A 121,896-nucleotide genomic window follows, 5' to 3' on the forward strand; every position below is an offset into this window, starting at 1 on the left:
CAAGGCAAAGAGGAAGGCAGGAAGTAGCTTGGGAGCAAAAGAGAAAAGTCCTGCAACCACCAGAAGACAGGGCCTTCAGAAACACGTTCCCTCACCATTAAGCAAACAGACATGAGCCTGCTTGTAAAGAATCTCCATCCAACTCAAGGAAAGACACAAAAAGAGTAAATTTTTTTACCGCTACCCACGACAGGGCTCTTTCAGATAGTGCAGGAGTATGCTGCAGATCCAGAGAGCTCAGTCATACTGACATTCAGTGGCAGCCTGTGGAAATCCTGTGACAGAAGTGTGCTTTTTGGGGTTCTTGGTTTGTGTGTTTACGTTAATTCACTGGGCTATGTGCCTACTTTGTGAGATGCTACCTTCACCTGCCACGCACCCATTGTACAGACTGTAGGGAAAGAAGCTGCTATCTGTACCATCTCTACCTCATTTGCTACAGAGATGAAAAGCATGTGATGGAGGGGGCAGGTTCTGCTGGGAAAAAGAAAAGAGAGTCTTATAGTTATGGCAAATAACTGAGCCACTAGAAAACTGGATTCTAACTCTGTCCTGAAGTTCGCATGTAAGTCTAAGGAGTTTGCATTATTCCTCATTTTTCTCCCACACCCCAATTGAGTAATTTGTGGTGTGAGCTGCTAAGATGCTGGATGTGAGTAGGTGCATCTGAAGTCAGTGGGAGGTGGACTTCAGTACACACTGTGTAGCATAAAGCTTTCACCACCCTGGAAATGAAGGTCTTTCATTTAGTATTTACCACCCTGGAAATTAAGATCTATATTCCTCCACATAGGCATCCAGAAGTGTTGATATTTTTCATTTTCTGGATATAAGACAAGATAATGCTAACCATTTCATAATGGTGTGACAAGGGTAAAGTCACTAGTGGTTAGTAGGATGATAGCACTCCTGAAATGCTCTAAAGGAAATTAATTTTTTTAATTCAATGAAGGATAATGCTATGTAGTATAGTGTACATTAAATTATACATGGAATAAGCAATAAAAGAAACATTAAATAGAAACACAGAATTGGAAAGCTTCTGGAGTTTAGTCTCCTGCTATCTTGGACAACTACATCACATGAGCACTTTTATAGATTGATCAGGCTCTGCTTTCAAAATAGATGGGCTTCCTGCCCTCAGCACAGGGAAGTTGTTCTACAGTCTCATTGCTCTGAAAATTCCAAATCTTCTAATTCACAGACTAAATTCGTTAATATCTATGTTACACATATTTGTCTTCCATTTAAATAACAATTCTACATCCATCCATGATGTTTACTCTCCTTTCAAGACATCATCAAATCTCCTCTTAACCTTTATTTTTGAAAACTAAACACAACACATTCTTTGAGTCTCCTCTCATAAAAGCTCCCCAAAGAACATCATTCCTACTTAGCAATAGGGTTCCTCTGGGGAAATGAGCTTACAGCTATGTGATTAAAAACGATATCACAGTGCAGTCTTAAGTCATGTAACCCCACAGGACCCAAACCTGAAAAGCAAGCAGCTGCAGCAATCTGTAGGTCTGAAGCCAGACACACGGGCCATGCAGCTTCTCTGCACTTATGTATCAGACTCTACATCAGGCATGCAGTTAAGCCTGGATCCATCTCACAGCTCTGCACACACAGACTTGCTGTGCCCAGCACTTCCCAACTTTTAAGATGGTTCTGCATTTCTCAATGCAACCTCTCAGTAGGTGAGAGAGAGGTGTGATCTAAATTGTAGGAGGCTACTTCTAAAGCTTCCCCATTTTTGAGGGGAATCAGTGAAGGCGGTAGCCTTGATTAGGTAACGTGTTCTTCCTCAAATAAAAGTCACACATACATGCCATATAGGTGGAATGGTAAGTTTTATCCTCGATGGATGCATGATGTTAATCAAAACATTGGTCAGTTCTGGTCTTTACCTCATCTGTAAATTAAGACAATCATTGGGACAGACTTCGGTGAAAACGAGAGTATCCTACTGACAAGGAAGGTTCAAAAAGGCAACCTAAAACTGTAGCAAGTTGCCAAGACAGTAATTTCTGGGGTAGAGTAATACATTTCCATAATGCTTTCTGAAAAGAGTTTCATTACCTTTGAAAAGGGTATTATCAATAGTTCCTTTTTTACAATGGAATAAATGCTTCCCAAACTCAAATGAGAGTGGCTTGTTCACATCATAGATCCAATTTCCACATACATAATCCCATTCCCAGTCCAAACACAGATCAAGAGCTTTACAAGTTGAGACAATAACATCCTGGGGTTGATTCAGAGAATTCATCATCCCATCTGGATGCTGAAGTTCCTCAGCATGACTATATTTGGTGATGCTGAAACCAAAGGTGAGAAGTCTCATCACTTCACACAGACTCGGTGTGGCACAAAGACATCGGCGAACCCGAACTAGCCCGAGTCCTGACAGACCAGATGCGCTTGATCCACACCTGGATTTTGTATGCTGAATGCTGGGACAAACAGCACAAACCCACTGTGTCCTTACCACATCCTCTGAGACTGAGGCAAATAGTGAGTGCAGACAAAATCACGCATCCACTCAGCCAGCCCTTTGAACATACATACAGCAATATGTATGGATGGGTAACACATGGATGGATAACATTTTATTATTCGTATGTCACAGCATGGACCTAAAATTCCAGTGTGTCCATCACATCTCCGACCTCTTGAAAATGAAGGTGAAATCAAGGCGGTGGGGGGAGTAAATATCTAGATTGTTGCAGATGCGGAATGCTTGCCTACCCCTGCACAGGGCCTCGGGAATATGAACTCTTCAGGAGCGCTCCCCTGTCACTCTAGTCCCAGGGGAAGAGCGCAGCCACCCTCACTTGAAAATGGCTTTTGAGAACCTGCCATTGGGAAAAAAACCCCAAAGGTGTCAGTAGCGGAGCCTCTGTGAAACTCCTGCCGCCTCCACCCCGGGCCGGGGCACAGGAAGGCGGACTTTGTCCCACACAGCCGCTCCGGAAGCGCCCAACGGCCCCCGCCAGCCATACCCGCTCCTCCCGCCCCGCCCGAGGCCCTTCAGGGGCAGCCGGGCTGGGCCGGACCGAGCCGGGCTCACGGCCCCGCTCCTGCGGGAGCTCCCGCCCGCCGGCGGCTGAGAGGAGAGGCGGGCCGAGGGGACAGGAGAGTAGCGGCGGAGGGGGGGGGTGGGGGAGAGTGGGGGTTGTAGCAGCATCACTATGGCGACAGTGACGTCATCTCACCCTGGATCTAATTGGAGGAAACCCCGTGGCCCCAGCCGCAGCCCACGGGCCAACCGAGCTTGTGCCCTGCCTGAGCTCGCCCCCGCGGCGGCGCGCGCTGCTACGATTGGCTGTCGGGGCGCGGAGGGGCGGAGCTGGGCTCGCAGACCAGGCTCTGATTGGTCGCGTGGGCGCGGGCCGAGCAGCGGGTAGGCTTGCCTGCGCCAACGCCCTTTAGCGCTGGCTCTCGCCGGAGACGGGAGCGGCTCTTTCTCTCCGCCACAGCCCCGAGCGAGGCAGCCGATCGGGTGGCGCCCGCGGCCCGGCCTAGTGCAGCGGACTCAGGTGAGCGCGGTGCCGCGTCCTGGCGGCGGACGCGAGCCCCGCTCCGCCGCTGCCTCCCGCTGCTGCCGCCGCGTCCTCCATTTTGTTATCGCGGCGTGGAGCGCTCGGCGGCCCCGGGGAGCGGGAGGCGCAGCCAGCCAGCGCCGCCATTTCGTACCCGGCGGGGCCGCCGGCTTCCTCTTTCCGCCCTACCGCCGCGGGGGCAGCGCCGGCCGCTCTCCGTCCCCACCGCCCCCGCCGTCCCCGGGGACGCGGCCGCCCCTGGCCGCCGCCCTCGCCGGGGCCGAGACCCCACCCACTGCCGCGCCCCCCCGCCGGCAGTGCAGGGCCGCCGCGCCGAGAGCCGCGCCGTCCCGGGGCCGGAGCCGCGGCCACTCCCGGCGCGGCCGCCGGGGGGAGGCGAGAAGGCTCGGGCCCCGCCGCGCCCTGCCGCCAGGAGGCGAAGTGGCCGTGGGCCGCCCGCCTGGCCCCCGGGACGCCCCGCCCCGCCCGGCCCGGCTGCCCCGAGCTCCCGTGGCCTGGCTCGCCCCGCGGAGCGCGGGTGCCCGAGGGAGGTGGATCCCGGGTCGCTCCGCCAGCCCGCTGGGTTTTGACCTCGTCCTTGCCTCCCCGGGGACGAGCTCGTCTCGCTCCTTTATAATTTTTTCATGCTTGTCCCGGCTTTGGCGTCCGCCTTTCTTCGTCTCTTGCCCGCAAGGCTTGCGGCACACGGAGGAAGGGTCTTTGGGCAAGGCCCCCCAGGCTCTGTGGTAACTAGGTATCCGTCTCCAGGGCTCTGTTAGACAGCATATTAGTATGTTCATGTAAGGCAACGAAGAAAAGGGGGGTGAAGACATAAAGTCTGCTCTGATGGAAAAGTAGCCATTTCCAGCACTTGGTCTTCAGGCTGCTGTCCTTTGGCTAGCGCTGAGCATGCCTTCCCCAGTTGGGTTTCTAGGTCGTGGTTTCCCTAGGGGTGGACCCTTGAGACAGTGCCTTTCCCCATAGCCCCACGTGGAAGGGAAGGATGCTGCAATCTGTCCACGAGGAGCACCTGGAGATGGGGAAGGGGACGCAAGGCAAGGCTTGCTGTGATGCTTGTTTTTTGGTGTGTTGCAAGGGGTGGCATAAGATCACTTTTGGTAGTGTTTTATTCTTGCATCATGGTTACTGTCTTCTTTCTGGCAGGTTTTGAGGTGCGTTCTTGTGTTGATAGTGTGACATCCCCAGCTTCTCCTGCTTTTGCTACTATACTGCTCTTGCCCCACTGCCAGCCACCATGGATAAGACCGAGTTGATCCAGAAAGCCAAGCTGGCTGAGCAAGCTGAGCGCTACGATGATATGGCCACCTGCATGAAGGCAGTAACTGAGCAAGGTGCCGAGCTGTCCAACGAGGAGCGCAACCTGCTCTCAGTGGCCTACAAGAACGTGGTGGGGGGGCGGCGCTCTGCCTGGAGGGTCATCTCTAGCATTGAGCAGAAGACAGACACCAGTGACAAGAAGATGCAGCTTATCAAGGACTATCGGGAGAAGGTGGAATCTGAGCTCAGGTCCATCTGCACCACTGTGCTGGTGAGTGGGGACTTTCTTTTTTTCTTCCTTTTTTTATTTTTTTTAAGAGAAAGAAATACAGTATTCATGTGTGCTTCTGTACTGGGGAATAAGACTGGGAACTTGACTGGGGAATATCATGTGAAGTATTATGCTGGGGTAGGGGAAGTCAGTCCAGTAACTTCTGCAACCCTTAAGTGGATTACTGCGAGGAGGAAGATCCTCTTCACTGTGCTATGGGCCCCATATGCGTAGAGATATTTTAGATACACATTCAATTTTGAATGTGTTTGGAGTATGTTTTTGATGGAGTGATCCATATGCAATATTGCACTAGGTAATTGCAGAGATGCAGAGAATTTAGGCTTATGCCTGTTTGTGCTGTGGTTAGTAAGCTTTATAAGGTAAGCTGAGAAGAAAATGAGAAAAACCCTTATCTCTTCAGATCAGAGCTAATAACCTGTTAAAAGCGTTTAAAGTAACTACTTGTGCATTTCATTTACTTCTTGTGAAGAAAAATACTCTCAAGGGGTCTTTAAGAGACCTTTTGAGGATTCTTTTAAATATAAAATGATTTTTATATTTAAAAAGACATCTATATTGAAGATAGGAAATAAAAACATGTAGAAATTGACTTTGTCAGATTCAAGCTGACTTCTCAGGGGAATCTTTAGGATGAATTTGCAGTAATTATGGAATAATGTAAAACTAAGGTGTGAAGACTGGCACGACACCCCAAGCATGAATCAAAGCCTGGGAATAAATTTCTGTACAAGCAGCAGAATTCCAGATGCTATCGATAGCAAAACTGTACTGCACTGTAGTGGGAGCTGAAGAGATGCGTGTCAGCAGTGTGGAGGCTGCTGGACCCTGTTCTATGTGGCCAGGGAGTTGTGGCTGCAGGAAGTTGTATATGTGTAATGAAATAATAGTTGTGTGGTAGATAAGTCTTCAGTGGTTTGTTTGCTCCTCTTAGTTACTTTTTTTTTGGTGTCTAGTATTGCTAACATGAGAACAGGAAGAAGTAAGTCTATAAGGAAATAAACAATTTTGAGGTTAATGTATCTTAGATTGGTTTTAGGATACCTGAATTTAAAACTAGATGGTTTGGAAGTAACTGAATTTGCTTCTTAAGATTAAGTATTTTGGCTCATGTACAAGGGAGTACTTCTTTGGATTGTGCTGAAAATACCTATATGCTTCCTTGCATGCTGCCACCTTTTTTTTTTCCTAAATGGGTCAAAAGGAGTTACCTTTGCTTGAAAATAATTTGGAAATTTATTAGCTTCATGAATCAGTTGAGATAATTCCTTAACACATTGAAGAGTCTATGTCTTCCAAAAAAGCTGTTTCTAGAGTTACAGGTGTAGTTAAGTTGTAAAACTTTCACCTTTGTGAAAGTGATGTGTCTTGTGTAGGGTACTGATTCCTGTTTCCTGTGACAGGTTCACTAGAACCCGTGTGACGGGGTGCCAGCATTAGTGCTGTTGTCACTCCTCTTGATCTCGTCTACTCAGTGCCCCACTTCAGAACTAACTTCTTGGGGCCTAAACATAAAGCTCACTCTTCAGACTTCTTAATGTCTTCTGTCCTTCTACCAAATCTAGTTCCTAAGAGAAGGTTATGCATAAAATTTCATAGTGGTTGCTGTGCCCTCTTGACAAGGAGCTCATGCTTCCATAGGGAGATAGAAGGTCTCTGAATGATAAAGGTAGCGAGCCGTTTCATGCAATGTCTACACTGAAATTATTCCAGTTGCATCAAATGGTGGACAGCAGGTAGTCTAGTGGTTGTGCTAACACAAACCTCTTATGCAGGGAAAGCCAGCTCTTCCTGTGCTAGCCAAATTTTTCCTTGCATTCTAGTCTTTCACTGTTCTCAACAACGGTCTGGTTGGCAGCTCTGTCCTTCCCTTCTCACCGGGAAAGCGGCAGGAAGTAGTGAAGACCGAAACCTACAGCTGTGCATGCTTTTCCTGTTTTGCCCTGCTGGCCTCCTGCCTTTGGTAGGAGGAGATGTCAGCTGTCTACTGCAAGCCTTCAGATTTTTACTCTTCCTTTGAGGGCCATGTGCAGTTACCTTCCATTCTGCTTCTCTCCCTTTCCTCCTCCATTTACCACTCCTGTGATCCATGAGTCAGCATCCAAGAGGATGGAACTCTCAATGTACAGGCACTACAAAGGTTAGTTTTCCTAAAGCTGAGCCACAAAGTGGTTTTGACTCCTCCTTTGAATGATAATTTCTTCTTTACTAACGCTATAGTAACTGCTTGTAGGTTTTTTAGATCTCTTAAGTTGAATCTCAGAGATGCTTTTTTAATTCTAGGAAGGCAGCTAAACTGAAACAACTGCTGGCAAGTAGTATGGAAAGGTTGCTCGTCATCAGGAGTATTTGGATTTAGCAAGGGTGGATGTGTTGGGTGGAGTGTGACTGCTGTTAGTCATACTACTAACAGTTTTTTCAAAAGGCTTTTTTTTATACTGGTATGGCACAGCTTTTCAAACTGAAGTGTATCTGCTGTTGTACAAACCTCCATTTAGAAATACTTGTGCTAGCATTACAAAGTAGTGCTAATTTTTGATTAAAAATGCAGCAACACTGAATCTGCAATTACTTTTTTTTTTTTCTGTAAAGAATGCCTCAAGCCAATTAGGTAAGGCATTGTTTTAGGGCATGGTTTGATAAGGAACTGAAATTTAATCACCACTAGAATACAAACATCCAAAATTATGTTGAGATAGCTATATATAGATACATAAATAAAACTTTTACTAATTATTTAATTAATGTACAGCCAACATCAGTGGTCACAGTAATATATTCCATCTCATGCCAAGTAGTGAAGACATTTCTTTAACTGCCTATCCTGCAAGTAGGAGTAGATGTGATCTGAACCTTTTTAACTGTTAATTTTATGACTGGTCTTTCAGGTGAGAGTGGATCTTTAATGAAGTGGTGTGACTTTGTCAAACAACTTGCATGAATGTTTTATTTAAAGGTATGCTAGGAGGCTTTATTGAAGTCACTGTGTTGATTGACAAATTCTTTGATAATGTAGAGAATTAATGTTGAATCATCCCTAATTAATCACAATTGAAACTGTTCTTGAAACCCTTGTCTTTAAATAAATAGGTTGGCAACGTAACTTTTTCTAAGGTAAAGTTGAAGTATGTTGTTTCATATACTCTCTGAGCACAAAGTTCGTATTTCTTTATATTCTTTGAGTGATTTCAAGACAGGGATACTAGATAATGTAGAAGGGATGGGTGCAGCAGCAACTTTCACATAATTAATGAAATAATATGTGAAATTTGGAAGATGGAATGTACAATATAAGACTAATCCTTTAATGTATATACACTGTGCTGTTTAGTGACATCAGATTTTCAGAAAAGGTAACTTTTGAATTGTAACTTCTTGGGGGGAGCAGGTTGAACTGGTGGGTTTTCTGAGAGCATAGTGGTAACTTGTGTTGCATTCAAGCTCCTTCATTCTTTAAGGAGAACTAGTGTAAAGGAAGGAAGGAGACCAGCCCTTGCCTGGAAGCAGTTCACTCTCCACCTGCAACTTGAGGGTGTTTCCAGGTATATTTGATAGTGCTCTGTGTACGTTCAGTTTTTATGTCCTGATGTTGTTGGAGCTCTTCATGGAGCAATAGAGATGAGATTTGATAGCTACTTGCCCACAGTTTATGAAGAAAGATGCAATGGCAAAAATCATTAGGGCTTGGAAACAACTGTATCTTGATGGTTAAAAGACTTAGTCCTCATGTTTCTAGCTGAAACTTAAAACTTTATTTTAATATGCTTCGAAGTTTTTGCATAGAAAAATTACATATATGAGGCTTTCCAGTTGTTTCCAAACATCTATTTTTATGATGTCCTCTGCAAACAGTTTTACATTGCACTGTGTCAGGCCCATGTAAGCCAATTTTTCTAGAAATGAGCAAGAGCATCGTGATCTTTTAAAAATGGACCAGCGGTAACTTGACTTGTGCTGTTGATTCTTTTCTGTACCCAGTGGCAGTGCTTGCAATGAAATAGTCTTGAGCTGTAAGGTGTATCTTCAATTTTTACTGTCTTAAGGTTGAGAGGATGCTTGTAAATGTCTGATCTTCTGTGAGATTGCAGTGTTGATTGTTGAAAGCACATGTATTAGTGTGCTGCTCTAGCCAGCTCCCCTTTCCTTCCTTCCCCTCCCCCCAGGTTGCAGTGTTGTTACTACTTCTGCTTTGCATAATTAAGAAACAGTAAATACTAGTAAAAACAAGGGTAAAAATCTGTGTCCACTTTTGACTGTTAGCCATTTTGTAGATGTAGTTCTAAAGTTAATCACTTAAAAATAAACAAAACAAAAATCCCCATACTAGAAGGTAATGTGCAGTGCAGCTTTTCTCAACAGCACAAGTTCATAGCTTCATTGAAAATGAAGTTGGTGTTTTCTTGCAGCAGAAAATAGATTCCTCATGTCGGCTAAAATATCTGATGTCAGATGACAAGCTTTGACCATAGCCCTGTTTTTTCCCTACTGTTACCTTTGGCCTACAGAAAAGTAAAATTTTGATTTTTATTATACATGCAGAAATCTTTACAGGCAGATTCAGTGAATATCAGTTTGATGCTGCTATATGAACAACTTAGTAGAGTTTCATGTCTTGTGAATCCTTTTTCTCTGCTTTCCTATTTTCAGTGTACAGTCAGGATTTATACAGAAATACATAGCGTTGTAGAGGTAAAACTGGTATCTGACTAAAAGGAAATCAGAGTCTTTTGACACTGGGACCTATTAGGATACAGTTTTATTCTGAAGGTCAGGCATATTAATCACTTAAGTTAATACTACTTTTGGACTTGAATTAGTTGTCCTGGTAGTGGTTGGGACAGTGTTTCAAGTATTACTTTTTTTACCTTTTGTAAGTTAAGGCAAATGCTACTGACTCATCCCTTTTAAGTAACTGACTAAAAAGACTAGCTACCTCATGACTCAAAGCCAGACCTTAGGTTGGGAGCAATGCTTCTTGGCAAATCCAGAATTGTGGAGTGAATGTTAAATGAATGCTTTAATTGGAATAACAGTCGTCTTTTTGGTGAAAGGTAATACGTGGGGAGGTAGTTGGTTCTCCTTTGTGTTCTTAGCACAACTTCTAGCACGTGTCAACATGTTTCTGATAAGACTTATGGAACTTAATGCATGAATCTTTGCTAGTTTAGTATGCTTGAAACTTAAATTAATGATCTGAACTTGACTTACTCATAGTTGTACCTTCTCTTACATCAGTTTTTGCCCTTTGTTAGAATCTGGTGCTGGAGTACTACACTTCTGTGCAGGGAAGACTGAATCCATTTCTAAGAAAGGACTGACACTTGCAGAAACAAAGCCTAGAATGCGCTGAGGTTCTTGAAGTGGCTGAAAACTGTTAAAGGCTGACTAAAAATAGTTCAAGGCATTCTGATGGTAGCTGAGGCCTCCATCCCATGCAGTCATTGCTTGCTGCCCCTTCCTTCTGTGAGTGGATACTGAATTTCTAAAACATACAGGCAAGTTAGTGAAGGATACAAGATAAACGGCAGAAAGGTATTCTGTCTGAGGTTCTGAAAACTTCCACCGTTATGTTATTTGTGTGTGCAGAAGCTGCTGGGGTGAGTTTAGATCACTGATTTGGTTTGCATGGGTATCTCCATCTTGAGGTAAACCTGAGAATAGGGTTAGCTTATGTCTGTTGAAAGTAGAAAAAAATGAAGATAACGGCTTGTTTGTTCTTAAAAATTTAAGAAATGGCCACCAGAGAATTGCACTTCTGCAAAGTCATAGCTCCCAACAGCTCTGAAAGGCCTGTCCTGAATGTTAACATCCTGTGAGAAGCAGGATGTGGACTAATTGAAAATAGGAAATCATAATACCGATGCAGGTGACCAGCTGTTGAGAATGGGGCAACCAAAGCCTCATGTATCTCCAGTGTCAAATCCATTTTTTTAATGAGGTTAGGCTATAGATAAACTAGCCTGGTTGTAGTCAAGGCTATTAAAGCTTTGTCTGTGCCATACCTCGGTCCACTTGTACATGTAGATTTATTAAATTTCCTGGAGGACCTTTACTAGTTTGGTAGCCTTGAGGAAGTAGGATATGCTCATTAAGTAGAACTGGACAACAAAGACAAATTCTATTTTTCTGCTAAAGCAGTGAAGCTTTTAGCAGAGTTTGTAAATCACTCTCATGCTTACCTGCTAGACAGTTGTCTTGCAGGCATTTCTACTACCTACTAGATACTAATATGATAGATGTGTTTTTGAAGTAAACATAGAAGACCATATATCAGAGAGAGAGAACTTGATGAGGAAAGAGCATGCTCAAGCTTAAAGGTTGTTAGTAGTTGATTTCTTTGTGATGGCAAAAATTGGGGTTGTTTAGCACATTATTAACATAGATTGTACCAGTTTTTGTATGGGTGCAGAAGCACCTTCTGTTTTCAGTAACGGTAGATACTTTATTTTCAGAGGAAGGTAGTGAGGAAAATGGTGGGTGGAGGGCTGGTAAAAGTGCATGAATATGCTTTCTTTGTAAGTTTGGTAGGTGAAGGTGTGTGCTTGATTAATCAGTGTTTTCTTATTTGTGTAGATCTTACCCCTTCTTTAGTTTTATGCTCTTGGTCTTTGAGAATGATGGGTCTGATGCCCTTAGATGTTACTTGCTGTTCGTGTTTAAGTGGTTTTGTACTTGACTATAAACTTGAAGATAATTTTATCACAGACTAACTAGGTAAGGTAAGACTGCTCTTGAACACTGCATTTGTGGCACTTACTCCATATAGCTCTATTGTGTTCATTAGCCTGATGTTTACAGGTTCCTCCTCATCCTTTCTGCTTCCCAGGGTGCTGGAACCAACATCATAATGCTCCAGCTGAACATGCACGTGACTTGTAAGTCTGTAATTTGCTCATTCACTCTGTACATCTGAGTAACAGTTCATGTGAACTGGGCACTTAGACATAGGAGGCAGTAAAAATAATTTAAGTGCAGAGTTTCACATCCTGTGGTTCTGTGCACCCCGCAAAACATCAGATGTAAAGACCTATGATTTAGAAGGTCCCAAATGAGCTGTGATTTTTGCTTGTGCCTTTCTCTTAATTTATTAAAGGAATCGAGAGTTTGATTTACCAGTTTTCTAACACTGATAAAGGTTTATTCCTTGCGCTGATAGTCCTTGTTCTGTCCTTTAATTCATAACGATCCATCCACTGAAGTAATTGGATATAGGAGTCATATTAGGCTCTGGAAACAAAAAACTTTCCATTGGTTCTGATAATAAATATTTTCTAAATACACTACATACACTCTTATCAGACTGACAGCCTCATTTCCTGGATAAAACTTCTTCAGGAAGTTCTGTTCTGAAGTTGAATACATTTTGTAAATTTCTTGTAAGCAGGAATTGTTTTAAATGGAAGTAGGTAGCAGGGCCTTAGCAAGAAAGTCAAGGTTCACTTGCTATGAGAGATTGTAACAAGGTTAACTGAAATGTTGGCTTCTCATTTTCTGACTTAGAAGGTTAGACTTCATTATTGTAGGTTGTCTCATTTGGGGAATAACAAATTACTGTCACCCTCCTAATCCATTGAATGAAATAACACATTGCTGGGTTTTCTTCAAGGTCAAGTTGGACAATGCAAAAGGCTCTTCCAGCTGCACTAAGCGATGGGAAGAAAGTGCATCTGTTTCATTATCCTTCTGGATTTCAGTGATCACAAGCCTCTGATCTAGGGCTCCCAGACAGAGAGCAGAACTGAAGCAAGTAAAACTTTTAGGTCCTCCAGTGTTTGTTTATTATCATGAAAGACTGGCTTTAAAAGTCACTTACTTGCACAAGGGCAATGTACCTTAAATACACGTAACTACTGCATGCTGCTGTTGACTTCTAGTATTGTCAGTCATTTAATCATACCTTCAAGGCTTCTGTAGCTGAAGAACATAGAAATATTTTTAAATGCAAATTTAGGCTTTTTTGCTTGATTCTGTCATATTATGGAAGATCACAAATGGAGGATGCTGGAAGAAATTTTTAGGTAGTCAGGATTCTGAAGGGAAGAATTTGATGTCAGTAATGCATGCTTACTAAGAGGAAAATAACACTTGAAGTATTTTGAGGAATTAGAAATATGGAAAATGCAATCATGGAAGAATGTTAGAATCAATTTGAGATCTGTCTGATACCAAGAAAATTTTCTTGAAAGCTTTTGGATGTGTTGTATGGCCATTACTTCAGCAAAACTTTACAATTACTGAAAAGGGAAATCACTTTTTTTGAAGACTCATTTCTACAATTGGCAGGGGAAAACTTTAGGCTCTTTCATAAAAACTTGAATAATTCTTTGACTTTCACTGGATTGTTGGTTTTGTTTGATGAAAATCTATAGAAAGGAGAACTTGCATTTCCACACACTTCTAGTTCCTGGCTTACATAGTTATTTGAGGACCACAGAACTTTCTAACTTCTTGTTTCAGGAGAAATGTAAGCAGTGAATGTAAATTCTAGATGAAATTTATCTCAACCTCAGGTGGGAATAGTGTGGGCAGACGTGCTGCAGCTCGGACTTCCAATGCATCTGTTAAGTGGGATTCCAGATACTTCATTCAGGGCCAATCCTAAATATTGACTGCCAGTTTTTAGAACTATGTAGACAAAAACTCAGAACGAAATGGAAAAGATGAATGAGGTCACCCTGTCTGTTTCCATGCCAGGTATGTTTGTCTCTGCTTTTGACTGTGCTCTGTAAGGTCATCTTAAGGCCATGCCATTACTGGAAAGGCGTGCACATATTTTCCTCAATATAAAAACTGAAATACTAATGGTCTTAAGAGGTGTCTATGAAAACTATTCAATGTTCTCCCAAAAGGAGTTGATGCATAGAGCTTGAATCCAGAAGAATGAAGAACTTGCTTCTGCTGAATTACACTTCTGAAAGTAAAGTGATCTTACTGTTGCAGCAGGGGCCTCCCCTTTCCTGTCAAGAAAACAACTGCTGAATGTTAAAACACACCTAGGTTGCAGTGAGTCATACTGTGGACTTTGGAATGACTGATTATACTTGAAATAGTCAAGAAGTCTTAATACCAATTTACTAGACTATTAAAACAGGCAGTCATTTGTGAGCAGAAGCCTTACTGAAAGGTCTGAGCCTCCACCGATCATCTGTGCGTCAAACACTTTGGAACATCTGATGTGTTTAAACTGACGTTTAACAGTTATTAAAGGAATATATTGGTCTGAGCTGCTTCACCAACTTCTTAGCTTTACTTCTTGACTGCAGTTATGGTGGAAACCATTTCCTTGTATGCTGCTTGTAAGTGGTTTTTCTCATATTGGAGCGGGATGGACCTTTAGAAATACTTAAGACTGAAGAATTTTTCCAAGTATTTTGCACGCTGCGTCCCTGGCTGAATTTATGTAGTGTCGCACACTTTGCATAGTGTGCCTGTTGGATGCAAGCTGTTCATCTTCTGGATGGGACTGTGACATTGAATCCATGTTCAGGGTGGCGAGTTAACTTTCAAAAAAAAAGTGGTGTTGACATGCACTCTGTGCATGTGCATTATTTTTAAGGAACCTTGTCTCAAAATAGATTTGGTTCTGTAGGGTTTGTCCAGTAAGTGTATTCTGTTATAGACAAGTACATTAAGTAATCAGAGGTACTTGCTGTCATTCCTGTAACATCTGTTCTGGTGGCTAGCTTCAATACTTCTTAAAAAAAAAAAAAAACCCAAAACAAAGAACACTTAAAAGCTCAAAATAGAGAATGTTCTGTGTCAACTCAGGAAGGGAAGGAACGCCTAGGAACCAGCAACAAAACTCCGTCTAGTCTCTGTAAGACCTGTGAAAATCAGTACCCTGTGGAATGGTAGCACCGCCTCTGCTGGCAGGTCTGACAAGCACTTGGACAGCAGAGGGCTTCTGAGCAGTTGATTTGAAGTTCAAGCTGGTCTTCTTTCTTTTTCCCCCCATATCACTGAACTTCTTCTGTCATGGTGTGAGGAGGAATATAATTTTTTTATATATTATATGCATTGATACTGACTAGTTTGTTCTTGTATCAAAAAACAGTAATGCTGCTGGATTTCCTGTAGATGCTTTTTGTGTCGTATGAGTTAAAGCCCAGCAGAGGACTTTGTCTTAAATTACTAAAACCTGCAAATACAAATTACTTGTCACAAACTGTTATGATGTTTGCTTTTAAAGAATAGCATTTAAAATCATATGCCCAAAAGATGAAGATGGTGTTGGAATAAGGTGTTTTAAACAACTTGGAAGTGAGGTACATGGGCCTTAGTCTCAAGAATATTGCTGGAACAGTCTTGACTCGAAACTCAAACTTCATACAGACTTTATTCACAAAACTGTGTACCAGCAATTTTGAACATTTGCACACTGCTCTTTGCTAAAGATCATGCAGCAACTTAACCAGTTTATATTTATGGGGGCGGACTTTTGGAGAGCATTGCTGCTTATGATAGTTGCTTTTACATTGACTTTTTTGCTTCCGGTGGAGCAAAAGCACTAAGTAGCTCCAGTACCGTACTAAGTTGGTGGGAAATGCAAATGGCAATGTAGATCAGTCTTTTAATAGTATAAGATTAAATAACTTGGTGCTGGTGATGTGGCCCAAACATGTCATAGGTGTTGACATCTGAGTGATGGTTGCATTGTTTACCACAGTTTACCACGTTGAGAACTTCTGTCAGTACCTAGGCACATGGTATCTTTAGCTTGCTTTGAAAATTGACCTTAAACTACTTGTGATCCGTAGATGATCTCTCGAGCTGACCTGGTTCATGTTCATCCTCTGGTATTGAACGGATAAGTGTGAAGAATATACCTATTAGCTAATGGTATTGGAATGTATGCAGAGACTTATACTTATGTATTTGCTTTATTGAAGTCCAGTTCTAAACGGCACAAGTGGTGAAGGCAGTTGAAGGTCAATTTGGTATTCAAGATTTTTTTTATTTTTAATTCATCTTTGCTGTCGAGATACTTTATAGCTGAATATGTTTGAAGAGAGAACAGCACAGATCAGATAGCAGTGGTGTCTTTATGCCACTTGAACCTACTACATAGTTAAATTGTGCAGAAAGTATTCAGTGTACGCTGTGGTTGAACTTGATGTCTCAATCAGGCTTGCCTTTTAAACTTGGCTTAGATGGGGGGAGGTTGATGGGACTTCCTGTTTTGATGTCAGCTTTCAAAAGAAGGGGTTGTCCTGAAAACAGGTAACAGAAAGCCTACGGTACATGAATTGCAGGGGATGTGTGCACAGTGTATGTAAGGAGATGCTGGCTGGATGCATACACAAGTAATTATGAAGGAGCTGTGTTTTCAGGGAGCTGCTTTGTCTGTATTGGGCACTTCAAGTAAAGATATGGCTGGCATATTCCTTCAGGGCTTGTTTTCATAAATCTGAAAAAATGGGAAAGTGATGAGAGCAGATGAATTAAACGTAATATTTCTGGCTCAGGTTAGTTGCAGTGATCTGATACTACAACCACATGTTCAACCCTTGTTCCTGCTTAAGCAGAGGGGAAAAAGCAACTAAGACAAGACAGTTATTCAGTTGGGAAAGAACAAAAGTGGAACTGGAGAAGGATTCAAGAAGGCAATTGAAATGTAACTTTCTCTTGGCATGTAAAGGAGTAAGTCTGCCAATGGAGAGAAAAAAAATAAACTAAAAAAAAAAAACAAAACCCTAAACAAAACACCAACATTTCAGCTTTAAAGGGGGAAGAAGTGGATTGCTGCCACGCTCCTAGCCTGCTCCCCATGGCTCCTTCAGGCATCTGCAGATCTGTTCCAGGGATTGGTAGCCTTTTGTTGCTGGCATCTCTTTAATAGATAAACAAACAAGCCTGCCTTCTGTAGGAGGGGAAAAGAATATCATGTATGAGGGTATGATGCTATTAGGACAGCAAGAGAGTTAGCACACTGTGGTAGAAATAAATTGAGATGGATGAGCAACACTAATGAGAAGTGGAGTGGGAAATCCTGTCACACTACAGGAGGACCAGTGTGCCACTCGAGAATAATGTGTCGGTGTGGGGGAAGTAGCAGATACCAACCACAAACTGTCACAGTGCAAACCTGTTCTAATGCAACCCCACCAGGACATGGAAGGGTCTGGCTGGAGGACAGAGCTTTGATTCTTGCGTCTTCATACTGTTCATGGATCTGAGAGTCACCCACTAGCAGGGCAGGCCAGCAGCTCGAATGTCATGTGCCTTTTCATGGCAGCGTCTGAGGCACGTTTGACATAGTAGAGCAGTTACTTGCAGGTTGTTCAGGTGTTGGTTTAGAAAGTGGTAAGAACAGTCACGGTTCTTAATGATGGTGGCAAGTGTATTTTGATACATAACTTTCTCTGACAAAAAAAAAGTGATGGGCGTTTTTGCTGTATGTGAACATGGATGGCAGTCTACTGTATTGGGTGACTTCACCACAGAATCATACCTGTGGTGGTGCCTGTCTCTTTTTAGATAAAATTTATTATGCTAAATTTTGAGATTGACTGAGTTCCGCTTCATTGCTCAGGCTGCCTGTATTCATTTTACTTACTATCAACTGATGTTTAAAATAAGGATTCCTGGCTGATTCCTGTCTGATGGAAAGGTAGAAAAGCTCAAGCAGGGAAAGATGAAGAACAGATGTAGGAAATCTTGAGTTTTCCTATCTGTTAGTGACTCAGAACAGTGTAAAGCAAATCATTCAGCTTATTGTGCTGTCTGCTCTCACTTCACTGCCAACATTTTCTCTGTTAGAGGGAGGGAAAGATGCCTTCCAAGCAATGATGATGTCCTGAGATTAATGGCTCACTAAGCGTAACAAATACATTATTGATTTGAAAGATAATGTCTGGATAGATAAATAACTACCTTTACTCAAAGTCTATTTGTATTCTGTTTTATCCTACATGATTCATAAATGAGATCTTGTTCCATTTAAGGCTATTAAAAAACAAAAACCGTGTATGTGAAGTCCAGAATGAGGATGTTCCACCCCAGCTGACGAAGGCACAGATCTCTCTCTCATCATGTTCTGTGGTAAGGATTAGGAGGCCCTCAAGATGAACTGGGAGTGGGAGCTGCTGGCTGGGCAGCTCAACTTCTTCAACTGAGGAGTGCCTAGGAAATAAAGCAGTGTACGTAATGCACTCTTTGCTGTTTGAAAACACTACAGTTCACTCCCAGCATCCCCTTTTTTCTCCGAAATCTGCACAGAAGCCCTGGTTTTCAAACCTGCCATAGTGGGGGCAGCACTTTCAGGCTGCAGACGCACAGGCTGCAGTGCTGTATGCTTCCAGTAGGGCTGGGGCCATGGCAAAACCCTTTTGTGCTCCCAGAAAAAGCATGGCCTCCCCATCTGGAAAAAAAAAAAAAAAAAAAAGAAAAGTGGGCATTAATGCTCTAGGGAATGTAGGTTTGAGGCTCAGCTTAAATTAGACACACTAAAGCTCTCCTGTAAACATTATTTAGCATACACTAGATTCCAGGGTGTTACTATTTTTAAGTCATAACCAAGCCATTTCAGTTACACAAGATACTCTACTGCTAGAGCTACCTCCAAAGACAGATTTGTAATAAGATCAGTAATTTTTTGTGTGTGTTAAGTTTACAATAAACCTTTAGGTTTTGGAAGGCATAAAAGAAAAATACCAGTTTTTTCCCTTGTTGGTACAGTTGTAATATCTGAAAAGTTTTATTTCAGCTTTTAAAAGAAAAATCAAAGATATGGTTTTGTCAAATACCTGGTTTAAAATCCCATACAACGTATCTTTCTTGGTTGTTTGGTCAGTGCTTCTTAGAGCATAGTGGGCATAGTTTTTTCACATCTAATGTGAGCACATGGCTAAATCACATCTCTGCTGCTTAATGCAGTCCCAAACTTGGGATCGCCTTTAAAGGCTGGTAGTTACCCTTTGAAAGGTTCCTTAAATCGGTCACTATCTAAAGGTAGGTGTGTTATGTGTCAACCTTCTTCAATTCTGGGCAGTTTCTTGTAAAATCTAACTACAGTGTTAAACTTGAGGTTACTGTATTGTCATCTGAGACTTTGAAACTGGTTTGTGTAGTGTTGTGCTTTTATGGCTGGCATTGACATCTGTCATAGGAGAAAAGCATAAGGAAAATGCCGATCTAAAATGTGAAGTTTTTCTCATTGCAGAAACCTGTAGGGTGGGAATAACTCATTCTAATATGGCAATGACTCATGCAAAATAACAGTGTTAATATGGGGTTGTATTACCCATCTGCCTATTGTCTTAACTCTTGTTTTGAAACCTACCTACGGTTTTGCTGTTCTTCCATGACACCAGTGAGGTGTACTGTTCAATACACTTGCTCAAGCCCTTGCATATGTCACTGTGTTAAACTGTTAATACAAATTCTCCACTTATCCCTGTGCCATACTAGCCGGTATCTAGCCTTTGGCTGTGGTTTTCTAGCCTTACAGAAAACCCTAAAACTGTCTGTTTCTGATTTGGTAAGTGGAAGGATATGTCAGGCATGGTATCACCTTACTCTCCTGCTGTTTTCTCTGGGGTGGTAATAAGAGCGCTTGTAACTCTTTACTGTTTCTTAATGCCTTGGTAGGGGGAATCTCTGAAGGGAGCTTGTCTGAGGAGTTATATGCAATATTGCATCCATGGTAAGCACACTCTGTGGATACAAAAATGCTTTTTTCACCCAGTTGGAAGAGACCTGCTACAAGTGTCGGTATAAAATAATTGCCAACACCTCAAATGGACGTGGAATGAGTAAACGCTTTCAGCTGGATTGCTCTGCTACCGCTGATTATTAAAGGAAGTAATAATGGTGTGGTGGTATGCATAGGGAGTAGGTTTGTGTCTAAAATTAGCTTGTTTTGATTATAGTGGTACAGTTGCTAATGAAAATGCTAAGGGGTTTTTCCCTGAAAGCTTACAGTTCCTTAAACACATTCTTTGTAGTTGCTTCATGAATTTGGATACGTGTTCCTGTAACAAAAATCTTACTTAACAGTTTGCAAGCTTTGTTGAAACTTTCTGCTGCTTTTATGACCTGTTTTTTTTTCAAAATAACTGAATGCAGATCTTTACTTAAATTCTAAGTGTAAAGTTGCTCTGAGTATTGCAGGATTTCCTTGAGTCTATTGGAGCTTATTCACATCTTTCATCAACTCCAGAGAACATGGGTCAGTTGTGGTAATGAGTTGGGTAAAATCGCTGGGGCCAGGGACAAGGAGGTCAGCCAGAAGCTGCTCTCCCCCTTGTCAGTTCTCCGAATTATCCCCTTCGCTGGGGGAAAATCCTGTCTCTCTTCTCTCCTTTGCCTTCACCCCTACCTTGGAAGAGCTAGGAGGCCTTGTAGCCTTGGAGAGAGACTTCTGTCCTCTTGCTGGAGGCTTGTAAACCTTTCCTTGCCCCTCTAGTTACTGAGCAGGAGAGGTGTGAGCAAGGGGAGCGATATTAGCAGCAGCTCAGGGTGTGCTGGACCGCGCTGTATAGCCCTTCCCGTTCCCGGGAGCAGCAGGGTGGACATGGAGGATGCCTCCCAGCTGCGCTGGAGCCAGTATTACTTTACCACCTCTTTGCAAGGCTGTACGGTTTGGAGAGGCTGGCTACTGACTAGGCGGGTTCAAATCCTTGGCTCTTCCTGGCAGGTGGGCTGGACATTCTTTATAATAAGTCTAAAGAATGCAATTTATTTAAAAAAAAAAACAAACAGTGGAGTTTTTTCTCTTACTTTTTTTCCCGTGAAGTGCGAACAAGTTCTTATTTATAAATAGCTTTGAAACTTTCTGCGTAGTGTTTCATTTTTCCAGTAAAAGCTTACTCATTTGCAACAATGTTTTTGAAATGAGACATGCATATCCTGAAACTAAACTTGGTCCTAAACTATATGCCAGTAAACCTTTTCTTGTTACTTTTTCTGCAATCTGATCAGATGTCTGACTGATCATCTTAATGTAGTTTCTAGCTTTGTGCCTTTACACAGTTTTGCCTTAAAACTCCGTTTTTATCTTGTAGCAAACATTTGACTCCATCCAAACTTCCTGGAGAGAAGAAAAATGGATTGAACTTAGTTGCAGTGGCATATGTAATATGTCAAGGTCGTTGTTGTTGTTGTTTCAGGAGCTGTTGGACAAATATTTAATAGCTAATGCAACTAATCCAGAGAGCAAGGTATTCTACCTGAAGATGAAGGGAGACTACTTCCGATACCTTGCTGAAGTTGCCTGTGGTGATGACAGAAAACGTAAGTACCTTGTGGTCTTTGATAGCTAATGAACTTCAGTTTTTGGCTATGGGTGAGGGAACAGTACATGAAGTGTCAGTATCTTACTCTGAATTCACGTGAGTTAGCTGAGTGGGAACAACTATATTTCGGTTGGAAATCCCCAGTGTTCATACAGACGGAGAGTAAAATTCTGAATAGACCTTCAGCATAGTATGCCAGGGAATTTTAGCTGGTATTCTTGTCATCTACCCCAAATTTCTGGTTAGTTGTTCCATAATGCTTGCTCGGAGCTTCTGGAAAACAATATAGGTGAAGCTCTGCTAACATATTTAATGTCGATTGTTTGTATTTCTTTACTAAAATAAAGTTGGTGAGGAAGAGCAAACAGATCTCTGCGACATTTTTTTATTCCATGATGGGAGTCCTATTGATCTGTAAGTTTTAACCATTTTAGTGTGAAGCAGACTTCATTGTAGTCACTTAAATTTACAAAGAAGTAACAAAATTACGAGGTCAGTACACTCTCCAAAGAAGTGTGACCTGCACTCTGAAATGGTTGATGTTCACAGGAATAATACTGTCCCTGTAACTTTAGTTTGCCTTTTTGGATCTAGTAGGAGAGGCCTGTAAAACTTCACAGCTGGTATTGTCACTTGTTAGTGGGCGTCCTGAGAACACAGAACATTCCTAGAAACTAGAACATGTGCATAGGTGGTTGTAAGTATCTCAGGAAGCTCTTCTGGGGAGGTTTTTAACTCTATTCAGAGGATGTATTGAATATGAAGTATTAGAACTGTCTTGCAAGGTGCCCAGATACTGTTGTGATGCTAAAATCTCTGGTATGGCATAAGCTAGTGATACATTTCTATATAACAAACTAAAATTAGTCCTGGAGTGATGCCGTGACGCAGAAAGGAGATGGACCGTTGAAGCAGGCAGAGTGCCAAAGTGACTGTCCCTTTGGGTTGGGCATGGTAGGCATCCAACAGCGTTGGCTAGTTTAAACGGATTGAATTACAAAGTGAGAGGACAGAGCTGATTGTCACTTAAATAAAGACTTTGTTAGTCTCCTTGTATTGTAAGAGCATTTAAGTTGAAAGATGAAAATATACAAAATGGGAGTAAAAGTCTTTGCATTAATGAGTTGCGTTCAGAAATTCTTAACCCTCTGCCTGATTCAAATGACAACAGCAGGTTCAAATGTAGTGGAGACAACTTGTCTTTGGCTTTCACAAAGATAATCTGATTTATATTTTGTCTCGAGCAACAGTTACAAATCTGGGCTTCTCTGAGCAGAGAAATACCAGCTTATCTTGGCTAAAAAGACTGCATTTAAAGTGATATGCATGCTGATACGGGTGCTTACTGTAGAAGAGGGACTGATTGATAACCTTCTTAAGCAGGTCTTAGTGTTTTGCTGGGAAGTTACAGCTTATGTGTATCACCATGCATACATTTGTGCTTGACTTCTTGCAAACTTCTAGGAGTTTTACTTGAAGCTTCTCTGATGTTCCACCACTAAGTATCTGTTATTTTCTTAGCTTCAAATATATTTTATATTTACATATATAAAATATATTTTTATATTTATATCATGTACTTACAAGCTGATTTTTTTCCTGCATTTGCAAGGTTTTCTTCTTTTTTCACCTGTTCTCAACAAATTAATAGTCTATTAGCACTCATTACAGTGTGAATACTGTAAAATCCAAGTCTGTGTAGTGACTCCCTTGAATACTTAACAGATTTTACTTAGCAAACTCCTTTTTTCCCAGCACTTTCTAGAGCAATTATGGCATTGGCTCCCTCAGAGAGCTGTATTCTGAGCTCCGACAATGGCCTTTCTTTTCTTGTGGTCTCCTGCCATTCTGCAGGCATGTTTAGGGTGGCTGTTGGCCCTTTGGTCATCTGTTGGAAGAGAATCTGGAATAGACTATATGTAGCTCTCCTCCTAAAGTATTAACTCTGGCTTGGTAACCTCTGTGGTATTTCTCACAGTTATTTTGGGCGCAGCCTTTGGGATTTTTTTATCTTGACCTGACTACCCCCAATTTTTGGAGGCAGACTTTCCGTTTTTCAGGAACATGCAGTACATGCCTTCCAAACTTCCTCAACAAGAAGTAAGTCCATCAGACAGTAACCGCCTTTACTCTGCACATCTGACTCACATGACCATGTCCATCCTGTGCAAAGAATGAAGCAGGAGTTCTGTAGAAAAAGTAATGCACAATGTTGTTGGGTTTTTTGTACCTAAAGTATCAAAGGTCATTGAGGCAATATAGTCATCTTGGATGTTTGTATTTATGAACTTCTGTGTGTTTATCTGTCTCTTGAATACCTTTGCTCTGTAGTAGCTTAATTTGCTCCCTGTGTTTTGTCAGTGTGGCAGCTGTACTTAAAATGGGTTTAAAATCATTACCTTGATTAAAGTAAGTGCAGTATTTTGCTAGGAGCGGGCTTAAATAGAGGACTGTTCAGTCTCCTACTAATGGAGTACTTTAAATAGTCATATCTTTAAAACAAAACAAAAAACCCTTAATGATTCTCATTCTTTTAACAGAAACAATAGAAAACTCACAGGGAGCTTATCAGGAGGCATTTGATATCAGCAAGAAGGAGATGCAGCCAACGCATCCAATTCGTTTGGGTCTAGCTCTTAACTTCTCTGTATTTTATTATGAGATTCTCAACAATCCTGAGCTTGCCTGCACACTGGCAAAGACAGTAAGTTACTTTTTCCTTCTGTATGCCTGAAGGGACAGTAGAAGAGAGTTTATGCTTAAAATAATACAATTATTTCCTAGAGTTTATGCAGGAAATGATCCTATTCAATGTATCTGGTTTCTGAGCTCATATTGTTAGTGGGATTAAAGGGGTACAAGCAGGCTGTACAATGTGACTTAAATTTTCAGCAGAGTGGCAAGCTTTTATTATGCCTGTATTTTTATTATGCTTCTGATTTTTAAGCAGAGCAATTCAGATCATTAACTTCTAATGTTGCCTTTTTTAGGTTTTTTTAGCTACCTTTACTGATAGGTTTAGCTTCTGTTTTTTTAATGATCACTTAATAGAAAGACTAAAGATGATTTAATTATTCTAGGCGTTTGACGAGGCTATTGCAGAACTTGATACACTGAACGAAGACTCATACAAAGACAGTACTCTCATCATGCAGTTGCTTAGAGACAACCTAACAGTAAGTTGCCTTTTTATGTGCTGCCTAGTTCTGTAACCATGTATTTGCTTAGGCTGAATTTGTGATGAAACAAAACCATTATTTTGCTCTAGTGCAAAACATAGCACTGATTTGGGCTGTTTACTATAGCTTTTCATAACTTAATTTGAATGTAGTGTAAGTTGATATCAGCAACTTCATGCTGTGTAATCTGGAGTAACAGCTTGGATAGCTCGCATTCTTCATTGCTCGCTGGCCTTTTCAGTGGAGGGGGAGAAGGTGCGTTCAGGTAACTTAATGTACAAGATAGAACAAGGAGTCAAAAAATAGTAGTCCATGATCTGTCAGAGATTCTTACTCAAACTTTTGGATGACTACCTCAGAAACAAAATGTCTTTCCTGTTGTACATCCAGTGCCACTTGCTTTAATAATTTTCCTGATTTTAATTTAAAAGAAAAGATCCAGAATCTCAATATAATAAGAGTAAAATCAGTTGGTGTTTGAGTGTGTATTATAATGATTAACCATTTTTAAAAAGTGCCTAATGAAACCCCTAGGTTCTATTAAGATATGTAAGAAAGGCAATTTTTTAGTGATATCCTCTCTGGATATTCATTGCATTTAAAATTACAGCAACATTTATTATTTTGCAATAATGCTTCAGTAGAAACGTCTTATTAGCACTATAAGATACTTAGCTTCAGTAACCAAAATGGTAATCTTCACCTTCAAGATTCAGACTGCTGCTTTTGAAATTGATGTTACTCATGAAGCTGCCATTCAGACTTGCTGAATGATCTAGGATCGATGATGTAGCTCCCTATTTAAGCACGAAAGTCTGGACTTGTTTAGAACATTGTCTTCTCTGCCTCTAATACTTGAGGTGCACAGCCAGTTGTGCCCTGTGCCTGGGGAACTATTTCCAATTGCCTCTCTCCGAGCAAGTACTGGAAGCCAGGGTTGTAGAGAGCTGCAGTGCACTGCTATTTTGTAGACATCCTTAAGTCTAATCCGTTATTTCTACACAGTCAGTAATTGTCCCTTCTTTTGGAAGTAAAGCTGCACTTCTGAAAGCTGACATTGTTTTTTCTTTTCGTTCTAGTTATGGACATCAGACAGTGCAGGAGAAGAATGTGATGCTGCAGAAGGTGCAGAAAACTAAACTGCACGTGGGGCGTCATTCTCCCTTTCCTTCTCAAGAAACCTTTTTACACGTCTCCATTCCTTATAGCTCCACTTGGATTTCCTATAGCAAAGAAAACCCATCCATGTGTATGGAAATCAATTTATAGTCTTTTCACACTGCAGCTTTGGGAAAACTCCATTCCTTGATTTGTGTTTGTCCTGGCCTTCCTGGTGTGCGGTTACTGCTGTAGAAAAGTATTAATAGCTTCATTTCATATAAACATAAGTAACTTCCAAACACTTATGTAGCGGACTAAAGTGTACCTGGTATTTAAAATCAAATCTGAACCAGTACCTGCCAGTTGACTGTGTTTTGTATTACAGTAAGATATGAAAATGTAGTTAATTGCAACTAAAGAGTGTTCCACATAGCTTTTAATTCTCCACATTCCCTTCTTACTCTGCAGGGTTTCCTTTCCATAATTGACTTTCACATGCTACTGTGTATTCTTTTCAGTAGGAATATGGAAGTATTGGGCCAGATCAAGTTGAGCATTTCTAGTTTGGAAAATGACAAATTGAGTTGCTTCCTGTATCGTGTAATACAGAGCCTTGTGTGTTCAAAAACAGGGGCTTCTCTGAATCTTCAGTTGCTGCTGTTTCAGTTGATATCCCTTCCCAATAAAAGTTCACTTACACTCCTGCCTTTGTAGTTCTGGTATTCACTTTACTATGTATTAGAAGCAGCATGTTACTGCTGGAGTACAGGCAGTGCTTTTTGGCAGACTAAAGTGCATGTCATTTCTTAATACACTGGAATGGGAAAACCAATTGAAGTTCACATGTCCAAGTATAAAATTTAGTACTTTTCCATGCAGGTTTGTGCACATGTGAGAAGGTGTCAAGTTTGTCCAGTGATTGTTATTTAGAGAGTTTGGACCACTATTGTGTGTTGCTAATCATTGATTGTAGTCCCAAAAAAGCCTTGTGAAAATGTTATGCCCTCTGTAACAGCAAAGTAACATTAAATAAAATTACATTTTATAAACCACTTACTTTTGACTTGTAACAATTCCATGTAATCGCTTAAGGGCTAAACTTAAATGTAAGTATCGTGTGCTAGAAGTGTCTTTCTCAAATCCAGTGTATACTTTTTAAAAGTTTGCTCTTTAAATGAGCTCATTTCTGAACAATGTGCATTTTATGAAAATATCCTGGATAACTTTTCATAGTTAATCTGACATGTGGACTTCTCAAGTAAATCTGCTTGAGCTAATGGCTTCACCTTAATAATGATCTAAGAAAAAATAGCCAGTTTCTTGATACTCTTCCATGGCTTCCAAATCTTCTCATCTAAATTATACCTTTTCTTTTGTAATCTCTTGCAATTCTCTGATCTGTCCTCCTGTTGTGTTTTCTCACTGATGGTCATCATTATTGTTACAGTATTCCAGCTACACTTTTAGAAATGCAGAGGAATTCATCCTGCTCTAGAACAAACAGTTTGTGTGCTGCCATGTCATAGTCTGCTTTCTGTTCTTAGACTGCTTTCAGTATTACTGTTTCGCCCAGTTTTTGGAGCTTTTTGTAAGAATACGTTGCTCTGTTTTTGTTTTTCCTTTTTTCTTTTCTCCCCTAGATCACTTAAGAGTGTTTTTTCCTAAACCTCTACCTCTTAGTTTTCCATGTTGGTGGGTTTTTGAAAATAAATACTTAACTCCTGTTAGTGTCCTGGCTAGACAGGATATGACATAATGAAAAAAGACACATTATTAGTCCTTGCAGGCTTCTGATGGTACATCTTCCACCTTCCATGGTTTTGTTCATTCTTTGAGTGTGCACAGTGAGCATTCCTACAATAAAACTGTTCAGATTATGTGCTTCAATTGACATGCATTGCTTTTAAAAAAATAAAAAAATGTATCAATTCAGTTTTCTTCATGCAGTCACTTTGAATTGCTGTCAGAGTCCTGTGTGGCAGGGTTCTACATAAACTCCTATGCTTCTTAATGGTGTTTTGGTTTCATAATTTCTCCCCCTTCCCCATGCATTTCTTATTGATCCATTTTTTCATAAAAGTTTTGACTCCTAAGTGCTCTCATTCTCCAGGAAAAATGTTTCAGTGCTGACATGTTTGGGGCAGCTCTATCTGCTCATTTAAGAGTTTGCTTTCTTTGCCGCTGTCTGGAGTACTGCCTGAGTGTGCACTACATTGTCAGCTAACATCGTTCTCACCTTTCCTTCCTTTTGCAACTTGTTGAGAGAGTTGTTGCTTTTCCTTATAGGAACAGTATCTGGGCCTTGTATCTAGATTCTGGCTTAAATTTATTAAATGCTCTTTCTAACGTCTGTCAAGCTGGGCAAATTCTAGCTGTTTCTTGTTCATTGCATCTACACTTTGTGCAAGAAATGAGTCTTGAAACTGCACCACCAACTCTTGAATTTTAATAATTCTGAATGCAGCAGCATCTTTTCTCATACTGTTACTTCCAGAATTTGGCCATTATGTGTATTGTTGGTTTGTTTTTTTGGGGGGGGTGGGGAAGGAAAGGGAGTAGGATGATGGTGCAAAAAAGGAATAGACTAATTCCCTAAATGACCTTGCCTAGTTCCACAACCCACCCCCACCCCCCCGCCAGGTAAATTCCATTATTAGTGCAACACTCAGAGTAATTAGGTGCATTCATGTAGTAGCAGGGTTTCCAGTTCCAGCAGATAATTTGCACTTACTTATATGCTGCCCCGCCTCACTCAGGTGGGGCACTAAGAGGACATGCCCCACACCTTAGGAGATGCTGGACAGACTAACGTCTCAAATCCCATACCATGCTTATTCTTTGAAAGCCAGACATACAATTAACAGTGGGATCCAAGACACTTTAGTAAAACAATAGTGTCTTGTTTGCTTAAGGATGGGATTTTTTGTATGCAGAAGACGGTTGTATACAGTAAATCCTGTGGGGCAGAGTTACTGTCTTAACTGCAACAACAAATTTCACAGTAGCGTATAAATCATTTTGACTTCCTTAGTATTTTCAGAACATTAAGGCAAAAGAGTTCTTGCTTTTCTGCCAGATGGGTGATGGTAGTAGGGATGGTACTTCACACTAAGCCACTTTCTTTGGAGGCATTTGTGCTATAACTCAGTTCAGCAGCAAAACGACGAGTTTTGTACTTAATTTCTCAGGATCTTTGAAATGAGTAATGTCAACAAACACAGTTTTCTTTTCCTCATCTCCAAGTCTAGCTGCAGTATTCTTGGTGTGACAGCAGGCTACCTGCCGTACCAGGAGACATTATTTTACAATTCAGTAAAACAAATAGACCACTTGCTACTTTGGACCTGACTTTCTTTTGTGCAGTACAAAGCAGTGTAGGGAGACCAGAGTAAGTCTGGGTTTGTGGTGGTGGTGGTGAGTTTTTTTGGTTTTGGGGTCTTTTTGAAAACTTTAGGACTTAAACATGCACACACACCATCACCACCACCCCCAAAAAAAGCCAGTAGAAATACTGATTTCGGTAACGAGAATTTACATGAGCACACTAATGTTTTAAATGTCTGAGAAATTGTCTGATGCCACCTAGAATTGTATTCTGTATCAAATCAAGAGGGTAAATTGGGCAACAAATCATCATAGAAAGGAAAAGGACAAACTTTGAAATTTACTGCTAACATTATTGGAAGACTACGACTTTGAAAGCCCAATTCTACAACTGAAATCCCAGACCTCTGTAACAAGAACTAACACCCCTCTTTTGTGACAGTATAGCTAGGTGACACTGCTGCTGAAAGCTCCAGCAATTACAGCTTGGCCAGCTTTCAGATGAATAAAATGCCAGTGTGGGAAGGGTGAAATGTTAGTACCAGTTTTGGATTCCTGCCAGGATATTTTCCACTACGCTATAAAGACTCTTAACTTGCTAGAGGAATGCCTTTGCCGTCTTCTGCTGGAATCCTTAAATTGATAAACAGACACGAGTACATCTCTGATAATGAAGTGTAGTCTCAAACCATGTGATCAAGTATTGTAAAACTTAAATCTCTGTATGTGCAAACTTGTTTAAGGCAAGTTTGCTTGGAATGTCGGATCTGTGAGTTGACATCAGTGTAAGAATCCCTGAGGTGAGATTCTGTAAATGCCATTGGCAGTGGCTCATAAGATCTTTTATGGCAAATTATATTCTCAGTTGTCCAATCTCTTCACTTAGTTAAATCCTCATTCCTGTGGCTGTGGTCATGATAATTGTAAAATCCCTCAACTTCTGGAAATAAAAGGACAGTTTGTAAAGCCTGTTTGGGGGAGAATGGTGGGGGGGGTTTTAGGCCTTGGCTTCAAATTAACGTATGGCTGCTGATCTAGTTCTTGCTGAGCAGATGCTAGGTATTTCAGATTTGTTGTAAATCTGTTGGAAACAATAAAAGGGGCTCCTTATGGCCCTGTAAGAGGGAGGAGAAGGAAAAAGAGAAAAGATGTTTGTTTCTATGCTGTAGATTACTTAAATTGCACTCTCCAAAGAAAAGTTCTGTGTGTTACAGCCAGGGAGTGATAAAGTTTGGTCTCGGCAGTGATAGCAATAACAAAGCTGTACATTATAACATTCTTCACATAACTCAGTCTTCCAAAGAGATTTTGTATGCATATGAGTTTCTATAGCCTCCGTAGTACAGGATGCATGAATCAGCCCAGTTAAGTTTAGATTAGAAAATACTTGAGTTTCTACGCACAGAACAAATTACGTGAGTGTGAACTGGGAGGCAACTGACTGCTTTGGGGCTATTTTATACAACGGCAGAGTCAAGGTTTTGCTGCTCTCTCATCCCTTTGACAAATCCAGACTGCCATAAAAAGCTGCTTTTGCTCTGTTAGCATAATATGCATTGGTTTCAATAAATCGGTGGTTTAAATTCCATTTATACGGCTAATTTGATAAGTCATATTTGGAATAAATGGTCTGAACAAGATTTTGCTCTCTGATTTAAGTAGCTGGTGAACTTTATTCATTGCTTAATTCACCTTTAATGTTAGGATTAATCAGTTTAAATACAGGACCTTGAGAATAGAAATCAAGTTTTATAGGTCAGGCTTTTATGAAAACAGTATTAGCACTAGTTTTAGAGGTACCCATTTGAAATTTATTTTTATTCTGAGGCTTCAAAGTATATATATTTGTTAAGATGTAGACATGCCAAAATGCATTAAATAAGTGATAGTGCCCAGTAAATATTGCGTCAAGTGGAAACTTACTCTCATGCCAGTTTGCTGTTAAGCTTTGTGCTTGAGAGATGGTTGACGTTTCTATCAGTGTGGGAGGAACAGGAGGAACTCCTCAAGCGGTACCTAAGCATCACTAGAGAGGTTTGTGTATAGTAGTACTACAGCTAGAGGCAGTTTAATTGACTCCACATTTTTGCTGTTCCATCTTGTCCCTTCCCTCAGTTTTTATCCCATCTGTGACAGTTTCAGTAATACTCGGTGGGAGACAAAATGATGGCTTTTGCTAGGCCCACTCTTTAATTACTTACCAACTGAGTTCAAAACTACTTTGCTGTAAAACTTCTGTTCCTACAAATGTATTGCTAATATTCTGGTCACTCTCCTACTCTGCTCCGCTCCAGCTGTCCATGGCCTTGCCCTTCCTTTCTACCCCGTCCTTCTAAGGGTCTGAGCGAGAGCTGGGCATGCTGTATAGTCAGTGAAGAGATGCTGTTCTTGAAGGCCTGAGTGGTTCTAATCTCCTGCACCTTGAAAATACTTGTAGGAGGGGATGGTCTCTGCACCCAGGTGCAAGGTATGTAGGACCCTGGAGGGCAAAAGATGTAGCAAGGTGATGACAACTGAAAGTGCACTGTAAAGCAAGAGAATAAAAAAAGGAAGACAGCCCACAGCTCAGAGTAGTACTGAATGCAAACACTACTGTCTCTTAGTATTACCTCCAAAGTGGAAAGAACTTAAAATATCTTGCCACTTAAAAAAAACGATGCATGGGTGTGCAGAGGCATGAAGGTCTCTTCTGTGACCAAGGCTGAAAAGATGTTTATAGCTCTATATATGTGGTGCTCCATTCATCTACAAGCAACGAGACAAATACATTTATGTGCTGTTCTGTATCAAGAGTGCACAGTCACCTCTGGTGGAGCTGTGGAATGTGGTTCAAAAACAGCAGCTTTGATAAATAACAAAAAATACTGATTTATAGAAATAATAATATGAATAGTTCCTATGGAGAAGAAAGCCTTAAGTGTGGCAACCTAACCAATTAAAGACTTCTGCTTCAAAGTGGGACAATGTATGCTGTGGTTTATGTACTCAAAAGAAGACTGGAGGAGACCACTTAGATCATCACATCCCACTCAGTCCCATCACAGGCACTACACAGCATGTTTGTCAAGCCTTATATTTAGATTCTTTTCCTCCTTTGCTACTGGAAGCCTGTTCCAGGTCCTCACCCTGCTGATAGCTAGAAATCCAAATAAAAAGCTTACTCTTAGCCAGTTTATACCCACTTGGTTTTGCGTCAGTGCTGCCTGTTGGCTAAAATCCAGTAAGCATTCAGCGGTCAGGAGGGCTGCACAGAGAGCAATCTTGGATTAATAGATCAGAGGGCTCCAGGAACCTTTTGAGGTATACAGGGACGGTAGGAATTGCAGAGCGTCGATATATCTATAACGGTAATTGATTTTCAGAGGCAAGTCCTAATGCTGCACATCCTTTTGCTTAAGGTTTTGCTGATTTTAGTGGGGATTCTGTTTCTAGGTGGTCTGCGATAGCTAGATTTGTATTTTGACAATGATTATTTGGTTGGTAAGGAGGGTGTTTTGGTGTGCACAGAATCTATATTGCAAAGGGAAAAAACAGCTGAGGAAGGACGAATCTCTAAATTCCCATTTTGGTTACTTAATAGAATGATCTTTAACAGCATGGGCAGTGACATTTAAAAGAAATAAACATTTTATTTTCTTTTTCCAAATTGCTGCCCTTTATAAAGGTGGCTCACTTGTTGCTTCACTGTCTTAAAAGATAGAAGTTGTTAGTCATTGGCAGGAAATCTTGCTTATCTGTATGTCTTGATTGGTGGGTCAACTGCAAATACTATTTTTGTCCAGTTAGAACCAGAGGAGAAAGGGTGGATCATTCTTGTCAAAGGCGTTTCAGTTTTCAAAAGATGCTCAAGCCTTCCAAACGTAACATGGCGTTTTGTTTCAGGCAGGTACAAATATGATATCGATATCAGCATCCTGGAACTTCATGCTTTATTCCTTGACTTTCTAAATTTCACTTGTCAAGACAACTAGTGTTTTATTAATTAGTAATGAGGCCTAGAATTAAACAGTGCAGTAGGAAAAATAATGGGAAAGAAAACAGGTTGACCGTTCAGTGGATTTGTAATACTGGAATGTTTTTTAGTTTTTTCTAACAATATGAAATTGCTACAGCCACAAAAGCACTATAATTTACTGTGTTCTTCTGTTAGTTAGTTGCATCTTTCCTCATCAAGTAGAATCTAAAAACCTGTTACTTCAAGAAAACCAATGAAAATTGTCATGTAAGAGTGGATCTAATAATTATTTTTATTACAGTAAAGCTTCACAACCATGCTGTGGAGAGCATTACATACACGAGCATCCAGAAAAGTCATGTCCCTAGGAACTTACACCTGACATGCTACCCCTGCTTTCATGACTGATGACTTTTTGACAATGTTTGGTAACTAGCTGAGTGCTTCAATGACTACTTAAAACCATGGGGTAAAGTCCATTTAAATTAACACAAGGTCAAGCATTATTTATGTAAAAGAATGAAACACAGAGTGCTCTCATGCACTTTAAAAGATAAGTAGCATGATAAGAGCTTGACAATGAATTCTGGGTTTATAGTAGAGATGGAATAACCTTGTCATATGTTTGTAATCTTGAGTCTAATTTGCTGGAGACAAAAGGAAAAGCTATGTGGATTGATTAATTAATTAATTTGTGGATTAATCAGGCAACTGTATAGAGTAACCTGTTTAATTCCTGAACTCAGAAGCACCTGATAACACTCTTCTTTCCCTGTTGGAGAAGGGGAAAAGGCATCTTTCACCAAGAAAATCTTATGGTTCCTCTGGTGGTACATAAAAAGCAACCAACATGTACTTGTACTTGAGGTTGCAGTGGTTGTGATCTTTTCAGAGAAGTTCTAGAGAAGAAATTACTCATTTTGTCATGATGAGCTTGTTTCTGACTGCTGAGTTTCTGCTGAAGTTCCTTAAATGCTCTTGAGTCCTCTCCAGTAAAAATGTTGCTGCAGGGTGCAGTGCAAACAAAAATCTCCAGTGAATGATGATGGTCCAAAAAACATCACTACAAGAATGATGTAGATAAGCATGTGAAGGCAGAGAAGGGTGAGGACTTGGTGGCAAAAGGAAATGCTATAGTGAAGCTGAGCAGAGTTTGGAGAATCCCTGGCTAACTTAAGAAAGTGAATCCTTAAACCAAACTACATGGTGGCACCTCTTGGTAAAACAAAGCAAACAGGTCCTTTGGGGAAAGGAGAGCAACCTTAGGGAAATATTTGGACTGCCACTCACTAATTCAAACCATTGGACTTGCTTAATGAGCATGGTGATGTAGTTGAGGCATAAAAGACAGGGGTTATTCTCATTTGCAGGCAGCATGGAAGTTAGTAATGCTAAAGCTGCCAAAAGGGAAGTAGTTTGCCATTTCCTTACATGTAAGTTCTATCACTGTTTTTCCACTTGTGTTTGTTCATTTTTTTCTTAATAAACCAATCCTGCTCTGTACAGTCTGAGTGCTTCCACATTGAGATGTTCTGCTGAAGGATGGGGATCCAAGCACTTGGAGCAATTTATCAAGGCAACCTGGAATACCTACAGTCAGCTAGCACTAGTAACAAGTCTCCTGAGGAGAGTGTCCTCAGAATCACAAGTACTGGATGCTTCCTAAACTACTTACTGAACTAGTTTGATTTTTTTAGCAGGAAACCTATTGTTTAATTTGCAGAATTGAGTCATAGAAACTATTTCCTGTCTGAATGAAAACAGTGTCCCCGATCATCCCAAATATTACATAATTTTTCTATTAAAAAGTTTTTACTGAGAATCAAGTTCTGAGATTTGCTTTTTTTTTCTTTGAAATGTATTTAAAATTGTTAGCACTGAGTCTCTCATTAAGTATTTTTGTCCATATAAAAAGTCCTCAAAAGCTCTGATAGTCATAACCAAATGGGACTCTGAATTGCATTTCCATCTTACAAAAGACAGTTGGAAAGATAACTGTGTGGGAAGTGATACACTGCAGGGAACAGTCATGCCCTGGCAGTGAGGATGGACCAGATGACCTAATTTCTCTTTTCCATTAGAGCTGTCTCTGATTCCCCAGCTAGTCATGCGAGCACATGACTGACAATAAGGATAAAAGAATATGGAAAACATATCTCCCAGTGTAACAAATAAATCCTGCTATTCTTGATTCCATCACCTTGCAAGCGCTGCTTAACTGAATGCTGTATAGTCTTATATCATTATGTTGGTCTTTTACATGAAACCTTTAAAACTGACTTGCCATCTGCTCTGCCTGGAATTCAGAACTGCTTTCTCAGCTGCATGAGACATTTGCTTGATGCAGCTGATGGGTGAATACAAGCAAGATTTGAGAAGAACAGCTCAAAGAAGCAGTTGCAGGGGCAATATACTCTATGCCCTGTTTTAATAATATCCCATACAACTCATCTATGAGACAAGACACTTTTGGAAGTGCAGCACTGTGCTGACTAATTCTACATTATCATACCTTGTACACAAATGGCATGGGCTTGCTGTGCCAACTCATACCAAGGTGAGAAATCACTGTCTGCCTAGTTGGTTAGACTGGTGTAGAAGTGGCTTTTTGCTGCTGTTTGCAAATCAGCCATGGCCTGGCTGTCATGATCCAAAGGATTTTTTTTTTTTTTTTTGGCAAGTATAATCTTCCCCGACCGTTTGCCAAATTTTCCTTTCCCATCACTTGGTGCTTCTTGCTGACTGCCTGCTCTCCCTCAGCCAGGTAGCCTGTGGTCTTGCAGTGTCAGATCTTATCTGGGATATTAAGAATTTTGGAATCAGCATTTAGATTATTATAATTGGAAAAGTCTTTGAAATACATGTTATTAACATAACCTCATGCTGCAGAGTTTGTACATGAAATTTTATTCCCAGTTCATGCATACCATCTGTATCATTCTCCATTAACATTATTCATGTCATACCTACAAAATCAAATACCAAAGGCCAACGAATCCTGAATGTAGCATTAAGATGACAATAGATTACAAGAATGCACTTAGAAGGACTTGCATCTAGATGAAGAGAGGTCAGGATCTACAAGATAAAGAACTTTAAAAGCAGAATACACTGACCAATGAAATACCATTGCTGTTTTGATGGAAACTGTACAAAACCACCCTATTGTCTGAAAGTGGATGTTTACCCTTGAGATTCGTCACAACTCTGATCTGCAAATACTGGATGGATGCTTATCTAGCCAACTGAGACCCAGGAGGAATTTGTGTCTCAGATCCATTTTAGAAGAACCGTTGGAAGTTTTACTTCCTTCTCTGTATGAGAGAGTGGAGTAGAGTTGTTCTTGCTGGAATTTCATGTCAGATACTTTCTACTACTGCGGAAACTTAGGGTCTCTGCAGTGCCCAATCTCTGCTGACCTCTTCTTGTGGGCTTTTTTTTTTTTTCAGTTGCAGCTTTCAGTCTTTTTCTGTAGGTATTTTGTGTTACAGGGTGGTGAAAACTTGTTTTGTAGCCCAGATTTATGGACTAAATCTTTTGAGGAGTCTTCTGAAGTAAGTGTCTATTACATTCTTACTTGGATGTAAAAGGTTGGACCAGTCCTGTGTTCCTTTGGCACTGGTAATCATCTTTTTTCTCCTCATGTGGTCCAAAGGAAGAGCTCTCTCTGCCCTGCCACCTGTGGAGCCAGAGACAAGGACAAGATACAGGGATGTCAATTGTTTTCCATGCCCTGCATTCCTATTCCTAAAGTATTTTCCTGTGCAGAGTGATCCCAATTTCTAAAACAGAGAATGAGAAAAAAATCTTCAGGCTCTGAAGAAATATAAATAAATACATGTGGATTATAAAAATCTTATTGGTTAATAAGAAAAATACTCTGATAATGAAGAAAGTTTAACTTTAACATTTAGAAATGAGGAATGTCTGACTACTGAGGGCCCTTTGTGGAAGAAATGACCAGAAATTCAAAATCCTACATTTCACAGCATACTTCCTGTCTGTTGCTACTTGTTTTTTCCCTTGACTTGTAAAGTTTTTCCATGTTTTCCTTTTCCAAATGGAATAGAGAGATTATTGCTGTTCAGGGAAACTGCCTCAGAAAGCTACCTCACTGAGACAAAAGTAACTAGTAGATGTAATTTGATGTATTTTTTCTTTGTTTTTCTTCCTTGTCAGCTTTTGTATTCACTTGCACCCACCCACTCCCAAGACTCTTATTTGCTATTAGTAATTTGTTTACTTGTTTTCTTATTTTAAATATTCTTGGCTTAAAAACACTACACATTGCTTTTAAACAATGTTGTGGGATGAAATATATCAGTCTGAGCCTTATAAATTACAGCAACCCCAAAGCTATGCTGATTTGTACTTGCTGCCAGTGGTAGCTGAGGACTATTTCATTAAATGGGAGTTGCTGCAGTACAAAGCTCCAGTGGCAGCCTGTCCTCCTGGGCTATGCCGCCTGTGCTGACAACCAGTTCCTGCACTCAATACATGCTCTGGAGGATCCCTCTGAGCCCATAGTTATGTGGTCAGTTTAGTCCAACATAAATCCATACTGTCTCCGAAACCTTCTGCTGTTTCATCTGTGCTTGTCCCCAGTGCCTGCCTTAGGCTGGCATCAGGCAGCCTGAATGCAAAGCTGAATGTGAAGATGGACACCTTCCACTTATCACTCCCCCAACCACACGCTGACCCACATGCAGCCTGGTTCTGCAACAAGAGAAACGCATGGCGGGGCGAGACCAGGAGGACTACCCCTCCCCATGGCAATGCAAATTATGTTGGACTGATGTGGCTACGTAACAAAAACCCGAGTACAAGGACTTTTTAAACACCTTTATTTGTCAGACTCAAGGCAGGGTTTTTTGTCTGGTTTTCACTGGATTCTGGGTCTGGTCTTGTAATGTTTATTGTTGGCTTAAAGTAAGTGATACCAGATTCACACTCATTAGGGCTGCACGATGAAAGTCTCTTTAGGAGTAATACTTTCCAGTAGTGAAAGCTTCCAAGACTCAAAAGTAAATTGCACAAAAAGAAGAGTTGTATTTAAAAGACAAAAATTATGGTCTTCACCAAGGAAAGAACCTTGGTATCCTTAGCAGAACCATCAATCCAAATGACACCCCAGAAGTACATAGGCATGGTAAGCAAACATGTCTTACCACAATTTTCATGTATTCTGTATGATCCATATTTCTTCCTACCTTCACAGTTGGATTTAGGGATAAAAAACAATTTTAAGCATCAAAAGACAAACCTTCTTTTCAGTCTTCCCATGTTTTATTGTGTGGGAGGCTGTTTCTGTAGAGTTCCAGAATGAAATGTCCTGGTACTGATGCCTGTAATTAAGGAAATGGGAGAATATGGGATTAATACAGCAAACAAGAAGATCTGATAATTATCCACAGAAAATTAGTATACTAAAAAAAAATAACTGGTTAAAATGAAACAATTTAGGGCAAGACTCCTATTAATTTCACTTGGGAAGCCAAGAGTATTAGGAATCCCCACTTTAAAATTATAATCTAAAAGATGCACCACATTCATGGGAAGTAAAAGGGTGGGAAAATAATAAGTAGTATGCCAGCTAGTTTCAGTTGTGCTGGTGTGTCTATACTGAAATACATATTTTATTTATAAATAGTATATCATATTGTATATATTTTATATGTATTTTATGTATTTTTGTACATTTATTTAGTTATGAGATGTGACCATGTCTGCTTGCAGAAGACTGACTCATTTCATTTTGGAAGTTAGTTATAATCAGATGGTAACAACTTTTGGTTGCTAAGGACCTAGGCTGAACCCATGCCAGTAACTATACATCATAAGCTATGAGTTTGCAGTCCTCTGAGCCACTCATGCCTTTGCATAATTCAGATTTCTGGACTCAAATGGGGACAGAAAAATGTTGCTAAAGTTAAAATTTTGCACCAAATACATTACTTTGATTATGCCATCTTAGGTGAAGACTACTTAGAAACCACATTTGATACAGTAATTACTGGTCATGTTGTCTGGAAAAACAGACACAAAAGTATAAATCCTTAAAGACAGAGATAAACTATTTTCTGTATGTTCTTATAGACTTACATAAGAATAGCCAGTTAAATACCTATTCTTTAAGTCAATTTAACTTTTCAGATACCTCATTTGAACATTGTTGAAGTTATTATAGGAAATACTAGAGGCTTGCAATGTAAAAGTCTAATAAACTCATAAAATATAAAAAACTGCTCAGATTTACTTACTGTCTTTGTATTATTAGAAGACAAGTACTATACATTTAGACATCTTAAAAAAACACCTCATACTTAAACTGCTTCCCAACGTTGCACAAATTGCACATACATTTATAAAATACAGCCATTGGTTTATGTTTTTATACTTCACTGATTATAACTTTTTGTCGCTTAACATCACACCCACATTGCTGTTATCATTAGACAATGTCAGCCTCTAATGGGGCAAATACTTTAATAAAAGCAGCCTAGTTTCACTAATGCTTCAGAGTCATAAAATCATTAAGGCTGGAAGGGACCTCTGGAACTCACCTCGTTCAACTCTCCTCCCAGAGCAGGTCCGACTTCAAAGTTACAGGTTCCTCAGGGCCTTGTCTTGTCCCACTAAAGGCTAAATAGTCCTAATACTCTCCATAGCATTAAAAACATTAACGTAGCCAGTTGTTCTCACTAATCCACTAACAGATACATTATACTCATCCTATGTTAAAACTCAGCCACTATATCTACTTCATCCTACATAAACAGCAATTTAGCTGTTTTTCTCTCAAGAGAAGCTGTTCTTTTTATACTACCTTATATTTATTTTAGATCCCTTATTGCAAAAAGCCAGTAAGTACAAATACGTTTGTACAGTCAGTAGTGGTGGTTTTATTCTTGGTGAACTATCATTGCATTCTGAAGAGTGGGGCTTGGTGAATTACACTTTAGACTGCTATTACTCAGACACTAATAAAAGCCAATAACCTGTATTCTTAAGTGAAAAAGACCTGGATTTGTATCAGCTGTGGTAAATGAGAAAACATGTCCAACAGCAACACACTAAAATTCAACTGGTTTAATTTTGTTCTAATTACTTCAGTGTTTGTAAAAGGTCCTGAAAAGTGATGCTTTCTTTAATCTCATTATAATTGCATCAAAAAAAGTAGGAACACATCCTTGCTTACGCTGGCTCCAGCAATGTTTCTCATCAAAGGACTTAGAAGAAGTGGCTTTTGGATCAAAAGGATGGTTTAATTTGTAGGGGACAGTCTGCTGATCTTACTAACTCCTACTGGGAAATGACTCCTACAGCAAGTAGGAGTCATTACTTACTCTGTAAGTACAGGTGGAAGATGCCGGTATATACATGTGATCAATCTGTAATCCTGCTGAAGATACCCAACCAGGACGACCATTGTTCTAAGACTCTAGGGGCCTCATGATGTAGACACTGCTGACCAAGAAGTTGTATTGAGAAGAATTCCTATGTAAAAGGTAAGTGGTGGCCCATGGTATTCCATCACAAGTGTTACCGTCTCAATCAGCTGTCTTTGGGGAGTCTTCCAGACAATCCAGGAATTGGAACAAGTGCAGACCTTAATTCTGCATAACTATTTATACCTTTCACTCCTTTTTGTTACCCATATTTGTGAAGAACACAAATAAGTGAAAAAAGCAACCGGCCAATGAAATAAACCATGAATGTACCTGAGAGTTCAGTGTAGTTTAATTACAAATACATACAAGGACAAACCATATTCAGCACCATTTAACTGGTCAAACTGAAACAGTTTTTGTGAAGCTCAAAGGGAAAAGGAAAGGCAAAGGAGAAGGAGGTATTAAGGGAACAAGTACAAGAGCAAAAGCTCTGATGGCACTACAGAGTTTGATTTTTTTCTTTTCAACTTTTTCCTGGTCACCTTGTTGACCTCCTCATCTGTCATGGCCCTCTTTATGGCCTGTTTCAGAGTCCTTCTTTGCCCTGGTCCCATGTGGTCAGCTTTTCTCAGTGTCCCAGAGAAGCAGGAACAGTTACCCACTGCTGGTTTCTGACAGCAAAGTTTGGTCCAGCTGAAGCCAGGTATACAAGTAGCATAAGATCAGAATCAGGCCTTCTGTGTGTGTCTTAGAGATATGAACTGTATCCTTTGAACTGCGCTCTTGATGCTATTTGTCACACATTTCCTCAGCAACTTCAAAAGAGTTTGAGTCCTTTGATTACAGTGTTGTTTACCTCCTATCTTAACTAACAGGCATTTTCTCACAACAGATATTCACTCAAACACTCCCTCTATTATCTTTTGCCTCAAATGCAAAAATACTTTAATTTACAAACAGCCATATTAACATCCCTGGTTAAATATAAAGCAGTATTCTACTGAGATTAAAAACATTATAAGAGTGATAACTAAGTATGAGTTTCTGTCCTAGTTTTGCAGTAAACTCTGTGCCTGTGCTTTCTGTTTAGGGACCTTAGAAACTTCCTGCCTACCAGTTCTTCACCATTAACAGTATGTGGTCACATGTGAGAAACAGGAGCTCTAAGTATCAATCTCACTTTTCATAACGAAAATTGTCTCTTGTCTCTAAGATAATCACTTTAAAATGGGTCTAGCACTGTGCTTATTCTCAGGTTATTTCCCAGTTCTTTTAAATTGGTGCTTTAGGTCAGCAGGCATCTAATAACTATGAATACTTGGCACTTACATTGCATACTTAATGCATATCAATATCCATGCTCTACCATTGGAAAACTAATTCACACACAGAAAGGTGAAGAGACTTAACTGAAGGTCTCCCCACTTCTGTAGGGGTACCTTGAGTTACAGTTGAGGAAGTATTTTGGCCAGTGGTTTGCTTACTGTGCCCCACGAGCCACTGCTATAGGCTCTGCAGAACCATATGAAAACATGTTTTCAAGTAGAATTTTAATAACAGAATACAATAAGTTTGGAGAGCTGACTACACTCCAGTGGTCCAAACTGTTTGCAGACTACTGACCTAGTTTGACGTTTCTGATTACAGAATCACCAAAGTGCTCCCAGGTGCCTTATGATGGCACAGCTGTGTTACCAGTGCAATCCAAGTCACAGCTCAATGAATAAGCCAGCTCGGTGGCATATTTGCTGACCCAGAGGGCAGATCTCTCAAGGATTTTTACTACCACTGGTGGGAAGAGTATACTTCCAACCAAACCTCTCCAGGTAGGCCAGGAGAAGGATGAGAGCCTGCACAGGTGTAGCAAGGGAACATGCCTTCTAGCAGCACTCTCCTGAGGCAGAAGCGTCCCTTGGAAGTGCACTTCTCTTTGTCTTCCTGTTGTGTGTCCCATATCAGATCTAGCTGGTGAGCAAATACAGAGGAGTGTAATCAGGTAGGGCTGAGGAGTGGCAATTGTATGAGTCACATTTTCAGCATACGGAACTGAAAGGCCTGCTGTGGAGGTAGAAATGAGGCACCGTGAAAATGAGAGATTAAAGACATATAAATACGAAGACATATAAAAATAATGGTTGAAATCTCAGCTGATGGCCAGGTGACTCTTGAATTGTATGCAGGTCTTAAGCAGTTCAAGTGTGGCTCCTGCATCAAAGCTCCATCATGAGGATGATCAGTCTGGGTAATTTGAACCCCAGCTGTTAGATGAAGTGAGCCAGCTGGGGCTCCCAAGCCCAACATTGGTAGGCTGGCCACAAGTCAAAGACCCATGCAGGTCCATTTTGCAGCGGTGAACTGGTGTCCCTCATGCAGCCTGCTCACAGAGTTTTCCTTTTCTCTTTGGAAATAGATGGCCTGTGCAGATCCTGGTCAACTGAAGATTTTGGTATGGTGTTCATAGACCCAAGGCATTTGGTGAACTTCTTTTCTTTGCAAAAAAGTGACTTAAAAATAAATCCTCTTGGTCTTGCTCACATAGCCAGCAGGACTATTTTGTCTAAGAAAGAACTGTGACGAGTTGGATCCAGATTTCCTGCTCAGTGCAGTCACACCTATTCGGAGTGCAAAGTACTTGCTAGCCTAGAGCAGTAATACTTCATACTTACATTGCTCAGATACCAATGAGTTGACAGAGTGAAAAATAAATAAGGAGAATGAAACCTCTGAAGAGGTTGATAGCTTGATGACACCAAGGGCTGCACCAGCTCAGCAAAAAGCTGCCTGCACTCCTCCAGTTCTGAGGCAAATGGGTTCATTCAGCCAGTGGTGCAAGGTAGGGTCAAACTGCCCCGTCCTGCTGCTGCAAAGCCACCAGGTCATTACAGGAGGTGAGAATTTATTCCTCCCCTTGTCCTGGTCTTGTCCTTCCATTGAGGCTTTCAAGATGGCACCCAGAAGAGCATTAACACAGACACACAACTTCTCATTGCAAAGGAGGACAATCACTGCAACATCCAAATACAGCAGATTCTTTTCAAGAACACCTGATTCTGCAAGAGGTTCTGGGCTCCTGTTTTCACCATAGAACCCAAGGAACATTCATGGTCTTATTTGCTTGGCTGAGGCATTTGTCTCTTTTCAAGGAACTCTCAGCAGTGCCACACTCGTAAGAGTGATCTACTACAGCTCTAACGAGGAATACCAAGCAAAATCTAATGCTACGTTCCATGTATTCCATGAATTGTTCTCTATCTGAGGTCTTGCCAAAAAATGAGATGGCATTAATCCAATCCAGCACACACTCTTTCTAGCCCACTCTTTTTCTGTTTCTTTGTAATGCAGATTATACAGCATTCAATACCTTAATTTTTCATAGCATGTTTAAGTCTCTATTTACACTTAAATCCCATATTGCCAACATCGCTTGTGAGAAAAAAAAAACCAAAACAGGAGTTCCACCTTGCAACTCTTACTCATGAGAATAAACCTCACTTATGAAGCCATTGAATACTGATTTCAGAGTCTGCCTGAAAGAATTTTATTTGCCTCTTATAAAGCTTCCCATACAGTCCTAAGCCTATACAGTGACTGTTCATATGTATATATATACCTATACACAAATATATGGCCAAAGCAGTCAGCATAAGGTAGATTCCAAGCAGATCTTTCCAAATCCAAATGTATGCGAATTTAATCAGTTAAAATTTCTGCTAATTTTTTTTTTTCCAGTTCAGTAGATGTTCAGTTGTCCAGCTGCCAGGTTTTGCTTGGGTTGCTGGAGTATACTGGCAACCAGTTCCCTCTGTGTCTCATACCTCAAAATAGTACAGCTGGAGACTAGCCTACATTTTATTACTTTTCAAAAGCTCCACGTTAGCTGTCTTTACATTAACAATACTTCTGGGAGATATATTAGCCTGATCAAAAATATTGCCCAGAAGTATATTTTCTCTTACCTAACACTTAGGTTCTGTTTTCTCCTATTATATTTCAAATCAGAGAAGCCTTTTCTTAGAAGAGAAGAGAGAAACAACAAAAATATCTGATGTCCTCTGAAAAGCAGGAGATTAGTGCCACAGATGTTAACTTTTACCAGTGTCTGGGACATCTGTTCTATGGTTAAGGGAAATCACCAGGATACATTTTAAATTACCAGGATGTATTTTAGAGCCAGAACATAACAAAACTTACCATTCTGAAATTAGGTCCAGTTCTTTTTTTGTTCCCCTTTTTTACTGTAGCCATGAGTGTTACCAAACAATTGTACCAGTGAAAAGAAAATCTAGTACCAAACAAACAAAACTAAAAATTGGATCCTTTGAACTTAAAAGTAAATATGTTGCTCTGCAACATTTATACATTATAAAGGTAACCCCAGTGTTGACATTAGATTAAAAATTACAAATAAGCTATCACAGTGATCAAACTGAATAGAATGTGTCCCTCTATCACACATTGCAAAGTCTTTTCAGGCCAAATTTTGTGAGGTGTCCACAGTGGAACCAGGGGCCACAGGACCTGTTCACATCAGCATTGATGCTAAAAGACTTGCCTAAATTGCCTGAAGTGATTTAGGATGAGATTTAAAACCCCATCCTGTTTCCATTTAAAGCAGTGTCAAAGTTCTGGTTCTCTGAACAGGGCTGGAATGCCTGTGAAAGTATGAACTACCTTGCCAGGTGCATCCAGAGATGTCTGTAAAGGTGAGAAAGACAGGTGTGAAACTACCCACCACATCATAAAGATGAGTGGTTTATATACATCATTCTGTCATGGAGCACTAGAAAACTCAGGAAAACTCCTGAATGGCTTTCTCATTGACATATTGACATTCTTTTCCCAAGTAACTAGTGATAAGACAAGAGGAAATAGCCTCAAGTTGCGCCAGGGGAGGTTTAGATTGGATATTAGGAAAAATTTCTTCACTGAGAGAGTGGTCAGGCATTGGAACAGGCTGCCCAGGGAGGTGGTGGAGTCACCATCTCTGGAAGTGTTCAAAAAATGTGTGGATGTGGCGCTTCAGGACATGGTTTAGGGGACATGGTGGCACTGGATTAATGGTTGGACTTGATGATCTTGAAGGTCCTTTCCAACCTAGTCATTCTGTGATTCTGTGTGATATGATGGATTTTTAATATGAATACCCAGTTCTAAGAGAGTAGAAAGCTTTAAATATGAAAGGTGTTTTCTTTTTCCCTTAAGATCCCTATTAGGACAAAAGTGCATGTCAGATGGCAGAAGCATCTTCGTGGTTTATGTATGTAATTCTACATAAGCACGTGCCACCTTTCCTAAGAACTGGAAAGGAACAGACAGAAGACTGGGAGCACCATCTCCTGGCAGGTATAAGAAATAGGGACCACTTTGTGTCAGGAAGCAGGGACAAGTAATTTCTTTGTCGATTTTAAAAAGACAGTAACAGGAAGTAACTTCACAAGAGTATAATCCCTCCCTGGGAAGATTAACTTTGATCTGCTTCAGGGAAGAAAAGTATTATGTGTTATTATAATTAAGGAGAACACATACTCACAATTATGAAGAACAAATTCAGGTTGCTTCTGCCTTTAAAAAGCTCTCTCATGATGGCCTCTCTGCTTTCATTTTGTAGTGCCTTTATATTGTAGTAATAGCAGATTTCAAAATTAGCACAGCGGGTAATTCAGTCCAGTTGCAGTGTACTAGTGTAGTCTTGGAAGACCACAGAAGGCCATAGAATTTCCCTGTAGTCAGAAAATAAGGGAATAGGTAGATTTCAGAGTTGTAGCCAAGTTTCTGCCTTGATGACTAGGTAGGGGAAATAGCTGAAAAAGCCTATGAATGCTGTAAACTACTGGATTATTAATGTGGAATGCTATTATACATATTTAGAAAGTGACAACAGGCCAAGTAGCACTAAGTGAGGGTGAGGTCTCTGGAGTAATGAAAAGCTGTATGGGGAAAAAACCACATCTTTGGAGATAAAAGAGAGAAGACTAAGTCAGATGACTTGGCGACAGCCAGCCATTGAAGAGAACAGATGAGAAAATAAAAAGGTGAGGAAGAGAAGAATTTTAGAAACTTCTATGTTTTTTTCTTGAACAGTACAGAACTGGTATGCCACAGGAGTCCAGATCTCATTTGTCAGAACAGTCTCAGTCAGCAAGAGGGAGAAGACTTAACCTCAGCAACAAGATCTAAGTATATCAGTCTTCTTGTCCTTAACACTTGCAGATATGTTCTTGCTATTAGGCCCCATGTTCCCTGGTATTAAACAAACACAAAGCCCTCCTTGTGTTACACAAACATTAATGATGTTTTGCTGTTGTTTTTTTCCCATGTTTTGGAGGTTATTTTACTTTGAGAAACTCCCAAATGCTTTTAAGGAAATTTTTTGCAGATGAACATGAAAGTGGAAGAGACTTATGAACACATTCATTCCATCCTCCTCCCAAAGGAAGAATACTCCTTGTAAGACACTGCACTTCCCAGGGCTTTGCCCAACTCAGATTCAAAAGCCACAAGTAATAGGGGTCCCAATAATTCCCATGGGAAAATATGCAGCTTTACCCAACCTACCGTCTCCCACATGGGTGGAGCTCTGCTTATCTCTTTAGCTCAGAACGAAGATCAGGCCTTTTTCCTCGGGGCATCATTTACTATTCAAACATATACAAAACAAAGGTAATCCTGCATTCTCCTCCAGGGCCTGCCACAAACTCTACCTTCCTTTCTAAGCGAATTATTAAACTGTATATTTTAGGAATCACTCCGGTTAGTGGGATAACCTCTTTTATCAAATACTTGTTCTTAAAGGAAGTCTTCTTCTGAACAGGGTTAGCTGTCCAGTTAGCTGTCTCTGCACTTCCTAGCTTTTATTATTAACAGAAGAAACCACATTTTTACTGGCTATATATATATGCAATTCTTTTGTTTCTTTTTTTATTCAGTGTGCTGTACTTGTGCTATTCCTCATCAAAACACATTACATGCTGTAACCCATTCATTTCTGATCATATCCTATGTATTGATCATATTCTTGTTTAGGCCCTAATCACAATAATAAAATGGCTCAAATTCCTTAATGGGGGGAGAGAAGAATGCATTTTTATCATTACTGGGTATCACACACTCACAAAATGCTGTTGTACTGGACACAAGATTGTATGTTTGCGTAAATAAATTTTAAAAAAAGAATCACACCCAGACATGCCGTCAAACTAACCTACTGATACAAAATAAATTATTGTTATTAACACAGAATAAACAATATTGCTAAATCAATTACACTTTTCCTAATTACTATTTACTGTTTTGCTATTATATATTTGCTAAACACCTTAATCTAACAATCCCATTGTGATGGGCTCCGTCAAAACACAAATCACAAACAGTTTATAACCATAAAAATATTTACAAGCAACCAACTTTTATTGTTAAGGTGTCCTTGTGAGATAAGAAGTAAATGGAAGAAACAAACATATTCAATGTGAAAATTCAAGTGATAACAGAAAAAGAAACCTCTTACCTGGCTTTCTGTGTCTTGTTTTGACAAGTTACAAAATAGTGAGAAATAAAAAAGTCCAGCCATCAATAAAAAAATGGATCTGTACTGGGACCTCTGCGGTTCAATATATGGTCTGAAAACAGGGCTAAATATCGTAGAATCACAGAACAGTTTGGGTTGGAAGGGACCTTTAAAGGTCACCTAGTTCAATTCCCTGCAGTGAGCAACTAGATCAGGTTGCTCAGGGCCCCATCCAACCTGACCTGGAATGTTTCTAGGGATGGAGCATCTACCACCTCTCTGGGCAACCTGTGAGAGTGTTTCATCACCCATCACGAAAAATTTCCTCCTTATATCTAGTCTGAGATAGTTTGAAGATAAAACAAAACTATTCCAAAAAGCTCCATCTAAAGTTGATTCTAGGAGTTGCAGAAAGAACCTGCAATATTAAATGATAACTGATAAAATGGCAAATGAAAATTGCTGTTTATAAATGCCAAGGATAACCTTCACCAAATACTCATAACGATGAGTGCTTGTTTAGTTGTTACTACTTTGGAATGAGATCTTGAAAAGCTGGTGGAGTATCAAGTCCCTGAAATCTCAGCTCTACTCAGCGGAGATCAAAAAATAGGAAAGTCACTAAAATTACGACATGAGCAGAGGAAAAGGTTATATTATATACTTCAGAACAGGTATACTATACCTTAAAAAATTGAGAAAAAGGTAACTAGAATAAGAAGAATTATGAAATAATTTCACACAAGGGAAGACTAACCGAAATAAGACTTTTCATTTGGGGGAAAAAGCCTCAGAAGGTTACACAAAACTCATGAATGGCATCAAAGGAAAGAGCTATAAAAGGTATAAAACTCAACAATAAATCCTTTTCAAGAGGATTTGAGAGGATTTCAATAATCTTAGTGTACAAAGTGCCAGGAGCTTGCTGGGTTTGAAACCCACCAACTGAACGGGGTACAAAAGCAGCACTTGAAGATGATAAGGCTAATGGCATAGTGGAAAATCTAAGAGAACTTCCCGTGTTTGTGTTCCTCTGCTGGAACATTTCATCATTGGTCTTCTTTTCGATCTCTTTCAAACTGAAATGTTGACTTGAAAAGAGGTTCATGAATTAAGACTAGACAAAATGAACAGTAACAGATTCTCAACAGATTCTCTCTGTCCATCCAAGAAACTCCAGGATGCAATAACTGAAATTCTAACTGTGGTATAAATTCTTACTTAAAACCTTCTTGGCATCTAAGGAGTGGATCGTATCAAATGTTACATTATTTTTAAAAAAATGTTTCTAGGGGAAAGCTTGAGAACTACTGGTCATTAAAAATGACACCCGTTCTGCACAGATTTGTAGCAACTAGAATTAGTGCATACATGGACAGATATGATTTACTACGGAAAGGTCAACATGGGTTTTTTCAACATTGCTTTTGCAAAGAGAAGTCTTGTGTATAAACGGTATGACATTTTCTGAAGGTGTCAGCAAGCACTTGGATAAGAGGGATTAGAGAGGTACAGTTTGCTGAGATTTCTGAAAGACTTTCAACACTTTTTTGCCAAAGGCTCTTAAGGAGACTAAGCAACCATGGCATAAGACACAAGATCCCTTGCATGGATTAAAATGGTGGTTAAAAGACTAAGAGCAAATGGTCAGTTTTCACAGTGAAAGGAAGTCACTAATGTACCTTCACACCTCTGTACTTATTAATAAATAATTTGAATGAGGAGGTGAGGAGTGATCAGACAAAGTTTGCTCATGATATCATGTTATTCATGGAAGGAAACAAAAGGGGTGGCTGAGAACAATTGCACAAAGACCTTTCAATAGTCGGGGTTCAATTACCCACACTCATGCTCTACGATCTGGGAGACATCTTAATGGTTCTGGTAGAGGACCTGGAAACCCATGCCCTTCTGAAGCCTTGGTAAGACACTCTGTGTCATCTGAAATAGCACTAGACACCTAGATACAGACAACTGAACTGAGCCTTCAGTGACTGCCAGTAAAACGGCAGATGATCACGAATACAGATAGATGCAAAGTGATGCCCAGGGGGAAAACACAGTTCTACATTACATGTAGAAAAACAGTGTCTGAACTAACCATTACATTTCAGGAGTGAGATCTTGGAAATGTTATTTGTAGGACAATGTCAGCTCAGTGCAGATCAACAGCACATTGAATGTTAGAAGTATTTACGAACAATATTGAGAACAAGATAGGGAATATAGTTACGCCACTTTCAGGTTAACTAATGAACAGTATGGCAAAAAGCAGGATGGGTGATGGTGGGGGTTTTTCTTCATTTTTGCTGAGTACATCACTTGCAATTGCCTTTGCTAGAGGCATCTGCAAACAGGTAAGACATCAAGCTAATTCCGCAAAACATTAACTGGCACACTACGGCACAGCTGCAACCGAAGTATCTTTTCCAATGTTTTTATCGCAATAAGGTGGGCTGTTTGTAAACAGTTGACTGACAGATCCATCACTCATTATTTGTACCTACTGCCACAATTCTCAGTCGTACTAAGAAAATTGCACAAAACCTAGTGAAATCATCTAGTAAAGTAACTTGCACGGACTGAGAGAAAGCAATCTGCTGTGAGTTGCCAACATAACTGTATGAAACACTGCTATGCGCTGGAGTGGCTGGGCTGCATCCCGAGCTCACCCCAAACAGGGGCTGCAGAAACACGGAGCCCCCTCCCTTTCCGGGGGGCAGACAGGAGGCCTGTTCCCCCAGCGGGAGACCGGTAAGGGCGCCGTGGCGAGGACGTCTCGAGAAACCGAGCGCCCTTGGGGCGAGAAACGCTGCACTCAGTGCCTCACACCCTCACAGCAGCCGCAGTGACGCCTCCCACGTCGCACCGAGGGCGAGCTACCCCCACAGCCGCCCCGGAGGCCCCAGAGCCCGCTCCTTCGCTGGCCTCCCCTCAGTGCCCGCCCCCGACGCCTAAGATGGCGGCCCCGCCTGCATCCATAATGCTCCGCGGGCAGCCGCCGCGCTTCCGGTTGCGGGCCCAGGAAGGTGGCGGGCCGGGCACGGTGCGAGCAGTGGGTGAAGTTTCCCCGACCGGATGTGAACGAACGAGCGGACGGACGGACTGGACGGACGGACTGGATGGAGGGAGCAGGAGGGAACCGCGCCCGGACCATGAGACTCCGACTGTGGCTGGTCCCTGCCCTGGTGTTGCTGTGGGGGCCGGGCGGGCTGGAGGCGCTGGGGCGCCTGCCGCGCCGGCAGCGCTACGGTATGGGGCAGGGCGGGACTACGGCGGCCGCGGGAGGGGTCGTGAGAGAGAGACCATTGCTGCGTGGCGGGGGGAGAGGGGCACACTCGCCTCTGCCATGGGGTAGCGATGGGGTGTGGGGCGGGGAGAGACCACTGCGGAGGGGCGAGGGGGCTCCCAGCTACCGAAAGGTAGCACTGGAGTGAGGGAGAGACCACTGAGGGGTGTGTGTAAGGGAATTAGGGAGAGACCACTGCTGCGGGGTGGGGGGAGGAGAGGGGCACACCTGTCTCTGCCAGAGGGTAATGGTGGGGTGATGTGTAGGGTGGGGGAGAGACCACCCCGATGGGGCGTGGTGGGGGCACACCCACCTCTGCCAAGGGGTAGCAGTTGGGGGGGAATGGGGAGAGGGGCGTGGGACAGGGCCAGTGCTGTGGGGCACGGGAAGGAGCTGAGGATGCTGTGGCCTGGCTGAGCACCCACCTGAAGGTTGGTTCATGGTGGTGGGCAAGGCCATGGCCTGCTCCTCTGCCTGCCTCCACTGGCTGGGTGGGTGTGCGCTGGGGCTCAGGGGTCCCTGGAGACCGTGTAGGCCTCGTCTCATCCTGCTGTGGTGGTGGTCCCCCTTTAGCTGAAGGCAGCGCTGATGGGGGAGTGTTTGTTTGGGCGTCATTGCTGTCTGCCAAGGGAGTGATGAGACCACTTTATCTTCATGCTCAAGGTCTGCTAAAGAGTTTTCCTCACAGGAGTTTGCGTTATATTAAGGCAGGATAATGATATACATGGTTTCCCTTCATAGTTCTGGTTGGAGAGTCACTGTTGCAGAGAGAGCCTGAAGCTATTTGAGCTGAATGTGACTTCCAGAAAAGCTTAACGCGGAGGAGGACCGTTGCTTTATTTAACTTATGTAAACTTATTTTTGCATCTAAACTTTTAATTTGGAGTGAAGAAGTTGCAAACTTCTGTTTGATAAGCAAAAGCTTATCACTGAAATGGCAGGTGAGCTCTTGCGAGAGGCAGCAGTCATCCCTTACCCAGTCAGATATCGTGTCTTCAGCTGGCGTGGCCAATGTTGACTGCTTGAAGTCCCCTTTCTTTGCTTAGATCTCTTGGTAAGTTTCCCGACAGGCATCCAGGCTGCGTCTCTGTCCCCCTTTCCTGCACCTGAGGTGGACTTGTAGTTCTATGGAGACATCAGCAAATAGTGAACGTAGTAAGCTGGGAAGGATAGGGTTCAGTGGTGGATGCTCCAAGGAAGTGTAACAGAAACGGAACAAACACAACATGTCCTTTCCACGTCAGGCAGGTCAGGGAGCGCCTCAAACAGCAGTTGCATCTTGGGCTGTCAGATTTTCATGCCTTCTAAAAGACCTATCTGCTATGAATTTGTGTAATCTTTATCTAATACCTTTTGTATTCTTGGCCTCTGTACCACCATGCCTGGACTATGAACTCTTCAATTTTATGAAATACTGCATGGAGAAAAAAAATCCTTTCTTCTATTTCTAATCTTTGATTATTTCTATCGTCAGAAATGGTGAATATGGAAAAATTACTGATTTTCTTCACACAGTCTAGTGACTTACAGACCTATGTAATTTTCTTCTTTGTAATCTCTCTTTTTGAGTGGGAAAATCTTAGTCTATATAATAAGTCTAAGTAAGGGGAAAAATCACGACTTTATTGGTCTTTGTTACTTTTGTCTATACGCTTTCTATTCGATTTTTTTGAGATGTATCACCAGGACTGCAAGGCGGTATTTGTGACACAAAGATACCAGGGATTTATAGTGATGAATGCTTTTGGTTTTGTTTTCTTAGTGTTTTTTTGGCCTTTTTTGTTGTTTAGTAGTCACTCCAAGATCTCTTTTTTTGTTTGTTTGTCTTTGAGTGATAATAACTATGCTGAAATACTTTGCTGCATAGATACAGTGAGAATTTCTTTTCCTCATGTGTTATTTCATACATTCACACACTGAATTTCATCAAATGTTTTGTTCTGTCATTCAGTAAACTAACCATATGAAAGCATTTTGTGAGGGAACTTGAAAAATCCAGGTGTGCTCTGTTAACTGTGTTATGTTCATGCACACACTTCATTCTTTCAGAATGCTAATATAAATATATATGAAGCACTATGTCCCTAGTATCTTATTTAGCCACAGGTCTAGTAATTCATGGTTTGTTGTTATTACCTATTGTCAGCTAGGGACATTGAGTGTGTTTGTTGATTAGGCCCCTAGATGGTACCTGGAGTGGAAATTGGTCCTGCACTTACCACCCTTCAGCCTGCCTGCATCAAGACCTGTGGTGTCATACTTGCATACCACGATTAGTGGTTGACTGGTTTAATTTTTTTTCAGTGCTGTATAACTCGTGGGTTAATACATTCATGTCTGGTTGACTTATTGCTCATTTTCTTGGCTTGTTCTAAAGCCCCTTTTCTTGAGTCTTGGAGGGAGGTCTTTAGATTCATCCTAGCCAGGCAAGCTTGCGGAGATCTTTTTAGTCTCCTCTGCAGTGAATGCTAAGGTTCTTACTTTTTTTCTTCTCTCACTTTTTGGTACTGGCCCTTAGCATTCATTCTTGGGGTTGTCTTTGCAGCTTACTTGTTTTTACAAGCCCCTTCAGTTATTTAGCTAGGTGGTTTCTTTTGATATAATAAATGCTATTTCAAGTATTAACTTTATGCCTTTTACAAGCTGCTCTTGAAAATACTTTTGCCTACTTCACTGTGGTTTTATGTTCATCTTTTACTGGAATTCTGTTGTCCTCATCTTACACACAGCGTGGCTTTCTGAAATATCTTCTTTTCCTTCTAATAACTTCAACTTTGCTATTTTGAGAGCTCTGTTTAACCACAGAGCTTTGAGTTTTGTGAACTGAAATCAGGTTTCTGGTGAGCAGTATCTTTAAGGAAGTTTCAAGGATTACCATTTTGTGATTTCTGTTAAGAACTTTCTTGCTTTTTTCTCTAGAAGTTTAGTTTTTCAGGACGGAAAAAAAAATTAATCAGTGAAAAATAGAATCTGACAAAGAATAGAATGAGTAGATAAAAAGACATGGGTCATTTCCCAGCATTTTTCAGCTGAAGAAATCTTAGGGTGTGGTGCTGCAGCAGTCTAAACTGATCTAAATTGGGACTGCCACAATCCTGGCCTCATCTTTCTGATCCCTTCCCCATTCCTGTGAGCACATTCATGGAGCGAAGCTGCCTGGAAGCTAATTGTTTGGGGTTTTTTTGGTAGTGGGTAGGGTATCTGCGTTCGGGTGTTTTCTCTTTGTGGAGTCCGCTCCCTGCGCTAGCTTGCACAGTGTGACTGTCCAAGTACGTGCCCGGTGTGTTGGGGCTGATAGGGGCTGTGCTCAAGGTGAGGGATAAGGGAAGGGTGGTATCCACCTCAGTTTGTTGCCTTTAGATGATCTGGAAGTGATGCTCTTTTTAATAATCTTGACAGCAGGGATTAACTTCAGGGAGAAGTGTGACTCTACTAGTCAATATAATGACTGTTATTGTAGTTTTGCCTCTGAAAAATTAATGTCAAGTCTTTTAAAATTTTTCTTTCTGTTGTCGTTTATCTCTGAAGATAACCTTTTATAACTATTAAATATTAATGCTGTTTGTCTTGGAGCTGAGACATGTCTGAATGATAACAGAACTTAATGTACCTGAAAAGAATAGCAGTGCAAATACCCAGCTTCAGTGCTGTTGAACGTATTACTGAATATATCGAAAGAACCGCTGGAATCTGTTTTTGCAACAGATGCAAAGATGCACGGTGGTATTAGTAGTGTGCTGCCACCAAGCAGCACGTATCCAGGATTGCCCAGAATAGAGTCTATATGTAAAACTCTATCTTACTGTACTGTTAATCTGTTTTGAATGAGATCTTTTTACCAAACTTAGGCGGGGAACTAAAAGAAATAAGATAGCTGTTCTTGTCCTGGGCAGGTGATATTCTTTGAATCACTCACTGGCTTTTTTTGCCTCCTATATTGCACTAGTAAAATCTGAGTCAGGTAATCTTGGCTTGAATTTTTTTTTCTCCACACTGCTCAAATACCACGCAGAACTCAAAATGAACTGCATGAGCTAAAGAAATGACCCATTATAAATTGTTTGGTACAAACCTACATAATGCACATAAAAAAAATTTACAAGTTGATGGATGAAAAAAACCCAAATGATAGTGCTGTTGATGAATAAACTGGGAGAACTGCGTGATACAGAGGGCAGCATAAAATCATTCACAGTCAGTGTTGAATTCTGCTTCACACTTGGTCTGACAAACTCAGGAAGTCCGTAAGGCCAGGAGTGTAACCAGCTGCTGAAGAGTTAAGGGGTTGGAAGTTTAGCTCGGTGTCAAGAGTGTGCAGTGAGATAATTAGTGACAAAAACCTTATGCAAGATTAAACTTCGTCCTTCTGGACTGAAGCATCTGTTGGAGAGTAAGGCAAGACCTAGGTAAGGGCCAAATGGATAATTTCCCTACTGTAGTCTGCCATTTTTGTTAGTTTCTTATTGCATTTTAATATCTTTGAAGCAAGATGACTGTTTTGGATTGAGCTGAAGGCTGGGTGTGTATCTCGCCATGCACCACATGGAGGAGAATCGAAGAACACACAGCCCAATAGCAGTATTTTGCAGCGTGTGGTACCTGCCTGGGATGCTGTGGGATTACTTCAAAGTTGTTGCAGGAATTTGTAGATGCAGTGTTTCCATAGGTGATATCACAGGTTAAGTAATGAAGATACAGTCTTCTGTTATACTTTGTCTCCACATAGGCAGCAAATGCTTCATGTAGATGTGGCTTTATTGAATGCAAAGTATGAATGTGATTTTTGTGTTGTGGATTGGCAGTCTGTTCTATAGAGGTACTTAATGTCAAGGTTTTAAAGAAAAACCTGAGAAAAGTACTTTTGTTCATGTGAATTGTTCAATGTTTCCATTTCCAACTAAAAAAAAAAAAGAAAATGTGATAAAAGTGTAATTCCTAAGAGAAGTACTCAAAGTCAACAAAGTGAAGAATGTGAACACTAGATTAAATTCTAAGTGTTAAGAACGACCCTTAACTATTGCAAGATTTTTGTAATGGGAACATAATCAAGTTCTCGGTGTGAGTTTGGTTTTCAGTAGTGCCAATTTGGTCTGACGTCTAAGCAGCCAAAAAGTAAAATTCTTGTTTGCATTTAAGATTTGGGGTGGGTTTATTCTCCTTTCCCACCAGTAAAAACTGGCAGCTTCACTGCTGCTGTTCATTGCTGATAGCAGCAGTGACTCATCTCAGTTTCACACTTCTACTCTGGAATTTTTTTGTGTGTGTGCAGGAGCCTCAGTGTGGCATTCTGCTCTGCAGCTGGAAGAGCTGAGTGAAGGAAGCGCAGCCAGCCAGCTCTTCAGCGCGGACTTCTTCTGATTGCACTCTATTGTTACTCCAGGATTTAATTATGTGTTATCTTTGGGGTAGAAATTTATATTTAACTTCTCTTACAAACAGGTTTATTTCCCTGCCCCAGCTTTTTTATAAACTGCAGGAGTCTGAGTTTGCCTGTTTCCTGGACTGATCAAAGGAACTCCTTTGCTGTGTGTAATAAAAGGTTAACCAAGAGACAGGTTTCTTTAACAAAGAGCAGTATATCCTGCTGTCCTGTACTACAGATTTCGTATGCCACACTTGAACTTGCTTGTTTTGGGGATATCCTGCAACCCTCTCAATGGTTGTGATGGTCTTCCTGATGTCTTTTATTCTTGCAGATGTATGAGACTGTACTGCCCATATTTTTGTCAGTCATGCTCTGCATGTCTTCACAATATCCATCCTTGTCTTCCTGTGCTGCTCTTAATATGCATTATTTGTACCTTTTTTTCTTGCTTGGTACTTGCATTTTTAACCTATGTAAGTGCATGGACTGGGGGGTGAGAAGAGGGCTCTGTTGTGCACCTATAGCTGCCACCCGCTCCATGTTGATCAGTAATTACTGAAGTGTTGAACACGAACAAGGTATCTCCCTTGCTTTCCTTGGTTTCCTTTCTCACCTTTTCAGATTGTTACTGAAATTGTTAAGGTCTGCTCCTCAGTACCTGTGACATGCCTTGAATTTTGGAAGGTCATGTCTGAGTGAGTCCAAAGTTTTATCCACAAGGAGAAGAGCTGCTATCAGATGGGGAGAAGGGGCTGGTCTCTTGAATGTAGCCCAAGCAGTAATTATTCTCTACTTATAATCAGCTCCAATCAAACTTACTTTGTGACACAGCAGGATTTTGTGGTGTGATATCTAAGCACAGTAGTGAGGCTGACAGTTTTTGGAGAGCCAGACAAATGATCTGCTTCCAGAGAACACTACATTCTGTGACTTGGCTGTTCTTGTCTGCAGGATATATGAAGGCATGTGATTTGGGGGTTTTTGGGTTTGGGGTGGGGTTTTTTTGATCATTGTGTCAATATGATGCTGTTCTGGTTTAAGATGAGACAGCTGTATTGCCCTTGTTTCACTTCGACTATGAGAATGTTAATTCAGTGGGCTTCCTTATTTTTTATAATGTGAATATTTGAGCAGGGTATTGCTTTCCTCCCCCCCCAAAAAAGTGCTTTCTGCTTTCACTAATAGTGAAAGACTGAGTTACTAAATCAAGTAGATCCAACAGATAAATTTTGTTCCTCTTTGGTCCCTATTTAAGATGTGTTAAGGAGAAAATTTGCAAGGTTGGAAACATGTGAGGTAACATGTAGGAACCATTGTATTCAGCTGTATTCAAAACCACCATAAATAGCAGTTAATTATCTGTATGGCTTCTGTTAAACAGAATTTGCACCCTTGAGGAAATATTCACACTGTCCAGAAACAGATGTCTATTTTTACCTACAGTAAAAACTTTGGAGTAGTATAAGGGTGCAGCAATATGAACAAGTTTTTCCTGAGATGAGCTAAAGGGTGTTCTGTAATTTATTAGCTTTTCCATGGTATCCATCTCTGGGCACTTCTGAATGTGTGATAAGTAAGTGGTAAGTTTACTGTGAGTAACTGCAGGAAAAGTACACTGTGGAGTAGCTGGTAGATGGTAAACTGTCAGCCTATCTTACCTCCCTGTGCAAGGTCTTTGTAACCGTACCCCGAGGCTTTGTCTGCGCTGCACTGGTGACTAACTGAATTTGGGCACCTCGTTTTCTCACGTGGTTTAGCAAGTTTAGTGCAGTTGGGATCAAGTCAAAAACATGCCTTTTAAAACATTCAGCAATGCTGATCTTGCTGGCCACTCTTACTAACAGGTTTGTCTAGAAATGTGTTTAAACAGGCTGTAAACCTTTATCCTGTTATGGTTTATAAGCAGGCTGGCATACATTCGGTTCTTGCTTTGAACCAGTTTCTCACACAAGTTTTCTATTCATGTGTGCTCATTGAGCGAAATAGTAGCCGTTCTTTGGTGGAAACAAGTAAACACGATTTATCTAGACTGTTAAAAGCATGGGCCGTTTTGCATGGCATAAGTGTTTCAATTCACTTTGTTTTCTGTCTTTGGCTCTGGTACCAGATGTACTGGAGCAAGATGTAACAGCATGTGTAGTGAGCTATTATGGAACAGCTTTCCCACAGCTGGATGTTCTCAATGCATCATCTTCATCAACAGTCTCCTAAAAGTAGTGTAAACTGTTAAGAGAGGGTACCCATGAACATTTAAGCATGACTGCGTCACCTCCTACCTGGTGAAGACTGTTTGTGTGCTCAGTTGAGGTATTAATGTATTGGCCTTCTCCATTAGCACTCCTGGGAGTGGTGCTCCAGTCAAATGATCCCACTGCATCGCAGCTGGTAACCGGCTGTTACCACAAACACGAGGGCAGCTGTTTTATGTAGAGTGATGGGAGACTTGCTTTAGCTCATATGGCTAAGGTTGGAAAGACTCCAGTCTGTTTCCTGGTCCAAATTCTGACTGAAGCTGTGAATTATATCTGAAGTGACTATATTTGGTTACTTTAATTAAAACATTTTTATGTACAAAGAGGACCATAATTTGAAGAATAATAAATAATAACAATAAAGAACATGGAGCCCTTCAACCATTCAGTCACTCCCCAGCAGAATCAGAAAAATTGTTGCTAGTTAGCTGCTCACAAGCTTTTGTTAAGCATTTGATACCCATTGTAAATCAGCTTGAGATCAGTACCCGTGTTGTAGTCAATGACTGCCACACAAAATAGAGGCTGGAACTCTTTTTTCAGACTTAGAGGTGCCAAGGGTTTAACAGCCACACAGCAAACTCCTCCCCAAGCATCCTAGGGCTTGTTCTAGGACCACTGTCTGTAGACTTGTCATCCCATCCCAGTGCCTTTTGACAGGAGATTTATTTCTGCTTTTATTCCCTTTGGGATGGTTGGAGAAATAATTGAAATCATTCCTGCAAATTGTTCTGATGCTCTTGTGGTCATTTTTAAATCCCCAAATTAATATGTTTAAATGTTGTTGGATCCTGTGTTTTAAGTAGAGACATTTTCTATCATCGAACAACTATGAAGAGAGTTTTAAAAAATATTACTTATATCTTCTAGGTTAAGACTTCATGCTTCTAGATAAGCTTAACCTTTCTATAAATAATGCAGTTCAAAAGAATGCTTATGAAATAGCTGACTTGCCACATTTACTTCTTGCTATCCAGGCAATAGACTGGGCATGAGATCATGGGAATTTATTGTTCTGCTTATGAAAGCTGAGCTGGTTGGAGGAGGATGCCATTGGTATTTGAATTGGTAGCTGAGCACTTGAAGAGAAACTTCCTCTTTTAAAAAAATATGTGGTGGCCTCCAACTCAGTGAGCTAAGCTGTTGCCCAGCACATTCTTGAGGTCTTTGCTGCTGGAGTAGCCTGCTGCAATGCATACTGGCCCATAATTTACTTGAAAGATACTTTCCTGTGTCTTATAAGTTGTGAAGTCTAGTGACAGTAGGTTTTTAGCCCTGAAATGAGGTGGAAGGAAAGGAGGAAACGGTTGATGAGTTCAAAGTAGGGGGGAGAGGTAAAGTCACTGCTGTGGATTTCTTCTTGAGGGCCTTGGGGTATCATCTTTGTCACCAATGTTCATTCCCTATTTCTCTTACAAACCTGAGATGCGTATGTTCTGGCGAGATGTGTACTCCCCCCCACCAGGGGAGAAGGTACAATGAAGTGAAGGCTGGTGATCATAAACAAATAAATATTTGGGCTATCAGGATGAAATTAAGGTGTCCTTCTCCAAAAAGAGAGGACTGCAGAAATCTAGGAGGGGCCGGAAGGGAAGGAACAGAACAAACGTGGTTTGGGAAAACCTGAGTCAGCTCAGTGCTGTCAAAGCCCATAGGGAATGACTCTTGGACCATAGTGAAGATAATGAGGAAGGGATGCCAGAAAGATTATTAAACTTGAATAATAAGTAGTCAAGTATATGATTGCTGTGGCTCCCATCCACAGACTGCTATATGCTTGTACTCTGTACAGTTCTGTATTTTGTTTAAAATAATGACACTTCACCTTTTATTTTCAATGAGCCATGACCATGGATTCATTTTCACAGTATGAAAATTACACAGAAAAATTTTGATTTGAGTGTGTTACCAATATATTTTTTCCACATCTGTCTGGTACCTGAATTACTTCACAGATTTATGTCTAGCAGCAGCATGTCTTAAGTCTTATGTCGCAAGTAAAATTAAAAGCAAATAAATTTAGGAAGGGCAAGAGGAAATACGAACAAGTGCATTCTTGTTTCAGGGTTGCAGGAACTAGGAGTGTCCTGTGTTTCATTTGTTACTTTAACAAAATCATCTTACTCATCTTCATCAACTCTGTAGGTCTTGTTCTTACTACCCTTCCCGTGTCTCTGTGAGGCATTTCCAGAAGGGTGTTTTTGTATGTTGAGGTGGAGCAGGACTTCTGAGGTTCTCCTTGCTTAACAAATAAAAAACCCCCTAATTTCTTTAGCAGACTTCTCAGTTCTCTTGCCATCAAACTGAGATGTTTTGTCTGGCTGTAGTGGCAGCTGAATCTTGCTCTTTGGCATGACTTTCCCCTGGTTCTGGGCTGTATTTTGCAAGCTGAGGTGGAAAGGGGCAGGAGGAGTGTGTTTTGCAGCTGGGGTTGTTCCTCTCAGGCAGGCCTTGTGCTCAGTAAGTCCCTGAGCAGCGCAGCAGTGGTACCACGCTTCTCTTGCTTCATGGCCCACACACTTGCTCTGTATCATGAACCAACATTTGGTATCCCATTACGAACATTCATTTTAACTGAGGGGTCTGCTCTAGCTGAGTATGTTGAAAGAATATCAGATTTAATTAAAAGAATTTAGGACTAGACAGTTTAATGAGTTTTTTTCAGAATTTATTTTCCCTGCCTTGCCCTATCCTCCTCACAGGTGGTTCTGGATGAGGCAGGTGCTAGACCATAAGCAATGAATTACAATGGGCTTTTTAAAGAAAAAGCATGTTTTGGGGGTTTTTAGGTATTTGCTCACTGCATGGTTCTAGTGAACCAGCTCTGCAGCATGCGGCCAGCTAACGATAAAAATGATGCCTGGTGTACAGCAACTGGGCACATAAGGGGGGAAAAAAACCACAGCATGAGGGAAGGTGGTGAAAACTTGCCTTTGCATATAACCCGAAACGCGTGGTAATTGATTGCAGGTGCTCTCGACGTGCGAGTTGTAAACAGAAATCAGGAAATTGCAACTGCGCTGCCCTTCCTGTGTTGCTCAACGGCAGAGGAGGGGCAGGCGGGCAGGGAGAAGCCTGGGAGCCGCTGCTCAGTGGCTTCTGCTGCAGGAGAAGGCAGCTGTGTCACCTATCTGCCACTTTCCTGGGAGGTCTGGTGCACGGCCAAGAGGGCTGCGAGGGTCATCTTTGTCTCTGCAGCTCCCTCACTTGAGGGTCATATTTGTCTCTGCAGCTCCCTCACTTCCAGTGTACACAAGCACATGTGTGTACATACACTGGTGGTTCATCCTCCCCACCCGCCCTCTCGCAAAAGAAAAAGCGAGGTACTTGCCTTGACCTGAACAGTGGGCCTGTTCTTAAAGGCTCTGTCAGGCTTTAGAGGTATGTATTTGGGGATAAATGATGGTACTGAGTGTCAGGTTTAACAAAAAGTAAAAATTATTTCAGGAGCTACACCAATCTAGATTTCAAGTTGGCAACCTTGGCTTGTTGCACAAGAGCCAGTAAAACTCAGCATAGTGGTGCTGCTTACTTAAAAGTCCAATAAAACGCGTGAGGTTACTTGGCTGAGTAGCGTAAGCTAGTGATCGGGGGCTCTGAAGAAATGGAAGGCCATCTTCATTAATAAAAACCCATTCTGGCAGTTATCATGTCTAGTTTAGAAGCACAGCTGGAAATGGAGGGGAAAAAATTGGAAATATTTTAATAAGGAATGACTGGACGAGCACTTCTGCCTCTTGTAAAACATGGCTGACTCGTCATTTGGTGCAGTGAAAAGAATGAACACCTCTGGCAGAGAAGGAAGAAAGTGATGTGGGAGTAAGGGCCTCTATTTAAGGCTGTAAGTAGCAAATTAATTGATTGGCGCTGGTGGAAGCGAAGGTGGTTGTCAGATGTCTCGCTGGGTGGTGGGTGCTCCAGAGAGGAGGAGCATGTGGGTGGGTGCTCCTGGCGAAGGGATGCCTTACAAAGCAGCAGGAGGCTTTATCAGCAGGAGTCAAATGCCGTTGGCAGCCAGCATTGTGCACTTGTTAATGGTGGGAACATCTGCAGAATATTGACCTGAATTTGTAATTTGTGCTGCTCCCCATAGGGGTTCGGGCCCTTGTTCAGAGGAGGGAGACCGAGTTTTCATGTTCTGAGTGGGGAAATCAAAGGAGTTTTGCATAGTGGTAAGGTATTAGGAAACCAGGTACCTGGAGGTGCCCCATATGAGATGCCTCATTAGTTATTTCTGATTGATTATGCTACGCAGACATCTGTTTTCCGGATACTGTTGGACATAAGGGCAATAAATGCAGCACTGATCTGCAGTGAATTTGGTAGAAGTTTGCTACCTTAAATTATTTTCTTCTTTAGACTCGGATGGGGACCAGCAGGTGAGGAGAGTGTTTCCCTACAGGGAAACAGGGATGTTCCCCCCGCCATTTAGTTCTCAGGGGGCAGCCAGGGAGCCTGCTCTGCACAGCTGTGGCAGTAAAAATCATGGGTTGATTGCTCAAAAATTGCTGTAAGAAGTGGATTAAATTCTTTGTTTGCCTCTCTCGGATCGTGTCTGGTCTTGCGCTATGATTTCTACTTGCCTATGCAAAATGCACCTTTGCAGAAATGCACTATAGTTATCCTAAAATCAGAGCAAACTGGTCTTGCTGTTGAAATGGGAGGCTCTGTTTTGCAGTTTTATGTGTGCATTTGTGAGAGAGAGAGTCTCTTGAAACTAAAACTTTCCTTGTTGCTCTTCCAGACACAGTTGAGTCCATGCTTTCAGACTACGACATCCTTTCTCAGTCTAGCATTCAGCAACACTCGCTGAAGAAGAGGGACCTCCAGCCTGAGACACACGTAGAGAGGCTCTTAAGTTTTTCAGCTCTGCAAAGGTAATTGAATGAATTTCAGCAATGAAATAGCATATTACTTTCCTTGGATTTGTGATGAATAATTCATAGTCCCAAACCCAGAAATGGTTATCTTGTTATCTGTCATGACTGGCCAGTTTTAAGTTGGTGATCTGCATGTTTATATGACATAAAATTTCTTTTGCTTTGTTCTTAGCTTTAGTTTCATGTAAATTACTTCCACTGATTGGGTTGGATCCCACTTATACCTCATCTGGCAACATTGTCATACTTCTTGACTGTCTTCTGGTTCTTGAAAATCTCTGCGTTCAGCTTGGGGAGTGTGTTGTGTGTTGCCCAGGAGATCGATTGTATTTTTTTTTTCATGGATGTTTAATTCTTTTCCTACTGAATTGAAATTTCCCATTCAATAAAACACTGCTTTTAATTTTTTTTTTAATAAGACAAGAAATGCAAGCACAGGTGAAAGTGGAAGGAGAGGTAGAAAAGAGCAGGCATGGAGGTTGTAGGGATTTTATTCTGAGTGTGAGAAAAGTACCTTACAGTTATTTGAGTTCTGAAATTGTGAATCTAAAATGGGGGAGCAGTGTGGGAATAATGCTTTGTATTAACACGCATAGGTCAATTCTGTTCATCTGACATTGTTGTCTGCTGTGTTCTCTTGTGCCTTCCCCCATCTGTTATCTACAACTACAACTGTCATGCAAGTTGTTGTGCATATTTTTTGAATCTCTAAACATTTGGAGGGGTTAATTTTGATGTATCAAGTATAAAAGGTTAATGGGATCAAATATCTGGCTATCGCTGTTTTGCACTGCCTCGTGTACCCTGACTTTATGGTGAAATTGCAATACTGCCAGCAATAATCATAGAATAATTGCAGAGGGGCATACCAAAAATCTTTGACCCAAAGCCCACATAAACCAAGAGCCCATGAGGCTCCTTCCAGAGAAAGTTCTCTGCTTACTTCTTGAGATAGCCTTCAGTTTTTGTGACAATATATCATAAAAGTCTACAAAGTTCAGATTTCTGTTTACGATCTTCTGACTGTATTATTTAAAAAAAAATAAGAACTTTAAGATAGTTAAATTAAAAATAGATGAACAAATTCCTTGGTCTGATTTTCTTTAAGTAGTTACCAGTAACTGGTTTTGCTTGACTGCAAATGGAGAAGGAGCATCATGAGCAAACCATGACTGTTTTGGATTTTGGGGTTTATTTTTTTGATTTTTAATTAAACATCTTTGATTCCTTAAAAATATTTATAGTTATGAATTACACAGTATATGTTTTTGTAGCCTGCTTATCAGAATTAATGCTTTCTTACTGCTTTTGACCCTCAGTAAAATGGACATTGGATGTATCTGTTGTGTATACTTTGCTTAAAAATAAATGGAAGTAAATTCTTTTACAGGCACTTTAAATTATATTTAACTGCAACTGCTGAACACTTTTCAGAAAAATTTCAAGCATTAATTGTGGATGGTGAAGGCAAGGAAAAGCAGTATCGTGTTCAATGGCAAGACTTTTTCACCGGACATGTTGTTGGTTAGTATGGACTAGGCTGTGTATCAATGCTGAGAAAGCACAGCTTTGCACGAGTCTCTTGGCCAAAGTAAATGGTGTATTGCCCTCATTTTAGTCAGATATGATTAGGATGAACAAGTAAACTTAATTCTCATACCCCTTGGGTTTTCTGGTTTTGTTTTTATGGAGTTTTTGTGGTGGATTTGTTTGGGGTTTTTTTTTTTAGGTTTGGTGGGTGGTCGTTTTTTTTGACCTATTGCACCAAGGTTCTAAGATAGGACTCTTCTGTTTAGTTTGTCAGAACACAAACGTATAATTTACTCAAGCAGCAGCTTGTGATTTTCTTTTTTTTTAATTATGATGGTGGCTTTAATTCCAACTGGAACGTAGGACTTGAACATTCCTTGTCCCAGAAGACAAAGCCCAGGTAGTCAGTGTTGATGCAGTATCGCCCAGATTGTTTATTAAAAGACTTTAAGATGGTTCTTTGCAGACTACTTTTTTGTAAAGAAAGAGTATCTTGCTCCACTTTAGTCTGACACTAATGTTTCCGCTAAGTTGTTTTGATTTTTATGTTGCCTTTGTGATGTGGTGAAAGTCTTTTCCACTGGAATGAAGGCTGACGCTATGAAACTGCTGTTTGGTAGTAGTAAGATGCAAGCTGCTTTTGTTGGCAGAAATATTGTCTGTCCCATTACTAACCCCATAGCCATCTCAACACCTTCTGCAAAATTATCAATTAAATCTGAGTCTTGATGATTATGACCGTTGAGAAGTTAAGGTTGGGTTATGCTGGTTCATGTCTTTTTCTCTAAACCGGACAGTATGGTGTTCTTCAGGGACTGAGGAAGGTAATTTGGCTTGAAATTTAAAAACAGTTTAAAAAACCTAACAGTGTCTGTGCAGGAGTGCATGCAAATAGAGCAGAATTAATTTCATTTTTCCTTGCTTATGTTGAAGGAGAGCATAATTCCAAGGTTGTGGCACATATTGGGGATGAAGACTTCACAGTAAGAATCAATACTGATGGAGAAGAATACAATATAGAGGTATGCTTTACCATTGAAAGCAACATTCAAACGATCAACTCTTTTCCCTGTGGGTGTTTCTCTTTCTAGTCAGTCACATTGACACCTCTGTAGCTCAAAATAGACTTGGTGGTGGTGGTTGTTTTGGTGCGAGCAGGGAGGAGGGAGAGAAATGTGAAACCAATTTGACTTTCGCAAGTGTTGAGTTTGAGTGAGTGACATTCTATGACATTTGCATGTTTTGGGTACATTGGGGAGAAGGTATGTTTTAAACAGAAAAGGGTTTTAGAAACAGGAATGATATGCTGTTAGTAATTAGTGTTGATCATGTCCTCTAGAATAACAAACTGTGCAGCCTTCTGAGCAGAGTTGAGGGCTGTTGAGCTTTCTAAAATTTTGGCTTTGTTACATCTCGGAATTTTTCCCATTCTTAAAACTCTACTTGAAAATCTGGTATTTTTCCCTGTTCCCTTGTTTTTGTTTTTCCACCATTTTCATTGCTTGTGTTATTTTAAACTATTGATTAAAAAAAAAAAAAATTCAACAAATACATAATGAGAGACTGTCCTAATGAGTTGTTTTAGTACAGTATATTCCCAGACCCAAGCTGTATTAGAATGACTGAATAACAGTAATTATGGCTGAATGTTATATGGATATTGTAATTGTCTTCAAACCCAAGAATAGGCAGAATTATGGGTAAATCTGGGAAATCCAGTCATGTTAAAGTATGAAAATGTAATTAGAATACCCAAATGATTGTGCTTTTGTTTTGCATTAAGAGCATATAGTAGCCATTTGATTGTGGTTTAAAGCATTTTTTGTTTGTGGTCCAAAGTGATGTAAGCATACCTCAGTTCCCCACGCAGCTAAGCCCCATGCTCCTCACTGCCTGTGTCTGTACAGCTAAATAAAGGCAGGCAATGGCTTGGAGGCTGCAGCTTGCCCACATTGCTTAGCTGTTAGCATTTCAGGGTCAGCTTTGGCCCCTAACCAGCCTTGGATGAGATGATGCCCATGTGTCGTCAGAGATGGTGTGTGCCAGAGACCATTCCCAAAAGGCAGCATGGACAAAGCCACTCCGCTGTTGCCTTCCTTCATATAACCCCTTGGTGCCCTTGTGCCTTGCCTTAGGATGCAAAACGTGTACCTTCAGTTTCACACTGTACCCACATGGCTGCAGGGCCAGCACAGACTTCGCATTTCAGGACCTTTTTGCTGTGAACCAAAAGCACAGTATGCTAAACGTTAGTTGTCTGAAGTTGAAAGACCATTGCCTAAGGGCCAGAGGAGACCCAGACTCACATGCTCCACAGTGTGGACATGGGCTGTCTGTACTACTTGGCCTTGCCCAAAGAACAGACCCTGACCATGTTTTATTTGGCGGTGTTGCTGTAGCTGTTATGTACAGATAATAACAGGTATGTGTTGGTTAAAAAAAAAAAATAAAATTAATGCATCTGCTATGGCAATTAGGATAACTGTGGGACTTCATGGTTTTCTTGTTTTCTTCGCTTTTGGAGAAATTTTCGTGCTAATAAGTGACTTGGGTAGCTATTGAACGTTGAAAAGCCTGCCTTCTGCTGTGAAGACTGCTTTCAGCTGTGCACTTTGACATTTTTGGTTATCTGCCAGCTCCTGTGCTTCTGGTCAGTGCGTTTGTTAGCATAGTCTAAGCATCTCCTCCCTGGCTGTGCCGGTCTCCATACTGTTATGGAGGAAGCAGAGGAGCCTGACATGCCTCCTCAGCTTGCTCATATTCTGAAGGGGAAGAAAAATTCTGTCTCTTCTATGGCCTTCTCAGGTGACTGTCACTGCTCTGTTGAGATGATCTTAGATTTTTGAATGCCTGTGTAGCATAAGAGTTGAATTCTGTTGACTTTCTTGGTGACGTTGTTTTATCAGTAGACTTATTGCTGTGGGTGAAATTATTGTAGTCCAGTGTATTTGTGTGTGAGTGTACACATAAGGCTGTGGAGATTTGGTGGTACATAGATGTACTTTTTTTACTTCTACAGACTTAGTCTTTGCATTCACTGTGTTCCTAACTAATTGCATTTCTGTTTTTGTGCTGGCAGCCGCTATGGAGATTTGTAGATAATGTGCAAGATGAAAGGCTGCTGGTCTACAGATCAGAAGATATTAAAGATTTCTCACGATTGCAGTCCCCCAAAGTGTGTGGTTATTTAAAGCTGAATGAAGAAGAACTGTTGCCAAAAGGACTGGAAGATGGAAAGCAAAATGAAGGTGAGTGTCCGTACCTTGGGAAAGCAGCATCTTTGAAATGGATGCTTGAATTCTGGCTGTGTAGGCAAGTAAGATCAGAACCTGGGCAATAATCTGTGTACTCGAAGTAGCGCTTCTAGTTTAACTATTAAAGCAGCATTCCTCTTCATGCCTGCTCCCCATCCAAAAAAAGCCCCAACAACTGATGAAAGGAAGAAACTGTTGCCAGGGGCATGTTTCTTCCTAGCTGTTGAAAGGGTGTTTGGCCCTACCAAAGTGCAGGCTAAGGAGAGGAAGCTATTTCATCAGGCCTAAGTAGTGTTTTGTTCTGATAGCTGGCAGCAGTGTAGGCAAACATTAAAACAACTTTACACTACTGTGCAGCAGGGCCTGTTTGGCCTCGGAGGTTCATTCTAAAAATCCATCTTGAGCTATGATGGGTTTTGGGGTCCCTTTTTCCTCTGTCCTCAGCTGTGGCAGCAGAGATGTGGATAATAACTAGGAACAGGAGGAGGAGAGGTGATAAGGCTGAGATGATGACCATAAAAGCTCTGTAGGTACATCTGTTGAATAGCTCAATTTCACTACTGTACATTCCTTTCCTTACAACAAGTTTAAGGACTGTTATGAAGGCAAAATCTAAGAATAATTATTAAAAAAACCAAAACCACCACCACCAAAAAACAGACGCAAAACCAAACATCCCCCACTCCCCCCAAAAATCCACCGAAACTCACATTCATGTCTTAAATAAGGGTAATAGACACAGCAGTGGCAGTTTTATTGAGTGTTTATTTAATTGTATTTAAAATGTTTACATTAGCAAGCATCCATCGGAAGAAACGAGCTGTTTCAGAGAACTCCAAAAACACGTGCAAGATGTTGGTAGTGGCAGATCATCGTTTTTTCAAGTATATGGGCCGTGGGGAAGAGAGTACTACTATAAACTACTTGGTAAGTAAATATACTGTTACAATTTGCTGGAGTAAATAGAGGGGGGAAAATAGTGATTAAGTAGTTAAAACAACATACAGCTTATACTACTTTTCTACAACATATGTATTTACATCATCACTGTGTGTGCTTTTTACCTGGAGAAGTGCTAAATCATTATTTTCTAATGGTGATACTGTAGTTAAATATTCAAGTTTCATTTATAAAGAAGTCCCTTCCCTTCACCTACTTCTTGTGGCTATGCTATTTTCTGCCTAAGAAATGTTCTTTTTCCAGTCAGAGCTTTAGAATCTCCTGGATTTTGAATTCAACTGCAAATGATCCAAGCATCTTTCAAGTTCAAGTACGTTTAAAGCTCATATGAGAGGCAAAAGCGACTTAACATAGTTTTTTGTTTTTTTCCAAATTCTTCCAGGATTCTCTGTCCAGAACAATAAAATTAAAGCAGGTGTGGTAAACAATTTGTTTGGTTGTACACGGGTGTTTTGTGTTAAACCTCGCAGGCAGCTCAGCCCCACCCAGCCGCTGGCTCACTCCTTCCCAGTGGGAAGAGGGAGAGAATCAGAAGGGTAAAGGTGAGACAGTTCCTGGGTTGAGATAAAAACAGTTTAATACGTAAAGCAAAAGCCGTGTGCCCAAGCAAAGCAAAACAAGGAATCCATTCACTGCTTCCCATCAGCAGGCGGGGGTTCAGCCATCCTCAGGAAAGCAGGGCTCTATCACACCTAACGGTTACCAAGCAACCCAGCCAAAACTAGTACAATGAGCTTGTCTACCTGACTAGTTTTTGTGAAATAGAACACCTGCCTATAGTCTTTCAGCAGAAGTGGAGAGTATGTGTTTGGGGACTCAAGACAAAAGCAAATGAAACCACTTTTGGAGGCCTGTTGTTTGTCAAGAGTCTCTTTCTGAGCCTGAATCTTTGACATGCTAATAACTCTGTTCCATCTTTGCTGTCTTTTTGACCTTTCTGTCCCCACAAATATTTACATTTCTCAGTTAACAGAGCCTCAATTCCTATATTTGCAGAGATGCTATTATCTCAGCATCTGATATGACTCTTCCAAGCTAACCTACTGTTGTGTTTCCTGGATAGATGTGTACTGTAAACAACACGGTGACTGGAAAACTAAAGCATAAACTATTAAGGAGTGGCTCTGAATGTCATTTCTCATTGTGAGCAAGTTTGATGGTTTATGTTTAGTAGAAGGTAGTTTTTTAAAAGATGAGAACAGCATGAAAAGGGGAGGTATTGATAGTGAGCACTGACAAGAGGCTTTCTGGAACCTTGTACTTGAACCATGATAAGGAAAATAATGGGTTTTTAGCTGGGAGAGGGAAGCGGGCCTCGGGTCGGTTAAACTAGTTTAGCATCGTGCTAAAACAAAGCAGTGAAAACAACTCCTTCCTCTGCCCTTCCCTGTAAAGAAGCCTGGAAAACTAGTATGCGAACAAAGCATTTTTTGCAAGATGTCGTGTTCTTAATATTATCACTCTTTCACTACACAAATGAAAGTGATAAACAGGAAAGCTTTTACTGCTTTTTTATGATGGAAAATTTTCAGGGATATTTGACAATACTCTTTGGATCCACGTGCCTGTTACATTATAAGAGGTTCAATTTTAATTTGAAGTGAGTGTTTCTAGATAAGTATGTTGCAGCTTCTCTGAGTGTCTTGGAACTTTATTACATGAAAACTTAGAACTAAACAACTTGGTTTTCTTTCCTCTGTAGATCGAATTGATAGACAGAGTAGATGACATCTACCGAAATACTTCCTGGGACAATGGAGCCTTCAGTGGGTACGGCATACAGATAGAGCAGGTATTCACTGAACTATGCAAAGGTTTTCTAATTTAAAGGATAAGAACATGTTTTGGATATCAAGGTTTCTGATTATTTTATCTGAGTTAGAACTAAAATAATAAAATCCTACAGTACTAACTCCAGCCAGGAGCATGCTGAAATAGCATCTTGCCAGAGGTGGTGTTAATGATTTGACACGGCATGCTCATTTTCAGTTCCTCGCAGCTTTTGAGAAGGGAGTTTTAATCTATGTTTAACCTCAATTCAAACGTGCTTTTTTCAAGAATATGAACAATTCTTGTTTCTGTCAGACATATTCTTATGTATGTATTTAATGTTTGTGTCTGTGGTTTAGTGCTTAGCTTACAAAGCATGAGTGGGCCCCAAGCACAGATGAAAAAAACACGAATCCTGCCTGAAGAGCTTTAATAACTCCCCTTAGACATCATGATATTGTAGAATCATAGAATAGTGTGGGTTGGAAGGGACCCTTAAAGGTCATCTAGCCCAACCCCCCTGCAATGAGCAGGGACATCTTCAACTAGATGAGGTTACTCAGAGCCTCGTCCAGCCTGGCTTGGAGTGTTTCCAGGGATGGGGCATCTACCACCTCTCTGGGCAACCCGGGCCAGTGTCTCACCACCCTCATGATGAAAAATTTCTTCCTTATGTCTAGTCTAAATCTGCCCTCTTTTAGTTTAAAACCATTACCCCTTGTCCTATTGCTACAGGCCCTGCTAAAAAGTCTGTCCCCATCTTTCTTAGAAGCCCCCTTTAAGTGCTGGAAGGCTGCAATAAGGACAACTCAGAGCCTTCTCTTCTCCAGGCTGAACAACCCCAACTCTCTCAGCCTTTCTTCACAGAGAGGTGCTCCATCCCCCTGATCATTGTTGTGGCCTCCTCTGGACCTGCTCCAACAGGTCCATGTCTTTCCTGTGCTGAGGGCTCCAGAGCTGGACACAGGACTCCAGGTGGGGTCTCACCAGAGCGGAGTAGAGGGGCAGAATCCCCTCCCTCAACCTGCTGGCCACGCTGCTTTGGGTGCAGCCCAGGATATCATGATAGAGGCTGGTATAGGGTGGACACACGGGATGTAGTGACTACAATTTATATGATGGCTCCTGAAAGTTAGTGCAACAGAAGTCTGGAAAAGAGCATTAAAAAGAAGAGGAAGCCTTTGGCTCAGAGTACTGCAAGAGCTGTGATGTGAAACACGGGGACTCATGGTAACAAGCTAGCTGTTCCTTTGCTGGGAAAAGGTCTGCAGGAACAATGAAGGAGAGTTAATTGGGCAGGGAGGGGTAAAGAACATGATGCACTAATTCTAGGTTACTGGGAAAGTAGCAATCCTTTAAAACATGTTCTGGTTAGCTAGAACTCAGAAATGGTTTGAGGTTAGTTATACGAGATGTAAATGCTGGTGGTTGTTCTATCAAAAAAGACCGTCCAAATACATGTACCTCAAAGCTGAATGTTACAATGAAAACTGTTGGTGTTGCTCTATAACATGGCTCATGTAGTTGCTTATGATGTAGCCAGTGTATCTTAACTAGTAGAGGCTGAAAAGCTAACATCAGAAGCATGCTGAGTCTGAATTTTTCTTCTTGCAGATCTATTGAAACATTTAAGATTACATTGAAAGCTTTTCTGTAGCTGTAAAATTGATCAAAATTGCTCTACATTGTTGTTGCCCTTTTCGAAATGTAGATTATCATCCACAATGAACCAAATCTTGTAAAACCTGGAGAAAAGCATTACAATATGGCAAAAAGTTACCCAGATGATAAGAAAGATGCCTGGGATGTGAAAATGCTGCTAGAGGTAGGTTGTAACCCTTGAAAGATTGTGCCCCTTACAGAGAATTACTCATTCATAAAGCTGCTCTGTAGTAACTACTCCCTTTGCATGAAGTGTAGATGTTACGCAAAGTGAAACTAGCTGATGTGCCCTGTAGCCCATGGTGAAGGGCTCCATTGCATAATTATAGAGCACACACCAATTTTAATTATTAATATCTGGCCTGAGTCAGAAAGGCAGTCCAGATATGGCTGGCCCTGAGACTGGGTGCCTTGTGACCTTCATCAAATTATTGTACTTGGTTTTCCCCTCTCTGTGAAAAGGGGAAACGAATACACAAGTTACGTAATAGAATGTGTATGATGTACTTAAATATTAATTTAATTTTGTACAGCTCTGTAGGACAGATAACATCTGCTTTTTTCTGACTTAACCAGACCTAGAAGGTCCCTGTCTGGCTCATTAGATAAATGTTTTTATCTACAGACTTCTAATATGCACTGTAAAGTGTCTTACAAAGATGTGATTTTTTTTTTTTCCCTCTTTAAAGCAATTTAGCTTTGATATTGCTGAGAAAGCAGCTCACGTGTGCCTTGCTCATCTCTTCACATATCAAGATTTTGACATGGGAACGCTTGGATTGGCTTATGTTGGCTCTCCCAGACCTAACAGCCATGGTGGCATTTGTCCTAAAGGCAAGGCTTCCTTTCCTTCCCTCTCAGTTGTGGGTTGAAAGCTAACTTTTGCTATTTGTGTTTAATACTCTTCTCCAACTTTCATGAAACATGATGTGTTATTTGCATAGACTCTAGTGGTTGGTTTTCAGATAGAGTAGATGGCTGTTTTCTTGGCTGGAGCTGGAAAAAGAAGGGAGGGAATGATAGAAGTCACTAAGCTATCTGGTGTGAACAAGCTGGCTAGACCAAGCCCTAGACCAATGGCTGCTTTGTGTGGGTGCATCTTGCAGCGTTCTGGAATGGCAGATGCTGTTGTCTTGGAATTTTCTTATATTTTTCCCCTTTACTGCAATACATGAGGTGTTTGTGCTGTGCTTGAAAGACTCCCCACTCCAAAAACTGGCAAGAAGCAGGGTCTCATTCGTGAGCCTATGAGAACAATAAAGCTGTTCATATCCCCAAACAAGTATCCCTCTCCCCCCCAAAAATCCCTGAAACACAAGAAAAATATTTGGCAATTTTGGTTTGTTTTTCTCACTTGTATAGCTTATTATAGTCAAATTGCAAAGAAGGACATCTACCTGAACAGTGGCTTAACCAGCACCAAGAACTATGGGAAGACCATCCTCACAAAGGTAGGAGAGTATTCTCCTCTGCAGAGCGTGAATGTTCAGTGTACGTACGTGTGTGTTGGTGATGTGTGCCGTGGGATTGTGACAAGCTTCCGTGCTGTGTCTCAGAAACAAGCTGCTGGCTTTCTGATTGAGTCAGATCCCTGGAGACAAGGATCTAGGTCTACAAAACCAAAATCATAGTTTTTGTCCTTGCTGACAAGGAGAGTTGGGACTGAATGGAATTGAAGATTGAATTCTCTGGCGAGCAGTAATGAGGAAATGTAGCCAGTGTCTACTAGGAGCTGTAGTTGTTCAGATATAAACATTGGATTTTGATATCCAAAGATGAATTTAAATGTATTTTGCTCTTTTAAAAAAGCCCCAAAACCAAAAAAAACCAAATCCTCAGCAGAACAAGCAAATATTATATGATAAGTAGACTCAGAATAAGACTAAAAGTAGTCTGCTGACTCAAATAAGAAAAAACTGATGTGTTCACTGTTACATACATCTACAACATGCAGATGGACGGTTGTGTACACTTGGTCTGTTCCATTTGCAAGGTGAAGCAGTGCAAATAGTGCAGGCAAAGTAGGTGGTTTAGTTTGGGCCTTCTAATGAAACTTCTCTACCTCATTTTTGTGTGTGTGTCCCCTGAAAAATGAAACTTCTCTACCTCATTTTTGTGTGTGTGTCCCCTGAAATAAGTACAGCAGAGAACAGTATAATAGGCAGGGCTTATTAGTGCTAATACTAAGCCTAGTGTAAATTGATGGTGTCTGGATTTTTTTTTTTTCATACTTGATGAGATAGTAAATACATAAAGGCCTGAATATGAGCTTTGTCTCACTTATAAGGATACCAGAGCAGTGTCTGTGTTTGCATCTACGAAATCTTGCAGTTGGGGATATTTTTCATTTGCTGACTTCTGCTGATTTCTCAGCTGTGCTTTTCTGTAGCCTGATTATAAAGGGAATTCATAATTGATGTGTGGGCTAAAACTTGGCACAGAAAGCTGTCAAGAAGCTAGAAAAAAAAGACAGTGAAGCTTTGTGTGAGAGGGATGTTGACAAAGAGCTCTAGCCGTTGCCATGCTATTTGCATTTGTTGTTCAACCTCCAAGCTGGAGTTCTGCCTTGGATTACAAAGGAAATTGAGTTTGCTGTCTTCCCAGTGGTGGTCACAAAGCTTGGGGTGAGGCAGCAGGAGCATTATGGATTGGTTTCACATGGAGCGTGTCGCACGGTGTCTACTTGGGTTTTGAAACACGAAAAAATACCTACTTAAAATCCTTCCCTAAATTAAACACAGTGAAGGACAGGAGTGATCTCTGGGCAGCTCTCCTGTCTCTGGCTCTTGCATTAGCTATGCCTACACTGGGTACTGGTGCTGCTCGTTGCAGTGCTTGGTCCCTCCTGTGCCTGCACAGCAGCAGAAATGAGGGTTAGCTCGTCAAACTTGATTCTCTCTCTCATGAACTGCTCTAGCTCCTTGTGGTTAACTTTTATTTCTGTGCTAGCTTTTATTTGTGGCTGCCACCTTGTGAGCTTGACACCATCTGCTGGTGAAGGCAACTGCAAGGGAGGCAGAGCCGGTTTGGGATCCTTAGCAGAGGGAGTCCTGTCTTGCATAAATGATGTTGGAAATCCATCCCTGTTGGGCCACATGTGTAGATGTCTTTCCTAGTAATCGTGCAATGGAAGAGCTTATTCAGCACTCCTAATGTCATCATCCATTTAGAAGAAATAATTCAAGTGGCAAGATATGTTAAACAAGAGATTGACTAATTGTAGTAGCTAGTGTTTGTTTGGATTGTTTTTTGTTTCCACTTTTTATGCCTTCCAGCTATTTAAAAGCAAATTTTGATATTTTAAGTATCTGCATTGCATTGAAAACAAGATTGAATTGGTATTCTAGGACAGCATCTTGCCTTTAACAGTGGTTTAGTATTCAAACCTAGTCCTGGAATGTGCCTTTGCAAATGGACCATAATTTTACTTCCCTTTAGTTGCCCACTTCTTAAAAAAAGAAATGTTTGTAGGGAAATCCCTTTCCATCTCAGTGTATCTTAGAATTGCTGGTAGGCTGAAAGTAGCTGGGATCTTCTGTCCTGTCCTGCTCAGACTAATTTTTATCAGCATTTCTTTTTTCATGTTCAAAAAAGGAGGCTGACCTGGTTACGACACATGAACTCGGACATAACTTTGGAGCAGAGCATGATCCCGATAGTCTGCCGGAATGTGCCCCCACTGAAGACCAGGGAGGGAAATATGTTATGTATCCAATTGCTGTCAGCGGAGATCATGAAAACAACAAGGTATAGTTGCATAATTTTGCTTCCACGTACAAGTTTCTGCTGTGGTCAATGACCCTTTGCATGGAAAGTCCATTTGGTTAATGATTCCTGTAGCTTGAGTCTGTCAGGAATGTAATGGATTAGCCATAAGAATGAAACATACTTGCATACCATTGGGTTCTCTGCAAGTTAAGCTCATCTTTGGATTCTGAGTTTCACCAGAGTTCATAGTATGTCCAGGTGCTTTTTTAATTAGTTGTTTGTAATGAGCTGTGGCCACATGCTGCTAAAAGCAAGTCATCAGCAAGAGTCAAATGCAGGACCTTCAGTACCAAATAGCATTTGGGTGGTCCATAGCTATTCTTGTTGGAGAGAGACTGACAGATGCCACAGCCACAGTGCTGGCCCGTCTCAGAAGCTTGCGCTGGCAGTGTGGACTTGGCATTGTGCCTCTTCTGCAGATAAGAAACCAAGATTATTGAGGGAATGATTAGTCTGCAGTCTAGTCTGACTTCTTGTGGTTCACGCCTAGCCCCACTGCCGAGAGGCAGCACAGTCTCTCTCCATTGCTACAACTTCACATCCCTTCCTGGGGGTGGCTGCTAGTGCTCCTGAAGCTATGGGAGAGCTGGAGTTGGCTCTGTAACCCTGAGCCATACTGCGTGCAGGTGTCCCTGCATTGTCATGTAGCAGTGTCCTTTATGGAGCCAACCGTTACTTTCCCCATCTTAAAATTTTTCAAGGCATCAAACTGAGAGTATAGAGGGAATAGCTGTTTTGAGATGCGAGAATTCAGAGGCTTAAGGAGGCTGAGGCTGTAGTAGATGCCACTTGTTGACAGAAAGGTACACTCCTCAGTGCTGCTCTTTCCCCTCGTGACTCTCTAGATGTTCTCAAGCTGCAGCAAAAAATCCATCCATAGGACCATAGAGATCAAGGCCCAGGAGTGCTTCAAAGAGCGCAACAACAAAGTGTGTGGCAACTCCAGGGTAGATGAAGGGGAGGAGTGCGATCCTGGCCTCTTGTACCAACAGGCTGATCCCTGCTGCTCTGCAGACTGTAAACTGAAAGATGGTGCCAAATGCAGGTAAGGGGAAATAGGCTGCAACTTTTCTTAACAGGGTAGAGAACGGTGGGCTGGGGTGAAAGCTTCTAAAGCCACCTGCAGGGTCACACACATGTTTCCTGGTTTTAAGGCTAAATGTGTGAGCTGAAGACAACAGAAGATTCCAGGAGAGGCTGCTGTGTGCATGCGCTGTTTGCATACATTGATTTTTTTATAGCATTACATTACTTTTTCTGAGAAGTGCCAAGAGCTACAGGCTTGAAGGTGGCTGTTATATTTAAGAGCAAAATCAGGCATTCAAAAATTAATATTAAAAATTTCCTCTGTGAACTTCCTGTACAAATACAATTTTTGCTTGTATTGCAAGGTGGCTTTAAACTGGGATCACATACTGGTATTTTCAAGACTGCTGCAAAATGCGTTTGAGCAGGCAACACAGTGACTGTGCTAAATGAGTCCTCTTTCTGTTCTGCTCTTCGAGGTGTTTGTGGCCCTGTTGCAATGCAGTGTCCAGTCTGGTTTTTCAGAGTTCAGCTCTGCACCACGTAACAGTAGAGAGCTCTTGCAACTCCTGTTGTTTACCAAGAAATTCAACTTTAATGACTGCTTTGTACTAAGGGCCTTATTCTCATTCTGCATCTAATGCAAGAAGGAGAGTGCAGAATGAAGAGTAGTAAACCTTCAGGACAAACAGGAAAAAAAGGCATAGGGAAGAAAACAGTGGAAGATCTAGTCCAAAGTTGCACAGCAAGAGGGGAGAGGATCCAGGTGCCTGGAATAAATACAAGGATCCCTGTGTTGTCTCTCAATATGTTGTACTTTCTACATGCTTTTACCTTTGGTAAATGAAGAGTGAGTGGGTGTGTAGACAGGCGGTCATGGGAGGGCGTAGAGAGGTTTTGAATCAGTAAATCAATCTCCAAGAAGTAGCTTTTTTTTTTCCCCCCTAAACATCCTTTTTCCCTGGCTTTGTCATGCTCGTACCTCTTTTAAAAAATTGCTTAATATTTCTTCCTTTCATCTTGATCTTTCCACAGTGATCGGAACAGTCCCTGCTGTAAAGGCTGCCAGTTTGAAAGTGCACAGAAGAAATGCCAAGAAGCCATAAATGCCACTTGTAAAGGAGAGTCTTTTTGCACTGGTAGGACGTGGTTCTGTCCCCATTATGTCAGCTAGCCAAGCGCTTCAGGCTCAGTGTCCTGTTCAATCCGCTTTCAAACTAGTGCCCTTTATTCATCCGGTACATGTAATTTTAGACACCAGTTAAGCATCACAAAATTGCCCTATAATGAGTTTCATTGTAGTTCAGGAGTCACTTGGTGATAATAAATCATGCCCAGAAGAACATGAAAAATGCTCATTTCCACTCCCCCTGCCTTATTTCTTTCCCTTAAAAAAAAAAAAAAAAATCAAACCAGAGTGTATCACTGGGAAGGGACAAGAATGAGCTGCATCTTGCCATAGAAAGGGTGGAATTACTGCAACTCTGCTTCACTTCCCCACTAGTTTACTTCCTCCTTGTAATCTTTCCTGGAGGCAAGGAGTCAAGCCAGAGCTGCTGCTGCTTTGCTGACTGCGCCTCCGGGGTCTGCTACCTACTGCTTGGTTGCCAGAGTGGCACAATGCCCGAGTTGTTGAAAGCTTCCAAAGCTTTTGCTGCCTCTCTGAGGAGCTGGCAGGCAGCCTGCAGATGAAAGCCAAGAGCAAGCTATTGTGGTTCCCCCCAGGATGAGTCTGCGTTTCCTTTATTGTCCTTTTTTTCTTCTGCACACTTAGGTGCTTTGCCCTTGACTCTAACACAGTCCTCCCACCCTGTTGACCCCTCTCTGTAGGGAACAGCAGCGAGTGCCCCCCTCCAGGGAATGCTCCAGATGACACGGTCTGTGTGGACATGGGGAAGTGCAAGGATGGGGAGTGCGTCCCTTTCTGCGAGAGGGAGAAGCACCTACGGTCGTGTGCGTGCAACGGTGAGTGACACGGGACTGACCTGAAACACGTGCTTTGGTTCTGCTCGTCAGAGAGTGCTGGCTTTGCTGCGGGCTTGCCTTTTGGAGGGCTGCGTTTATAGTTTCTGAAAAAGTTTCAACTGCTGTGTTTTTTCAGGGCTGGTGTTTTCTGTGTAGAAAAGGAATGTGAATGTCCTCCTGTCTTCAGGTGGTCTGGGTTGAAGACATTAAGATGAGACTTATGGTCTGGTGCCCCAGTTAAAGGAGAGGGTGCTCTTCTGTGTTCCACCTCCTCTGCCACAGGTGGACAGGAGGGATCATAAGGAGATCCCAACCAGCCTCGGGACCAGGCATCTGGCAGGGGAGTAGTGGCCTGCAACAAGTGGTTAAAGAAAAGTTTCAAAGAGGTTAAGGTGCTGTGAGAACATAGGATCTCTGAGTCCAGTCCCCTGCTACTGCAAACCTGCCTGTCATATACTTCTGTCAATCAGGTTTTACTTGCTTGTTTGCTTTCCGTATCCTCTCTTAAATGTGCAGCTGGGAGCAGGAGGAAAGCTTCGCAGGGGCAGGGCAAGGAAGTGCCATGAGTCCCACTGTTTGAGATGAATGGCATAGCCAAGGAGAAGGGTGCCTGGAGGACCCAAAGCCCAAGAAGTACTTAAATCTGCCTTTTGAATGTGTTTGGAACCTCTTCGCTGGCCTGCTGATTGCTGCAGTGTTGGGGTATTGGCTTGGAGAGCTTGGTCCCACTGTGTCCCCTCATATGTTGCACAGGGCATGTGATTGAGTCTCAGGCTTGGTCATTGGAGTGCCCAAAACAGTCCTGCCTTCCCCATGGGGAAGCAGGGCAAGAACACAGTCAGCCAGGGGACAAGTGGGGTTACGGGGTGCAGGTGTCTCTTGGTGCATCCAAGGAATGAGTCTGTTGCTTTATTACAGAAACGGATAACTCCTGCAAGGTGTGCTGCCGGGACGAGCAGGATAGGTGCATACCGTACGTCGATGCTAACGACCAGTTCCTGTTCCTGCGCAAGGGGAAGCCTTGCACTGTGGGCTTCTGCGATACAAACGTAAGTTTTCCCAGATGTCAGCACACTGCATGCTCTGCTTCTGTGCCTGGGTCTTCTAGAGTCCTCTGTGATGACAACTGTGCTGGTGAAGAGAAGCCAAAGCTTGATGTGCTGCCAAGCAGGGTGATACTGTGGAAGTAACCTCTCCAGGGGGTAAATCTGAAAGGGTGTCTCGGCTGCAGCGGGAGGTTAGTTCTGTGCGAGATGAAGCTGTTGCCTTCTCCCGTTGCTTATTACTCCCTTCTGCTGCTCCCCACAGCTCAGCCAGCTGGCAGTTTGTGCCAAGGAGGTGAATGAGCACTGCTGTAAGCTCGGCTAGGTTTGCAGCGCTTGCTATTTCAGTTGTTCATGTTAGCCCAGTTCATTTTGACTAAAATAATTCAGGTCAGGGAGCAATCACATGAAAATCTAACTGGCAGTATCTGAAAGGGGCAGGGAGGCTGGTGGGTTGCTGGCACTCGGGGACCATTTCTGTGGTACAGCTGCACGGATGGTTGTGTCACCTGCAGACCCCAGTGGTTGAAGCTAAACTGGGTGTTGGCAGAAGTGAATTTGGGAGGGCATGGCCCAGCCCTTGTGGTGGCAGGACTGAAAGACCGATGATCTGCTGTGTTAAACCAGCAGAGCCAAATCTGGGAGTCTGTAGCCTTGGGCTCCTGAGAGCTGCAGCCTTCTCTGTGGGTGATGGGAGCCGAGGCTTCCGGTGCCTAAACCTCTCCAGAAGCTTCAGTTTTATGTCCCCTAACATGGAGTGAGGGAAGGGCAGGTTTGGCTCATTTCAACCATTAAAACGACATCTGTTTCAAGCAGCAATAGAATTGAAACTATTTTGCCAACAACGAAGGCAGTAAAAATGGACTGCTGCTACTGGGCATGAGCGTAAACCTATGTTCAGAATGTGAGTCAAGTCCTGCCTGTGTCTGTAGTTTTTCTTTCATTATAATCTTTGTATCTTCTTCCCTCTCCCAGAAGGCAGTAGTTAAGGCTTAGCTGCCCAAGGTTGTTTTGTAAATAAGCGTTTACTTTTACAGGGTAAATGTGAGAAGCAAGTACAGGATGTGATTGAACGATTTTGGGATTTCATAGACCAACTCAGCATCAATACTTTTGGTGAGATATGTAACCTTTGGGGATTTTTTTTAGTTCATGACATGAACCTCTAAAGCCTTGGAGGGAGTTAAGCTGGGGGATTCTTATTCACCTGTATGCAAGGGTGGCTAGTAGCTGTTTCTGATATATATAAATATATTTTTGCCTGAAGTTTGACAATACTGATCTTGCCTTTCAAAGCTGAAAGGATGGGGGATCACTTTGCATTTTTCCACTCAGTTATTTTCTAGGCATCTTCCAGGCTTGTAAAGGAGATGATAGCTTCTTGTCTAACACCAAAAAGTAGGTCAATTAGAGCAAAGGAAGTAACAGTCAGTCTTTTTAGAGGTCAGCTAGATTCAGGGTAGCATAAAGTGGGCCTCTCAGTGGGATTTAAACATCAACAGATTGGGAGATGAAAACTTCACTTCTGTTAAGAAAACCACTGAGGTCACGGACCTCATGCTGTGTGCCTGTACTGAGTCACTGCCCAGCGATTGTGAGTGGGCCTCCTTGGTCTTGATCCCCACAGTGCAATCCAAGCAGGTAGCGCCCTGGTGTGACACTCTGTGTCACTGGAACCTTACAAAACCTCTTAATAAGCTGGTGCGGTGTAATGACTGGGCAACTGCAGACACTCACGGTAATGCTCTGCCTACACAGTGTCATTATCTGTGTGTGGCTTTCAATCTTGAGTTCTGGGGTCACAAAATTGTCTCTTTGGTAATTGTTAAAGCTTTTTAGCCTGCTCAGGTAGAGGCAGTTTGTATAGCTTTGATGTTCGAATACTTTGTGGAGGCAGGTAGTTATCACATGGCTGTAAAATCAGAATTTGGTAACAGGCTCATAGTGTGTCTTGTGTAATTGAGGGGGGCAGTTTGGCTAACTCCATATAGCCTGTTCCCAATCAATTCATATTAAATGTTACAGCCTGTCAGCATTTCTCATCAGAGGAGAACAGAGGAAAAAAAACCCCTGCTATTGTTAACATATTGGATATGATTTTCTAAAATTGTGCAATTTCTTTTATCTTTGCCTAGTCCTGCAGCCTGTGTTTCTCTGAGCCATTCTGTGGCTTGGCTTGCATGAGCAGTGGCTGCAGAATGGGGATATATATATCTGTATGTTCATGAAACAGTATATGGCAGGTAACTAACAGTTTTGAACTGATTTCATAGGGAAGTTCCTAGCGGATAATATAGTGGGCTCTGTGCTTGTCTTCTCCTTACTTTTTTGGATTCCTCTCAGCATCCTTGTGCACTGTGTGGTGAGTAAGCCATCTTTGAGATGTGTGCTCTGTTGGATTGAGCTGTAAGAGAACACCTTTCATACATGAAATGGCAGATGTCTGTGGGAGAAGGTGATGGGAAGCTTTTAGCAAACCCCAGGGGTGTGGATCCAGCGTATGTAAGACTTGCTGCTCCTTCAATAGGCAAAACTCCTGCTGAACTCTGCCGGGCTCTGGCAAACCCAGTGCTCCCATGACTATTCCCTGGAGCCCCTCCCATTCTTTCCTAGGCAGGTTTTCTTCCTCTGCCTCCCAAATTCTACGCAAGTATAACTTTGGTAACTTCCATTAGAGTCAAAGTTTTCTAAAGCCCTGCTAAGAAATAAGACACCCACATTTTGTGGGGAGACCCAGAGCGAGAAGTGGTCTTGGTTGAGCTTGGGTGGATGGGTAAAGAGAGCAACTGGGAGTGTGGGCATGTGGTGTGACGCTGACAGCAGTGTGGGCTTAGAGCAGAGGGTTGCTGCACCCACGAGCACTCCTGAGATGGATGGGAAGGCATGGGAGGTAGGGGAAGGGAAAAGAGCCCCTTGCACTGCCGTGTCCCTGCAGGGAGGTGGGGACAGGGACCTTGCAACTGGGAAACTAACTTCCTGATTTTGTGTGTGTGTGTGTCTTTTGGTTTGCTTTTGTTTTGTTTTCCAATAGGACAAGAAATTGGACAAGCAGTATGAGGAGAACACAAAGTCCCTGTTTTGTCCCAGTGTAAGTTGCTGTCTGAATACGAATTGGCAGAAAACTATCCAACGTGTATTAGAAAATCTGAACCGAAGGTGTGTGCAGAGTATTTATCAAAGCAGTGATAATAGAGACCTGGAGCCCCATGCCTCACGCTGCAGATGGATGATTCAATTTGAGGGGAAACTGTTTTCTTGAACAAGCCCGTGTTCGATATATCAAGCACTGCAGCTTGGCGGGGTCCGATTCTTCCTTCCTGTAAGAGCTGTGCCTTGACCTTGTTGACAAAGCAGCTTTCTTGTGGCAGCCGCAGCTCCCGGGCAGGAAGCCGCTCTGCTCTGCGGAGCACCGCTTCGCACAGCTGGCGCCTGTGTCACGGGGTCCCCTTGGCATAGGTTATTTGGCAGCTTCCACCACAGACCCTTCATTCCCAGCCAAGGGGTGTCAGTGAAGCACGAGGCTCAGTGGGGTGATGCTGCAGAAAAATCTCTGCCAAACGTGGTGGTTTTGCTGCAGAATGGTTCAGTGCAGCACAGGGCACTTTCCGACACAGATTTTTTGCGTATCCTGTACAGTGCTTTGACTACCAATTCTTATTTATAACTGAAACGTTCAGCTCAGGAAATGTTTTGTAACAGGAGCCTTGCAGAGCTCTTGTACAGCCACTGGGGGAAGCATACTGAGGTTAAAGACTGCTGAGGCAGATTGCCTCCGTCATCTACTCTGACGTAACTGAAGGTAATGTTAGTTCGAGTGCCCCATAGCTGGTCTTGAACAGCACAGGAAGAGTCACATTAGAGCATTATACCTGAATTCAGTCAAGAAAATCCCAGAAGCAGGTGTGGCAGCAGAGCACGGGTATAGGTAATGGGCTCCTTGTACCAGTGACAGCTTAAGAAACAAATCTTGTGTCTCTTGGATCCGCTGAGGATTGAGCGGTTGGGAAATGTGGTACTGGTAGCAGGTAGACATCTCATCCTGCCCAGTACTAGTATTTACTAAGGTTCGTAGGGATTTTTTTATGCCCATAAATCTCTGGATGTTTCGCAAACCATGCTCAGATAGAAGCAGGAATCAATGGGCTTTAACTTAATCTGGGTTGCAGAATTTGGGTGTGATCACAGTGGTCCCTCCAATCTTTGACCTTGCGTTCAGTGTGGCTTCTTGCCCGTGAAACAGGGAACTTTTTTCGGCTTGGAAGAGCGCAATTATGACCTCAAGTTGCACCAGGGGAGGTTTAGATTGGGTATTAGGAAAAATTTCTTCACTGAGAGGGTGGTCAGGCATTGGAACAGGCTGCCCAGGGAGGTGGTGGAGTCACCATCACTGGAAGCGTTCAAAAAACGTGTGGATGTGGCACTTCAGGACATGGTTTAGGGGACATGGTGGCGCTGGATTAATGGTTGGACTTGATGATCTTGAAGGTCCTTTCCAACCTAGTGATTCTGTGAATGAGCTGTACCTTGGACTGTTTCCCTGCACTGAGCTCTTGGTGTCATCTGGCTTGACCCTGCATTTCTAGCCTTGGGTTTTGCCAAAGCAGTGCTGGGCCCCAGGGGAGGTGGGGCTGAGTCCATCAGCTCTGTCCCAGCGAGGCTGTCGCCTGCGGTGTGTTATATGGAGAAGGAAAAAGCAGAGATAAAAGGGCCTTTCTGCCTTCAGTGCTTTAGCTAGCGTAGCTGGATTTCTTGAGGAAAACCCAATACAACAAATTACCTCTGTTGGATGTTCCCTTGCTCCTATGCAAGTATAAATCTACTGTGAAATGCAAAACCTGACTCCTTTTCCTCCACGGTGCAGTGCGTTCAGCCTGGCTAGCACAGAGTAACCTGTGGTGGCACAAGGGCAGTCAGCACATCTCTGCTGAGAGTGGTGGGGAGGATGTGGTAGCCTTTAAACTGTTCTAACAGGAGGGCAGGTGCTCCTCGGAAGGTGCCTGTTGCCCGTTCCCTTTGAAAACAGTGCAAAAACTGAACCCTGGACTAGATCCCGGTTGCTTTTCCCAGCTATGTCACTGCTTGTGTCTTGCAGAACGTGGAGATGCTCAGCAGCCTGGACTCTGCCTCCGTCCGAATCATCAAGCCCTTCCCTGCGACACAGTCGACAAGCCGGCACCAGCCACTGCAGCCCATCACAGCTGTGCCTGCCGTCGCTGCAGCGCCAAAACAGGACCACCAAAGGATGGACACGATTCAGGAGGACCCAAGCACTGACTCTCACATTGATGAGGATGGGTTTGAGAAGGACCCTTTCCCAAATAGCAGCTCAGCTGCCAAATCTTTTGAGGACTTGACAGACCATCCTGTCATTAGGAGCGAGAAAGCTTCGTCCTTTAAACTACAGCGCCAGAACCGGGTGGACAGCAAAGAAACAGAATGCTAGTGTCTTGCTGCCTTCTAAACATATGACTCATGTCTGCAAAATAAGGATCTAAAACCATTTCATTTATATAAATATAAATATATGTGTATATATATTTTTGTGAGGGAGTGGGAGAAATAAGGAAGTGACATACTGCAGATGCTGGTCATGTGTATGACCTTCCTTAAATTACATTTATTAGAGCATTATATCTTTTACAAAGGAAAATCCAAACTTAAACTGGCTTGTTTTTGAAGCTTTTTTGGATTTGTTTTTCTACTTCCTTGACCTTTAACATTTCCTTCAACCTGTGGTGCAAAACCGAATATCCTGCTGGATATCGGATTGTGTATATTGGCCTTTTTTATAATTTAATATTTTGTAGCCTGACAGCACTGATAGACAAAATTAAGGGGCTTTTAAAAACAAAATGAAAACATGGCAGTATGTTCCATATAGAGTAGATCATTTAGCAGTTGAAGGTACACATAAGCAAAAGCCTGAACAGATGCCTTGAGAACAGAATGAGGGTAATCAAACATAAAAGCATAGTCTCACAGCAGTAAATGAAGATGCATAATTGGGATCAAGAAGCTTAAGATGTACAGCTTCGAAATATATACAAGGGAGTCATGCAGAGGCTGTTAAACCTTGCATGACAGATGGAAATGCTCCTCTAGCATGAAGCTCTTTTGCCTCTAGTGGTGAGGTCGTCTTGTCTTCATGTCTCCGTGGCAGAGAAGGGCTTTTGTTGGGAGTTTCCCACCCTGCACTAGGAGGCACTAGTGTCACGGGTGTTTGGTGGGAGAGAGAAGTAAGGGGAGAGGAGTTATTTATGCAGATGAGGGCTGTTCTAACCAGCTGTTTACAGTGGTTCTTTTGGTGCAGAAATGTTTCTCTGCATGTTATTTGAAATAGGTAACACTATTGTTGAGATGTTCAAAGAGCTGAGCGTCAGTTTTTGGGGTCTGTGCACCTTTGGAAGCTCCTACTGCATAAATAAGGGGGGGAGGGGGTGGGGTTTCACTCCATTGCAGGGGGGGCATTTGCTTACAATTGTGAATTTAATCAAAAGAGAAATAAACCTTTTTTAAACTTACAGGGCAAGTATAAGGAGGAGACTTCATAAATTCAGATTCCCACAGAGGTTGTACGGTGTGACATTAAAAGTTGGTAATTCAGTGGTATCCTCTACTTTGAGCCACCTGGAGGTCTGGAAGGTGAGCATGGCACATGAGTGTTGCTTTAGCTTTGTAGCAGTGGGACTGACAGAATTGCAAGAGAAACTGTTGCCATAGTAAAGCAGCATCTTAATTCTGCATGTTTTCACCCATAATAATCTGTTGATGAAACTGACATAAAATGTGACCAAGGGTAGAGCCATTTTAACTGTTACAAGCCTGCACTCAGCTGCGGGGCAACAGCAGCCACAGAAAGCTTTTGTGTTTTTTAACTGTGAGGGAAAGGAACCAAACCCATGCTGAAAGGATCCTGTGAGTACCCCGCCTCCTCCACCCGAGGATACTTGTTACACTAATACTTGAACGTGTGCCTTACGGTATTCCTATCTGACTAGCTATTGTGTTTTATATGCTTTGTTTGGGGTTGGGTTTTTTTGTTTTCTCTTTTTTTTTTTTTGATTCAGTGCTAAGTACATGTGTGAGGAGTTAATTTAATTCCCGATACAATAAAAGTTTTTTACATTAAAAATATGAGCTGTTAAATGAGCCATTTCTGTGCAGTCCTTTTAGAAAAAATCTAAATTCTTTAGTTGTCAACACCCCTGAGTTAAAAGCCTGGCCTGCAGGCACACTTGAGCCAGTTATTTCTAACTGCTCCCCTCTGAAACGTGGCTGCTGCAGAGGCCAGACCCAGAGTATCTGGGGTGCAGCTCTGCACCCGCAGGGCTGTACCGCTTCCTACTGGGGATGGTGCTGGTCTCGCCACATCTCCTGTGGATTATCGTCAGTTTTGGGTCAGTTTGGATGGGGAATAGTCATGTCCAAGGTGTGGGTGAGTGCTCCGAGGCCTTTTCAGGTAGCAAATGTGTCAGGACAGGTTCTCAGTACTTCCCAGGTGACAACCAGGAGGTGGCATGTGTATGGGAGAGCGAGAACAGAGGTTTGGAGCAGGCCTCAAATCCCAGAATCTCTCCCTGAATCTGAGCCCTATTTCAGACACTGTGACATCGGTACTTGCACCATTTGTAACACCTACTGCAGGAAGATCACAGCTTTGCCAGGGAGCCCCTTCTGCTGCCAGCAGTTATTACAGAAAGGACAGTCCTGTTCAATATCCATAAATATAAATCAAACTAGCTTCTGATCTAGCTCCAGGCACATGAAAAATAACTACTTCTGCTCCAGTTTATAACACTTTTACATAGTAGATGACAGGTCTTGGCCAACTTGTCTCGTTTAGTGATGCAAAGGCAGCCTTGTGGTGCTAACAAAGCAGTGCATCATGATGCTCTCATCTGTATCTCTCTCACCTAATGCATAATAAATACATCACCTAAGGCCTCACCTGTTTTGTGCCAATGTAACTGTTAAAACAGCCCAGAATGCTGGTGGGGGGGGTTAGCTGCAGTGATGCACTATTTATACCTATCTATCTCCTTAATCCATGCTCTACTAGTAATCTCATTTGTTCTGCTATCTGTCTGGCTATCTAATTATTTCCCAAACCACTTTTTTTTTTTCTATATTTGTTGAATTTCATCTAGGTTTCAGGCAATTTTTTTTTAGTTTGTAAAGGTAGTTTTGTAGTTTGTGTTCTCTTGCCCAAAAAACTGCATGGTTGTGCAGTACTCATCTGTCACAACAGTTGTTAAATTATGGATGAAGGCCAAAGCTCACGGAAGTGTCTCCTTAACTTGATGGCAAATTATATATGGCTCAGTGTTGTCAGCAGAGATGCAGAGCCTTTCTAGTAGTTTTATCAAGATCCAAGCTTCTCAAAATGAGCGTGTGATCACGAGTTTTATGCTACATGCACTATTTTGAAATCTGCTGCTGGTGCCAGTGTTAAGTTAGAATTTAAAACTCCTGCTGTGACCTGCACTACATCACTATTGAAAGTCTTGCTAAAGCTCAGGTAACTGCTTTTACTGCTATATTACATCCAAACAAATGAATCTGGACTGACATTAATGGCTCTTGACCAGCTCCCAGGAGTTTAAAGCTAGAAGATGGCATTAATCAAGGTGGAGTCCCCAAGGCTCAGCAAGGCCAGGAACTCCTCAGGGCAGCCTCTGTGCCAGGTTTGCAGGCAACTGAGGCTCTCATTTTCCTCCAAGTCTTCCAAGGAAAGAGCTGCTCAGTCCCCTCAGATGTTCAAACTACTGGCATATGCAGCATGCAGACAAACCACCCCGAAAACGCCCCCATGTGGTCTCATCTTTATTCTCCCACAGATCAACAGAAGGGGGTGCGGAAGAGTATCATTGGGGGCCTCCTTGCTCCCCCAGGTGCCGTGTTTGGGATGTGTTGCTGGACACCAGCCACTTGTAAACAGACTGGCTTTGTCAGGTGTGGCTGCTTCAGCTCCTTACTGCAGGGGATCGTGCAGAAGGCTGGCCTCAGGGTTGGCATGGTCCACCTCGCGCCAGTAAGGAAGCAGTGAAGGAAGAGCAGACAGTTTTTTTTCCAGGCGTGACCAAAGTTGTGTTGCTAGAAAGCTGTTGCCTTTTGTCGATAAATGGAGCCCATCAGACAAATAGGAAGAGAAATCCTACAGCGGAGGTTAAAACCATATATTAATGTATTTGCTAGCTGCAAATAGAAGGTCTTGAGTCATTTTTAAGGAAGTTTTTCAAAGCCAGATGCTATGTATACTGGTTTTATTTTTCAGCAGTTGTATTAAAACATTAAGAGAATGTTCTGATGGCTGAAGTCACTGCTATTCATCAGGAAAAGGTCACGAGATTAAGTGATGCAATCAAAGTATTCAGAGAAAAGATTCAGTGTCTGAACTGGAGTTACCTGCTTACGGGAAAAGTCTGCAATCTCTGTCACATGGACCAGTTTGGATGTTTGGTCAGAACCATCAGCAAGGTGCGACCCGATCTAGCTCTGAAGTTAGCCCAACATTATGCAGTGGGTTGGACTAGATGCCTCCAGAGGCCCCTTCCAACCTAAGCTATTCCATGATTCAAAGTCCAAGGAAAAGGTTATTTACATGTAGTGCACCCAGGGGACATTCGCTAACCAAATATAATGGTCAGGTTATGTTAAGCTTTATTTCTCCTAGCACAGCACGATGCATTCTGGATTGGGTATTTTTCCTTCCTCAAAAACGTGATTTAGATGTATTTTGTACCATGTCAGTGATAACGCAGCACTGCTGGTTCCTCTATGCTAAGTTATGCATTTCACAATTCATGACAGTTTCAAAGTCTTTCTCATAAAAAGAGACACCATTCATACCTGATTTTTTTGCATCAGTGTCCAGAGGTCAAGTACATCCGTTCCACAATCCCTAGCTACCTGAACACAGGCCTGGGCATATTCTCCGGTGGTGGCATTGCGGCGATTTAATTTGTCACCTGTCAACCAGAAACAAAACATTTAGCAATCATGACTGATACAGCTTGATTTCAGCCTTCTGTGGTACACAGGATGCGTATCAGTGTGTGTCATGGTTTAACCCCAACCGCCAGCTAAGCCTGACACAGCCGCTTGCTCACTCACTCACCCCCGCTGGGATGGAGGAGAGAATTGGGGAAAAAAACTCATGGGTTGAGATGAAGACAGTTTAATAGGTAAAGCCAAAGCTGTGCACACAAGCAAAGCAAAACAAGGAATTCATTCACCACTCCCCATGGGCAGGCAGGTGTTCAGCCATGTCCAGGGAAGCAGGGCTCCATCACGCTAACAGTTACTCGGGAAGGCAAACGCCACCACTCCAACCATCCCCCCCCCTTCCTTCTTCTTCCCCACCTTTATATGCTGATCATAGATGCTGATCATATATGCATACCATGTATGGTCTGGAATATCCCTTTGGTCAGTTGGGGTCAGCTGTCCCAGCTGTGTCCGCTCCCAACTTCTTGTGCACTCCCAGCCTACTCGCTGGTGGGGTGGTGTGAGGAGCAGAAAAGGCCTTGACTCTGTGTAAGCACTGCTCAGCAGTAACAAAAACCTCCCTGTATTATCAACACTTTCCAGCACAAATTCATGAAGAAAATTAACTCTATTCTATTAACTCTAATCCAGACAAAACCAGTACAGAGTGTTAAACCAGCAGCCATAACCAATTACCAACTAAATCCAAAGCACTTCAATTCAAGAGGCTGGCAGCACTAGCTCATTTAGTCTCTTTCAGGGTACCTTCTGTTTTTGAGGCATTTGGAAATATGTTTCTTGTTAACAGATAGGTAACAGGTGACAGAGAGGCAATAGCAACAAGCACACAGCGTAACACTTCCTTCTGTGCTGCTCACAGCTTTCACCTTCTGGCAAGCTTCAGGTGAAATCAGTGCATAGATTTGAAATTCTTCATACACCTGTGACTGGCACATAGAATAGAGTTAAGTAAATCTAACTCTATTTACAAGCTTGCCTTCTCCTTCCTGGATGACAGCCGACATTTAACACCTGCTTGCAGTGATCTCCTCATTGTAACATACTGGTGATGATTTCAAACCAGGGTACATTTAGGTGCAAAGCTGTATCAGAGCTTGTGCCTACCACATTTGTGAGCGCAGCTACACTGGCAGCTGGGTGTTCAGCCCGCGCTCAGTGCCAGCTGCTGTAAGCCAGCAGTTTTGCATGGACAACAGTGAAACTTTGGGGTAGGATATTATTAAGTAATGAGGGGGGGTGGTGGTGCTGTTTAATGGGACCTCTAAGTACAATTCATCAACTCCTACACTACTCCCTCCTTGCGTCTGATGATTCCCACTTCTTCACAGTGCTCTTTCCTCCCATCATCTTTCTTTTCACCATAAAAATACCCTCTGCATCCTCACTGATCCTTCCCCACCATGGTGCATTTCCTAACTTGTTTTCTACGACTTTCTTCCTGGTTCAACTCTCCCACAGACTGAGTGGCCCTTCAGCTCATTTAGCCTCCACCATGCAGAGCTCCTTTGTTGCCAAGCTCCCTGCACTGATGACAGCCTCACCTCGCCAGGCATTGTCCTGCAGTCCTGTCCCTTTCCCTTTCTATGACTTCTAATCTAGCAGAGCTGGTAATTTCTTATTTTCCCTTTGCCTTTTATTTCATTAGGATCACTCCTTGGCTGTTTCACCTCCTCTTCCATTCTGGAGGCACACAAGCACATGCCTGCTCTTAATGTGCAGCTCTGCAGGAGCACGTGTTGGGTCTATAAGCTAAAGAGCAGCAGCCAAAGGAAGTTCAGGGAAGACGGGTATCCCCTGAAGGACCAAGGAGGCAACCTAGTTATCCACCCGAGTACGCAACCTGCTTCCGGACTTCTGCACGTACCCAACCACCGTGGGAAGGAGGACGGCCAACAGCGGGGAGCAATGGGTTAGCAACGGGATACTCGGAGACACCAGATGCATCTGGGTGCGTGGGACTCACCTGAAGGAGCTGCCTGTTGCATTGGTGAGGTCATTACCTACTACCTACAAAAATTCATGGCTAACAGGAGACCCATGGCAACTGGAAGATTAACATTACACCCTTTTTTAAGAAAGGCAAGAAAAAAGACTCTCTAGCTTTAGTAACGCCAGATAGTGTCTGACCATCCCAATTGCTTTCTGAGATGAAATGATGGCTAGGCAGATGACAAAAAGCAGCTCCAACTTCTTTAGTAAGGGCTTTAACTCTGTCTCCCACAGCACTCTGATCTGGAAACCCTATTTCTTTTCGCACCTCTTTTCACATCTGGGTAAATGTTCCTGTGAACATCATCATCCTCACGTTTCACATCTCTCCTTTGCTCTGCTATCTATCTGACATAACTAGGAAGAAGCAGAACATTTCTCCTGGATACAGGTTAAGGGCAGATGGTCTGATATTGCTGCTTACTGTGCCCACAAGACTTTATTTGTGGTCCACACCCTGAGATGACCCTGTCTTTTGTTCCTTCGCTAGACAGCAATCTCTTTTAGACGGATGCTGGCAGATTCAACACTGTAAATGCAAGTTTCCTCCCTCTCTACCCCATAAAAAGGATAGCTTTAAGATGAAAATGAACTAACATTTAAAAAGTGTCACTGGATAGCTAGAAGCCAGATAAGCAGCATTCATGGTGTGCTCAACCTAACAGATCTTCAGAAGGACAATATGGGTGCCTGTTTTGCAAACTATGGCTGTAGCAGCTTTAGTGGGAGCTGGGCACACACACCAGGAAAGGCTGCTCTGCGCCTGACCTATCGCTTACACCCTACCCAAGGATCTACTGTCACATAGACACTACCTGCTACCTCCGAGTTTGATCTGACCTGCTACAACTGCTACTGTCTTACACAATTTTTGAGTATTACTCTAGGACTCTCTCTGCTTTTCCAAATTAAATATAAGAACTACCCTGCTGGATGAGACTGAAAGCCCATATAGTCCAAAATCTGTTTTGCACAATGATCGCTGCCACACAACAAAGACACCTCATGGGAAGTCATGCAATAACATAGTCTAATTTAAAGTAGTTTGAACATGAAGTCATCTTCAAAATGTTTCCATTTTGATTGAGTACACAAATCAGAATACACAATACCACCTAAATTGGAGAAAACTCTGCAAAACTAAGGTGACAGCTCTCTATTTACCTGAATCTAACTTGGAAGTCTTTTATAAATGTGCAAGAACTGGACAAGCTGTCCCAGTGGAAAAGAGGACGTGGTCTCAGGAGGTATAAACTGTCGCTGCTGGAGTCACTGGGATTATGGCAATTTCCACCAGCTGAGTAACACGAAGTAAGCAGTGCTGTTCTATCTCTATTTTCACAGCTAGCTTGAGCAACATAATGAGAAATCATTTAATCACTTTTTGCTTCTTTTTCAGGTACTTTCATGAGCATCCTTAGAACGTGATATTCTTTCTTTTTTTAAATTTAAAATAAATCTGGCTAGGATGTCACTGCTTATCCCAATAGGTGTGAAATATGCTGTGACTATTATAAAATTTTCTAAGGCACACAATGCCAGAATTTCTTCCATTATTCATGTTATTTTGGAAGCTGCTAGGAGATGACGTAGTCTGCCTAGGACGTCTCAGCAAAACCTCTGTTCTGAAAGGGCAGCCACTTCTGTCAGTTTTATGCACGAACAGATCAATCAACAGTTTGAAAGGATGTTACTAGTTAGTTGGTAGTTACTCCACGAGCTTATCCAAAAGCTGTTCCGCAAAACACTAGCAGTGCTTTTCCATCAACTCAAAAAACACAAGTGCAATCTGGTACAAGCACAAAGCTAATCATCTGTCAGCCTGGGATATAGCAACTTACATACATACATTCTGCTGGTAAAATGCAGAAATTCTGCCCATCCATATCATTCTCTTACCTTTGGCAAGACACTCCTTTTCCCAAGCTGATTCCTGAAGAGGTGGTGGCGTTATCAAAATAATCCTGTCTTCAGTAATGTCTACGGACTTCAGATACTGTATCATGCTCTTTAAGTTCGCAGCATATTCCTCCAAAGGAACGTGTTGCTTAGGGTTCAGATCTGTTAGGGGATGGAGCACATGCATTAGCCACGCTGAACTGCTTACAGATTTGTTGCACAACATAAGGCGCTTTTTACACAGCGTATGAATGTGGGCACTCATTTTCAGTAAAGCAGTTCACCTCAACCATTGATTCAGAAGGTGTTGTGGGAAAATGTCATTCCTCAATATTCAAACCAGACCCAGAGTTTAAACACAGCACTTCGAAATAATACAAATGAGGGACGGGGGGAAAGAAATCACCTTTTTTTTTTTTTTTCAAAGATGCGTTGTCTTGCAGCTCCGTATCTTATTACCTCAAACTTCACCTGAAACAAAAGCTAAGATTTTTCACTCTCTTGGATGCAGAGAAAAAAATTCAAAATTCCCATGGACATACAGTCCATTGTGCACTGAGGTTATTATTTTGATTAGACTAGCTCTGCATGATGCTATGCTTATCTTCAAGAGAATTCAAATGCTACCTTCCCTCACGTCCTCAACCCATCTGCCAGGAACCCATTAGACTGCTTTAAAGGCAGAAAAATCATTCAGCTAGATGCCCAACTCCAATTTTTGGTGATGGACAACCAATTTTAGGGATCTGGACAGGCTGGATCAATGGGCTGAGGCCAACTGTATGAGGTTCAACAAGGCCAAGTGCCGGGTCCTGCACTTGGGTCACAACAACCCCACACAACGCCACAGGCTTGGGGAGGAGTGGCTGGAGAGCAGCCCGGCGGAAAGGGACCTGGGGGTGCTGGTGAACAACTGGCTGAACACGAGCCAACAGGGTCCTGGCCTGTATCAGCAATAGTGTGGCCAGCAGGAGTAGGGAAGTGATCGTGCCCCTGTACTCAGCACTGGTGAGGCCGCACCTTGAATCCTGTGTTCAGTGTTGGGTCCCTCACTACAAGAAGGATGTTGAAGTGCTGGAGCGTGTCCAGAGAAGGGCAACGAAGCTGGTGAGGGGTCTGGAGCACAAGTCTTATGAGGAGCGGCTGAGGGAACTGGGGTTGTTCAGTCTGGAGAAGATGAGGCTGAGGGGAGACCTTATCGCGCTCTACAACTACCTGAAAGGGGGTTGTAGTGAGGCGAGTGTTGGTCTCTTCTCCCAAGTAACAAGCGATAGGACGAGAGGAAACGGCCTCAAGTTTCACCAGGGGAGGTTTAGATTAGATATTAGGAAAAATTTCTTCACCAAAAGGGTTGTCTAGCATTGGAACAGGCTGCCCAGGGAAGTGATCGAGTCACCATCCCTGGAGGTATTTAAAAGACGTGTAGACATGGTGCTTAGCGACGTGGTTTAGTGGTGGACTTAGCAGTGAATGGTTAACGGTTGGACTTGATGATAAAGGTCTTTTCCAACCTGAACAATTCTATGATTCTATTCTATGATCAACAACTAATTCTTGAACACACCTTGAAGTTTACTTCTAAAATTAAAACTTGGTGAGAAGGAGAGAAATAAAAGGCAGTGCATGGTTTAAATACAAATAAGATGACTGAAAACAATCCACCGTAAAAATGAAAAAAGGGCAACTGCTTCATAGAGAAGCAACAGGAAGAGTCTGTGTAACATTCCGCCTTTTCTGCTAAATTGTAAAACTGTCTTAAGAGAACAAGTCACAGAAAAAAAAAAAAAAGCTACTGTACCTTTCAAAGCACTGTCATTTGCTCCAAAGAAAATAGTAACTGCAACAGTGTTCTCAGCACCAGTACTTTTACTGATCAGTCTTGGAAGGATCAATTTAGCCCACCTGGTGTTGTAGCCCGAGAGCCCACGGTTCACAACATCACATTTTCTGAAACAGAGACAGACACACATTAAAAAGAACATCTCTCCTCTGCTCAGCAGAACAAAACTTGGGAAGTTTTGAAACATCCTGTCAGGATACCTTCCCTCTTGGAAACAAGAAGATGTCACAGGAGTTTTCAGTGGGATTATAACTTTATGTTTTGAAAGTGCATCCACAGATTTCATGTGTAGTATTTACCTGTCACTTACATAAACTATGAAATTAGAACAATCTTGACAATCACTAAGGATTTTTTTCTTTCCACTCAAGGTCTGAGTGGAAAGAAACACCCGACGAGTATTTCCACCAATATTGGGCAGGTTATTATTAAGGTAGTTCCACTTCAATAAATATTATTAAATGTTAATAAATAAACAGACATTAAAAATTAACCTGTGTTGCTTTTCTTCTAGAAAAGCTGCATGACTTCCTGCATGCTAGAAATTACTTCTGAAATTTAAACTCTTACCTGACCAGCCTCTCAGCAAGGGATGCCCCCCAGCCATTTTCCTGGAAGGAGAACTGAAATCAAGGAACATAGTTAGAACTTCACTGGAAGAACTCACTCCCCAGCAGGTCAGTCCCACTAGCAGCATCTTCCCTCCTGAAACGCGTTTTGTGCACGGCTCCTGCAGAGGTCAAACAGCCCCAGTCTTACCTCGATACACAACGGGCATCAGAGGCAACATGGGACCACACCTACAGAGCGACAGATGCCCTGTGGTCCCTTTACAGTCAAAACTGACTGCTGTCAGGCTGTAGTTTCTTTTTTTTTTTTTTTTAAACTTTTTCTACTTTTATTTCTAAGATCCTTTCACTGTGCCTTCATTCTGGAAAGCACCTCTCAGAAATCCTCTCTCCACATGCTGCTTCGGAGTGCAGTTTGATACCTCTTCTAGTACTGGAAAAATTAATCCCTTCTCCTTATTCCCACTGCTGCACCATCCTTCCCGTTACAATGCTGCACAGTGAGTCAGTTTAGAGAAACAATCAATCATCTCCCATTAAAGACAACCTTTGTCTTCGGCCAAATCTTTTTTAATCAGAGCAGCTCTGTGACCCATTCTACCATGCAGCCCATCCCACAGAAGGCAGGGACCCAAAATGAACACTAAAAAGCTGGTACTGCCTCAAAAGAGATGTTCACTGAGCCATGGTCTGGTCACATCGACACAGAACTGCACAGAAGGGATGCACCAGGGGCCGGGACAGGGAGGGGTGCAGGGATCAGTACGGACAACAGGCTGTTCTCCCCGTCTGGATAATGCCACTGCTGCCAAAAACCCAGAAGCTACACTTTCACCAGATCACACTTCAAACATAGGAACTTCATGAATTTCTGCAAAAAGCCTCTAAATCTCCTAAAAGACCACTGGGCGTGAAAGCTCCTGGAACACTCTCATGGGAGATCATAGAATAGTGTGGGTTGGAAGGGACCTTTAAAGGTCATCTAGTCCAACCACTCTGCAGTGAGCAGGGACATCTTCAACCAGATCAGGTTGGTCAGAGCCCCGTCCAACCTGACCTGGAATGCTTCCAGGGATGGGGCATGTCTGCCACCTCTCTGGGCAACCTGGGCCAGGGTTTCAGCACGCTCATGATGAAAAACGTCTTCCTTCTATCACCTAGTTGAAATCTTCCCTCTTTTAGTTTAAAGCTATTACCACTTGTCCTATCACAACAGGCCCTGCTAAAAAGTCTGTCCCCATCTTTCTTATAGGCCCTCTGTAAGTATTGGAAGGCTGCAAGAAGGACTCCTCAGAGCCTTCTCTTCTCCAGGCTGAACAACCCCAACTGTCTCAGCCTGTCCTCACAGCAGAGCTGTTCCATCCCTCTGATCATTGTTGTGGCCTCCTCTGGACCCTCTCCAACAAGTCCATGTCTTTCCTGTGCTGAGGGCTCCAGAACTGGAAGCAGGACTCCAGGTGGGGTCTCACCAGAGCAGAGCAGAGGGGCAGAATTCCCCTCCCTCGACCTGCTGGCCACGCTGCTTTGGATGCAGCCCAGGATATGGTTGGCCTTATGGGCTCCGAGTGCACTTTGCTGGCTCATGTGCAGCTTTTCACCCACCAGTACCCCCAAGTCCCTCTGGGCAGGGCTGCTCTCAACTCCTTCACCCCCCAGTCTGTGCATCCAACAGGGACATAACGATGCCGGGACGCACTCCCATTTCATGGCCTCCTTCCCGCCTCACGGCGCCAGGCCGATCCCCGCCACCCGCCGGCCCTGTCAGAGCTGTCCCAAGGGACGACTGCCTGACCGGGAGCAGAGCGGCTCCCGGGGTCGCCGCGATCCCGCCCGACACGCTTCTGCCTCGCCAACCGAGGTGGGGACCTGCCGGCCGGCGCGGTGAGGCTGGGGCCCACGCCGCCCCACGCAGCAGGGGCACACGCGTCCCGGCCCGCTGCAGCCGCCGGCTGCTCATTTTTCCGTAAAAGCTAATATGACTTAAAGCCCCGAGCTTGGCACAGGCGCCCAAGGGCGCAGTCCGCGAGCTGCCGCTCCCGGCAAGAGGCACCGGGACGTGTATGGGGCTCCGGAGCTCCACTCGGGAATTAAGGGGGGGTCAGCGGCCCCGCGCGGGGCCCACGGCGGCGTGGAGACCCCGGCGAGCCGGCAGCCGCAGGACTGCTACCTCAGTGATGGAGTCTCCGAAGAGGACGACGCGGGGCCAGAGCAGGAGCCGCCCGCTGGCGCCCGCCTCTGCCAGCGCCATGGCGGCGGCCGGACGTCCGCCGGGAGCGGCGGCGAGAGGCGGTGGCGGGAAGCGGGGCCGTCCCCGCTGAGCTCCATGTTCGAGGCCGGATGCCCCAAACATACAACTTGGCGCAGAAAGCTGTCCCTGGCTCTGGTGATAGTAATCGTACCCTAATACTGCTATAAAGTTTATCAGGTGCCAATTTAATCAGCTGAGAAAAGGGGGGGGAGGGGGAAGGAAGTTGCGGATACAGGGTAAAGATAATGTTCTTTTGCAGAAAACGGACTTTCTGGGGACATTTTTCTGCATAATTTACTGTTTGGCAACAACACAGAGTATAACATTTGTATTTTAAATTCTTCCCTACACACTGCGGTTCCCGGCAGACCGTTTCACTAGCAGGGCCCGTCGGCAGGAGCAGATGGGTGCCCCCCCCCCAGAAAGGGTGGCTGCAGCCAGTGCTACATACGTACTTTAAAGCTCAAATTAACCCCAGTATGCAAACATGGATCCCATTTGAAAAGTGTCCAAGGTCCCTTTGACTTCAAGCAGATACAAGGGTGTAGGTAATTCCTTCCTTGACAGGGACAAAATTGTAGACAAGCTCAATTCTGAGCATATGCAAACCCAGAACATCCAACTTCGCCTCCAGCAGGCTGTTAATCTTCAAAATACAAAGCGCTCTCACTGTAATTTTTTTAATTCTACATTGAGATAGAAAATTCTTAACCTATCCTTAACCTATTTCTTATATGTGCACATAAGAAAAAAGAACATATGCACGCTTTGCCTATTATGATCTCTATGTACAAATAGAGTTGTCATAAGGTCACTCATCCATTGTTTTAAATATCTCAGCAGTGTCACAGAATTGATACGTTTGACTTACTGAAGAAAAAAAATTTATTTACTCTTTAAAAATAGTCCAAACAAATTGAACATTTAAAAGATTTTTTTTGTGTCCTAGGTATCTACAGAGGTCAGTAAACTGGGCTGAGGGCCTCATAAAGCCTCTGTGCAGCCAATTCGACCATTTCACGAAGGGATTCGTCATCTTCGCTTCCTGGCTCACAGTCAACTGTCTGGGAACAAGAAAAGAAGTATGTTAGAACAACCCACACTTCATATTCCTTTTCAGCATGTGAAGAATGCTCATAAGGGGAAAGGAAATAGTAGTCATGCAAATTGAAAAGCAAGTTCTCAAGAGCGGCATTGTGTGTTTTTGAATGGTCTGCCAACATGTAGAAGAGTTCAGAGAAGGTTTATGCAAGTCTTGCTGAGGAAGAAGCAGCTTAATCTTGAGTTTTATGTTTGACTAATAACTTGTTTCAAAACTACTACGTAAAATGCATGAAGTTCCGTAGATTACATTTAATTCAAAATCAAATAAAACCACACAATGTTCAGACCTTGGAGATTTAATTTTATCTGTGAAGTCACCTGCACTGTATTAGGTTAATATTGTAAAACACGTGCGTTCATCACAGAGGTAGAGGTACCTGTACTCAGGGAGTCTCCACACTGATGTTCCCATACCCATAAGACAGCATTGTTTTCATTTTTATACAAGCAGAGAGCTGCTGAAAAATACTGGGTTTTCTTCAGAATTTACTGCATTTGTTACATAAACATTAGTAGAATTTTTTTTTTTTTATGAAGAAAACTCTCTAGCAACTGCTTTTGTAACAAACTCAGTAAACTCAGCTTGCAGGCTGGATCAGTATTTCTCTCAGAAAGGCTGGGTACTGACTAACTGATGAGAACGTCAAAGGAGTTAATGGAAAGTGAATAGGCTTTAGATGTTTTGATACCAAATACAAAACCATTTCCTTAGCAAATGGGTACACAGTATTCTAGGCAGCACTGTATACTAAACTGGAGACTGCCTCTGCTAAACATAGTGCACACAAAAGCAAGTGTTTTGCTGTACGTACCCGAGTGTCCAGTGAAATGTTTGCAGTCTTTCCATCAACTGTGATGCACAGGACAGAGCCATCTTTTGAACTCACACAGTCTTCTCCAAACATATCCCTAAAACAAAGATCTATGCATGTAAGACGTGGCCAAACAGCAAACATACATTTTTCTTTCTATTAATCTTAGGCTTCCAAAGGCATTTTGTCAGCAGAGTACCTCCTTTCAGCAAATATTATTTAATCCACTCAGATATAATTAACAAATACCAAATACTAAATTATTATGCCAGTGGGTGTCACATAACAGTAAGTATTTTACACACACAAAAAAAAATCATTGTAAATGAAGGGAAGGATGCCTCTGATTTCAAAAAGAGGTAAGAGTTCTACATAAATAAAAGAACATACATTAGAGTAAGTTTTGGAAGAGAAGTAATCCAAAATGGTATTTTCATAAGCACTCGTAGCATAATTTTGGGACACAACTTAAAAATTTGCTTCTGGAAGAAGTAACTGGGCCCTGTATTAAAAATTTTAATGATCCTGAGAACTGTTTTTTATTGCACCTCTTTCTTTACTTAATTCCTGGCCTTCACAGAAATGAGACTGAATTACATTTGCACACAGTATTTTTAAGTAACTGTATCTTTACACCTATTATACTAAAAATTATTGTATTTACATGATTAAGTTTTCCTTTAGAAAAATATATGCCAACTTACTGAAGCATGATCTCCATTCTCTTCCTATACACATCCATATCTACTTTTTTGGAAATTTTATGTACTGCAGCTGAAAAGAAAAAGTCACTTTATTTTCACAGATGTTTACTGGGAGGGAAAAATGGCTAATTGATAAAATCTGGTTCCTACCACTCTCGTGATAAACAATCTAAAAGATATATAAGATATATATGTTTAAACATATTATAAAGAAAATGCATTAAAAAAAGACAGAAGACTCAAGGAAGCACATACACTTAAAATTTATGTTCTTACTTACACCTTTTTAAGTAGATAGCTTTGCAAGTCTTAATTCTCACTTCTCAATTCTCCTTTTTATGGTTAATGCTCATTACTTCTCACATTTCCTTTACTTAAAAGTGAAAGTAATCCACTTTCATGTTTTTTTTCTTTTATAATCCCTCAATTTTCTATTGTTATAGGAAAATACTGAATCATGGAGGCTAAGGGCAGACAGAGAATACATAAAGTAAAACTGGACAGCAAGCGTGAGTAGTAGTAATAGGCACAGACATTCCTGCAATGTGTTTCAGGATACAGAGTTTGAAATAAAAATAATGATACTACTCTTATACTTAGTTTCAAAATCAAGAAATAGTTTAAAACACATGACTTGCTTTTACAATTTAAGTATTTGATCATTAAAGGAGTAGTAAGTCTATAGGAAGAGCTAGTTGTGAAAATCACTACCTGTTTCACTGATGAACAAACAAAACAGATCTACAACTAGAGTTTATTTAAAGGAAGGCTTTTTAAAAACGACTTTTCAAGATTTTTAAGTCATCTGAACAGTTCAGAGAACTGAACACAATAGTAGTTAGAATAACTTGGAAATTCTTTGAAGAACTTCGTAATTGCAAGAGACCAAGCAAGCTCATCTTAAAAATTTACCATCCCTTAGATAAGATGCAGTAACTGAATGTACTAAGCAAAACAAATTTATATTGGAAATGAGGTAAGAGTAGGCACATGCTCAGCTGAGAAACAATAACTTAATTAAATTCAAGCATTTGTGATCCTGTGGACGTAACTCTACAAGTGCAAGAACTATGTGGAATGTGTTTTTACCCCAAATAAAAGGAAAAAAAGCCTGCAAGAAGCCACACCTGAGATTAGCTGATAGAATCACCACCATGAAACAATATGAGAAATAATGCAAAAAGGCATATAAAAATAGAAAGAAGAATTAATTAGGGGGAAAAAAAGCTAGATATTGTCAGTAGTAGACTGTACAGATAAAGTGGGGACTACCAAAAGTCAGGCCAAGTCAGATATTACGAAAAAAAAATAGTGAAACAGTACATGATTTCCTCCAGACATATAAAGAAAGATAGGGGGGAAAAAACAGGAGGTCAAAGTACCATCCAAAAATAAAATTTCTATTTTTGGTTAGTTACAGTGAACAGAACACGAGGCCGTGGCTAGAAGAGCTCATATACACTGAAAATAATCACAACCAGGATAAGAAAATTAACTCTGAACTCGCTTAGATCAGGGGGGCTGGAGAAGCTTTATCCCAAAACAAGAGAAGAACTACTATATGAATTTATAAACTCAGGAGAAAGAATTTTTAACAGATTTCTTAACTCAGGTGTGGGGCTAAGCACCTAAGGAACAGTGTTTTCTGTTTTATCTATAATTATAAAAATAAGTAATAGAAAGACAAGAGGAGTAACTCAGGGAAAATAAACACCTATTTGTCCATATAGCTCTAGTGCTTTCCATGCTGGTTTGGAAAGAAAAATCTACTAGAAGTGTTACAAACAAAACATCACGTGGGATGTATAAGAGAGATCAAGCCAGACCCCTCACTATCAGTTTCCAGTAATTTAAAACCATCAGTTATTTTAAGGATACATTGTAGACTTTGACCATCAGACTTCAGTAGAGGATCTGATACTGAATGACATGAAAAACCCTTAGGTAAAATTAGAAGATTTGGAACAGTACAGAATTTTTAACACTGGAACTGGTTAAAACCAAGATGATCACAGAATGAGTTAACAGAGGCTGAAGGGGCGATATTCATAACACAGGATCTCAGACTGCTTTTAAGGCTTCCAGGTTCAAGTGCACATCTCAGATGCGTCCTGGGTTCATGTCAGAAGGACCTCCTCACCAGTACTCTATTTTCCACACAAAGGAAAACAGGCACTAAGGTCACATGTGCCACTGGTCCCCTATCTAGGGTACCAGAACGTACCTGCTGGGCGTTACAGACACAGCTTACGCGTTTTTAAGGTGTGACCTTGGAATTAATTTAATATGATCACTACTCGTATTGCCCTTTTGCTGGGGAAACAAAGAAACTCAACCAAAACCCAAATGGTATTACTTTTCTCTAACACCCAGGGAATAGAATTTTGGGTTCTGCTTGCCTGACCACATCCAAACTGGAGAAGAATAATGCTCTAAGATGGACACACAACTGTTACTTATTTCACTAGGTGAGCAAGGATACACAAAGGCAGAATTTAGTAAGATCTTTGTAAGTAAAATAATAATGTATATTGCAAGTAACGATGCAGGTAGTGGCAAAAAAAAGTGATTTTAAACCCTAGGAAATAGAAAAAATACCTTATTTTATTTTGATAAATGGATTACCATTAAATTATCTATGCTACTGTGCTGCCCAGCTGCCAACATTTATCCTCACTGGCCAACCCAATATTCACTACTTGCTCCAGGTTCTTAGCACAGTGGCATACATGTTTAAAAGCAAAACAGTGAAACAAAAAAATACAAACTATAATCACTAGTAACCCCAACAAAATTGCTGTGATTGCTGAACAGCAACATCAAACCCAGTATCTGATGATGCTATCATTACCCAATACTATTACTTGGTTACAGGGTCTGCGTAAGTCTAATTGTCTGACTTTTTTTCAGCATTGTCTACTTGATGCTTTCTGATGTACAGACAGGAATACTGCTCATGAATGGTAATCATAACTTTCAAATGAGAAACTCAAACATTTAAATGAGATATCGTAAATTGTTTACACACAAAAATCTAAAGTGAGTAATATTTAACTTATTTTAAATAAGGTCATGTTTTCCACTGTCACCTACCTGCTGCCATATAAGAGAAAGTTTCAACAAATGAACATGTTACAAATAATGAAGACCAAGTTGTAATTCTGTTCTTAAGTAGCAGTTTCACAAGGAGGGGAAGTACAGTAGTCGGATTGCAATCTATTGCAAGGCATTACATCCCTCTAAGCTTGATATAAAAAAAATGAAGAAGAAATGCCTCAGTTAAATAAGCATACACTAAACTTACTACCTTTCTGTATTTTGGGATTTGACTGAACTTCCAGTATTACTGTTGTCACGGTGTCTGCATACATGTCATTAGCAGGATTTGCCACCCACTGGAAGATAAAAAGAGTAAATTTGTAATTTGAGTCCATTATTTGGGCTGAATGAATAATGCACTGTAAAACCATTCATTGCATTCTCCGATTTGCTTTTCTCTGAATTCTAGCTGCAAATAACTGCCACGCATTTTACACCAAATTATTAACTACTTTTAACTTGGTATATTCCAGTAACTTCCCATGAAAAATTCAAGCTGTTGAATGTTTCTGAACACATTTATGAAACAGTTATTAGTTAGCACAACTATTTGGGGGAGGGAGGAAGGAGGGAACACCATTTGACATTATTTCCAAATTACTATTTGCCAAATTAAAAAAGGGCACAGAATCTGCTATTATACTCTTGAACCATGGCAAAAAAGAAACTAGCAGTGGCTCAATGAAACAGCATGCATCAACACAGGACCATAGCTCAAGGGGAACTTTGTCCTAGCTTTCAATCTACTTGTCATAAAACAAAAAACTATTTAAAACATTTAATTTTGCATGGCATCTATAAGATACTATTTTTCAGAAACTGGAGAACAAAATACTTCTTTCTCCCTCACAAATGCCCACCTCAAGGACTACCATGCCTGGTTCCTGGATCACAGTAATGTTTTTGAAAACCTTCAGGGCTGGTTTTTGTTGTATTTCTATTTCTTCTACATCACCTAAGAAGTGACAACAAATGGTTAGCAAGAATAAAATTACACTGAAAGCACAACTAACCTTATCTGCATAAGAAAACAGGTCATTTTAAGAATAAGAGGGATTGTTTGTTATTATCACAAGTGCTCAGAACAGGTCAGAAAATGGAAGTGCACACTCTCTTCCCTTACCTAACAATATTATTTTCTTGGATTTTGTTTGGGGTTTTTTAGTATGTAATACTGGCCATTTTACTTGTTTTGAATTCTTATGTTTGACTGGTTTAGTACAGTCAAATGTGAGTACATCAATGGAAAGGAAAACAAACGAGAAATTTAGTTCTCCATTTGCAGAATCAACCATCTCCTCTTATACCCTTAAAGGATAACCCACTGCTTATGTAAGCATAGAGCTGAAAACAAAAGCATCTGTGTGCTAGGTAGCACTCAGCTTATGAGATCTGGACATCAACTGAATACAGGTTTTCTCTAGTGTCAGAATCTAATTCATATTACTAGTGAAGAGAGGAAAAAGAAAATTCCTCAGCTTTAAATCTGGGAAGGCATCATACAAAGTGTGTGTGTCCTAGTGAACTAGGACAGGAGTTGCCCTTAACTTTTAAGAAAGCTAGACAGAGGCACTGGGGAATCACACTAGTGGCAGATTTAAATGGATTCTGACTCAGAAAAAGCCAGTAAGGTTAGATTCTCGCCTCCTGGGGAGGGACAGAAGAGGCTGCCTGTCACAAAGGAGGACAGAACTCTTGCTTTCATTAATTGGATGGTATTACCTGTTCTATTTTGGGGCTGGAGAGAAAAGATCAATTAATAAATTTGCATCAGAGTAGCTATAGCACTCACTTTGGGGGCTGATAAGAGACAAAAATCAGCTTACTGGTATCAGCATATTGTTATATTCTCATGACTTTGTAATACAACTACAGTAGAATCCCCCCCACAAAGGATGTGTCACACTCATGAACAAGATCTGGCAGAAGCTGCATAAACTAATGAAAGTTGTAAAATATGAAACAAACTGTGGCACTTCAGTTTGAAGAAGTTTCCACTTGGAAGACCTCTGAGGACCCTAAGTTGTTTTAAAAGTTGACTGCTATAAATCATGAACATGTCTTTCCAAATACGCACCGGTAAGTTTTTGTAGCTGATAATAAAGCAGATTAAAAGGGCCAGTATATGGAATGGCTTGCGTCTGTGTTACAGTGCTCATCGCCAAGTCTGTATAATCTAAAAGAATTTTTAAAAGTACATATTAAAAATTATCCCTTTGAATTTACTTCCTAAAAAAAAGAAATTGTGACTATAAATAATGGCATCAATATACTTAAGATAGAGGGTTGAAGAGGACAATTTATAAGACAGAAGGGTGGACAGTCTATTGTACGATAAATAATGTATCTGCAGTTAAGAAACCAGCAAGAGCTTGTTGCTTTATCATACCCATTAAAGGCAAACAATGAACTAGGACAGTAGAACTGCTTTCCCCCAAGCTCTTCTGACATTACTACTCCATTTAATTATTATTCTATTTTGAGAATAGATCAATTTCTTTAGTAATAAATAGCATAGGAGCAATACACAGTACTTTCACTGTACCATGGCTTTTTACACTAAAAACTAATGACATTTTAGAAACCAGCAGAATTGATCAAGGTACTTTTCTCACAGGCATGTTTTATGCATATTCATACAGAGGAAGAAGTTTTAAGTAACCAGAAGTGGAACAGAATTTTGCTTCTTTTCTTTTACAGAAAGGAACAGAAATTACTTTAAACGTCAATGGACAGTGAATTTGAATGCCTTTCTTCTCACTCCAACAGTTCTGAACTTTAGGCAAAACTAAGCCAAAATAAAACCAAGATGTTCACTAATTGCTTATCAAACACAAAAATACAGGGGAAAAAAAGAAGTATTGTATGTGTTTTAATGACAGAAGAAGGGTACAGTAAGTTTCAATTACCTACTGAGCACATTACTGTCTTTACTTACTGGAGAGGTCACATGGAGAAAGGATGTGATAGTTAAAATTTCTCTTAACTAAGATTCCAGAAATTCTTTGTCCTTGCTCTGGCTTCTTATCTGCTAAAGATCCCATCACCTGGAAAGAAAAAACACACACAGTGCAACAAGGCAAACCAAAGTCTTCACAGCTTAACGTTAACTATGGAGATTAAATACAGTTTCCTCAGAATATTCAGACAATGTATAAAATTAACTCTGAAAATAAAGTTAAGTCACAGTAACCAACAAACATTCTGAGATGTAACACAAGAAAAGGTTGGAAGAGTGAAGAGCCAAGAAAAAACAAAACACAACCCCCCCCCCCAATACAACACTAAACCCAAACAGGGACATACTTTGAGTCCCTGGAAAACATACACAATCCAAACCTGATTAAAAATAGAGGCTTGAAAGAAAATGTATACTCTTTATGCCAGAGGAAAATACCGTTGTACAAGTAAGAAAATATTCATTTTATACCTTGGCAAGTTTTTCTCCTCTGAAGTTTAATGTCACAGCTTCAGTATTCCTAGGATTATGAACTTCTATATGAACTTCATCATTATCCTCATATTCCCGTATCAATGCTGCTTTCAACCTGGCCATTTCATTCTGCTCACCATGAACTAAAATCTATAGGAAAGACAGTTTTTCTTTTAGCAAAAGTTATTTGTCCAACCAGACATGCTTAATAAACAGATTATCCAAGAAAACTGCCACCTTGTACCTCATCTTCATAAAAATTTAATTTCATGAGGTCACAATATATAAAACATTAGCTCAATTATACTACATACAGTTCTGTGTGTCTTTGAATTCCATGCATTATTCAAAGGTCTGGATTTCACGACCCTGAGTATTACTAGAAAAATACATGCAAATAAGCAGAATGCATTACAGATTCCATTTAACTGTTCATACACAAACACATTGTTACATTATGAAAGGGAAGTATTAAATTCAACAATAAAAGTTACAGTTTGCTTTACATTTTTGTGTCTGCATGTAGATAAACATATACATAATAAACATGCAATTCAGAGAGTATGCTTATTAAGTTCACAATGTTCTTTGCTGAGTTAAAACCTCTTTTCTTCCACTACGATTTGTTTTATTTCTTATCTGTGCTCACACACTGATTCTCCCCGAGTCTCAGCAAGTTTCAGATCTTAGTCCTCATTTTCATATTCTGTTCCTTCACACCTCCTGCACTCTGTGATCTGCTCATGCTTTTCCCCACAAGTGCTGCCTTTGTCTCTTGCTGAATGCTGCATACTTTCTTTCAGATTGGCCTACTCTTTTTCAATCAATGTCTTCTTGTTTATCTGGGGGGAAATTCCAGTGAATTATTACAGTATCAGTGTCCCCAACTTAACGTTGTCCTATACTGTATCCTCCTTGTACAAGACACTGCTGAACAGGTTACGGATCATACCTGAACATCATCCCCAGATATCCCACATGCAGACAGTCAAGAACAAGCTCATCTTCACTTTGCTAAGGTAGCATAACAAAAAATGGTTAAAATCTCCACCTTTTGTTATTCAAAGCATAGGGATGCTGGCTACTGCTAGATACCAGTCCCTGCCTTGATGACTCAAGGCTGTGAACTGGTTTGATGAAACCCACTCTGGAGAAATGGGGAGCATGTATACTAACCACATGTGGAGGTTTCAGGGCCCGGATAAATTCACTAGTTTGTTGATAATCTGTGTGAGCAGAGAAAGAAATGTAATCCACAGACATCTTCAGTGGGAGTTTTTGCCCTGACATCGTTGTGATCTCTTCAGGTTCAGACATTATGTGCTAAAAAAAAAAAACAAAACACTTGAAATAAAAAATTGACAGGTTCCTACAAGCACCATATAACTATTGCTTTACATTTCAAAAATCAATGAAATAGTATTGGCAGCCAGGTTAAATGTGAAGAACTGAAAAAAAAATCTCTCAAATTTCACAAAACACACACTCAGAAATGAAAAAAGCATGCACAACACACAACCTTCCATCTTTTGCATTCCCACCAGATCTGGGAGCTCATTCTTTTTCCAGATACATCTCTCAAATTTGCATTGAAATTATAACAAGTGTGTGACTTCTATCTCTAGAGGCAAAACTAGATGCTCTGGTTGCCCTTAGCTGCTGGACTTTGGAAGGAAGGATTTCATTCTCTACAACCGGGCAGTGGCACAACATGCGCAAGGCAGTCTGATCTCTGACACATAAGTAGTGTTAGGTTTCATATCGACTCGTCTAGAATTAGGGTTAAGGCTCCCCTCTCAAAAATGGGTCTAAAGATAGAGAAAATCATTCTTTCTCATGGCAAGATAACTGGTCCTAGAAAAGATTATTCTGTATAACATTGCTGCAAATGGCCATGTGCAAATTTTCTGTACTTTTCATTAGTATTAGCCAAAGCAATTAGTTTTGACTACATTATTATGCATAGCTGGCAACAATCTTCTCAGTAAATCCAAATAAAGACACTTACTATCAGCCAATTCTTTTTAAACATAACATGAATACTAATTCATATTAAGAATCTGTGGTGCATTAACAACTCACCTTCGCAAGCGTTCCTTCAACACAGTACCCTGCTATAATTACTCCATTTCTCTTATCTGTGCACCAGCTCTCAAACAACTCTCTGGATAAGCCACTCTGCATCATACCTGGGGAAGCCATCACAACACTTGGGCCAATATCATCAAAATGATCCATACTCTAAGTGAAGAAAGAGCAAGAATATCAGTTACCATAACTCACTTAAAGGAAGGACAGCCTAGCTGCACCCTTGAACAACATACCAGTACAGCCCTATGTTCCCAGACTATACCCCATCCTCATAAAAAGTGCCCTTTACGGAAAGTTCCTCCTTCTTATGACCGTAAGGAGCAAACTATAAGCACAGGGATCTATAGTGGAAGAAAAATCAGGGCATAAGCTCCCCTCAACCAGCCCTCTAAACACTGGGACAGCAGATAACTCAGATGCAGACCTGTAACTAATGAATCTATTAGGATAGTAAATGTGCCAACTACTCAGCAAATACAAACTCTTCTGTCACCCTTCCTCTTTTGTAAGACAACCTTATCTCAAGCTTACCTTCAGATTACTAATATGCTTGAAAACAAATGGATTGTTGATGTTAATTTGCTTGCGAATTTTGTCATTCATGGCATTGACATACGTCTGATAAACTGCCATGCATTTCTTTGCTAAAGAGGAGGCATAGTATATAGGGATGTCATGGAGTTCAGGATGATTCTGCCAGTATTCATCTAAAAAAAACAGAAACAATTAAAAAGAACGACCAAAGAAACCCCACCAACAAAAAAACCCACATAATCCCCTGCCCAGTATTATCTTCAAAATGCACATTTCTCATAAACATTAATACTTTTTGTAAAACAGATTTACCAGTGTTTTTTTTTTAATTTGTAATAAAAATCACAATCACAGACTTTTTTTTTCCTCGCCTGCTCTATAAAAGAAGAAAAAGCAATCGTCAACTAAAAATGCACACAACTAGTACAAACAAACAGGCAGACAAACAAGATAAAGATGAACTTCAGATATTTTTGGCAGATCAAATTCCAATCAATCACCAACTTCAGCTGCAAGGTATAAGTACACATGGTATTACACAGCAATAAAACTACATTTACAACAACACAAGTTTTACCACACCACTGCAATAAAGCTTAAATGTCTCTGTCAAATATTAATTACACATCTAACAGCTAGGGATATCTGCATGTAGATATGTTGGTGAGAATTCACTGTATCAAAGTCCTGTAAAACAAATCCATGGAGTACAAGGCACGAAGGGATCACCCAGTTATCAAGCCTGGCTTCCTGTGTATCACCAACAGTTATATTTTACAAACTTAACTGAAACAAAACCAGGAAAAAAGCCTCCATTAACCACAGTTTATCTTATCACTGATGACAGTAGCCATGACCTTTACTAAACACAGATCTGAATGCAGCTATACAAACATAACTTACTCATTTTCCCACCTGGATATACAGTTCTGCTAGTCTAAAACATATTTATATTGCGTAAGTGGGGAACAATCATCTCCAAAGAGTGGTATGCTCTTTTGGCTGTATTTGTACATTTTAAATGATATGGCTTTAACCTAATAGCTTTGATCTGCAGACAAAGCTTTTCAGAACATGTCATAGAGGCTCACTGCCATGACTATCTTAATAAGCTCAAGTCTATGGTAGAAACAGCCAATAAAAGATAACCAATACCGGGTCTTAGAGCAACATTAAAAGACTGCACCCATCGTCACAATTTTCTATTCCATAATGCAGTACTTTAATTTTTGTCAGACACCCATGGAAAGAAGAAAAACAAACACAGAAGCCTGCGGGCTCAGTTGTGTAGGCATGTGAGATGCAATTGCATTTTCTACCTAATTAAGTATCCAATTGCATGTCTAGCTTTATTAGATCTGTTTTCAAGCTTATCTTTAGGAACTCACTTTAATATCTACACGCAGCAAGGAGAGGCCAACAAATTACAAACTAATGGCTACACAAGATTTAAAATGTTCAGTTTTTATCTTCTCTATAAAATAAAAAAACTCAATCAATGACAAATAGTAAATAATCCAACACTGAATAGTACCCCATACCTAGATCTAAATTTCTTATTAATATTTGAATAGTCCAGTAACACATTTTGAAAACATACTAGTTTCTAATGTTGAGCTGAAATGGAACGTTAGAAGAATTTCAAGTATTTTAGGTAACATTTTAGATTCATCATCCCTAAAAGTAAGTAATTTTGAGATAGTTATCTTTTGACCTTGCCAGCATTCGCATGAGCAAAAAGACTAGTGAAAAAATCACGTAACATAGTACAAATTAAACGTGCTAAAAGGAAGCAAAGATGGCTGGAAATAATTTATTTAAAAACTGTTTTCTCTGAAGTACCTTGTAACAACTACATCTATATTTTATGTGAAGTGGCTTGTTATGATCAAGTATAATTCCACAGCCCACACCCCCCATTTTTGTTCTTCTTAACAAAGCCTAATTTGCTTTCCCACTATCATTATTGATTTCAGAAATGCTATTAGTGCTTGTTATGGTCTTCTCAGCTTTTCCTATTAAGACTTCTTCATACAGGTTTGTGAATTAAACGGCAAAGATAGTGACACTCTGGAACAAAATATACCTTTTTTTAGCAATATTGTTTAAATAGAACATCCTTTTGAATCTATAGTAATAGTTCCTATTTGCTGAAATCCCAGATCAACAAGATTGAGAAGTCAAGCACCTATTACCATGCTATTACCTTTTCCTTTCTAGGTGTCCTTTCCGCCTCACAAAGTAGAACTGCCTTGGTTAGTTAATTGGGTTTTTTTCATTTGAACAACCAGTATTACATATTCTAAGGTAATTAACATGCTGAAAAATGGCTGAAGAGTTGTTTAAAAAAATCATTATACCTGCACATGAAAACATTCTCATTTAACTTTATATGCTTTTTATTAAAAGGAGCTGGGAAGGTACATACCTAAAATTAAAAGTAGTTCTTGAGCTCGACCCAGGGCAAACACAGGAATAAGACCTCTACCTCCTCTATTTACAATATCGTGAACGGTATTACAGAATCTTGCCTCTCGCTCTTCCCTTTTTTCATGAATATGAGTACCATACGTGGATTCCTACATATAGAGAAACCTAGTATTAAATGTACTGACACAGGGACTAATTCCTGATCTTCTCCTCTGAATCCAACAAGAAACACAGAAAAACATTGTATGTTGCTACTATTAAGGGTCAGAGGGGTAAAGGGAAAAATCAGAACCACCCCAAATTCCCATAACCACCACCACCAAGATAATAAAGATTTCCCATCCCCCAAGTCCCTCCCTGCAATTTGGGAAGACAGATTGGGTCAGGAAGGAAAAAAAAAAAAAAAAAAAGTAGGACTATTAATTTTGATGCTTTTTTTAGGAGGTTTAAAATTTAACATGCTTATTTTTCTAACTGGAAATGCTGCCACTGCTTTGATGAGCGGGTTATCATGCTAACATGGCTTGCTAGTGGTACGTATGTCATAGTTTAGAAACAACTAGTCTAAAGTATAGGAATTACATAAAGTCAAGTTTTTGATGTGATTTAAAATTAAATAATTATCAGTTACAGAATGCAGTTAGAAGGGACACAAAGAATGAAATGATTTTAAGCATTACTCTGAAAGATCTCACTGTTAATTTCAGAATGAAACAGTTGCTTTTAATGTTTCCCCTAAGCTTCTGATTTTCCAAACAGGTATTTAGAATAAAACCATTTTGCTCAGAAAACAAAACCAAAAAAATACAGAATAGCACTCAGGGCACCTGCACCCAGGACAAATGCTCAACAAACATAGTTGGAAGTAGGTTAGGATCTACTAAAGAAAGGTATCTGGCTAAACTGAGGTTTGTACAATACATCTAGCAAAGACAAGCTGAAACCTAGTACATCTCCCATCTTGTGAAGGTTTTCCTAGAGGCTTGAGGAACTTCATCAGAAGGATTGTAAAACAAAAACTATATTTTTTAAATACAGTGAAAAGAAATGTTGGAGCATTCTGAACAACTAAGGATATTTATTGGATTTTTAACGTAAATCACGTACTACCATTAAACCTGCACTGTCCTTCTCATTCCATTTTACCTCTAATTAAGTAATACCCCTATACTTATTTAATTACTAGTTTAAAGAAATACTTTTGTAACACTTACAATTATAAGAATATCGGGTTTAATATTGGGAATCTCAGCTGCCATCAGATGTCTGTCTTCCTGTCTTGAGAAATCACCTGTATATAGAAGCTATGAGACACAGAGAGAGGCAGTTATTCTGCTTACAGATTCTACCAGGTCAGCAGTCTTTAAAAAGCTGCTTAAAAAAGTATCATTCCTATACAAAGATAGTTTTAAGGAATTTATGATTAAAAAAAGTCACTTGTACTTCAACTACTCTTCTGATGTGGACAATGCTTACAATATCAGTAGTACTACACACAAATACATTAACCACAATAAGCAAAGGTATTTCAAGCAGTAACTTAATTGCAAAAGAATTGGATACATAATTACTAAGGTTTTTTTCTTCCTTTTGGAATATAAAGGTGCCATTTTCATCATTTTGCACATATGCACTGACCATTAAGAAGTAAAAATTGACATAACAGAAGGTCCCAAGTGGAAGTACAAAGTAGACAAATCAGCATTTACGTATCAGAATGTAAATATAATGAATAATCCGATAAAATTACTCAAAAAAATCCTTCTAAGATTTTCTGATAGTTTAAAAAAAGCCTGTAATCTAGCAGATTTTTCAAATGGAATGATCATGTTCCCCATTACACCAAGAAGTAATTTGTAACTGTTAATAATTTTTAATGATTCATAACTGCAGGGTGGAATGCAGTTGTGCCCAAAATGGTTTCAAAACTGAATGTTTTTTACTTAACAGTCACTGTTTTTATCCCACTGATAAAAATGTGAATAATAACAAAACATATAGTCAGCAGCAGCAGCAAACTGGTCTACAGGCAGCCTACTATCACATTCCTCATTTGCTTCACAGGGAATTAAACAAAACGATGGATGTTAAAACCCACTCCAGTCAAGTCATGCATAGTAAGAGGGAAATCTTTCTCAATCATGTCTTAATCAGAAAAAAAAAAAAAAAGAGGCAGTAAGATATCTAAATTTTATTGTAATAATTGTAAATTCACTTCTATTTATATACTTTTTTTAAACTTTAAGCTTCTAAACGTCTCAATCATTATAGACAGTGAACAAAGTCTGACTGGACAGCAAGCCTCAGGACCACCATCCCTCTTCTGTTTTCAAGGCTGTATGAAACTTCTGTTGAGCGGTAATTATCCTACTGAAACTCCAATTCATGAGATTAGTTTCAAGTATCTGGTTTTGACACAGCGCTGCCTGTGATTATATGATGACTTATTTAATCTCTCTGTGCCTAAAAGGAATAATACTACTATTTCCTTAGGCACTTTAGCATAAGAGCATTATAAGAAAAATGTAACGCACATACTTTGACGAATGCCATTTAAGCACTCAGACAGGCAGACATGGTAAATCAGAATTATAAAAACAAACATCTGTTTATAGATTTTACTCAAATGCAGCTTCTATAAGACTGCCTCAGCCATCAGTTACCTCTGAGCAGACCAGCAAGGAAAACTACATGTTTACTGATTCCAAGTCTGAGTAATAACTCACTCGCATCAGATTCAAACATTCTACCTCGCTCAATACACATGCTTCACTTGCTAGTTCTAATCAATGAGAAAATACAGGATCTAAGTCAAGGCCTCTCACCTTGACTTGAGTCCAAGCCTATTTGACAGCTCCAGCCACAGTGGTGGGGCTTAACAGACAATAATAAATAATTAATGACCAAGTTAGAATTCAGTCTTGATTTCAACTTTGTAATAAAAAGAAAATACCTTCACACCAGCTATTTCAATCATAAACATGGCTGCTCCCAGAACATGGCCTGCGTGGTAACACCAGAATTTGATTCCTGCCACCTCTTTCACTTCATGGAAGTTGATGGTCTCAATTTTGTCCATGCTCTCTTCAAGGTCTGTTTCTGTATATAGCATGTCATCCGCTGATATATTACTGGATATAAGTGAAATGGCTAAATATCAGCTCATCTTACCAGCTTAGATTATGTAACAGGTTAAAAAAAAAAAAGTTCCTGGATTTTTCCCCACTGACAGAATCCCATTCAGCAACACTATGTCTCCTATATTAGAAATGAAGTCCAGGTACACCCAAGCAGAGAAGTGTCTTTCTTTTGAAAGGCCACACTAGGATAGTCTTTTCAGTTCACAATCTGCTCTGTATTTGCCTGAAAGTACCAAGAGATTCTCAGCCCTGGACAAGAGGTCTGACACTCAGCCTGTAACAGCCCTCAAAATCCAAACCAAACCATGCTTCTCCCACTGGCCCAGAACAAACAAGTTAAGAGGGCTGTTTATCAGTTTTCTGACCGAAACTAGAATCTGCTGCATTGAGATATGCTCAGGACCATTGCACTCACACACAAAAGACGTGTCAGGGCACGTAACAGAAGAAAAAAAGAGAAAAGGGGAAAAAAAAAGAGGTAACACCCCCCCAACATGTACGTAACAGAGCATTCTTTGTACATTTGCTTGCATTTAATTTGACCTTGTCCTGAAAAGTGAGTTGTATCTTTAGGGGCTTAAAATTTACGACTTTAGTGAAGCTTAAGAAAAAATATAGACATTAAAAAGCATAAGAACAGAAGAGTGTCTTAAGAGAGACAGATGGGGTGGCGGGGAGGATACTATTAAAGGTCCAAATAAGGCAAACGAAAAGAAGGAAAGATGATTAGGTTTTTTTAATTAATTGATAGGAAATTATTTGAGAGACACATTATCCATGAGGCAGTAAAATGATTCATTACTTCTAATCTGGTTATAATGTTACTTGCGGCAACATCCAGGTTCATCCAGTCAGCTTCATCTTATATATTGGATATATAGGTGAAATAATTAAGGAGTTGAAGAGACAACCCATGGGTCAACTTACCTGACTTTGACATAGTCTGAAAGAAGCCACCTGTAAATAGCTTTTGTGGCATGAGTCATAAATGTCCTTCCTTTAAAACTTGTTTTCTGCAAAAACCATGGTAAAGCCCCACAGTGATCTAAATGGAAACTTAAAATAGACACACAAATCCAATTAATACATTAACATTACACAACACTGATATATACTACATATCATATAATTCACTACACTGGCTTAACACAGCATCACAAAAATCCAGAAACAGAACTTTCAGCCTCATTGTTAACTACGTTGGTCTATACCCTGTACACTAGTGATTAGAAATGCAACCAAGAAAAGGTAATAATTCTCTTTTAATTGCAAGTTTTACGCTCATACTCTCAACATGAACTTTTTTTGTAATTTATATATAAACTTAGAGGGAGAAAAGTAACAGGAACCAGGAATACAATAAAGATCTAAGATACATGAAAGCTAACAAACATGATCCTAAGTTTGCATGTAGGACGAAAACATGTACTAAAACAATTTTATTTGGCCACATTTCTAATTTGACCTACCTTAAGGAAGTACTTTTGAAATACAGGTAGAACAAGCATATATCACAAAAACATAGTATTTTATAGAGACCTGCTTATGACTGGTTAAGTAATTTACAAGTGTCTCTCCTCATCTCCCAGCCACTAAACAACATTTTAAACAACATTCAAAGCTTGCATAACTCTGAGAACCCTTTTAACTCAAAGCCAATAGAGCAAAAAACACAACCAATACTTTTCAGCAGTCTTTACATAGAAAACTAATTCTAGAAGTTGTCACAATGGTATTAAAGCAGGCCGGGTTATAAAAGAGTCATGACAACACAGTGAGCTCCAAGGAGAGTTGGAATGTCAAAAGTGACTGAACATCCTTTATTTAAAAAAAGTTGGAAACTAAAACTTTGCCATGCCATTAGCATCTATATAACACCTATTTTCAGCCTCTCTTTATAACCTACAAGTCAACACTGACCATGACCTCAGTATATTTGCTCTTTTAGGTGAAACTTACTGACTAATTAGGAGGAGATCAATCTCAGCAGGATCTATCAAATCAATGTAAGGAAGAGCATCCATTCCTTCCAGTCCAGGATGGATACCACAATCAAGCTGAAAAATGAACAAAATTTAAAGCTTCTAACAGAACGTATAAAAACCCCCTCTTCCATTTTGGTCTGAAATACAGTTACTAGTGACTAGCAACTTTTAGCATTATGCAAAAAAACTTAAACATTGCTTTTAGCATTGGATTTCACTTATTGGGCTTCCGTCTAGATGACTTGTCTCCACTGGGACACTGAACACCTTTCAAAAGATCCCAGTCTTTGTTTATAATTTTGTACCTATGATGCAAGCCTTCATTCACACTTCAACAACATCTGAATATACAGAACCAGTGTATGTAGGTTATTTCAGACACCATCTAAGACGACAGCTGGAAAAGGGAACATGTATGTGTTCACATGTGACTATAGGTAAACATCAGCCTCAGGTTCCACTGAAACCTAATACGTGTACATTTTAGAGTCTACACAAGACATACATTCTGTTTAGGGATATGGATTTATTTTATAGTACAGTCTCTGTAATGCCTACTATCATATATGTTATGATATGTTTTCAGAAAGCTACAAAATGAGCCTCTTCTAGCACAGTGCCCAACTTCAGGGAGGAGGCTGAATTCAGCCCACAACATCTTTTTGTGATCTCAAGTACCATAATGAGAGGGCATACAAATACATTTATGCAATAATTACCATTATTTTTCTTCCTTTAAACTCCAGAATAATGCATGACCTTCCTACTTCTTGGCCGGCACCCCTGCAAAAGGATATCAGTGTCATCAAAATTAAAACAACCCACAACATATAGATCACAAAAACACAGGATTGTTAAGGTTGGAAAAGAACTCCAAGATCATCAAGTCCAACCATCAACCCAACAGCACCATGTCCCAAAGTGCCACATCCACACGTTTTTTGAACACTTCCAGGGATGGTGACTCCACCACCTCCCTGTGCAGCCTGTTGCAACGTTTGACCACTCTCTCCATAAAGACATTTTTCCTAATATCCAATCTAAACCTCCCCTGGCGCAACTTGAGGCCATTTCCTCTTGTTCTATCACTAGTTAGTTGGGAGAAGAGACCAACACCCTCATCACCACAACCCCCTTTCAGGTAGTTGTGGAGAGTAACAAGGTCTCCCCTCAGCCTCCTCTTCTCCAGGCTAAACAATCCCAGTTCCCTCAGCCTCTTTTCATCAGACTTGTGCTCCAGACCCCTCAGCAGCTTCGTTGCCCTTCTTTGGACACGCTCCAGCACCTCAACGACCTTCTTGTAGTGAGGGGCCCAACACTGAACACAGGATTCGAGGTGCGGCCTCACATGTCGAGTACAGGGGCACTGCTCCTGCTGGCTACACTATTGCTGATACAGGCCAGGACGCTGTTGGCCTTCTTGGCCACCTGGGCACACTGCTGGCTCATATTCAGCCGGCTGTCAGCCAGCACCCCCAGGTCCTTTTCCACCGGGCAGCTCTCCAGCCACTCCTCCCCAAGCCTGTAGCGTTGCATGGGGTTGCTGTGGCCAAAGTGCAGGACCCGGCACTTGGCCTTATTAAACCTCATACAGTTGACCTCAGCCCATCGATCCAGCCTGTCCAGATCCCTCTGCAGAGACCTCCTACCCTCCAGCAGATCAACACTCCCACCCAACTTGGTGTCATCTGCAAACTTACTGAGGGAGCACTCAATCCCCTCATCCAGGTCATCGATAAAGATATTAAACAAAACCGGCCCCAAAACTGAGCCCTGGGGAACACCACTTGTGACCGGCCGCCAGCCGGATTTAACACCATTCACCACAACTCTCTGGGCTTGGCCATCCAGCCAGTTCCTCACCCAGCGAAGAGTAAACCCGTCCAAGCCACGAGCTGCCAGTTTCTCCAGGAGAATGCTGTGGGAGATGCTGTCAGAGGCTTTACAAAAGTCCAGGTAGACAACATCCATGGCCTTTCCCTGTCACTATGTATCAGATGCCTTCGGTGGGATTACTTTTATGTGTAGAAATAATGCCTGCAGAGTCGTCTTAAGCTCAGATATTTAAAGTAACTGAACAGGTCTATTTATCTCAGTGGAAATTAGACCCTATATAATGCTGCAGGAATAAAAAGAATCTGTTTTGGGAAATTATTTTGGTGTCCTCTTGTTTTCTCTGCACGCCTGCACACTCAGCTCCGAAAATTACATAATTAGTTGAAAGTTTAATTAAATAACAAATTGTTGAGATGAATAAGCTTGAAGTTGCATCTTCAAGTTGTCCAGCAGTCAACTCTTGTGATGCTACCAAGTCCACCTTCAAATTACACGGGCATCTTTACCAGAGAAAAAAATTCAGTTTAAAAAACCATAACGTCAGCAAAGCACAAAAGGCAAAAAAGCTTTTTTGCTCAGACGACACTTCAGTATTGCACAGGGAGAGGACGCAGCCCTGACCGAAGTATGACAGCTACCCCGGAGACTGCAGGCTGCCCGATCGCCGGAAAGGCAAGCACCGAAAAAAACAGGAGGGTAAAAAAACCCAAAAGAGCAGCCCGGCATTTCAGCGCCCCGAGCAAGGCGTCACTGCGGCCGCCCAGAGCCCGTGACCGCCGGCACGCACCGACCGCGGCAGGACGGGGCTTCTCCCCCGCCTCTGGCCGCCCGGCGGCCGCCAGCCCCGCGCCTCAGCCTGCCCCCCGGCACCCCCCAGCCCCGCCAGGCCCAACGCACGGCTCCCGCCGTCCCGCCCGCCCCGGGTGCTCACAGGGGCCGGATGAGCAGCTGATCGCTCTCCTCCGCCGGGATCAGGGCCTCGGCTTTCCGCTTCGCCGACATGCTGCCGCGAGCCCCGGCGGCGCCCGGCACCGTCCGCCACCAGCGGCCGCCCCTCCGCTCGCCTTCCGCTTCCGCTTCCGCTTCCTCCCCTCGCCGCCGTGCCGCGCGTGCGCCTGCGGGGGGCCGAGCGACCCGGAAGTGGAGGGGTGCGCGCGGGCAGCGGGCTGAGGTGAGGAGTCGGTGGCGGCGAGCGGGATGCGGGCGCTGTTGGGCGAGGTCTTGACCCGGGTGTTGGGGTTGTTGGGGCCCCGGTGGCGCTGGGAGGAAGGAGCTAAAGCGAAGCGTCCCTGGGAGGTGGGGGCGCGGCGGCGGCCACCGGGGACTCCGCCTCTCCCCTTCCTGTAGGAAGCAGGTTTATCGTTTTATCCTTTATCAGGTTATCATTTGGGGGCTGGATGGAGAAAGAGCAAAGCGCGGGATGCCGTGCTACCCCGCCCGGCCCCTCCGTGCCTCACCCCGCCGCAGAACCCGGAGTCTGAACCAAGACGGTTCCCGCAACCGTAGCGGAAAAGACGGGCCGCAGAAAATGCGTGTGCTAAGCAAGGAGCTGCTACGAGCTCCTTCGTCATCTAATGTACGAAAAAAGCTTGTGAAGTAGTGTA

The 121,896-nt window shown here is 41.5% G+C and overlaps 4 protein-coding genes across 4 annotated transcripts; 2 read left to right on the top strand and 2 right to left on the bottom strand.

Moving 5' to 3' along the window:
* The first annotated feature begins 4,572 nt into the window (after window positions 1-4,572).
* Window positions 4,573-26,303, top strand: YWHAQ (tyrosine 3-monooxygenase/tryptophan 5-monooxygenase activation protein theta). The gene is made up of 5 exons (XM_081998326.1): window positions 4,573-5,097; window positions 21,228-21,351; window positions 23,894-24,057; window positions 24,434-24,529; window positions 25,612-26,303. Exons 1-5 carry the CDS (start codon window positions 4,804-4,806, stop codon window positions 25,669-25,671), a joined length of 738 nt encoding a protein of 245 aa, XP_081854452.1. The 5' UTR covers window positions 4,573-4,803; the 3' UTR covers window positions 25,672-26,303.
* A 24,659-nt stretch (window positions 26,304-50,962) lies between these two features.
* On the top strand, window positions 50,963-86,014 carry ADAM17 (ADAM metallopeptidase domain 17; the record flags this gene model as incomplete). Its single annotated transcript, XM_081997251.1, has 19 exons — window positions 50,963-51,059; window positions 63,458-63,590; window positions 64,984-65,117; window positions 66,057-66,145; window positions 68,203-68,371; window positions 69,174-69,304; window positions 71,040-71,129; window positions 72,819-72,932; window positions 73,459-73,603; window positions 74,132-74,220; window positions 76,364-76,516; window positions 77,383-77,582; window positions 78,599-78,702; window positions 79,394-79,528; window positions 80,447-80,577; window positions 81,609-81,687; window positions 82,845-82,933; window positions 83,603-83,659; window positions 85,664-86,014. The coding sequence occupies 19 exons, from the start codon at window positions 50,963-50,965 to the stop codon at window positions 86,012-86,014; spliced, it is 2,490 nt and encodes an 829-aa protein (XP_081853377.1).
* A 3,528-nt stretch (window positions 86,015-89,542) lies between these two features.
* On the bottom strand, window positions 89,543-99,346 carry IAH1 (isoamyl acetate hydrolyzing esterase 1 (putative); the record flags this gene model as incomplete). Its single annotated transcript, XM_081998003.1, has 6 exons — window positions 99,044-99,346; window positions 96,878-96,930; window positions 96,266-96,414; window positions 94,468-94,629; window positions 90,421-90,539; window positions 89,543-89,725 (listed from the first exon to the last, which is right to left on the bottom strand). Exons 1-6 carry the CDS (start codon window positions 99,224-99,226, stop codon window positions 89,543-89,545), a joined length of 849 nt encoding a protein of 282 aa, XP_081854129.1. The 5' UTR covers window positions 99,227-99,346.
* A 740-nt stretch (window positions 99,347-100,086) lies between these two features.
* On the bottom strand, window positions 100,087-121,467 carry CPSF3 (cleavage and polyadenylation specific factor 3; the record flags this gene model as incomplete). Its single annotated transcript, XM_081998122.1, has 18 exons — window positions 121,224-121,467; window positions 119,176-119,239; window positions 118,431-118,528; window positions 117,399-117,527; window positions 116,285-116,462; window positions 114,546-114,635; window positions 113,330-113,480; window positions 110,899-111,074; window positions 110,359-110,517; window positions 109,453-109,599; window positions 108,274-108,426; window positions 107,782-107,890; window positions 106,921-107,019; window positions 105,704-105,798; window positions 105,052-105,139; window positions 101,745-101,814; window positions 101,041-101,137; window positions 100,087-100,188 (listed from the first exon to the last, which is right to left on the bottom strand). The coding sequence occupies exons 1-18, from the start codon at window positions 121,292-121,294 to the stop codon at window positions 100,087-100,089; spliced, it is 2,076 nt and encodes a 691-aa protein (XP_081854248.1). The 5' UTR covers window positions 121,295-121,467.
* Window positions 121,468-121,896: the final 429 nt, after the last annotated feature.

Source organism: Phaethon aethereus (assembly GCF_964289735.1).
Source record: "Phaethon aethereus genome assembly, chromosome: 3".
NCBI lineage: Eukaryota > Metazoa > Chordata > Aves > Phaethontiformes > Phaethontidae > Phaethon > Phaethon aethereus.

Coding starts and splice junctions, on each gene's coding strand:
- YWHAQ (XM_081998326.1), top strand. CDS start 4,804: ATGGATAAGACCGAGTTGATCCAGAAAGCCAAGCTGGCTGAGCAAGCT. Junction 21,352..23,893: donor CTGTGGTGATGACAGAAAAC/GTAAGTACCTTG, acceptor TTCTTTTAACAG/AAACAATAGAAAACTCACAG. Junction 24,058..24,433: donor CCTGCACACTGGCAAAGACA/GTAAGTTACTTT, acceptor TAATTATTCTAG/GCGTTTGACGAGGCTATTGC.